At 44.7% G+C, this 120,000-nt stretch overlaps 7 protein-coding genes across 8 annotated transcripts in view; 2 read left to right on the top strand and 5 right to left on the bottom strand.

Annotated features, from left to right (window-relative positions):
* Positions 1-8,916, top strand: part of LOC117398593 (transmembrane protein 151B-like) — a 13,797-nt gene extending 4,881 nt beyond the window's left edge. Inside the window, exon 2 of the mRNA XM_059012142.1 lies at positions 5,205-8,916. Coding sequence (XP_058868125.1) covers positions 5,205-6,551 — 1,347 coding nt within the window. The 3' untranslated portion in view covers positions 6,552-8,916. The remainder of the gene's footprint in view (positions 1-5,204) is intronic.
* An 8,301-nt stretch (positions 8,917-17,217) lies between these two features.
* On the bottom strand, positions 17,218-23,401 carry LOC117967731 (transmembrane protein 179B-like). Its single transcript, XM_059012150.1, has 5 exons — positions 23,289-23,401; positions 21,701-21,894; positions 20,452-20,586; positions 19,746-19,824; positions 17,218-17,732 (listed from the first exon to the last, which is right to left on the bottom strand). Exons 1-5 carry the CDS (start codon positions 23,379-23,381, stop codon positions 17,592-17,594), a joined length of 642 nt encoding a protein of 213 aa, XP_058868133.1. The 5' UTR covers positions 23,382-23,401; the 3' UTR covers positions 17,218-17,591.
* Positions 23,402-24,584: 1,183 nt separating this feature from the next.
* On the bottom strand, positions 24,585-49,659 carry LOC117398664 (phosphofurin acidic cluster sorting protein 1-like). 2 transcript variants are annotated; one of them, XM_059012138.1, is made up of 24 exons: positions 49,222-49,659; positions 44,628-44,715; positions 43,636-43,725; positions 43,128-43,253; positions 42,788-42,932; positions 42,112-42,206; positions 41,886-41,972; positions 41,258-41,317; positions 40,812-40,972; positions 39,341-39,434; positions 38,076-38,156; positions 36,503-36,618; positions 35,937-36,069; positions 34,654-34,758; positions 33,138-33,244; positions 32,301-32,455; positions 31,726-31,836; positions 31,429-31,531; positions 30,651-30,693; positions 30,406-30,448; positions 29,460-29,604; positions 28,545-28,783; positions 28,197-28,316; positions 24,585-28,072 (listed from the first exon to the last, which is right to left on the bottom strand). In XM_059012138.1, the coding sequence occupies exons 1-24, from the start codon at positions 49,374-49,376 to the stop codon at positions 27,954-27,956; spliced, it is 2,721 nt and encodes a 906-aa protein (XP_058868121.1). In that variant the 5' UTR covers positions 49,377-49,659; the 3' UTR covers positions 24,585-27,953. The 2 variants fall into 2 exon arrangements, with proteins under 2 accessions (XP_058868121.1, XP_058868122.1); XM_059012139.1 differs by having other exon boundaries at positions 42,112-42,203; positions 49,222-49,658.
* Positions 49,660-52,174: 2,515 nt separating this feature from the next.
* LOC117970627 (splicing factor 3B subunit 2-like) lies at positions 52,175-72,008 on the bottom strand. The gene is given in 24 exon segments (XM_059012137.1): positions 52,175-52,492; positions 53,193-53,381; positions 53,987-54,086; positions 54,751-54,852; positions 55,950-56,092; positions 56,751-56,858; positions 57,334-57,426; positions 57,428-57,442; positions 58,180-58,269; positions 58,726-58,875; positions 59,145-59,372; positions 59,962-60,042; positions 60,967-61,098; positions 61,514-61,720; positions 62,675-62,772; positions 63,985-64,084; positions 64,326-64,447; positions 64,865-65,018; positions 65,169-65,231; positions 66,012-66,257; positions 66,734-66,805; positions 68,501-68,547; positions 69,124-69,297; positions 71,891-72,008. Coding segments are annotated over 24 exon segments (2,856 nt in total). The 5' UTR covers positions 71,961-72,008; the 3' UTR covers positions 52,175-52,420.
* Positions 72,009-76,174: 4,166 nt separating this feature from the next.
* Positions 76,175-96,515, top strand: LOC131709351 (large ribosomal subunit protein uL11m-like). Its single transcript, XM_059011792.1, has 6 exons — positions 76,175-76,271; positions 78,996-79,128; positions 93,537-93,632; positions 94,292-94,385; positions 94,809-94,968; positions 96,366-96,515. Exons 2-6 carry the CDS (start codon positions 79,006-79,008, stop codon positions 96,472-96,474), a joined length of 582 nt encoding a protein of 193 aa, XP_058867775.1. The 5' UTR covers positions 76,175-76,271; positions 78,996-79,005; the 3' UTR covers positions 96,475-96,515.
* Positions 79,818-87,146, bottom strand: LOC117398698 (transmembrane protein 121). Its single transcript, XM_034918376.2, has 3 exons — positions 86,530-87,146; positions 85,456-85,524; positions 79,818-80,959 (listed from the first exon to the last, which is right to left on the bottom strand). The coding sequence occupies exon 3, from the start codon at positions 80,937-80,939 to the stop codon at positions 79,986-79,988; it is 954 nt and encodes a 317-aa protein (XP_034774267.2). The 5' UTR covers positions 80,940-80,959; positions 85,456-85,524; positions 86,530-87,146; the 3' UTR covers positions 79,818-79,985.
* Positions 96,516-100,657: 4,142 nt separating the features above from the next.
* Positions 100,658-107,489, bottom strand: npas4a (neuronal PAS domain protein 4a). Its single transcript, XM_059011788.1, is given in 11 exon segments — positions 100,658-101,934; positions 102,466-104,027; positions 104,453-104,588; positions 105,115-105,181; positions 105,183-105,225; positions 105,344-105,596; positions 105,770-105,869; positions 106,250-106,329; positions 106,332-106,403; positions 107,316-107,453; positions 107,456-107,489. Coding segments are annotated over 11 exon segments (2,514 nt in total). The 3' UTR covers positions 100,658-101,905.
* Positions 107,490-120,000: the final 12,511 nt, after the last annotated feature.

Genomic DNA, 120,000 nt, shown 5'->3' with positions numbered 1-120,000 from the left:
CCTCTCTGTGCTTTACAATGCTGCCCTATGCTTTACTACACTTTGCTGTGCATTCACTATGAGAAACTTAAAAGCATGTCATGGGATCAGCCAATCACAGATGACACGCAGCGGGCTGGCTGTGATGGCGGGGGGGGGGGGGTAGCGTGGTCGATCGCCCGTGTGCTGGTGTCCTTAACTCCCTGAAGAAGCTCATTGCAGGCTGGGTAATAAGGTTTGGCAGTGAGTCTGATATACACAGACATACTTACCCCAAGATTACATCTGATGCACACTATAGGGAGGGCTGCACTTTTTTTTCCACTGCAACAAAAATTACTTGTTTCGAGGCATTTTCGGTGTGCATTGGTATTTCAAGATGTTTCACGATCAGACGTAATATTTATTAAAGCAGAAAAAAAAATTGCGTTGTCACATTCAAAATGTATCATTTTCTATAGAGTTATTATACAACAAATGCTCTTACGCTCTGTGAACAGCCTCCCTCTGCTCTGTGCTAGTGGAGCAGAGAAAGAGAAAGGGAGGCTCTTATACTCTCTGATCAGCCTCCCTCTGCTCTGTGCTGGTGGAGCAGAGAAAGAGAAACGGAGGCTCTTATACTGTCTGAACAGCCTCCCTCAGCTCTGTGCTGGTGGAGCAGAGAAAGAGAAACAGAGGATCTTATACTCTCTGAACAGCCTCCCTCTGTGCTGGCGGAGCAGAGAAAGAGAAAGGGAGGCTCTTATACTCTCTGAACAGCCTTCCTCTGCTCCAACGGCAGCCGTTTCACTCTCTTCAGAGCTGAAATGTTTTGTTTTTTTTGATTCCCAGGCTCACGCATCACGAGAGGAGACAGAGAGTTGAGCTCTCCCAGCTCTGCAGTGTGCTGTCAGCACAGCCACGTCTCCCAGAGCTGGATAGCTGTTGAAATGCAAGCTTTCAGATGCTGAATGTCACCCAGGCATGACTCCACACTGCAGAGGAGACACAGTGGCTCCCAGCAGCACGCAGTCACAGCCTCGTTCCCACCTGAATCCTGATGCCTTGCTCTGCTTAGCTGAAGCACTTTTTCTGGGGGGGGGGGCATTATTATTATTATTATTTATTTCTTAGCAGACGCCCTTATCCAGGGCAACTTACAATTGTTACAAGATATCACATTATTTTTACGTACAATTACCCATTTATACAGTTGGGTTTTTACTGGAGCAATCTAGGTAAAGTACCTTGCTCAAGAGTACAGCAGCAGTGTCCCCCACCTGGGATTGAACCCACGACCCTCCGGTCAAGAGTCCAGAGCCCTAACCACTACTCCACACTGCTGCCCCAGTTCATCAGTGCATCAGTTCATTCCTCCCTGACTCCCTGTGTGTGTGTGTGACCCTGAGCAAGTCGCTTCACCTCCTTGTGCTCCGTCCTTCGGATGAGACGCAAAACAAACGAGGTCCTATTGGAATTGACTCTGCAGCAGTAGCAGCAGCAGTTGCTGATGATGCATAGTTCACCCCCCTGGTCTTGCCTATGCTTTACCACACTTTCACTGTGCTTTACTACACTTTGCTGTGCTGTGACTATGGTACACTTTTATAAGAGGAGCTTCACGTACACGGGCGGAGCGATTGCTATCATAATTAACCCAATTATACCCCTTAACGGTTCGTTACTGATTTGCATTCTAATGTACACAGGACATGCACATCAAAGTGAAGGGCTGTGCGCGTAGCTCCTTAGCATTATGTAGCTTTCCTGGAAGGGTTACAAACGTTCCAGAAAGTAGGCGAGGGAATGCTGCCCTTTAAGTGTGGAATGAAACAGAAGCTCCTGTTCACAGCCAAGCTTATTTATTGTGGCATAAAGGGTTAATGCATTTATCCTATTTCTGGATCCCAGATCTCCCTCTCTCTGTCTCTCTATCCTGATTCTCCTGAGACAGAGAGCTGTGTGCTGTTTTTGAATGATCTGTATCACATCTCTCTCTCTCTTATACTCTCTGAAGAGCCTCCCTCTGCTCTGTGCTGGTGGAGCAGAAAAAGAGAAAGAGAGGCTCTTATACTCTCTGAACAGCCTCCCTCTGCTCTGTGCTGGTGGAGCAGAGAGAAAGAGAGGCTCTTACACTCTCTGAACAGCCTCCCTCTGTGCTGGTGGAGCAGAAAAAGAGAGGCTCTTACACTCTCTGAACAGCCTCCCTCTGTGCTGGTGGAGCAGAGAGAGAGAGAAAGGGAGGCTCTTACACTCTGAACAGCCTCCCTCTGCTCTGTGCTGGCGGAGCAGAGAAAGAGAAAGGGAGGCTCTTATACTCTCTGAACAGCCTCCCTCTGTGCTGGTGGAGCAGAGAAAGAGAAAGGGAGGCTCTTATACTCTCTGAACAGCCTCAGTACAGTGCTTGCTTTATTGTTCATCTAAGATCAGTCAATAATAATTCTGATGTCTAATAATAATAATAATAATAATAATAATAATAATAATAATAATAATAATAATAATACAATTCAAGCAGAGTAAGTTTGTGCCTTTTCAGAGCTGTTGATGAATGCTCTCTCACTCTCTCCCTCTCACCCTGTCTCTCTCTCATTTGAAGGATTGTTCCTCCTAGTCAGATTAGCCTAGACTAGCCTAGCCTCCTGACCTCAAAGTATTAAGAGATTTCCTTATCCTTAATAGCAGTTTGTGTGGTGTAAAGTGTGATAAACATGGCATGGCTGTGTCTATCTATCTATCTATCTATCTATCTATCTATCTATCTATCTATCTATCTATCTATCTATCTATCTATCTATCTATCTATATATCTATCTATCTCTCTATACAGTATATATCCCTTTTCTGTTTCCTGGTGTTTTGCTTTAGTCATTCCAGAACCTCCAGTATTGAGTTCTTATCATTCTAAATCGTCCTTTTTCTTGGCTTTGAGCTGCTGTGAGCTTGACTGGAGAATCCTAACAGCCGGGCACACTGAACGTCCTTCCTCGTTTTTAAAAATACAATAAGGAACCGCAGCCTAAAAATGGTGATAAAGTGTCTCTGTTTCCTCTAGGTGCAGAGCTTCATCGACAGCACGAGATTTCACTGATCTTTACTATTATTATTATTTATTTCTGAGCAGACGCCCTTATCCAGGGCGACTTACAATTGTTGCAAGATATCACATTATTTTTTACATACAATTACCCATTGGGTTTTTGCTGGAGCAATCTAGGTAAAGTACCTTGCTCAAGGGTACAGCAGCAGTGTACCCCACCTGGGATTGAACCCACGACCCTCCGGTCAAGAGTCCAGAGCCCTGACCGCTACTCCACACTGCTGCTACCTTCTTTTTAGAATACTCGACTGTATTCGAAACAGGACGCAGCAGTTTGTAGGCAAAACTGAATTTTTTTTTTCCCGTGAAGAAATATCAAATTACTTTCGTTTCGATTCCCTCCCTCCCCCCAGGAAAAAAACGAATCTGGTAGTTAAGGGGTTAATCGGGTCCTGACTCCCTCAGACTAGCCCTCTCCCTGTCAGTCAAACCCAACAGAGAAAGAGCAGTATAGACTGAGGATCCGGTTTCCTCAATCAATACCTCTGGAGCCCATTGCAGACTGCAGAAACGGGTCAAGGACGCGCTGCAGGTGCTGATCAGACCCATCTGGGTTTTTACAAGCTCGATAAACACAGCAGCCTTCTGGTTTGGGCAGCTCCGATTTCGATAACGATCTCTTCCTCGCCGTCCAATAGATTAGAGATCTGACCAGGGAATCCCCCCCCTGCCTAGGCTGGCACATGATATCCTGTGGTGTTGTTTTTTTTTTAAAGATATATTTTAAATTTTATTTTAATTAAAAACTTTTTTATTTATTTATTTATTTATTTATTTATTTATTTATTTTATTTTTTTAATTTACTTTTTGTTACATTTTGTTTTGTATCAGACTTTATTTTCATTATTGTTGTGTTTTTACAGACTCGTTTTTTATCTTCGTTTTTACCATAGAGGTTCGCTGTCGGGTCAGGTGTTAATTGGAAATGCATCCCCCCCCCCGCATTGTGCAATTTCTAAAGATAGACGCTTCCAATTATCGCAAAGCGAATTTCAAACGCAGGGTTTATTTTTTTTGCACTTCACAAGGCACAGCGCGTCTGCGGAGGAGTGTATGAAGTGTCTCCTCACCTCAGAACCACGTGAAAAAAAAGAGACCCTGCCACTTCCTGTGGAGCACTGCCTTCAATCAGCCGCTGAATTTATTAGGGTTCTTTTCTTGGCATTTCTTCACTGACATAAAGGCTCTTTTCAATGTCTTAAAAATCAGGACGGGAATGAGCCCCCCCATTGCACAGTCCTGGTTTCACTGGGAGTTTAATAATCAGACACACCTGAGCTTGTTAGCTAGACACACTGGGGGCTGATCAAACTGGTAGCAGTGAAACCTGGAATGGATCACACTGCTGTGCAATAGGAGTCTGATTCCCAGCCCTGATCTGCTGTGCAATAGGAGTCTTGTTAGTTCCTGCTATTAAACAAAGGAACGGAGAGAGAGGGGGGGAATCAGACCCCTGCTGCACAGCAGTGTGATCCAGTCCTGGTTTCACTGGGAGTTTAATAATCAGACACACCTGAGCTTGTTAGCTAGACACACTGGGGGCTGATCAAACTGGTAGCAGTGAAACCTGGAATGGATCACACTGCTGTGCAACGGGAGTCTTATTCCCATCCCTGGTAGTTATTCATTTTAGTATTTCCAAATTCATTCTAACAGCAAAGGAGGAGAATACAGAGCCAGGGATGGGAATAAGACTCCCAGTTGCATAGCCGTTTCACCCGTTGCAGGTTTTGATACCAGCTTCCATCCCTGCCCATCATAAGAGATTGAAAGAAACTTGTAATTGAGAAAGATCCACGTTTTCTTTATTATTATTTGTTTATTTAGCAGACGCCTTTTAAGCAAGGTGACTTATACAGACAAGGGTGTGTGAACTATGCATCAGTTACAGTCACTTACAACAACATCTCGCCCGAAAGACGGAGCACAAGGAGGTGAAGTGACTTGCTCAGGGTCACACAAGCCCATTTCTTTAACCCCTGGACCACACAGCCTCCTATCTAAACCCTAACTAACTAAACCCCTTTCCTCTTTCACGCAAAACAACAGGAGCAGAGCGGCTACGAAACTAACGAAGTCTCTGATCTCTCCCTGTTTTATTAACCTTTTTCTTTCCTCTTCCCCCCCCCCCCCCCCTCCCTGCAGCAGCGGCCCCTCAAGCAGTCTCTGAGCGGCTCCCTGTGCCGCGAGTCCCACTGGAAGTGCCTCATCCTGTCCCTGCTCATGTACGGCTGCTTCGTGGCTCTGGCCTGGTGCGGGCTCTCCCGGGTCCCAGCCTCGGGGTACCTGGACGGGGCTCCGCTCTCCCTTGACAGCCCCTGCTCCAGCGGCTACGTCTACATCCCCCTGGCCTTCCTCACCATGCTCTACGTGATCTACCTGGTGGAGTGCTGGCACTGCTACTCCAAGAGCGCCGGGCAGCAGCGGGCGGAGATCAGCGGGGTCTACGAACGGGTCCAGCGCATGCAGCAGTCCACTCCCTGCATCTGGTGGAAGGCGATCAGCTACCACTACATCCGCAGGACCAGGCAGGTGACGCGCTACCGCAACGGGGACGCCTACACCACCACGGAGGTCTACCACGAGCGGGTCAACACCCACGCCTCCAGCTCCGAGTTCGACTACTCCCACCACGGGGTGAAGGACGTTTCCAAAGAGCTGCTGGGGCTGTCGGACTACCCTGCCACCCGGCTCCGTTTCACCAAGTGCTTCAGCTTCGCTGACTCGGAGGCCGAGACCGCCTACCTGACCCAGCGGGCCCGCTTCTTCAGCGACAACGAAGGGCTGGACGATTACATGGAGGCGCGGGAGGGGATGCATTTGAAGAACGTGGATTTCAAAGAGCACATGATCGCTTTCCCGGACCCTCTCCGGCCCCCTTGGTACACCCGGCGCGGGGTCTTCTGGGCGGCCTCCTGCCTCACCCTGTCCTGGCCGCTGAGGGTCATCGCGGACTACCGCACCGCCTTCGTGCACTACCACGTGGAGAAGCTGTTCGGGCTGGATCGCGGGGCGCCGACCCCGGAGGAGCTGGGGTACGCCGGGGGGCGCATTCCCCGGGTCAACACGGTCGACATGACTGAGGTGGAGTGGCACATCTGCTCCAACCAGCAGGTGGTGCCCAGTTATTCGGAAGCCCTCCTGATGGACGGGACGGTGGCCGGCTACCCGGCTTACATGCAGAACTGCCAGCGGTGCCGGCGGTCCGTCAGCAGCTCCTCGCTCCCTCCGCGGGCTCCGTCCCGGCTCCCGTTCAGCCGCAGCCGCTTCTCCCTGGGCCGGCTCCAGCCCTCCCGCCGCACCTGCCTCTTCCGCAGCTTCAGCGGCCGGCTGGACGAGAGCAGCCCGTCGGACGGGACCCCCGAGGACCAGCCGCCCCTCCCTCCCCCCTACCAGGACGCCCTGTACTTCCCGGTGCTGATCGTGCACGGCGATGAGAGCTGTCACCGAGACGGGACCCCCCCGCCGCAATGGGACCCCTCCCTGCTGTGACCCTCAGAGCGGATTCACTGTGGAGCCTGATTGTTCAAACTCCTGGCTCCTGATCATTTCAATATGAATACTAGACTTCATTGAAGGGAGCTCTGAACCCCAGGACTGGGTGCAGCAGCAGCAGCAGCAGGGCTAGTGTGAGTTTGTAACCCTGCTCAAACTCCTGGCTCCTGATCATTTCAATATTAATAATAATAATACTAGACTTCATTGAGGGGAGCTCTGAACCCCAGGACTGGGTGCAGCAGCAGCAGCAGCAGCAGGGCTAGTGTGAGTTTCTAACCCTGCTCAAACTCCTGGCTCCTGATCATTTCAATATTAATAATAATAATACTAGACTTCATTGAGGGGAGCTCTGAACCCCAGGACTGGGTGCAGCAGCAGCAGCAGCAGGGCTAGTGTGAGTTTGTAACCCTGCTCAAACTCCTGGCTCCTGATCATTTCAATATGAATACTAGACTTCATTGAAGGGAGCTCTGAACCCCAGGACTGGGTGCAGCAGCAGCAGCAGCAGCAGGGCTAGTGTGAGTTTCTAACCCTGCTCAAACTCCTGGCTCCTGATCATTTCAATATTAATAATAATAACACTAGACTTCATTGAGGGGAGCTCTGAACCCCAGGACTGGGTGCAGCAGCAGCAGCAGCAGGGCTAGTGTGAGTTTGTAACCCTGCTCAAACTCCTGGCTCCTGATCATTTCAATATGAATACTAGACTTCACTGAGGGGAGCTCTGAACCCCAGGACTGGGTGCAGCAGCAGCAGCAGCAGCAGGGCTAGTGTGAGTTTCTAACCCTGCTCAAACTCCTGGCTCCTGATCATTTCAATATTAATAATAATAACACTAGACTTCATTGAGGGGAGCTCTGAACCCCAGGACTGGGTGCAGCAGCAGCAGCAGCAGGGCTAGTGTGAGTTTCTAACCCTGCTCAAACTCCTGGCTCCTGATCATTTCAATATTAATAATAATAATACTAGACTTCATTGAGGGGAGCTCTGAACCCCAGGACTGGGTGCAGCAGCAGCAGCAGCAGCAGGGCTAGTGTGAGTTTCTAACCCTGGCAATGGTAAAATAACTAATTCATGAAGGATGTTGAGAAGGTACAGACTACTTACTGGCTTGGAAAAAGAACCCCAGTCCGCTGTGACTGGGTTGAGGTGGAGACCCAGTATGCTACGCTCAGCCCTGGAACAGTCTGACAGATACAGAATATTCCGCACAGAAAAGTTCAGGGGTTGTGTAGCTAATCGTAAGCAACTGTTTACCGCCGATGAACCACAAACTTGCAGGATAAAATGCTTTTGAGTCCGCTGTGTGTGTGTGTGTGTTTTAGTTATGTTGTGTTTTTTTTTATTTTTTTAGGATTTGTTTGTTGATTGATTGATTGATTGATTGATTGATTGATTGATTGATTGATTACGTGGATGTTTTCACTTTTTTTTTTTGCTTCACGATCTGTTTTTGAAAAAAAAAAAAAAACAAGGAGGAAAAAAAATTATTTAAAAAGAAAGAAAGTAACATAATTCATCCCTTACCTGCTGAAAGGACGAAAAATATAAAATGCTGCTTTCGGAAAAATTAGTACCAAATACATTTTTCTTTTCAAAAATCACAACACAAGCTGTATTTATGTCATTTGATACATTTCTAAATCAATATTTCTGCACAGAAGAAAAAAACCAATCCTTCTTTTTTGGTTACAAACCGCTAGGCCCTATAATGAAGCTCAACGCGGCTCCCTTTGGGCATTCAGATTTTAACTTAAATCTAATAAAACAACAAAGAAATATGCAGCTTCATCCTGTTTGCAGGTAAGGGACGATACCAGTGAGTTTTAGGAGCTTTGAATGTATAGCGATGGGAGACGAAATGCATTCTCCTGTCTCCTTTAAATCCAGTTTGTCCTTCATTCATAAAAAAAAAACACCTTTTAGTTGATTTCTTTCAAAGCTCGTTTTGATTCGAATCAAGTTTCCGGTTAATTTCTTCTACCGTTTCGGCTTTTCAAAGGGCAGCTTAATTCAAAGTTGCCTTTAAAAAGGTAAGCGAGGAGTAGAAAACTGTATTAGAATGGGGTTCTTACTGCAGTGACTTTAATGTAAAAATATCTAGGAGATCTTCTCGCTCGCAGTGAAAGGGAGATGGGAGATTGTGTTTCTAATGCCTGAGAGGCAGGGAAATGGATTTTAATGCCTTGGCAAGCAGTCAGCTGCAAATGCTGGTTCTGGTTTCTAAAATGAGGAAGGGAAGTGAATTAAAACAGCTGTCATTTCTCAAAGGGTGGTTGAGAAGTTGTGCGTTATACCATTCCAATGTGTAATTTAATTTAAAATTAAAAAAAAAAAACAACAACCTTAAAAAAAAAATATTAAAATAAAACACACACGCAAAAAAAAAAAAAATACATTTTTGGCTGCAACATAAGATCTGCACTGGCGTGTTTAACCAAACTGTAAATCTGTTTGGTCACAGCAGGTGGCGCTGTGCTACAATGTTTTCACACCAGTAGCGCCGCTCTGTTGAGTATTTAAATTACACCAAGATAAATAAAAGTCAAGCTGCTTCACACAAGAGAAAGCTGTCTGTTGTCCTTTTGCGTCAGCAGGCGCAGTACCGGTTTAGTTAAGGCAGGGGGCGGTATTGCGCCTCAGAACTGTTGTAAAATAGCACCACCCAGAGGCTGTTTGAAGCATTACAGGTCTTACAGGCATCACAGGGAGCTGTCAGCGACTGATTACTGACTTGGATGTAAAAAAAAACTCTGCAGTCTGAACAGAGCCCAAAATCTTAATGCACAAACTCCACAAAGCCAAACCGCAGCCCTTTGACATTTTTATTAACGTCCGCTTCTCTGGCAGCAAACCGCGGGCCTCTGTTCCAAATATACAGCCGTTAATTATTTAGATTTGCCCAGGACCTCGTAAATCACAGCCATTAAAGGGAAACATAAGAACCTATTTTGATGTTATTGTGTTACACATGTTCCCATGTGTTGCTACAACTGTTTACGTAAGGTGTGTGTATTGTTTCAATTTATTTATTTATTTTTACATTTTGACCACTTTTAAATTGCATTCCCAGCCTCAAGATGGCTTCCCGTGTACCCGCATGGACCTCTCAGAACTACATTTCCCATCATCCTCCTGCTCACTAGTAAATCCATCTCAGCGACATATGTGAGCAGGAGCATGATGGGAAATGTAGTTCTGAGAAGGAACATGCAACACAATAAAATAAAACGGACCTTATGTACCCTTTAAGACCAAACCCTGCGTGTCTGGAGTACCCTAATTGCCGGGACGCTGAACAGCCCCCCCACCCCCCCATTCCATTCAAGTCGAGCGACAGTGTGACTATTTTTTTTTCCACTCTGAACTCAAGCTGTGTTTATGTAATCTGATACGTTGCATTGAGGCTTTCTGCGGTTAACAAAATTAGAGGCGTGAGTTACCATAACAACATAGAGTTAATTAAAGAGAAAATTCAAATAACAGGCAGATGAAGCCAGTTAGAAATGCTGTAAAAAATATTACAATGCAGCCTGTCCCTCAAATGAGGACTGAAAGGGTTACAGAACAGAGAGACAGACAGACAGAGAGAGACAGACAGACAGACAGAAAGACAGACAAAGGCAGGCAGGTAGACAGTCATATCCTGATATATATATATCCTGATGTAACTATCACTGACACTGTTATCTGCTCCGTTATTGAATCGTATTTTGTCATATTCTTGTACTTGCTAGAACCAAAGTCATTGTATTTATCTTGCTCTTAATTGTATTGATACTTATACTGTGATTCTTGAAATGTGTTTTTGTTTACGACTGTAAGTCGCCCTGGATAAGGGCGTCTGGTAAGAAATAAATAATAATAAATAATAACAGACAGGCAAGCAGACAGAGACAGAGAGACAGACAGAGACAGAGAGACAGACAGACGGGCAGGCAGGCAGGCAGACAGGCAAGCAGACAAAGACAGAGAGACAGACACACAGACAGACACAGGCAGAGACAGACAGACACTTGCACAGCAATTTCACACGAGTCCCAGTCTCCTACAACAGAGGTAACGATTGCTAACATCAATCACCTACACCACAGACACAGCCCTTTTCCGTGGAGTGTTCAAGCACACCATTGCAAACACATTGAAGGCTGTAATGGGGTGACTCAGCAGCTGTGTCGCAGGCTGAGGGATTGCACTGAGACAGCGCGGGCAGGGGGGCGGTTTACTGATGCCCTAATGCAATGGCAGACCCGCCTCCTCCCATCCGCATCCTGGCTGCAGCATCACTTCCAGTAAACAGGAGCTCGATACGGAGCACTACCACAGCGCTAATGGACAGGGAGTGAAGCGTAATGCAGAGGGCATTGGGAATAGTGAAGATCAATATGAGGACTCACTCACACACACACACACACTGAGACTCACACACTCTGAGACTCACACTCACACACACACACACACACACACACACACACACACACACTGAGAGAATCACACACACACACACAAACACAACGAGAGACTCATACACTCACACAAACACACACACAGACTGAGACACAAACACACACACACCTAGACACACTGAAACACACACACACACTGTCACACTAACAGACACGCACACACACAGGGCGTTCATCACTCTCGGACCAGTCACATGGACCCATCCCCTCCCCCTGGACTGGTCACTCCCCACACAGCTGTGTCCCAGGCTGCCTGCTCTGAATCCCGGGCTTGCCTTCTCTAACAGACGGCCCATCTGCTGCGTGGCAGACAGTGGCTCCTCACTCCCCAGCCCCAGGGGCTCAGAGCTTACCAGCCTGCTCTCTCAGTGACTGGTTTCCAGCCCCACCCTCCTAAGCACAGCCTCCTCAGCTATATGGACAAGGGGAGCTGAAACAATGGCTCGAAGCTCATGTGTACTGTCCAGTTACACATGTGTGGTCCAGTGGTTAAAGAAACAGGCTTGTAACCAGGAGGTTCCCGGTTCAAATCCCACCTCAGCCACTGACTCATTGTGTGACCCTGAGCAAGTCACTTAACCTCCTTGTGCTCCGTCTTTCGGGTGAGACGTAGTTGTAAGTGACTCTGCAGCTGATGCATAGTTCACACACCCTAGACTGTGTGAGTCGCCTTGGATAAAGGCGTCTGCTAAATAAACAAATAATAATAATAATGACATCACAACTGCAGCCTTTACTGAGACGTTCAGTACATAATCTTTACCGTGTTACAATACCACCATCTAGTGGCAAGCCGATGGTATTGCAGCGACAACACCAGTCACAGGAGTGGAGAAAAATGATTTTTTTTAAAGGTTATTTATTTATTTATTTATTTATTTATTAATTATAAGTTTTCTTATAATACAGTTGAAGATATTTCGGCTGTGTTCTTGTATTTTAATATTTGAATTGGGAATATGCAAATATATAAACAAATACTATGTTATGTACAAAGTTACCAGGGTGCCTCGGTTTATATACATATGTGTTATGGTTTATAATCTCCAATACATCATGCGATGCCTAACAAATAAATACAGTAAACAAGAGACGTGAAGGGCAGGACACTAACTCGCGTAAGTGTTTACTAGATGTGGCAGGTGGATACAAAAGTGTACTTACCTCAGTATCGCAGGAGCTTCCGTTTATTTATTTTTAATTTAGTTGCTATTGTGGTATATGACTTTGTGAACTGTATTTAATAAAAAAAAAATGTACTACTCCGTATAAAACGGGTACAGCCCACAGCTACACACCGCCGACGTGCTTTTAAAGTAATCCCAAAGATTTAAATTCACGTCACCGCCCAACAACAGCTCGGCTTTAGGTAGACTATAATCTGGTTTTTAAGAGTCTCTTTACCCCTAAAGCTTTTAATGTCGCATTTTGTGAAAGAAAACTCAGCCGAACGAAGGACTTCGGCAAAGTGAAATTTACCGCGCTTTGGGAATTCTGAGAGGCAGCGCGAGACGGAAAAAAAACCAACAACGTTTCTCAACATTTAAAATTTGAAATCCAACGGTTTTTTTTTTCACAGACGTCATACTGGTAAGTGTCTATTTATATTTTGGATTATGAAGAACGAGAGGTCGTTTTGAGAAAGACACTTTACATTTGAAAGAGAGAGAAAGAAAGAAAGAAAGAAAGAAAGAAAGAAAGAAAGAAAGAAAGAAAGATTATGAATTAGTGAAACTCCCGGCTTTTATTTTAATGGTTAAAGGGACAGTATTTTATTTTTCTGTTATTATTTAAGGGTTAGATGCAGACATGTTATAAATAAGTATAACATGTCTGCATCTAACCCTTAAATAATAAGTTTATGCTTAGTTTTTTTTCACCAAACACACGTTTAGTGTTTTGTAAAGAAATTCATACATGTATTTATATTATAGTCACATACTTACATAATGTTGCTTGCCATTTAAGCGACAGCCTAGAAATGCAAGACATCGAGATTCAAGTATCGTTATAAATAAATATAAAGCAGTTTTTTTCTCTTTTATTTTTCCCAAACCAGATTAAAGAATACTTCTAAAACATATTTATTATTATTATAAAAGCATATTTATTATTATGAATTAGTTAGCAGTCGCTTTTTATCCAAAGCGACTCACAGAGACTAGGAGGGTGAACTCTGCTTCATCAACAACTGCTGCTGCTGCTGCTGCAGAGTCACTTCCAATAGGAGCTTGTTTGTTTGACGTCTCATCCGAAGGACGGAGCGCAAGGAGGTGAAGCGACTCGCTCAGGGTCACACACACACACACACTGAGAGACTCACACACACTGAGAGACACACACACACTGAGAGACTCACACACACACACACACTGAGAGACTCACACACACACTGAGACACACACACACTGAGAGACTCACACATACACTGAGAGACACACTCACTGAGAGACTCACACACACACACTCACACTGAGACTCACACACACAGAGACTCACACACACAGAGACTCACACACACAGAGACACACTCACACACACACTGAGACACACACACATTGAGATACTCACACACACACTGAGAGACTCACACACACAGAGACTCACACACACACTGAGAGACTCACACACACAGAGACTCACACACACAGAGACACACACACACACACACACACACACACTGAGAGACTCACACATACACTGAGAGACACACACACTGAGAGACTCACACACACACACTCACACTGAGACTCACACACACAGAGACTCACACACACAGAGACTCACACACACAGAGACACACTCACACACACACTGAGACACACACACATTGAGATACTCACACACACACTGAGAGACTCACACACACAGAGACTCACACACACACTGAGAGACTCACACACACAGAGACTCACACACACAGAGACACACACACACAGAGACACACTGAGACACACACACACTGAGAGACTCACACATACACTGAGAGACACACACACTGAGAGACTCACACACACACACTCACACTGAGACTCACACACACACTGCGCTGGGATTTGAACCTCCAAGTATCGAGCCCCCTTTTCTTTAACCGCTGTTACCACCCAGCCTCCCATAGTTTATTTGTTAAATCCCCCCCCCCCCGTTGCCCCCAGGGTGTGACGATGTCTAGAGACCAGATCGAGTCGGTGGTGCGCAGCGTGGAGACGCTGCTGTCCGAGGCGGAGGCACTCAAGAACCACTGCCGGCGGCAGAACGAGGAGACCCGGCTGGTGATCGTGGAGCTGCGCCGCGACAACCGGGAGCTCCAGGGCAAGTACGTGCAAGCGGAGCTCGACATGGCCGAGATGAAGAGGGCCGTGAACGAGCTGGTGGACACGAAGGTCGCCTTCGAGGCACGGGAGAGGCAGGTCCGGAAACTCAGCAAGCAGCTGTGAAAGCGTCCTTTCATTCATTTAAAATTGTGGTGGTGGTTTTTGTTTGGTTTTGTTTAAACATAGTCAATTGTATACCTACTTAAAATGACAGGTTGGCTGTGAACAGTGTATTTGTTTGGGCAGTACACAAAATGGAAACCCAAAACTGTACTTGGCTGAGGGTTCCTCCTCCTTAGAATAGGGGAAACTAAAATAGAGAACTCAAAGTAAACTTGAAACTAGCCCCCCCTTGTGTTAAGGGCGATTTTTTTTTTTCTTTTTCTGACATACATTAAAAGCAGAGGGATGCAAAGAAGACTCCAGTCCCAGAGCAGTTAGAGCCAGTCCAGGTTTTACTGCAGCCGAATAAGATTCCCATTTGCAGAGCACAGATAAAGTTTACATGCGTTTAGGAGGCTGTGTGGTCCAGTGGTTAAAGAAAAGGGCTTGTAACCAGGAGGTCCTCCGGTTCAAATCCCACCTCAGCCACTGACTCACTGTGTGACCCTGAGCAAGTCACTTCACCTCCTTGTGCTCCGTCTTTCGGGTGAGACGTAGTTGTAAGTGACTCTGCAGCTGATGCATAGTTCACACACCCTAGTCTCTGTAAGTCACATTGGATAAAGGCATCTGCTAAATAAACAAATAATAATAATGCAAGCAGAATTACAAACGACAGTAAGAAATCGGGAGTCGTTCATTTTTTTTTCACCAAGAAACAAGTTTAATGTATTATTTTTTTTTTTTTACAATATGAAATAGAAAAAACAAACAAAAAAAGAATTTATAACAAAAGCATCTATTTCATAATAAAAAAACAGTATTAGTGCAATGTGGATTATGCAAAAACCTCTGCCCATTCACAAACAAAAAAACTAAACAAATCTGAACTTTTTTTTAACAAAGGCACTGTATGCCAGTCACGTTCTGTTAAACATTACAGCTCCAACGAAATTGCTCGTTTGGTTTTTTTAAAACAGTTTCCTTATATGATGCTAACAGCCAGGTACATAGCAGTCCTCAATTCAGCACTGCGCTTCTTTCAGAAGGATTACGGTAAGAAGTAATCTCACCCACCTCCTGTGATTCTGTCTCTAAAGTCTATGGCCAGGGTCTCGAATCCTGGTCCTGGTGGGCCGTTTTTCCCCTCTGGTTTTTGTTCCAAATGTACCATAAATTACTTAAATTAAGCGCTCATTAGAAGCTTAATTGGTCCAATTAATTAATTAAATTAATTAAGGTACAGTTGGAACAAAAACCAGGAGGGGCACTGGCCCCCCCAGGACCAGGATTCGATACCAAAGTCTCTAGGGCAAAAAGCTGTAAAGTCTGGCAAACAAGCTCATGCAAAATTGTTATAAAATAGGAAATACCTGAAATCATTAAAGACGCCTTTTGAAAAAACATTTCTATTCCACTGTATTATTTTTTTATTTTAATACAGCTTAACAGGAGCTGCACACACCCCCCCTGCTACAGGACAATGACAGCGGCCCGAGCATATCAATTATCAACAGGGTTATATTTTAATCCTGATCCGAACAAAATCGGTGTGTATTCCCCCCCCCCCCCCCACTCCCCTCCCCCCGTTCGTTTGGGTAAGCTGTTATTTGGCGATTGTACACTAGGGGGTGTGGGTGTATATACAGAACGGTTATGACTTTACAATGCTTTGCAAAAGCCCCAAGTGGACATCTGAACCAGGCCAGTAGTTCCACTCCAGGTTCGTTTTAACAGGGTAGCACAAGACAATGAACGACTTCAGGATCTGGATGGAGGTTTAATCAATCAATCAATCAATCACTCAATTAATTAATTAATCAATCAACTGGTTCAATGAAACAATTTAGAACAGGGTTTGGAACAAAGACCGGGAGCAGAAGGGGTCAACTGTGGCCTACCCCTGATCTGCACGGATATTTTTGGCATTCAACAAAATCGAGAAAAAAAAAAAAATACAACACAGCAAACCAACACATAGATTTCAAATCTGACAAACTGGAGTTGCAAGCTTATAGAAAAAAATAAATAAATGAAACTGAACTCATCCCTACCATTTCCTTTACAGCACGTCGCTAGAATCAGGCACACGTGCAAACAGCCTCCGTTTGAAACCCCACCCACCTAACCAGCGCTTCCCAAACCCGGTCCAGGGGCCCCCTCTGCTGTGTCTGCTGGTTTTTCATACCCACTGAGCTCTCAGTTACTGAACTGGAGCTTTTACTGAACTGTCGTTAGCTTAAATTAGACATTTTTTTCACTCTGTTTTCAGAGCTTAAAAAAATAATAATAAATAAATAAATAAAAACAGGTTGCAAAGTTCAAGTTAGCTGTTTAAGAGCTGAAAAACAAACCAAAAAAAAAAAAAAAACGTTGCAGAAATGAGCTATAATAAAACTGTATAAAGTAACAGACTCTGCAACTGTTTAAGAGCTGAAAACCATTAAAAAAAAAGGTCTAATTAAGCAAACTATCTTTTCAATTAAGGGTCTAGTTAAGTAATTGAGAGCTCGGTTGGAATGGAAACGAGGGGGGGGGGTCCAGGCTTGGCACTGCCCTAACTGATAAGCAGATTCAGGGGGGGGGGGGGTTGCAGTGCAGGGATGGGAATAAGACTCCTGTTGCATAGCAGTTTGATCCAGTCCTGCTTTGACTACCAGACCCAATGTGACACAAACCTGAGCTTGTGACCGATACACACTGCGGATAATCAAGCCGATAGTAAAAACCTGTGAAAGGAGGAAACTGCTATGCAAAAGGAGTCTTCAATAAAGTGTATTTAAAAAAAAAATAATAATAAACAGGTGGCCTGCTCCATTAATTTGGTAGAAGTGACACGTGTTAGATTGCTGTGTTTATTGGCAAGCACAGGCAAGGCAAAAACAGCCACAAGGTTACGTTTACAAAGCGTTTTGCTCCAGTGAAAAGTTTGCTCGAAAAATTTGGGAGGGACCCTCGCACGACAATCACGTCTGTCTGTCTGTCCGTCCGTCCTGATAAACTAGCTCGACTTTGATCTCCAACATCTGTCACACACTCTTAGACTCCTATATATTAGAGGTCTCGCATCACACGTGGGTACAATGCGATAAGCTCGAAACGTTTTGCTAACACTTGTAACCTTTCACATGCCCCCCCCCCTCCTCTCTCCCTCACTGGGGTCTGTGGAAGATGGGGTCAGTCTCGGGGTCCCCTGTGCCGGTCAGCTGTGTGAACTGCGTCCCTCGCTTCTTCTGGATGATCAGCAGAACCAGAGCCACGACCCAGAAAAAGAAATTCACCCAGGCAGAGACCTGGCAAGCAGCAGGGTTTAGATTATTATTAATGAGTCGTTTATTATTATATTATTATTATTATTAATTTAGCAGACGCTTTTATCCAAAGCGACTTACAGAGACTAGGAGGTGAACTATGCATCATCATCAACAACTGCTGCTGAATAATGTTCCCTTGTTAACATATTGAATTCCACCCCCTCTATATAGAATGAACTCCCTCAGCTTCATAGAGTCCAATGAAAGCTGCTGAATAATGTTCCCTTGTTAACGTATTGAATTCCACCCCCTCTATATAGAATGAACTCCCTCAGCTTCATAGAGTCCAATGAAAGCTGCTGAATAATGTTCCCTTGTTAACATATTGAATTCCACCCCCTCTATATAGAATGAACTCCCTCAGCTTCATAGAGTCCAATGAAAGCTGCTGAATAATGTTCCCTTGTTAACATATTGAATTCCACCCCCTCTATATAGAATGAACTCCCTCAGCTTCATAGAGTCCAATGAAAGCTGCTGAATAATGTTCCCTTGTTAACATATTGAATTCCACACCCAGCGCTTTGTAGTTTTCCCCTGTATACTTAACTGAAAAACTGAAACTGAAAAATGTGGCAAAACATGAAATTCTACTGTACTACTATTATGGCTTCCGGAAGAGACTTTTGCGACATCACTTTTTGTAGTTTCTTTGTTTACGTGATGTTAAATAAAAGATCTAAAATGACGTTCATTCAGTTTTTTTCTTGTCTCAATCCTAGAATTCTAGGTGTTGCTAAACTTTTGGCCACAGATGTCCATCGCAATTAATCTAGTCCCACTGAATCGAACGGAAATAATCCTTTATTTTATTTATTTATTTATACTGTGAAAGAAAACACAGCCCTAACTATCACACTTCATATAGATTAGAAACATGCACACGATACAGAACTAAGCCTTTAACGTCATTATAAAATGCTGCTACAGGGGGGTAAGAACTATTTCATCAATCTACATGTTTTCTAACATTTTTAAAGATGTTATTGTTGTTTTATTATTATTAGTAGTAGTGTTATTATTATTATTATTATTGTCTTGACATGCATAACCGCTCAGCTTCAGCTGTGCAGTTCTGCGATAGACCCTCCTTTATATCCAGACCACATCTGTCACTGTGCAGAAAACAGCTGTCGCTCGTGATGTACTTATTTTGTAACCCTTTGCGGTCCATGTATTCAGCACATCTCAAGGCGTGTCAGGTCCAATTTATTTTCACACGCGCAGTTAATTTTAGACGCGCTGTTTAAAAGTATTTTTTTTCAGTCAAACGGGTTTAAAAGGCCCTGCATATCAACAAAGCACTCACTAGGCATCTCCAGCCCCGCCCCACCCTTTCGTTCACTATCGCTTTCATCTATGTAAGAAATAAATAATAATAATAATAATAATAATAATAATAGTCGTACATACCGATAAATCATCTCCGGATCACTCGTTTTATCACCAAACTCCTCAATAATGCGACTCAAGTCATTATTTTATTACTATAACATCTCAAAAAAGCTCTGCAAATGTCTGTGTTGTTCTCTGTGCGCTGATTCAGTAACAGCCAGCTTGTTTCCTTATGACCGCCCCTATGTAACGCCAGGGGCATGTATGACTATTCATGAGATACGCCTTTTTTTTTTTTTTTTTTTTTTTTTTTTTTCGACTTGTCTCGGCTCCTGTCGCTCCTACTCGGCCGTTGAATGGTTTTCTCGACTTTTTCCGGAGAAAAAACGACTAGAAACCCGTTTTTTGCGTTTTTCTGATGATGTCGGACAGGGTCCGACAATGGACCGGATAGGAATAATTGCAATGTCGGACCAGGTCCAACAATTCCTGTTATTGATGACTTCAATATGACCGCTGGTGGATTTGTAAGCGCTTTTAACATAACGTTGCTTAGTTTCTCTTGTGGTTGTCATTGCTTTATGATTCAAAGTGTGATGATTGTGGATACAATACCAGTGAAAGCTGATCGCTGCCTCGCTATTTAAATTAAATTACCTGTGCATTGTGGAGGCTGGTGTAGAACGGAGATGATTTGTGAGATTCACTCCACATCAAGGACTGAGCTGCCTGACAACTGGAATAAACAGACAGGAGAGAGAGAGAGAGAGAGAGAGAGAGAGAGAGAGAGAGAGAGAGAGAGAGAGAGAGAGAGAGAGAGAGAGAGAGAGAGAGAGAGAGAGAGAGAGAGAGAGAGAGAAAGAGAGGTCAACTCGGGGATGGGAATGAGACTCCCGCTGCACAGCAGTGTGATCCAGTCCTGGTTTCACTGTGAGTTTAATACTCAGACACACCCTGAGCTTGTTAGCTAGACACACTGGGGGCTGATCAAGCTGGTAGCAGTGAAACCTGGACTGGATCACACTGCTGTGCAATAGGAGTATTATTCCCAGCCCTGCGGCTTGAAGCATTAGCAACAAATGCGAAGGCATAACTAATAAAATAATAAAAATTAATTAAAAGGAATAAAACTATTTGAATGTAATATGCTAGCAAATGTAGTGAACTAGATAAATAAAAAAATGAAAATGAAAATTAATAAACGGTTGTTAAGATTTGAAACAGGGGTCTGGTCTCATCAAAGCAAAGCATTCAATTCCACGTTTAGCTTAAATCCTTCGACATTTCAGCGGCCCGCCTCATTGAATTGATCCAGTTTCTCCATTCAGCACTAGTGCTCAGCAGTCATGAATGGAGCTCTCACCTCTTTACAGCATCAGCCTTAGTGACGGACTGACACAGACTGCTTAGTCCGATGTTCAGGATGCAGCCGGTGACAAGCAGGAAAAACAGGAATGTGGCAGCGATGGCGAGAGAGACTGACATCCACACGGAGCCCCTGGAGAGAGAGAGAGAGAGACTGAGACACAGAGACTGACATCCACACAGAGCCCCTGGAGAGAGAGAGAGATACTGAGAGAGAGACACTAAGAGAGAGAGAGAGACTGACATCCACACAGAGCCCCTGGAGAGAGAGAGACACAGAGAGAGAGACTGAGACACAGAGAGACTGACATCCACATGGAGCCCCTGGAGAGAGACAGAGAGAGACTGACATCCACACAGAGCCCCTGGAGAGAGACACCCTGCATACACGACCAGGGGGTACTGGTGATGAGGAGGGAGGGAGGGAGGGAGTTATATCGTTCAAAGGGAAGGGAACAATGGTTTTTTTGTGTTTGTTATGTTCTGTAATTGTATTTCCGTTTTATTATTTCTGTTTTGTATTATAAAAGCTTTGGCAATACCTGAGCGCTCTCGTCATGCCAATAAAGCATTTTTGAATTGAATTGAATTGAATTGAGAGAGAGAGAGAGAGAGAGAGAGAGAGAGACTGAGACACGGAGAGACTGACATCCACACAGAGCCCCTGGAGAGAGACAGAGAGAGACTGACATCCACACAGAGCCCCTGGAGAGAGAGAGAGAGAGAGAGAGAGAGAGAGAGAGAGAGAGACTGACATCCACACAGAGCCCCTGGAGAGAGAGCGAGAGACACTGTCATCCACACAGAGCCCCTGGAGACACAGAGAGAGAGACACAGTCATCCACACAGAGCCCCTGGAGAGAGAGAGACAGAGAGACACAGAGAGAGAGACTGAGACACAGAGAGAGACAGAGAGACACAGAGAGAGAGACTGAGACACAGAGAGAGAGACTGAGACACAGAGAGAGAGACTGAGACACAGAGAGAGAGACTGAGACACAGAGAGAGACAGAGAGACACAGAGAGAGACAGAGAGACACAGAGAGAGAGACTGAGACACAGAGAGAAAGACTGAGACACAGAGACTGTCATCCACACAGAGCCCCTGGAGACACAGAGAGAGAGACAGAGACACAGAGACTGTCATCCACACTGAGGCCCCCTGGATAAAAATAATGACCTCAGTGCATCGTTACAGCCCTGATAAGGGGATCACAGCTGGTGACGGACGAACGGGGAGGAGTTACCGTTGGACCTCATCGACACAGCTGGCGTAGATCCAGTACAGCACCACAGAGAAGCAGTAGATGGAGATCAGGACGGAGATGGCAGAGACGAAGTAGCAGAGAGAGGCGTTGCTGGAAGAGGACACGGAGAACTCCGTGGAGGTCGCGTTGTAGCTGGCGGCCCCGTACAGCATGCAGCGCCCGGCGAACTCCCCCTGCAAACCACGAAGCAAACCCGCTAATCACAAGCACGGAAAACAAGGACTCGGTAAGCTTGGGGGGTCCTGTGGTAAAAGCAACGCTTCCCCCCCACCCCCCAGGTCCCGGGGCCCCCTCTGCTGTGTCTGCTGGTTTCCATTCCAGCGTGAGCTCTCAATCACTGAACCAGACCAGCTCCCATTGGAGAGAGTCCTGGTTTCACTAGGAGTTTAATAATCAGACACAACCTGAGCTTGTTAGCTAGACACACTGGGGGCTGATCAAGCTGGTAGCAGTAAAACTTGGACTGGATCACGCTGCTGTGCAATAGGAGTCTGATTCCCATCCCTGTATTACGACTCCCACTCCTATCTTCTTAACTGACACATATCTTCTTAACATACCAGCATGGTATGTTATTGATGCCGTTTCACAGGCTTAAACATTAGCTAGATTTACAGCACGGGGTCTTGTGACGGTACAGCCCAGTATTGCTGAAGTCGTGTTTCCTAGCCTTGTGTGCGCTTTCGTTTTGTTTAAAAAGTCTTTCGGTTTTCTTGCTCAGACCTGACCCTGCTAGCATCTGACACGAATTAGGGGTCAATTATCAAGCGAAACCCTTTCTGTCACATGATGTAAAAACACACACACACACACACACAGGGCAGATATAGAGACAGCGGCTAATCTAGGTTCAAATCCATAAATCTTGAGTTGTTTCCAGAAGCTTACGTTTCAGCCTCTGTCCACACGTTTCAATCGTGGGCGTGTTGCCAAACCACGCAAGTCTTGTGACACTAATTTAAAAACGGAACTTAACAGAGTTTGTTTTTAATGCTTCTGTGAAGTTAACCAGCATTACCTCGATGTTTTATTTTGAAACGTTATAACATTTATATTAAATAAATAAATAAATAAATAAATAAATAAATAAATAAATAAATTAGGGACATACAAATGATTTGACATTATTAAACAACACAATGACACAACACAGCATATACTGATTAAAAAGGGCGCTTAGACCGTTTTTTTTTTTCTGTATCTATTAAAACAGAAAAATACAAATTGACATATACGGTTTGTCTAACTTACTTTGTGACGATGCTTGGAAAAAAAAATAATAATTTCACTCTAAGTAACCCGGCCAAGTTTTTACGGTCGGCTTCAGTCTGAAAACAAGGACTGTACATGAAAAAGTTAGTATTATTGATTATAAACACACGTTTATTCCTGTGTGTTTGTTTTGTTTTTACACTTAAACAAGCGCAAACTTTAAAGTTTTCGGTGTGGGAGTGGGGCTGGGGGGGCGTGAAGTTCAGTCCACGCTGACGACCGTGCCTTCTTCCCAATAACTCAATAAAAGTTTAAACCCGCTTGGAGACACGCCGGTGCCCGGTTACCGACTCACCTGCGTTATGGTTACCGAAGCGGCCGTGATGATCCCGCAGATAAAACACGCCGCGTACAAAACCAACTCCCCGGCCAGCAGCCACGGAGCCATTTTACCAGGAAGCGAGAGAGAGGAGGAGGGGAGGGGAGGGGAGGGGAGGGGGGGGGGAGGGGGGGGGAGGGGAGGGGGGGGGAGGGGGGGGGGGGGGGGGGGGGGGGGGGGGCGCAGAGACGTCATCACCGACCTAAAACGTGCATCGAACGCATGGAAAACACGAGCCGAGTTAATAGAAGCAATTTGGGGTACCCTTGACCCCCCCCCCATCCACCGCTTGGACAGCTGTGCCTACTTGTTTTTTAGCTGGGCAGGGTTGCCCCAGTGGTTTCTTGAAACTTGTCTTGTGTGTTTGATATCTCTACTTTAAATGGCTGGGCACTTTCGATAACTTGGCCTTTTTTTTCTCACATTTCCAATGTGTTTTTGTTAAACATATGCGTGGATAAAAGTGCATGGGGTCTGCAAAATTATTATTATTTATTTCTTAGCAAACGCCCTTATCCAGGGCGACTTACAATTGTTACGAGATATCACATTATTTTTACATACAATTCCCCATTTATACAGTTGGGTTTTTACTGGAGCAATCTAGGTAAAGTACCTTGCTCAAGGGTACAGCAGCAGTGTCCCCCCACCTGGCATTGAACCCACGACCCTCCGGTCAAGAGTCCAGAGCCCTGACCACTACTCCACATTGCTGCCCTTATTTGCCTTAGGTGCGTGCGACTAGTCAATTTTAAAATATCGATACATCGTTTAATGTAAATGATACAGACGTCAAAATAAATGGGTTCCCCCGTATATTTCCATGTTGACAAAACAGGTTCATTGTTATTAAACTCGGATGTCCTGTAATATACATATGCGTGGAGAAATGTGCCTGGGGTCTGCAAAAATCTGCAAAAAATAAAGGGTCAGGAGAAAAAGGAGGAAATTGACATTTTTACCCTCCTTTGGCGACTTATTTCTCTGACTGCATGAGAGGGATTGTAGTTTAGTCTTCGTAGTCCGCTCACCCCTCACTTTATTACGAAGGCAGTGTCACTTAACTAGACCCTAATTGCTTAATTAGACCCTTTTTTGAACCTGTTTTACACAGTGTCAGATTTTAAGGTAGCTCTAACATTTGATAAGTAACTAACTGCAACTGTTTAAGAGCTGGAAACAAGTCAAAACCAGTCTGTATGAAACATATTCGTGAATTGGAGAGAGAGAGAGAGAGAGAGAGAGAGAGAGAGAGAGAGAGAGGACAAGCGATACAAATCCAGACTTTATTTATTTAAAAAAAGAAAACACTGAAAAAGGGACGATGGTCCGATTATTACAATATCAATAACAGTAATAACACTATCGGAGTACACATTCTACACTGTAAACCGATCAGAGCGATTCGGCGCCTCGCTTTATGAAGTCGTAAAGATACAAGGCGATCATATTATTATATTACACGAACATGACTTATTGCAACAGGATTTAATAACAACACACACACATCAAAAAGAACATACAAACAACAAAAAAAGTCAAATGTGCAAAATACCACGCAGCGTTACCCAGAAAAAGCATATGTTATTTTTATTTAAAATTGCTTATTTAGTTTTATTTAACATTAAAGCTTACAGACTGTATGTTTTACAATACGGGCTCCAAGGACACAAACCAGTGTGTTTGGACCAGTCTTTAAAAAAAAACCCAAAAAACACAACACAAAACGCAGTTTCCTGCACGTATCTCAATCGCCAAGTCCGCTTATAATGAAACGTAAAAGCGTGGCTTGAAGTCGCTTCACTTGTTTGAGAGTCGCGGGTTGCGTGACTGACTGCTGTCAACGCATATGCACGTCATTAGAATTCTAGAATCCTCCAATCCCCACTTTTAAGAACTACTTAAATAAAAAAAAAGGAATTTGCATACCCCCCCCCCCCCCCCCCGGGCTTGTTTTGAAAGGCAGTGCCGCATTTTTTTCTTTTTTATTGCAACACTGATCCCAATACAAAGAACCCCCCCTTTTCTAGACCCCACCAATGGAAAATGGAAGAGAGTCTTGGGCATGTTGAGGGAGGGGAGGGGGGGAGGGTTGTGGAATGCCTCGTATCATTAAAAATAAACATATATCTATATATCTATCTATCGCTGCAATGATGACTTGACCCATTTTTTATTTACATCCAGATCATTGTTTTTTTTTTCACAACTTCCTTTTTTTTGTGCAGATCACTCCGTTCCTTTGTTTAATACCAGGGCTGAAAATAACAAGACCCCTATTGCACAGCGGATCAGGGCTGGGAATCAGACTCCTATTGCACAGCAGCGTGATCCAGTCCAGGTTTTACTGCTACCAGCTTGATCAGCCCCCAGTGTGTCTAGGCAACAAGCTCAGGTGTGTCTGATTATTAAACTCCTAGTGAAACCAGGACTGGATCACACTGCTGTGCAGCAGGAGTCTGATTCCCAATCCCTGTTAATACTCTAAGGTTATGCCAATATTTGCAAGATTACACAGTTCTTCCTGGTACTCAATCACTTCTGGTGCTGCTCATGGTCAAGCGACCAGGAAGCAGGAACTCAAACTGATCTGTTGGCTGCACTTGACATTATCAGACACTGAAAACCTTAACTGTAGTAACCCAAAAGTTCCACAAGGGGGGGTGGGGGTGGGGAATGTACTGGTTTATATTTCAGAGGTAGCAGTTACCTTTTTATAGAATAAGGGTGGGGGGGGGGGGAAATTTTGGTACATTTCTGACAATGTGTTTTACAATATGCAAGACAGCTGAAGCACCAGGTTTAAAAAACACAAAAATGGCACTGAATCACTGACAAAAATATATATATATACTGCTGGTACACCAGAGTGTAACCATATACCTGTCCCCACTGCAACAGATACCTTGTGTTCCAGTGCGTTCACTGGAAGCACAGTGTTGCTGTGGGGACGGGTTTAATGGTGGCACTCTGGCGTTTAAAACCACAGGAAGAACAGGTAACTATGACAATACTGAAGCAGCAATACAACATTCAAGACAGGATCAGAAAACGCATTTAAAAAAATAGCAATACAGGGCTCAGGATCATCAGAATTAAACAGAAAAAAAAGGAAAGTAGAAGATGATGATCTTACCCAATACAATACACATTCACTTTGTTTTTTTACACACATACAAATCAACAGCAAACTTTTAAAAGCTTTTCATTTGACACAAATGTCAGGAAGGGGTCCCTCTAGTGGTTATTGTGCTTCATAACACTTTTGTGAAATTGCATTTCTTAACAATTAGCGAGATACAGCCCTCGTGCACGCACACACACACACACACACACACAACACCTTACATGGTGCAAACACTTCTTAAGACCGGTCCAGTTAGGACAGCACAGACAGTTAATGGATGCATTATTACTAGATTATGGCAATGGAGTGTCACTCTGTTTTTTTGCACTAGTGGAGCATTTCAAAGACTCCTCGATGATTGCTCGTATAAAAAGGCTCTTCATCAGCTTGGGTCAAGGGGATCGCACAGGCTTGAGATTTTTAAGCCTGGCCAGGCAGAGGTGCTCAGTTCTGAAATCACTCTGAGGCTTAGAACAGGAGAAAAGGTAACAGACCAGACCTTTAAAAGAAGGACAGGGGTCCTCTCACTGGTTATGGAAGTTTCTGTTGATCCGACAGGAAAGGGGTCGGATTCAATGGCGGTGTTCAGGAGCCTCATCTGACCCCCACAGTCTCTAAGATTATACTGTAAATTTGTGTGGATCAGGGGAGGGCTGATTCCCCGTTCAGAGTGAATTCAGAAACAGCTGCTCGGGTTTGTGACGATCGCTGCTTTTCTTAAAGACTCTGCGGAGAACAGCGACCCACACGAACCCGAGCAGCTGTTTCTGAATTCACTCTGAACGGGGAATCAGCCCCCCGATCCACACCAGGGACCCCTCGCCCTGATTTCTGCACACAGCTCCGTCCCGTTTACAGAACGACGCATTCGTTGAGCTGTATAATTCACGACTGATGACTTATCCAGTTTTAAACATCTAAAATTGGTTATTATTGGATGTAGGATCTTGTCTTTCAAATACCTACCTGTTGCTTTGGTTTAAAAAAAACAAACAAAAAAAAAAAAACACACAACACCGAAATTGTTCAGTTTGATGGCACACAAACACCCCCTATACACATATCTGTACATGCACAACGCCTGAGGCACAGGAACGAGCCACGAAACTGACAAAAAAACAAGCATAAAAACGTTGAAAAAAAAAATTCTTTTTAAACCTCCACATCTCTTCAGCACGTCTTTTTTAAAAAAAAAAAAAAAATATTTTAAGTGCAGTCGTTTCCGTGCTGACCAATCAGTGAAGTGCTGAAAATGTGACCGGCGTGCCTTTCAACCAATCAAATGTTAAAGTACTGCCGTCGCCGTGACAACAGGTTCCGGGCGCACTGGACAACTGCGTTTCACAGCAAAACAAAAACAAAAAGACAAGAAGACAGCTGGGATTGGAAGAGAAACCCAGCATGTGATTGGCTGGTTCAGTTCCCACCCCCACCCCCTGGTGGGTTCTCAGTGGGAGTGGCTTGTGCTGCAGCTGGCCAATGGCTGTCAGGCAGAGGCGGGTCAGGGGCGTGTCTTAGCCGGCAGGTTTATTGTAGCCAAAGAGTCCGACTGGTAAGTACTTGACGTGAGTCGGCCACTGAGCGGCGAGTTGAAAAAACTTGACGTCACTCCACTCCACTCCGTCTATCGACACTGGAAGCAAAAGAGCAGAAGAGACAGCGTTAACCCTGCGAGCCACAAGGGACGTGCAACAAACAGCGGGGCTGAAAACGTAACGGGCAGAAACCGTTTGGACAGCGATCGCTCGGTTCCTTACCCTTCAGGATGGTTTGCTGCTGCTTGGCAGAGCAGATGAGCCGGCTGATGCCCTCGATCACCTGGCTCCTTGAGTCCAGCTCCTTCTCTTTGGGCTTCTTCCCCAGGAAGATCGTAGGCACTGGAACACAAAATCACAATGAAATGAAACCGATCAGAGCCGAGCGATCTCAGCCCGCAGGCTCCTCGCTCCGCAGCAAGAAGAACAGCCTCTGCTTTGCGATATTATTATTATTATTGTTACTATTGTTATTATTAGCAGCAGTAATAATAATATATTAGTCTGATGGGACACCAGCTGTAATTACACCCCCGAGCCAGCAGGGGTCTCTCTCCCAGGCTTGCTCACCCTTCTTGTTCTTCTCCTTGGTGACGACGGTCATGGCCATGGTGTTGAGGGCGGACTGGCTCTCCCCCACAGCGCCCCCTGGCAGCCGGCTGACCTGCACGGAGCGGAAGCTGCTTTTCAGGGTGTTTTTCGAACCCGTGTCCCTCCTCTCTCCCTCTTTCTTCTTCTCGCCTCCGGTGGCCAGCCAGTAATCCACCTGCAGGCCGATGGTGTCTGCGGCGTGGGACGCGGCGGGGCTCCTGCGTGGACAGGGTTATTACTGTGAGTCACGTCAAGAGCAGGCTCGAATCCGCGCGAGAGGAGGAAAAAAAAATAAAAAATCAACTGCATGAATCTGAAGCAGATCTCTGCAGAGAGTTCTGAGGAGCGTCTCACGTGTTGAGTATTTGTATTGATAACGGCTTTAAAAAAAAAAAATGGAAATCATATCAACGTATCAGATAAGTACTTCCAGTGGAATGTATCAAGCTGATGAGAACTTATATAAAATATAAAATGTGTTTATTTAACAGACGCCTTTATCCAAGGCTTACAGAGACTAGGGTGTGTGAACTATGCATCAGCTGCAGAGTCACTTACAACTACGTCTCACCTGAAAGACGGAGCACAAGGAGGTGAAGTGACTTGCTCAGGGTCACACACACACACACACACAGTGAGTCCGTTGCTGAATATACTCCTGGTATCAAGCCCCTTTCTTTAACCACTGTACCACACTCTCTCTCTCTCTCTCTCTCTCTCTCTCTCTCCTCAGTACCGACTACTATATTTCAGATCCACAGCAAACAAATAGCCATGCTTTTTACAGTTTTGACCCATTTAAAATCAAAACACCAGCTGTATTTATGTCATTTGATGCGTCACATTCAGACGTGACTTTTGCGGTTAAGAAAAAAAAAAAAAAATGAGGCTCACCCCATCACTGCCAGCCCGCTGGTCATAGAAGGCGAAGAGGGCGGGGTCGCAGCGGTCTCCTTAGCCAATCCGACGGCAGCTCCGTGAGGGGGCGGGGACGTGGAGGGGACAGCCAGGCTCAAAGCCACGCCCTCATCACCGTCTCCTGTGAGGAGAGACAGCGCTCAGATCAAGAAAGACTTCATATCTAGTTTCAAATCAAAAAGATAAATTCATTCTATACAGCAGTGTGCGGATCTACTAGAACACCTCATTGATATCCTTTATAGACCCGCCTGCATGAAAACACCTCTGGGTGTGAGAATCTCAATTTCCGCTCAGTAAATCAGTGCTATAGACTTTAAACTGCATGTGTTGTCTATTGAAGTCAGTAATTAGACAGTCACTAGTTATTTGCCTGACAGTTTTTCCCAGATTTCCAGTTCCAGCGGTTTAAGAACATAAGAAAGTTTCCAAAAGAGAGGAGGCCCTTTTCGGCCCATCTTGCTCGTTTGGTTGTTAGTAGCTTATTGATCCCAGAATCTCATCAAGCAGCTTCTTGAAGGATCCCAGGGTGTCAGCTTCAACAACATTACTGGGGAGTTGGTTCCAGACCCTCACAATTCTCTGTGTAAAAAAATGTGCCTCCTATTTTCTGTTCTGAATGCCCCTTTATCTAATCTCCATTTGTGACCCCTGGTCCTTGTTTCTTTTTTCAGGTCCCCTGGGTTGTCAATACCTTTTAGGATTTTGTATGTTTGAATCAGATCACTGCATAGTCTTCTTTGTTCAAGACTGAATAGATATGCCTGTCTGCATACGACATGCCTTTTAAACCCGGGATAATTCTGGTCGCTCTTCTTTGCACTCTCTTTTGATTTCATACGCTGAACAAATCAAAACCTACAGAAGCACAATGGGGCTTTCTAATAAACCCGCACGCTGCTGTGTGTGTGTGAAATCTTACCGGAGCTGGCTGGACACGACTCAATCAGACCCACCTTGACAACCTACGAGACACACAGAGGAATATTGAAGCAGGTAACAGGAGTTTAAATGTGTGCATGCTTGCACTGTGGAAATAGAATGAATCAATCTGGTTGAGTTTCAGGTTGTTCCAGTCTTTAAAAATTACACGTTCTTGATAAAATCACTGATAACAACAGAAATCAATGCTGGAACTGTAAGATGGAAACACAGCCCGCCACTCACCCCAATGAACGGGATGAACTTCTGATAGGAGTCTTCGTCATGCCTGAGGGGGGAAAACACAACAAAGATGTCATTTCCAATTCCAGCAGCCCAGCCCAGCCCAGCCCAGCCCAGCCCAGCCCAGAGCCGCTCTTCAAGATCATCTGAGAAATAAAGAAATCTGCGTAAAGCAGGAGGGCTGGGAATCAGACTCCCGTTGCACAGCAGTGTGATCCAGTCCTGGTTTCACTGGGAGTTTAATAATCAGACACACCCTAAGCTTGTTAGCTAGACACACTGGGGGCTGATCAAGCTGGTAGCAGTGAAACCTGGAATGGATCACATTGCTGTGCAATAGGAGTCTGATTCCCATCCCTGCAATTGCACCAAAACTAAACCTAACATAAAACAACAATATAGAGTACAGAAATGGATTAATAAAGGCTTTTCTTTAGGCTAATGTCACTTCGTTTTTATACAGCTATATCAAGCTCCGCATATTTCATCACAGCCATAAAACAGACGGCTTGAACAACTCCTGGCTGCATGGTAGTCAGTTTGTCTGCATCCCGTTACTGGATCCTCAGGGGAAGGGGAGTCTTATTTCAAGCTGCGTCGCTGTAGGTTTAAAGGGAACAGCACCCAGAGAGAGCGCCCCATCACTTCGCACTGAAAGGAATAGGAGGGTGAGCCTTGTCATTACCCCTGTATAATGCCCTTTTAGACCAGGGGTGTCAAACTCAGCTCCCGGAGGAGGGTGGGGGGGGCAGTGTCTTGTGTCCCCCGGTTCGAGACTCACATTCTGTGTTTGCAGGTCAGCATGGCTTCTGCTATGGGCAGCTGGTGAGTTATGCTGGCTCCAGCAATGTACTGCGAGATCCGACCCACGACATCAAAGGGGTCTGGAACAAAACCAGCACCAAATAAAACTGTTAGTTTAGCTAGAGAACAGCATACGGCCGTTAGCAAACCAGGCTACAGCAAAACTCTGGAGAAGCGACTTATTTCAGAAGAGCGCGTTAATGTATTAGACTTATTGTCAGAGTTTTCCCCATTAGTAGATGGGTCCAGTGGTTAAAGAAAAGCGGTTCTGTACCTGTCGAGGGAGGTTCTGCCCGGCTGAACAGGTCCCTCCAGGACTGGTCAAGGAAAGCTGCGTTGTATCGGCTGTCTACCGAACCCAGGTACTTCGCTACCGGGTGAGATCCTGCCGGAGAAAAGGAGACCAGATCAGCCGATATCGAGGGCTGGATATTTTAAAACATTTTTATTTACAGCAGAAAAACACACACTGTTGTCACATTCAAAACTGATCAGAAGGCAAATATTTGCCGTATTTATTTTTACCCAGCGGGATCAGTCACGGCAGGTAAGGGGTTAAGAGGCTGGCCTCTCTCTTACCCAGCGGGATCAGTCACGGCAGGTAAGGGGTTAAGAGGCTGGCCTCTCTCTTACCCAGCGGGATCAGTCACGGCAGGTAAGGGGTTAAGAGGCTGGCCTCTCTCTTACCCAGCGGGATCAGTCACGGCAGGTAAGGGGTTAAGAGGCTGGCTTCTCTCTTACCCAGCGGGATCAGTCACGGCAGGTAAGGGGTTAAGAGGCTGGCTTCTCTCTTACCCAGCGGGATCAGTCACGGCAGGTAAGGGGTTAAGAGGCTGGCTTCTCTCTTACCCAGCGGGATCAGCAGGAACCTCATGTGGTTGAGCCAGTCCGAGGTCTTGTTGGCGAGTTGGGTGACGAAGAAGCGAAGGATGGAGCCCAGATAACTCTGCGTGCCGATCGCTGCCACCTTCACCGGCCGCGGCATCGACGAGTTACAGTTACAGCTAGGTGGTTGAGAGGAGGTGGGGTTATATAGAGGAACAACACTAACACACAAAATCAGACCCAAACATGCACGCACACACACACAATCATTTCACACACACAAACACATAATCAGCCCCAAACACACACAAACTCATAATCAGATCACACACACACACAAATCAGACCCACACACACTTTCTTCATTAGCCTGCCACCCAGAAACACTGCAGTTATAACTATTACAATATCGAGTCTATTGCAGTACATAGTAAACACTGCAGTTATAATATATAACGTGCTCCCTTCAGTCGCTGTGTGTACAGCTGTGGTTTGCATCACCCTGTAGAACGAACTCATTTATATTCAAGTCGAACGAAACCTGTTGAATAAGGTTAACATATTGAAATTACACACCAGCGCGTTGAAGTTTTCTATATACTTAACACGAAATGCTACTGTACTATCCTGGTAGACTGTTTTTCTGCGATCTCATTTTGTAGTTTCTTTTTGATCATGCGATGTTAAATAAAATATCTAAATTGTGTTCAATGCGTACAAATGCATACAGTAGTGTATAAATCTATTAGAACACAGAATTAGATCTAAATGTTCGTAGTTTTTATTTTTTTATTTTTTAATTAGTTCTCAATCCTACAGTTCTGGGTGCTGCTAAATGTTCGGGCTGGGAGTTTCACTCACAATTTCTGAATCCGGGAGAGCACTGCACTGAGCACGGTCTGAATCTCCACGCTGGTGGACGTGCAAACAACGGACATCCTCCGACACTGCAGCAGCTCCGCCACGTACTGCAAAACAACAGGGCTGTGAGAGCGAGAGGCAAAGACAGGTACTGCAAAAACAACAGGGCTGCGAGAGAGAGAGGCAAAGACAGGTACTGCAAAAACAACAGGGCTGTGAGAGAGAGAGGCAAAGACAGGTACTGCAAAAACAACAGGGCTGCGAGAGCGAGAGGCAAAGACAGGTACTGCAAAACAACAGGGCTGTGAGAGAGAGAGGCAAAGACAGGTACTGCAAAAACAACAGGGCTGTGAGAGAGAGAGGCAAAGACAGGTACTGCAAAACAACAGGGCTGTGAGAGAGAGAGGCAAAGACAGGTACTGCAAAAACAACAGGGCTGCGAGAGAGAGAGGCAAAGACAGGTACTGCAAAAACAACAGGGCTGTGAGAGAGAGAGGCAAAGACAGGTACTGCAAAACAACAGGGCTGCGAGAGAGAGAGGCAAAGACAGGTACTGCAAAAACAACAGGGCTGTGAGAGAGAGAGGCAAAGACAGGTACTGCAAAACAACAGGGCTGCGAGAGAGAGAGGCAAAGACAGGTACTGCAAAAACAACAGGGCTGCGAGAGAGAGAGGCAAAGACAGGTACTGCAAAAACAACAGGGCTGTGAGAGAGAGAGAGGCAAAGACAGGTACTGCAAAAACAACAGGGCTGCGAGAGAGAGAGGCAAAGACAGGTACTGCAAAACAACAGGGCTGTGAGAGAGAGAGGCAAAGACATCGGGGCTCCAGCGGGTAAGGAAAGGGGGCTTCAAATCCCGGCTCAGCCACCGACTCTCTGTCAGAGACCCTGAGCAAGTCACTTGACCTCTTTGTGCTCCGTCCTTCGGATGAGACGTAAAACAAACGAGCTCCTATTGGAAGTGACTCTGCAGCAGCAGATGTTGGTGAAGCACAGTTCACCCCCCTCCTAATCTTTGTAAGTAGCTTAAATGGCCTCTTTACACCCAGGAGCGCCGCAGAGGATGTGAGCTACCGCCCCCTAGAGGACAAGCCATGCAGGTGCCAGTAAGGACACGTTCCATGCAAATTTTGCCTCCCGATGCGAGGATCACTGTGGAATCCGGAGACATACTTCTGTCTGGTTCACAGACACAGATAGGCACTAAATCAGGGATGGAAATAAGACTCCCGTTGCACAGCAGTGTGATCCATTCCTGGTTTCACAAGGAGTTTAATAATAAGACACACCTGAGCTTGTTAGCTAGACACACTGGGGGGCTGATCAAGCTAGTAGCAGTAAAACCTGGAATGGATCACACTGCTGTGCGATAGGCGTTCCATCCCTGCAATGTAATTCCAGTCCAACTGCAGTTAAAATCTAATTCCAGTCTAGTCTAGCAGTATTAAACTGCAGTTGCAATGCAGGGAGAGAACATGATATATAGAATATGTGGAGAGAGAGAGATGCAGTTACCTGTCCCTGCCACTCTGTGGTGTTTACCAGAATGATATTCTCTGGCAGCGCTGCGTCTGACACTAGGATTTGGTTCAGCTGGTCGTAAACCACTTTGCGAGGGACCTGGAGGAAGAGACAAAACCACACCGAACACACAGGCACGTTACTGCAAATGAAACCACGCCAGACGACCAAAGCTTTTACTAATTTCAGGGATGGGAATGAGACTCCCGCTGCACAGCAGTGTGATCCAGTCCTGGTTTTACTAGGAGTTTAATAAATCAGACACACCTGTGCTTGTTAGCTAGACACACTGGGGGCTGATCAAGCTGGTAGCAGTAAAACCTGGACTGGATCACACTGCTGTGCAATAGGAGTCTGATTTCAACCCCTGCAATAGCACTATTTTTTTAGAAAGAAAAAAACACACATCACCAAAACTAAACCTAACATAAAACAACAATACAGCACACAGAAATAGATTAATAAAGGCTTTTCTTTAGACTGACGTTGCTTCGTTTTTATACCACTATATCAAGCTCCGCATATTTCATCACAGCCATAAAACAGACGGCTTGAACAACTCCTGGCTACATGGTAGTCAGTTTGTCTGCATCGCGTTACTGGATCCTCAGCCAATACTCTACAATGTCATTGCCTAGCTGTGATCCTAACTTGTCGCATCCTAGTTCATATTGTATTCTAGTAGTGTTATTATTATACATAGCATCCTAGTTCATATTGGATTCTAGTAGTGTTATTATTATACACAGCATCCTAGTTCATATTGGATTCTAGTAGTGTTATTATTATACACAGCATCCCAGTTCATATTGGATTCTAGTAGTGTTATTATTATACATAGCATCCTAGTTCATATTGGATTCTAGTAGTGTTATTATTATACATAGCATCCTAGTTCATATTGGATTCTAGTAGTGTTATTATTATACATAGCATCCTAGTTCATATTGGATTCTAGTAGTGTTATTATTATACATAGCATCCTAGTTCATATTGGATTCTAGTAGTGTTATTATTATACATAGCATCCTAGTTCATATTGGATTCTAGTAGTGTTATTATTTTCACTTGCTGTAAACTACACTGTGTTTAAATATGAAGCTTGCATTGTAACCCTGCGCTGCCCTGTAACACCTGTGTGAGTTGCCTGGGATAACAGCGTCAGATAAAACAAAAACGGAAGTCAAAACAGAAAGTACAAAGCTATATAAAAAAAAAACACAGCCTGTTTTGTTGCCATGGGCAGCCGTTGCCGTGGAAACGTGGCATTAGTGTACCTGGGTGGAGTGACCCAGGTCCGGGGATCGCTCGCTGTCAGTGCTGTTCGTCCTCTCGCTCAGCGGCTTGGACAGCTGCCTCTCTCTCAGAGGGACGCCCCGCTTCTGCCGAGGGGTGTGGCCCCCTTCCAGCCTGCAGGAAAAAAAGAGGGGCGCACAGGGGAGATGGACCGCGAGTTTAATAATCAGACACACCTGAGCTTGTTAGCTAGACACACTGGGAGCTGATCAAGCTGGTAGCAGTAAAACCTGGAACGGGAGTCCCACCCCCCACACACTGTGCAGATCACTTTACTAGAGATGAGAAAACGCAAAGACTTTAGTTGGTCCAATAAAAATATATATTTGCTAGAGCTTTTCTGCTGCTGTGCTCCTCGTTGGTGTAACTCTATCCCCGGTTGACATCATCAGGCAGGTTGAAACATTGGATTATTTTAAAGTTTAAATTCAAAAACAGCCTTTTTTTTTTTTTTTTTGGGAATATGCTTTTAAGTAATCGCTTGTACACTTCCGCGCACAGCAGGGAGGGGCGTGTATGGAGGCGTCCCGGGACGGCGTGGGGGTACCTGGGGGAGGGGGAGCTCTGAGGCTCGGGCTTGCTGCTCTTCAGGGGCGTTCTCAGTTTTTCGGGCACGACGATGGAGGTGCTCAGCTCCCCAAAAAGGTCCGGATCGCTCGGCTCCTGAAACCAAACACAGGCAATGAAAGAGTTAACACCAACATCCGCTGTGCCTCGCGCTCCGACGCCTCATCACTGGATCCTCAGCTGATGCGCTATCCTTGCACTATCGCACTGCTAACATTTCACTGTGGATACAACTCGCTGTGATCCTAACTTGTTGCCTCCTGGTTCATATTGTATTCTAGTAGTGTTATTATTATACATAGCATCCTAGTTCATATTGGATTCTAGTAGTGTTATTATTATACACAGCATCCTAGTTCATATTGGATTCTAGTAGTGTTATTATTATACATAGCATCCTAGTTCATATTGGATTCTAGTAGTGTTATTATTATACATAGCATCCTAGTTCATATTGGATTCTAGTAGTGTTATTATTATACATAGCATCCTAGTTCATATTGGATTCTAGTAGTGTTATTATTATACAGAGCATCCTAGTTCATATTGGATTCTAGTAGTGTTATTATTATACAGAGCATCCTAGTTCATATTGGATTCTAGTAGTGTTATTATTATACACAGCATCCTAGTTCATATTGGATTCTAGTAGTGTTATTATTATACACAGCATCCTAGTTCATATTGGATTCTAGTAGTGTTATTATTATACAGAGCATCCTAGTTCATATTGGATTCTAGTAGTGTTATTATTATACATAGCATCCTAGTTCATATTGGATTCTAGTAGTGTTATTATTATACACAGCATCCTAGTTCATATTGGATTCTAGTAGTGTTATTATTATACAGAGCATCCTAGTTCATATTGGATTCTAGTAGTGTTATTATTATACACAGCATCCTAGTTCATATTGGATTCTAGTAGTGTTATTATTATACACAGCATCCTAGTTCATATTGGATTCTAGTAGTGTTATTATTATACAGAGCATCCTAGTTCATATTGGATTCTAGTAGTGTTATTATTATACACAGCATCCTAGTTCATATTGGATTCTAGTAGTGTTATTATACACAGCATCCTAGTTCATATTGGATTCTAGTAGTGTTATTATTATACACAGCATCCTAGTTCATATTGTATTCTAGTAGTGTTATTATTATACAGAGCATCCTAGTTCATATTGGATTCTAGTAGTGTTATTATTATACACAGCATCCTAGTTCATATTGGATTCTAGTAGTGTTATTATTATACATAGCATCCTAGTTCATATTGGATTCTAGTAGTGTTATTATTATACACAGCATCCTAGTTCATATTGTATTCTAGTAGTGTTATTATTATACAGAGCATCCTAGTTCATATTGGATTCTAGTAGTGTTATTATTATACAGAGCATCCTAGTTCATATTGGATTCTAGTAGTGTTATTATTATACACAGCATCCTAGTTCATATTGGATTCTAGTAGTGTTATTATTTGCACTTGCTGTAAACTACACTGTGTTTAAATATGAAATTGTTTCCAGCCCTGGCGTGTGTATTACCAGGGGGTCTGTCTCGGGGATCGGCTCATCCAGGTTCCAGCTCCAGGAATGCTTTACCTTCTCAGAGGAGGCAGGGTCTCCCTGCAAGGAAATACAGACCACAAGACGAATCAGCAACATTCGCACTATGTGGGTTATTATTATTATTATTGTTATTAAGTGAGTAAGCAGTTTCCCTTATTAAGGTTAACCCATGGTATTTTTGCACTTTCCCCATGGTTATGCTATGCATTTACCACACTTTACCCTGGTTTGCCATGTTTATTAATATGCTTTACCACGCTTTCACTGTGCTTTATTACACTTTGCTGTGCTTTTACTATAAGGAACTCTTAGAAGGGTTAGTTTACCATGGTTTGTTTTTTAATATGCTTTACCATACCTCTGTGCTTTACAATGCTTCCCTATGCTTTACCAGACCTCTCTGTGCTTTACAATGCTTCCCTATGCTTTACCAGACCTCTCTGTGCTTTACAATGCTTCCCTATGCTTTACCAGACCTCTCTGTGCTTTACAATGCTTCCCTATGCTTTAGCAGACCTCTCTGTGCTTTACAATGCTTCCCTATGCTTTAGCAGACCTCTCTGTGCTTTACAATGCTTCCCTATGCTTTACCAGACCTCTCTGTGCTTTACAATGCTTCCCTATGCTTTACCAGACCTCTCTGTGCTTTACAATGCTTCCCTATGCTTTACCACACCTCTCTGTGCTTTACAATGCTTCCCTATGCTTTACCAGACCTCTCTGTGCTTTACAATGCTTCCCTATGCTTTACCAGACCTCTCTGTGCTTTACAATGCTTCCCTATGCTTTCCCTGTGCTGTATCACACTTTGCTGTGCTTTTACTGTGGGGAAAGGTGTTTGTTTTGAAGGATATCTTCACAGTGTCTCTCTGCACTCTCTGCACTCAGCTGTTTGTTTTGAAGGATATCCTTCTCTTCAGTGTCTCTCTGCACTCGGCTGTTTGTTTTGAAGGATAGGCTTCTCTTCACAGTGTCTCTCTGCACTCAGCTGTTTGTTTTGAAGGATACCCTTCTCTTCACAGTGTCTCTCTGCACTCAGCTGTTTGTTTTGAAGGATATCCTTCTCTTCAGTGTCTCTCTGCACTCGGCTGTTTGTTTTGAAGGATAGGCTTCTCTTCACAGTGTCTCTCTGCACTCAGCTGTTTGTTTTGAAGGATACCCTTCTCTTCACAGTGTCTCTCTGCACTCAGCTGTTTGTTTTGAAGGATACCCTTCTCTTCACAGTGTCTCTCCGTACTCACCGGGCTGGTGGTGTCCTTGCCGAGGCTCCCCTTGCTGTTCAGGCTCCCGATCTCGGTCTGCGAGCTGGACTGGGACATGCCTTCAAAGAACGGCCTGGAAAGCAAGAAACAAACCAGGGCTGGTCAAGCAAGCACTGCACACTGCATATCACACACACACACACACACACACTGCAACTATACACACACTGCAACTATACCACACACCGCATATCACACACACACACACACACTGTAACTATACACACACTGCAAGTAATACATACACACTGCAACCATACCACACAAACCGCATATCACACACACACTGCAACTAAATACATACACACTGCAACTACACACATCGCATATCACACACACAGCAACTATACACACACACAGAGCATATCACACACACAGCAACTATATACACACACAGAGCATATCACACACACAGCAACTATATACACACACAGAGCATATCACACACACACACACACCGCATATCACACACACACCGCAACTATATACACACACAGAGCATATCACACACACACACACACACACCGCATATCACACACACCACAACTATATACACACACAGAGCATATCACACACACACACCGCATATCACACACACCACAACTATATACACACACAGAGCATATCACACACACAGCAACTATATACACACACAGAGCATATCACACACACACACACCGCATATCACACACACCACAACTATATACACACACAGAGCATATCACACACACACACCGCATATCACACACACCACAACTATATACACACACAGAGCATATCACACACACACCGCATATCACACACACCACAACTATACACACACAGAGCATATCACACACACACCGCATATCACACACACCACAACTATACACACACAGAGCATATCACACACACACCGCAACTACACACAGAGCATATCACACACACCACAACTATACACACACAGAGCATATCACACACACACCGCAACTACACACAGAGCATATCACACACACCGCAACTATACACACACAGAGCATATCACACACACACCGCAACTACACACAGAGCATATCACACACACCGCAACTATACACACACAGAGCATATCACACACACACACACTGCATATCACACACACCACAACTATACACACTGCAACTATATACACACACACACACCGCAATTACACACACACTTGATTTTGATCTTTTATTTAACATCATGTAATCAAAGAAAACTACAAAATGATCTCGCAAAAAAAAAAAAAAAGTCTCCCGGAAGCCATAATAGTCGTACAGTAGTATTTCATGTTAGATTACGAAATGTCACATTTTTTGTCAAGTTTTTCAGTAAGTAGATCTGTCTTTATCTGTACATGACAGACCACTAAAGCAATGTATTCTTGAGAGAGAGACAGACAGACACAGAGAGAGAGAGACACACAGAGAGAGAGAGTTACTTGACCTACTTGAGTTTGGGTTTGGGCGTGCTGAGGAGGCTCTCTGTCTCCTCCATCTCCGGACCGCTGTCGCTGGGGTTGTACATCTCCAGACTGTCGTACAGCTCGTCCAGATCCTCCTCCACCTCCTGGATCTGCTCCCGGGACACGTGCTCCAGTCCGAACCCCACCTGGGAGAGGGGGCGGGGGGGGGGGAGCAGCGGTCAGAGCGCGGGACTCAGCACAGCACAAGCAAGCACAGGAGCCTTCCGTCAACACCGCCTAATCAACGCTTTACCAAGTCCCAGCAAACCTGGACGACACGATCCGGAGATACGGACCTGAAACCACGCTGCGTGAAACAGACAAACCGGTCAGCTCCAGCTGCGAAGACCCAGTGAAGTCTGACCAGCTCCCTTTGATTACCAGCACACAGCCCCTGGATTTAAAAGAGAGGCCCGGCTGCAGCGACTTACTTCATCCGACACCTTGAATCTTTTCAGCAGGGCGACAAACTTCTGCTTGATGTTGGGCTGCTGCAATTCAAAAAACAAAAACCAAGAAACAGACAAGATTAGAAAATTCCAGTCGCTGACAAATGGAAGCCTAAAAAAAAACGCTGACTTGCCTCTTCAAAGCAAATTAAAAACAGGGCGCAACATTTTTAATCTGGATCCTAGAGCTGCAGCTGTAGCATATAAATACACTGAACCTTGATGTATATTTTCAGGGGGCTATTTCAGAGGAAATGCTTCCAGATATCAGGCAGCTATTCTGTAACTGTTTTTAAAATAGTATGTTGCATCTAGAGTCTAGGTGTGTTTGCAACAACATTTCCAAATCTAACATGAAATACTACTGGACTACTATCATGGCTTCCGGTAGACTTTTTTTTTTTTTTTTTGCGAGACCGTTTTGTAGTTTTCTTTGATTACACGACGCAAGATCGAAATTATGTTCATATAGTTTTTTTTTGTTTTTTTGTTTTTTTTTAAACGACGCATCGATTCTTAAATCCTAGTCGTCTGATCTTGGGCTGCCTCTAAGGTTATCTTAACAGAACGCGGGGGTCGAGGGAGATATGCTTCAAGGACGATCTCTTACGTTGACGCGGGTGCTGGAGGCGGTAGAGGTGAGCTTCCTGCGAGATTTCTTCACTTTCCGAACCTCGTCGTCCTCGTCGAACAGATCCTGAAAAACGAGGGGATGAAAAAAAAAAAGATTTAAAAAATGATGCAGCTGCAAACAGCGGTCATGCAGAAGCGTTTGGCCGCAGCCGCGCTGCATGCAGACGGTTCTCGACAGACGTGCTTAAGAAAGGCTCTCTGACCTGTCCGTGCAAGGGGTCATCGCTCCCCTCCTGCTCTGAAGAGTAGCTCTCCTCCTCCTCCTCAGAATAGTTATCGATGTCCGGAGAGCGATCTGCTGGAGACAGGGAGAGAGGCAGGGGTGGGAAATAAGACTCCCGTTGTATAGCGGTGCGATCCATTCCAGGTTTTACTGCTACCAGCTTGATCAGCCCCCAGTGTGTCTAGCTAACAAGCTCAGGTGTGCCTGATTATTAAACTCCTAGTGAAACCAGGACTGGATCACACTGCTGTGCAGCGGGAGAACAATGATTTTAAGGGAGGTAGCGATATTGTTGCTAGTGCTTTTAAAAGGTATAAAAAATGGAGAGGAGTCAGTTACCATGACAATACAGTTAAAGAGAAAATTAAAAACAACAGTTACAAATGCCTCCAAAAAAACGACAGAGTAGCCTGTCCCCCTCAAATGAGGACAACGACACTTAAGGGGTTAACGTGAAAACATGGGTGTTTCTTTCAAAACTCCACACGCGACGCCTACTCTACATAGCGAACAAAAGTGTGAAATAGAGAAGACTGAAGAATTGATATTGCAATCTACAATCCCTTTAAAACACAGAGGCTGGCAGGTTAATGGCAATAATAACTTGAATTTTTTTTTGTTTTGTTCCGCTCCCCTCCCCTCCCCTCCCCCCTGACCTGACATCTTGACTTTGGGGCCCTCGTGGTCGATCGGTTGGCTGGACAGGGAGTAGATGCGGATTTCGGCCACTGGGACGGCTGCGTCCTTCACGTTGCTATGGAGACCAAGGACCTGGGCTCCCTCGCTGGGGTGCTGCATCACCTACAAAAAACAACGAAGGTTTGGAAACTCCAGAAGGTTTGAAAACTCCAGAAGGTTTGAAAACTCCAGAAGGTTTGGAGTCCCTGTGCCCTGAAGGTTCTGCTCCCCCCTCCCGTCCTGTGCTGTGTTGTATTGTATTGTACTGCCCTGCCCTGCCCTGCCCTCTCATGCAGTGTGGTCAGTCTCTCACCGCACCTCTGCCATGTTGATGAGCCCCACAGCCAGGGTCTTGTAGCCCAGGATGGTTCGGTTCTTGTACCTCTTCCTGCGTTGAAGCATGATCTGCAGCTTGTTGGCGTCGCGCTTCAGGAAATGGGGGTACTGGAGGAACGAAAACAAGAGCAAACAAGCAAGCGTTTAAAACTAACAATGTGAAACCCCCGCCTGTCAGAACAAGGCAGGGAAACGGAGAACTTCCTGTAGCCTCGGGTCACGTTAACCAAACACATTCTCCATTGAAAATAAATAAAATCCCAACGCAAGCTGTATTTATGTAATGCGATGCATTCTGAAAATCAATACTGCTTCACAGAAAATGGTTTAAATCCTTCGTTTTGGCTACAAAACTGCTGTGTCCCGTTTTGAGGACGGTCAGGTTAGACAGGATGTGATCAGAGAAGTGAAATCTCACACCGGCTATGAAGCTCAATACAGAGAAAACAGAGTCGCTTTATCAGAATGCAGGCTCTCCATCGCACCCTACCTGCAAGGAGAAGGTAAGCTGCAGGTCTGTCTCCGTGAGGCCGGCCACAGAGAGGAGGATCTCGTTGGAGCGAAGGATCCTTTTCGAACCCTAAAAATAAAACAGGGTTACAAAGCCCAGCAAGCAAGGGGGGGCGCGACTGTATACCAAAGACTAGCCAGTCAGAGACACAGGCAGGAAATCCAGAATCTGAGCTGTCCTTAACGCGAACTTCCAGCTCCTGCCTCTTCACAGATTCAACAGCAAGGAACCGGGCTGACACTGAAGTCTCTCTTCACAATGTCTGCTCTAGTGCACTGCTAGCGTCAGGATTAGTGCCCGCACTGTCAAACAGGTAACATGGCAAGAACGATACACGATGGGGTACGAAACCCTGAACTGATCATTCGCTTAATCAGTTTTAAACTTTAAACTTGAATTACCGAGCCTACAAAACCCCTGATCACATGATATTGTAACACCAGGTTTCTGTAACACTTTTTACTGGTCTCTTGCGCCCTCTGTCAGATATTGACGGAATTACACAGAATAAACCCAGTCACAAATACATCAACGGTGTTTTGTAAACCGGAGAAAAATCGCTCAGCGAGAAAATAGTGTTAGTAATAATACTGAAATCAGATTCTGATTAAAATACATGCAATTCTTAGACTGAATCGGATGTCAGCGAGCGTGTCAGTGAAGACATGGGTGAAGAATATTTAGCATCAACATCAAGTGACAGTGAAGAGGCGACCCCAAGCTCTGTGCGTTGCTGCATGCTTCAAGGAGCATCAAACACTGAAGCATTAGAGACTCTCACTGCCCCCACTACCTGTTCACCCAGATAGAGAGAGATGAGTAAATCCTATCTCAGGACTGGGGGTTAGGAAGCGCTGGTTTAGGGCACAGATCTCAAACCCCAGTGCACCAGAGCAGGCATTTTGAAAAGAGCTTTGAAACAGACATTTAAAAAAAAAAAAGTTATAAAGTGTAAAAAGTTGTTACTGTACCTGCAGTTTGACTGCGATCACGACAGAATTGAGGTCCTTATCCAGCTCCTTCAGAATGACAAGCTTCTTCAAAGTGAGACTGAACAGCCTGGGGAGAGAGGAGAGGGGAGCGGGGGAGAGGGGGCAGGGGAGAGGGGGAGAGGGGACACTGAGTGTCCATATGGAATAGCACCCCAGGGATGGAAATAAGACTCCCGTTGCACAGCAGTGTGATCCATTCCTGGTTTCACCGGGAGTTTAATAATCAGACACACCTGAGCTTGTTAGCTAGACACACTGGGGGGCTGATCAAGCTGGTAGCAGTAAAACCTGGAATGGATCACACGGCTGTGCAACAGGAGTCTGATTCACATCTCTGCAACAGTACCCTGCACAGTACGAAACTGAAGCAAGTTTGTTAGAAACACTCATTCAGAAACGTCATTCAGCGGCAAACGTTTGGACGAGACTTTTTCAGCGTCTTCAGTTCACCACAAGGGGCTGTGCTGCCTCTTCTTGTGCACTTCGTAGAAATGAAAATCACCCGATTCTTATTGCAAGGCAGAGCACTGGATAAAGGGGTCAGCTTCACAGCACACAATCAGACCAGGGCTGCTGGCGTCTCTCTCTCTCTCTCTCTCATTGACTTATCAGCCCCTTACAGCATTAGCAGGCAGGGTGAGGACAGCGCTGGCTCCCTGCTTCAAAAGAGCCTTTCTCCAGGCAGAAGATTCAAAGGACAAAGGGGAGGGAGAGTTAGGCGGTTAACCCTCTCAGGGCTGCTGCATCAACATAGGGACACATCGGGATATACAATGAAGCAAGACTTCACGTTGCTATGTTAGCTAGACACACTGGGGGCTGATCAAGCTGGTAGCAGTAAAACCTGGAATGAGCTATACAGCAATGTTACAGTTACAGGGATGGGAATCAGACTCCTATTGCACAGCAGTGTGATCCATTCCACGTTTTACTGCTACCAGCTTGATCAGCCCCCAGTGTGTCTAGGTAACAAGCTCAGGTGTGTCTGATTATTAAACTCCCAGTGAAACCAGGACTGGATCACACTGCTGTGCAACGGGAGTCTGATTCCCATGCCTGGATCACAGTCATTTCTGCCAGGCAATTGTGTGCATTCAAATCACATACAGAAAGCGAAAAGATGTCTGTATGTCTTTAGAGCCAATATTTATTTTATTTTAAAAACAGCGGATTTGCAAACAGGAGGATAAAGGATTCAGCCCACAGATGGGAAGCCATGTCACCTCTCCCATCACGAAGCTCGTAGCTTCAAATCGTTTTTTTTTTATATTTAGAAAGCCGACAGAGAGAGAGAAACAGACACAGAGAGGGGGAGAGAAAGCCCTTGAGATTCTCAGCTACCGCTGCCAGTGGCATTAGTATTCTGAGCACAGCGGGACTTGGGATAATGGAAACAGAGGAATGAGTCTGGATCGTGGCAGCGAGAGGAGACAGACGGGAGAGGGTCTCTCTCATGGGCTTCAACCCCAGCTCTCAGCTCCACAGGGGCGAGGCAGAACAGCACCCAGGCCTGTCGGAATAACACACACAGTCCGACCCACTTAACATCACCCCCCGCCCGCAACGTAATGAGTCGACGGAAACAAGTGCCTGATAATATCACGCTGGTTAATATCACACTCCTCTTAATATCAAGGGAATGCAACAGCCTTGTAATCGATTTCCACCACACTTACCAGACCTCTCTGTGCTTTACAATGCTTCCCTATGCTTTACCAGACCTCTCTGTGCTTTACAATGCTTCCCTATGCTTTACCAGACCTCTCTGTGCTTTACAATGCTTCCCTATGCTTTACCAGACCTCTCTGTGCTTACAATGCTTCCCTATGCTTTACCAGACCTCTCTGTGCTTTACAATGCTTCCCTATGCTTTACCAGACCTCTCTGTGCTTTACAATGCTTCCCTATGCTTTACCAGACCTCTCTGTGCTTTACAATGCTTCCCTATGCTTTACCAGACCTCTGTGCATTACAATGCTTCCCTATGCTTTCCCAGACCTCTCTGTGCTTTACAATGCTTCCCTATGCTTTACCAGACCTCTCTGTGCTTTGCAATGCTTCCCTATGCTTTACCAGACCTCTCTGTGCTTTACAATGCTTCCCTATGCTTTCCCAGACCTCTCTGTGCTTTACAATGCTTCCCTATGCTTTACCAGACCTCTCTGTGCTTTACAATGCTTCCCTGTGCTTTACCAGACCTCTCTGTGCTTTACAATGCTTCCCTATGCTTTACCACACCTCTGTGCTTTACAATGCTTCCCTATGCTTTACCAGACCTCTCTGTGCTTTACAATGCTTCCCTATGCTTTCCCAGACCTCTCTGTGCTTTACAATGCTTCCCTATGCTTTACCAGACCTCTCTGTGCTTTGCAATGCTTCCCTATGCTTTACCAGACCTCTCTGTGCTTTACAATGCTTCCCTATGCTTTCCCAGACCTCTCTGTGCTTTACAATGCTTCCCTATGCTTTACCAGACCTCTCTGTGCTTCACAATGCTTCCCTATGCTTTACCAGACCTCCCTGTGCTTTACAATGCTTCCCTAAAAAAATTTTGAAACTTGATAGGCTATCCTAGATTTCACTTGCAGCTTACAAGGATCTTATCTATGCGTCTTCCATGCGTCAGCCAGCATCCCACGCTGGGACAGAGAGGAGGGGGGGAGAGAGATCAGTCCTGTCTCAGCAAGCACTGCGGGAGCCGGAGGGAGGATCATTGCAAAGCAATCTCCAGCCATACAGAGAAATCATAAAGCTGGTAAAAAAACAAAACCACCCCCTGCAGCACAGAGTCACGAACGAGTCGAGTTTATACATGATCTGCAGGCTGGAGGACACAGGCTTACACATGTGTGTGGGAGAGATGGGAGAGAGAGATGGATAGAGAAGGAAGAGAAACGGAGGTAGAGACAGAAGAGAAGCGGTGAGGGAGAGGGAGGAGAGGAGAGGGGGAGAAGGGAAGGAGAGAGAGGGGGAGGGGGAGAAGGAGGGAGAGGGGAGAGAGCGAGAGGGGCAGAGGGGAAGGGGAGAAGATGAGAGAGGAGAGAGAGTGGAGGAGGGGGAGAAGGAGAAAGAGGGAGGACAGAGGGAGAGAGAGAGGGAGAGAGGGAGGGAGGGAGAGAGGGAGGGAGGGACAGAGAGTCTGGCAAGGCGTCACATGTCTGAATTCCCCACTAAGATTACTGTAAACACAGACATGCTGTAAAACAAGCTAGCGAACTAAACACGTCAAACTCCAGCTCCTAAATCTGTTTCACATTCTGCAGGGCAGGGAATCAGACTCCTATTGCACAGCAGTGTGATCCAGTCCAGGTTTCACTGCTACCAGCTTGATCAGCCCCCAGTGTGTCTAGCTAACAAGCTCAGGTGTGTCTGATTATTAAACTCCTAGCGAAACCAGGGCTGGGAATCAGACTCCCATTGCACAGCAGTGTGATCCAGTCCAGGTTTCACTGCTACCAGCTTGATCAGCCCCCAGTGTGTCTAGCTAACAAGCTCAGGTGTGTGTGATTATTAAACTCCTAGCGAAACCAGGGCTGGGAATCAGACTCCCATTGCACAGCAGTGTGATCCAGTCCAGGTTTTACTGCTACCAGCTAGTTTTTTATTTTTTTCTAATAGCCAGGCCGGGTGGGGAATTTGCTGACAAAATTAGAAATTGCATCCTTCCGTATTTCTTGTACAAATGATACTAAAATTATCCAGGTCTGGCCTGAAAATGTCGTGCAGACACTTGGTCATTAATCAAGGCAAAGCAGGTATAAAACACGGGGTAAATTCTCACTTACAGAGCAGAGAAACTGGGACAGACCCCCTCCCCCTCAAAAAAACCCTGTACTCCGACCAGTTCACTTCTGGGAGACTTGGGTTCGAATCCAGTTTAGGACAAGCCACTGGCAATATATGTAGGGGAACCAGCAAAGTGGACTGGCGGAAAATGTTCTGCTTCCTTGACGATAACTCAAATAAACACAAAACTCAAAACAGGAGACCGACAGCGAGGAATTATTCATGAACACAAAGCTAAAAGGAAAATACGTGCGGGTTTATTTTTAAAAATTTTAAACGGTTTTCGAATAGAACGTCGACGCCACAAAACCGTTGGTTTTCAAAAATACTGCCAGATTCTAAAAAGTATAATACAATGAAGTCGTATTTCTTATTTTTTTAAAAAAAATACGACCGGTAACGTCTAAAAAATAAAACACACACACAGAGGCACAAGAACAGGCAAACACAACACACAAAAATAATAATTAAAAAGCGAGATATTTTTGGTTGCTACGCACACTCTACCACAGACGAATGAAAAACATTTTTTTTTACGAGTCGAATGTAAACTGTAAACACGTTTGTGGGGTAGTTAGTTTATATTTAAAATGTCCACCACATTTATTTAATCATTAAAAAAAAAAAAAAAAAAAACTAAACTACATTGGAAGACATTTGTTAACCGTATAGAGACAGGCATGCGATACAATGACGATACAGACAGTCTTCCAGCAGCAGGAACAAAAAATCGCATTTTTTTTTTTTTTAATTTCTATTTTAATTTTAATTTATCTTGTCAGCTCACCTGGGCACACAGCTGGGAGACGACCTGTCCACCTCCCACGTCGCGTACAGGTTCATGTGGACCGGGCGGTTGGAGGCGATAGCGACCGATTTGAAAGGCTGGAGATGCGGGGACGGAGCCCCTCCGGTCCGCTGCAGCCCTCCTCTTTCAGACATTTTTTAAAATTTAATTTATTGTCTCCCTTCTGCCTCGTTTGATGTAAATATACTAACTAAAGAAATTGTTTGCGGTCCCCTTTTTTTTTATCAGACCCGTCTAAATCCTTCTGTCTGTTCTCTCTCTTTTTCCTCTTTGCAAGTATTCTCTCTTTCCGTTACAGTCTTCCACTCTCACCTCATTTTTATTATTATTATTATTATTTTTTCCCTCTAGTAGTCTGTAAATATTTGCCAAGGCAGGAAACGGAAATGTTATCTTCCTCCACCCTGACCGTGAATTTAGCGACGCCCCCTGCATTAAAGGTATATACACTTCAGCCTTGAGTCTCTTAAGAAATAAAAACACGAAAATATATCTATATTTCAATTAAAGCGGTACTAATCCTAGACTTTGTTGTTGTTTTAAGGTTGAGAAAAGAGAGAAAATCTAAGTAATTTCCGTTGTATGTGAAATTGTGGGCGAACTGTGACGTGTAAATGTAGTGTTTTTCTTTATAAATAACACAAAATGCAGGTGAATAATTAAACACACACACAAGCTCGTTTGGTACAGCAATTTATTTATTTACTCAACGTATTTCTCTCATGACCTAAAACTCATGCAAATCTACATTATTATTATTATTATTATTATTATTATTATTATTAATTTCTTAGCAGACGCCCTTATCCAGGGCGACTTACAATCGTAAGCAAATACATTTCAAGAATCACAGTACAAGTATTAATACAATTAAGAGCAAGATAAATACAATGACTTTGGTTCAAGCAAGTACAAGTGTGACAAAATACGATTCAATAATACAGCAGATAACAGTGTCAGTGATAGTTACATCAGGATATGATTAAATACAAAATACTACAGATTAAATAACACTTGTGACAGATTACAGTACTCTGAAGTACAGTATTAAATGCAGTAAAATAGGGGGCAGATAAGAGCAAGTAAAGCGCATTTATGGAATAATAATAATAATAATAATAATATAACTATCCCAACAATGGGTTCAATTTTACATTAAAATCGGTGTCCACCGCAAGCCTCTACTTTATCTCAAAGCAGGCCTTTTTGGCAGTCCCTTTGGTTTACATGCCCCAAATCCTGGACCAAATAGGCAGACGCCTTCAATTCGAGGACTTGCGGCAGTAGGAGGTTATAAAGGACAAGCAAAAACAGACATTTAAAAGCGGGGCTTACAATGTGCTGTGTTTCTGTCATACAAAACACGATACAGCCGGATGATACTTTCACCGTAAGGAAGGTAACGTCTTTAAATACTGTATGTAATTTAACGTACGTCGTAGAACTAGGGGCGCCGTTAAAACTTAAAAATGATGCAGACTCGGTGTATATAATGTGTGTTTATAACGTTTATTTATTTAATTTATTTTTAATTTGTACCACGAGTTTACCTTGAAGCCGCGTGACCTTGAAACGAGAAGAATATTTTTTTTATGCTCTCGTATTTCCTTTTAAAATAATAATAATAATAATAATAATAATGAGTCCCATTGCACAACACTTTGATCCAGTCCAGGTTTTACAGTAATTCTGTGAGCTTAAAGGTTAAATAATAAATATGAATCAATAGCCCGCTCCAAACATATTTACATTCCTAGGTGCCATCTTATTTCGATCTTGCAAATGTACTACACATTGAGCAACGAGGCTTCTTTAAAAATATAAAAACCTGAGGAATGTGCAAACCGCCCACTACATTCAAAACACGGCAGTTTGTTTTGCGTCACGGTTTGTAAGTAGGTAGCTGCTGCTGCATTAAATTAGCAGCAAAGAACAACAATCAATAAATAAATAAATAAATAAAACACAAAACTAGGTTACTCGGTCTGTTTGAAAATGCAAATCCGGTGAAATCCGTCATTCGTCAGGTTCTGGGTTGTGTGTGTGTTTAATTGTATTTATCCAGGATCATTTCAACGGGTTCCTGGCCAGAAATAACATAAAATTCAACGGCAGAAAAAGAGACATTTAAACAGGACAAAAATATAACCTTAAAACAATCACACAAAATCAAAACTTTTTTTTTTTTAAATGGTCTTGTACGCATGATCCTGCGGGCCACAGTCAGTATACTTACTGACAGAATTTACAACCATGGTCGGATTTCAAATAAATATTTGAGTGATTTTTTTTTTTTTCTTGAAGAGACTTGTTTTTCATTTGAAGGTCAGGCGTTCCAGAGATGAGACGCTTGATATACAAAGGCACGCTGGCCCGGATTAGGTCTATATTTAGGCATTTTAAAAGCAGGCAGGTCATTTGATCTTAGTGATGCCTTCATCGCTCAGACCCATAAAGACTTGCCCTCTTTCGTTTCGTATCGGTTAATTTGTGTGTGTGATGTTTTAAGAACATAAAGTTTCCAAACGAGAGGAGGCTCCATTCAGACCATCTTGCTCGTTTGGTTGTTAGTAGCTTATTGATCCCAGAATCTCATCAAGCAGCTTCTTGAAGGATCCCAGGGTGTCAGCTTCAACAACATTACTGGGGAGTTGGTTCCAGACCCTCGCGATTCTCTGTGTAAAAAAGCGCCTCCTATTTTCTGTTCTGAATGCACCTTTATCTAATCTCCATTTGTGACCCCTGGTCCTTGTTTCTTTGTTCGGGCCCCTTGGGTCGACATTGAGAGAGAGAGAGAGAGAGAGAGAGAGAGAGAGAGAGAGACAGAGAGGAGAGACACAGACACACAGAGAGTTACTTGACATACCTGAGTTTGGTTTTGGGTGTGCTGAGGAGAGAGTTGCAGCATTAGCTTAAATACAGAACACAGGGCTGGATGTATTGAACAACTTTATTTACAAAAAAACAAACATTTTATTTTGTTGAATCCACAGCTGGTGTGTATAGATGACGTACGGTTTACAGCGAGGGCTGGCTCTCATGTAGGACAGTAAAAATGCAGTAAGATAAGACTGCACACACAACACGAAGATTTGGGGAAAATCGGGGCGGGGGGAGGCGGTAACGGGGACCGTGCGCCCCCGAAATGGGCTCCCTCTCCTCCTTCCTGTTGGGACGACTAAAACTTGAACTCTTTGTAGCGCTTGGCTCCGCCCCGGTTGTCTTGAGGTTGGGCTTTTCTCTTCTTTTGCTGGAGAGAAAGAAAGAAAAGATATTGACGGGGGTGTCGGGACACACTGATGTCATGACAGGTATCCAGATACCATCTGCGTCGCGATACATGCTTGTGTGATGCGCAGTAAGATCACGTGACCGTTTCACGACGGGTCGGTTTGTTTTATATATACAAGTGTCAAATTTTAAAGACACATGAAAGTTAAATATTCAGGTGACTATACATAGGAAATCAAAGGTCGGCTGTTTGATTGAAAATGCGTAGCATGGTTTAGAAACAGCAAACGTCCGTTTCCACAGGTTAGACGTGTTTATCCTGTTACAATGTAGAATTCCAGGAAATAAGAAAGAAAGTTATTTACTTTCATTTTGTCATGTTTTATTAATTTGTTTCTTTGGTTCAAAGAAAGAAAGAAAGAAAGAAAGAAAGAAAGAAAGAAAGAAAGAAAGAAAGAACAGACAGAAAGCACAAAGAATGAAAACTAACAGAAATAAACTGAAAGAAACAAACTGAAAGAAGAAACAAAGAAAAACTAAGACAAAGAATAAAGTGAAAGAAGAAACTAACAAAGAGAAAGAGAAACAAATAGAAACAAACTGAAAGAAAAAGAAATTAAACTGAAATAAAAACAAACAGAAAAAGAAAAACTAAGAAAGAAACAAAGAGGCTGGTGTTTGAAAGCTGGCGCTGCCCTCGGTCACCCAGGCTCTCGTACCTTCTGCTTGGCAGCGTGCTCGGCCACCATGTCGCTGAAGTCTTCCTTCTCCACCTGCGCTTGCTGCTCCCTCACGTGCTCCTCGTATTTCTGGGTCATGGCCATGGGGTCCAGCTCCAGCTCCTCTGGGGCCAGAGCCACCTCGACACCCTGCAGTTCCTGAGCGCTGGCCCCCTTCCGACTCACCGCCTACCGGGAGAGACACACACACACGGGGTCAGAGTCACCTCCACACCCTGCAGCTCCTGAGCGCTGGCCCCCTTCCGACTCACCGCCTACCGGGAGAGACACACACACACACACACACAGGGTCAGAGCCACCTCCACACCCTGCAGCTCCTGAGCGCTGGCCCCCTTCCGACTCACCGCCTACTGGGAGAGACTCACACACACAGGGTCAGAGCCACCTCCACACCCTGCAGCTCCTGAGCGCTGGCCCCCTTCCGACTCACCACTTACCGGGAGACACACACACACACACACACACACACAGGGTCAGAGCCACCTCGACACCCTGCAGCTCCTGAGCGCTGGCCCCCTTCTGACTCACCGCTTACCGGGAGACACACACACACACACACACACACACACACACACACACACACACACACACAGGGTCAGAGCCACCTCCACACCCTGCAGCTCCTGAGCGCTGGCCCCCTTCTGACTCACCGCTTACCGGGAGACACACACACACACACACACACACACACACACACACACACACACACACACAGGGTCAGAGCCACCTCCACACCCTGCAGCTCCTGAGCGCTGGCCCCCTTCCGACTTACGGATGAGACGTCGTAGATATGGGTGGACCCCATCATCGCCGTCCCCACCGACGCGGGCCTCTTCTCGGGCAGGACTGTGAACAGCTGGGGCGTCTCGTTACTGCGGAGGAGGAAGAGGAAGAGGAGGAGACTCATGAAACCGCCCCGACAGCTCGCTGAGTTTCCAATCTCTGTGCGCCCGCTCTGACCACACTGCTGTTATCGATACCCCAAAAAGCTGTGGCCAAAAATGGTTTTTGAAATCTCTTTGCAGATGAACGAACTCCTTTCACAAAGCAGAATGAAAGAATATTTTTTTTTAATTTTACTCAATCCTAAAATTCTAGGTGATGCAAAACTGGCCACAGCTGTAGATGTATATGTAGGGCAGCAGTGTGGAGTAGTGGTTAGGGCTCTGGACTCTTGACCGGAGGGTCGTGGGTTCAATCCCAGGTGGGGGACACTGCTGCTGTACCCTTGAGCAAGGTACTTTACCCTAGATTGCTCCAGTAAAAAACCCAACTGTATAAATGGGGAATTGTATGTAAAAATAATGTGACATCTGTATAATGTGATAACACACACACACACACACACACACATTATATATATATATATTATATATACACACACACACACACACTATGTCCCTACTGTATATTTAAGTGACCATAATATGTATATTTACACTATTCTTTCAGAAAGGGAGATTTTCACAGGCAACTTTCTTTAAATTTCAGTGAAATCTGTGAAAATGAATCAAATACAGTCTTCAGGATAGTTACCCGTCCATGGCTTCCTCGATTTTCTTCTTTCGGAGTTCGATGAGCTCCGGGGTCTCCATTCCTGCCGGGACAGACGTGAATCCTCCGGGAGTGATGAGCCCGCTGGAAAAGGAAAGAGCCGCGCTGTGAAACCCCGCCCCCATCGGAACCTCCCGTCAGCAACTGCACCGTGAAACCCCGCCCCCATCGGAACCTCCCGTCAGCAGCTGCACTGTGAAACCCCGCCCCCATCGGAACCTCCCGTCAGCAGCTGCACTGTGAAACCCCGCCCCCATCGGAACCTCCCGTCAGCAGCCGCGCTGTGAAACCCCGCCCCCATCGGAACCTCCCGTCAGCAGCTGCACCGTGAAACCCCGCCCCCATCGGAACCTCCCGTCAGCAGCTGCACCGTGAAACCCCGCCCCCCATCAGAACCTCCCGTCAGCAGCTGCACTGTGAAACCCCGCCCCATCGGAACCTCCCGTCAGCAGCTGCACCGTGAAACCCCGCCCCCATCGGAACCTCCCGTCAGCAGCTGCGCGGTGAAACCCCGCCCCCATCGGAACCTCCCGTCAGCAGCTGCGCGGTGAAACCCCGCCCCCATCGGGACCTCCCATCAGCAGCTGCGCAGTGAAACCCCGCCCCCATCGGAACCTCCCGTCAGCAGCTGCACTGTGAAACCCCGCCCCCCATCGGAACCTCCCGTCAGCAGCCGCGCTGTGAAACCCCGCCCCCATCGGAACCTCCCGTCAGCAGCTGCACTGTGAAACCCCGCCCCCATCGGAACCTCCCGTCAGCAGCCGCGCTGTGAAACCCCGCCCCCATCGGAACCTCCCGTCAGCAGCTGCACTTTGAAACGCCCATTCTAAACCCCGCCCCCATCGGAACCTCCTTAACTTCACTGGGAAAGTGGATAAACTTTGGGAGAGACAAGACTGTCTGACTGGGTTAGGATACTTTATAAAAAGCTGCAAGCTAGAATGAAGGCTTGACCACCAAGTGTGGAAATTCACTCGGATCACAAACCCCTGGTCCGGGGGCCCCCTCTGCTGTGTCTGCTGGTTTCCATTCCAACTGAGCTCTCAATTACTGAACCAGACCCTTCATTGAACTGATCGCTCGCTTAAATTAGACCTTTTTAATTGTTCTCAGCTCTTAAAAACAGCTGCAGATTTCAAGTTACTTATAATCCCCCTCCTCCCCCCTCGTTCAAGGCTGACCTGTCCGCAGGGGTGATGAAGCCGCTCTCGTCTGGCTTCTCCTCGTCGCTCTCCTCCTCCTCCTCTTCCTCGCTCGACTCTTCGTCAGAGGCCTCCAGCTCTCCCCAGGGGGTGCGATCGATCTCCTCTTCCTCCGTCTTCGTCTGTAAACGGAACGGACAGCGACATGGAGCCCTGCGTCAGATCAGCACGGAGCACACGCCGCCACACAAAAGCATTTCTTGTTGCAAAATATTTATTTTTTTGTGGCAAAATTGTTTTTTTGTTGCAAAATATTTAATGTTTTTTGCAAAAAACTAGTTTTGTTGCAAAATATTTAATGTTTGCAAAAAAACTAATTTTGTTGCAAAATGTTTTTTTTTTTTTGGTTGTTGCAAAATGTTCTTTTGCTGCAAAATGTTTTTTTGCAAAAAAAAATTGTTGCAAAATGTGTTTTGTTGCAAAAGAAAAAAGAAAATAAAAACACGCTTTCATGTTCTGTATTGAATGACAAATTTACTGCAAACCATTTTTTTAAGGATGCAACATTATCATTTCATTTTACAATCCAAATGGCAAAAACTACAGCGTCGCGGCTCCTGCTCATCACATTAGTTTGTAATGGGCTGCTTTAAAAGACCCAGATTAGCACTTGAGCTCAGACAAAAACGACCTTAATAAGGGTCTGTGAAACCAGCTTTAAGAGATAAGGATTACAAGTTGGGATTACAATTCACAGCTGCATTTAATTCAAGATGAATATTTAAAACACAGAATAAGAATATAAGAATTTGTAAAAAAAAAAAAAAGAAGGTTGCGTACCTGGAAGTCTCCGGCATTGGTCCCGAAGACGTCTCCGTACAGCGGCTTGCCCATCTCATCCACGGGAGGTTTCCCCCAGCCCCCAGCGTGATACCCGAACGAGCACCCCTGCAAACGACAGCAAACACCCAGGCGGTAACGTCTCGACTGCGGAACCCGCGCTGCGCGGCTGTGCTCAGACTCACACAGCCAGAGCGCAGGACAGTTCAGCAGCATGTTTATTAAACTAGAAACTCTCTTGAGGGAGAGCACACCAGAGACTAGAAGATCTGGCTTTGTTAAGAGAAACCAATCAGAGCTCAGAACTCAGATTCCTGTTCCCAGAGTCACGGGAACTTTTTGTGAAGCAAATACTCAAGAGTTTGACAGATTGGTGATTTCTAAATGCATGCATCTACATGTAAGATCTTAACACACACCTGTCTATATAAAATCATAACCATATATACATATATAAAAACATAAAACTAAAGATTCTTAGACACACAAGTCTTCAATTAAACACCAAAGAGCGTTTTACTGCGGTGTCTTTTTGGGTCATTGTCCTACCACAGGACTGTCACACGAGGGCAGTGCAGCTCACCTCTGGGATGGGAGAGTTGAGTCCCGGGATCTTCAGGTTGGGGTAGGAAGGGGGGGGCCCGTACCTCTGCATGGCGATCAGCCAGGGGGGGGGGGACTTTGTGAGAGTTCTGCAGCAAAAGACACAAATCAATGCATTTTATTTGATTTCATTTCGGGAGATTCACCCGCTGCGGCCGTGTCGTTTCAGTGAACCGACTCTCGTTCGCAGGGTGGGATGCTTCTGTTGTGGTTTTCCGATACGCAGAACCACGTCAGGGATGGGAATGAGACTCCCGCTGCACAGCAGTGTGATCCAGTCCTGGTTTCACTAGGAGTTTAATAATCAGACACACCCTGAGCTTGTTAGCTAGACACACTGGGGGCTGATCAAGCTGGTAGCAGTGAAACCTGGAATGGATCACACTGCGGTGCAACAGGAGTCTGATTCCCAGCCCTGCGTTTAAACTTAAAAGGAACAACGTTATATTATCACGTAATCTGTTGTGTTACTGAAAAAACCAGCTGCTGAAAAATGGACTCACATGACAGTAATCATACAATCCCAATGCATCTGTACAGAACAGCCCTCCCTTCAGCTCAAGCGTCCAACTCCCTGCAGCTACAAGCAATTACTTAAAAGCACGTTTTCTAACCAGGAGCACAGCAGCAGAAATCTCAAGACTCCAGCAGATTTTTAACTAGAAGTTCTAGTTTCTGATCCTCAAGCAACGAACAGGAATCTACAGGATTTAGTGGAATGCGTTATTCTCTCTACCCCCCCCCCAACCCCCACCACACATGGTTTCCCGCAAAACAAATAGAGAAGTAATAAAATAATACAAAATAAAATAATTATCTTCCTTACTGGTCCGACCGGCATTCCCAGTGCGTTCCGGAGCTCGTCCGAAAGATCTCCTGGTTTCTTCTCTTTCAGTCTCGTCTCAAACTCCTTACCCTGGAAAAACAAACACTCAGGGTTTTAGTCGGACAGCCAGTGCTTCCTTCAGCCTCTCCGCAGGGTCAGTCTTCAAACAGAGGAACTTCAGGTAAACACTAGACAGACGCGAGGAGAAACAGGGAAAGAAAAAAAACTACCTACGCTGGTTTTAAAAGACTTGACTGAAGTCTTTAAAATCCTAAAACGGGGTAGATAAGAGTTCAAATAAATAAATAAATAAATAAATAAATAAATAAATAGTTCAAATCTATTCGAATTTAGAAAGCATTTAATATGACCCTTTATCATTTGCGTTTCTCTATAAAAACAGCCGCCACCAAAATATCAGCCAATTTCACGATTTTACAGCAGGGGTGTAAAATGCTGGGTCATGCCAAGGCCCTGTTTTTTTTACAGCTGGGTTGCAAAGCTGACAGTGGTGGCATTTTGAAAGCGTGGTGCGTGGCACCCTACCTCGTAGTACAGATCCCCGTGGATCGTGAGTTTGGGCTTCATCTGCCACTTGAAGAAAGCGTCGTGGAGCTTCTGGTAGTCGATATCGATCTTGCCCATCTTGGGGCGAACCTTCTCTCTCATTTTCGTCTTCATGGTTTTAGCCTCTTCCTGTTAAAAAAATAAAAACATTCTGCGTTTAAACTCAGAGGATCGCAATCATCCCAGGGCTGGGAATCAGACTCCTATTGCACAGCAGTGTGATCCAGTCCAGGTTTTACTGCTACCAGCTTGATCAGCCCCCAGTGTGTCTAGCTAACAAGCTCAGGTGTGTCTGATGATTAAACTCCCAGTGAAAGCAGGACTGGATCGCGCTGCTGTCTCAGATGTCAGTGATGTAGGAGTCAGGGGGTCACACACATGCAGTCTCAGACCCCCACCTTCTCCTGCAGCGCCTCCCTCATCTCCTGGATGCCAGTCCTCTTGATGAACTCGGGCAGCTCGAAGGGCGGTTTCTCGATGCCCCTCTTGCCCTGCAGGTACTTCCTCTTGAAGCACCAGTGGCGTGGCACGGGCACCGTGTTCCGCGTGGCTTTCAGGTGGACCAGCAGCTTGGGCTCCTGAGCCGTCACGTCGTGCATCTCGACCACGTCCGGGCGCGCCACGAGCTAGTGAGGAAGCAACAAACAAAACATCATGTGTTAGTGACGCACACACACGGAGACAAGGAGAGAGACTGACACACACACACACACACACACGGAGAACCAGACACACACACACAGACAGACAGACAGACAGACAGACACGGAGAGAGAGACAGACAGACACAGAGACACACACACACACACGGGGACACACACAGACAAATTCTAGTCAAAACCTTTGATATTTAATTTCTTTCTGTACTACCATTACAGCTTCCGATAGACTTTTTTTTTGCGAGATCATTTTGTAGTTTCTTCGATGACATCACAACGTTAAAATAAAAGATCTAAATCATGTTCACACAGTTTTTTTTTTTTTGTGTGCGATGTCTCAATCCTGAAATCCCAGGCGATTTCAAACCCTTCAGCCACGGCTGCCGAGTGCAGCACCTTCTCAAAAACACCGCCTCTCCATCCCGGACTATTAAAACACTCGACAGCGCCGGATTTACAAACACTAATAAATAAAAAGAAAGCTGGTGGATTCGACGAGCCCTTGTACATGTCTGGGAGGGCGAGGGGAGACGGGCACTGCGCCCTGCGCGCCCACCTGCTTCAGTTCAGCCACCGTCAGCCTGTTCATTCTCCTCAGCTTCTTCTTCGACATCTTACTAACGTCACGCCTCAGGTCCTGAAAGAAACAAACACAAAAACACTCCCGTTTATTATTATTATTATTTATTTCTTAGCAGATGTCCTTATCCAGGGCTTACAATTGTTACAAGATATCACATTATTTTTACATGCAATTCTCCATTTATACAGTTGGGTTTTTACTGGAGCAATCTAGGTAAAGTACCTTGCTCAAGGGTGCAGCAGCAGTGTCCCCCCCACCTGGGATTGAACCCACGACCCTCCGGTCAAGAGTCCAGAGCCCTGACCACTACTCCACACTGCTGCCCCATTCATTCAGCAGACGTTTTTATCCACTTACAGAGACTAGGGGGGGTGAACTCTGCTTCATCAACAACTGCTGCTGCTGCAGAGTCACTTCCAATAGGAGCTCGTTTGTTTTACGTCTCATCCGAAGGACGGAGCACAAGGAGGTGAAGTGACTTGCTCAGGGTCACACACAGTGAGTCAGTGGCTGAACCAGGATTTGAACCTCCTGGTATCAAGACCCCTTTCTCTAACTGCTGGACCAGCGAGCCTCCTTCTATATCTCTGGATCCTCCTCTCCTGCTCTGCACTGGACTCGTCTGACCTCAGCACCTCGTTACTGGATCCTCAGCTGATGCGCTATCCTTGCACTATCGCACTGCTAACATGTCACTGTGGATACAACTCGCTGTGATCCTAACTTGTCGCCTCCTGGTTCATATTGTATTCTAGTAGTGTTATTATTTGCACTTGCTGTAAACTACACTGTGTTTAAATATGAAGCTTGCATTGTAACCCTGCGCTGCCCTGTAACAAAAAATCACCCATTCCAGGTTTTACTGCTACCAGCTTGATCAGCCCCCAGTGTGTCCAGCTAACAAGCTCAGGTGTGTCTGATTATTAAACTCGTGCATTAGATTCGGAGGTCATGTTCTCTATTTCTCGTTCTCCGTACCTCATCGCTGTCGTCATCCGAGTCGCTGTCTTTCTTCTCCTCCTCGAACCCCTTCTTTTTCACTGCCGCTGCTTCCAGTTTATCCGTCTTTTCAGGCTCTTTCTCCTTCTCTTTCTTCACATCGTCAGTGAGCTGCCGAGAGGAGGGAGGGAGGTAGGTAGAGAGAGATAAAGACACACGCTGCTTGTAGAATTGTTTTGCGAGAAGCCTTAAAAATAAAATCGCACGTAGGGCGATCACGAAAACAGCAAAGGGCGTTCTTTCAGTTTCAGCGTCTTGACGGTTTTGTTTCAAAACGCAGTTTTAAAAACGCAGTATCATCCCACAATCCCCCTCTCGAATTCTAATCAAACTCGCCAAAAGATAAATGCAGTAAAATGTACAGAAACATTGAAAAAAAAACGTGTAGAAACACAAACTCTCCCCTCTCTCCGGTCTGTCTCTGTCCAAGACTGGACCGCACGGCCCCCTGGGTAGCAGACAGCAGCTTGAACAGCACTGGACCGAAAAAAAAAAAAAAAAAAAAAAAAAAACGCCCCGAGCTGACCTTGAAGGCCTCGAAGATCCTCTTGAAGAAGATGAAGTTGGGGTCGAGGATCTGCGGCTCCTCCGTGACGTACTCTATCTCCACCTCCGGGGGCGCTGCCTCCTTCCCTTTCTCTCTCTCCTTCTCTCCGTTCTCTTCGCTCGCCGCTGCAGCCGCCATTTTCTGCTCCTTCTTCTTCTTCTTCCTGTTCCGCCTCTTTCGGTTTTTCTTAAAAACACAGAAACGAGACAGTCAATATCGCCCCCTTGCCACGACTGCAGTTACTGCAACACAACGCCTCTGGACAACACCTAGCAGTCAACTGGCCTTAAACAGTGTTTAAAAAAAATCACCATCACCCGAAACCAGATGTAATCTTACAAGTCAAGTGTCTTCACCAACAAACTCCAGGAGTAACTCAATGGATTCTACAGTCCAATGAAAGCTGCTGAATAATGTTCCCTTGTTAACATATTGAATTCCACCCCCTCTATATAGAATGAACTCCCTCAGCTTCATAGAGTCCAATGAAAGCTGCTGAATAATGTTCCCTTGTTAACATATTGAATTCCACCCCCTCTATATAGAATGAACTCCCTCAGCTTCATAGAGTCCAATGAAAGCTGCTGAATAATGTTCCCTTGTTAACATATTGAATTCCACCCCCTCTATATAGAATTAACTCCCTCAGCTTCATAGAGTCCAATGAAAGCTGCTGAATAATGTTCCCTTGTTAACATATTGAATTCCACCCCCTCTATATAGAATGAACTCCCTCAGCTTCATAGAGTCCAATGAAAGCTGCTGAATAATGTTCCCTTGTTAACATATTGAATTCCACCCCCTCTATACAGAATGAACTCCCTCAGCTTCATAGAGTCCAATGAAAGCTGCTGAATAATGTTCCCTTGTTAACATATTGAATTCCACACCCAGCGCTTTGCATGAAATGCTTTGTAGTTTTCTTTGATTACACTATGTTAAATAATAGATCTAAATTACGTTCATAATCTCTAAATGGGGTCTCAACCCTAAAATTCTAGGTGATGCAAAAAATGTTGCAGCTGCAGATCTATCAGCGACGACCAGGATAAACCGATCGCTCGGATCAATAAAATCGGTTTAGCGTTACAGGTTGTCCCGGTCTCGCTGTTCCTGTGTCGTCCCCCCCAGTGGACTCACGTCTTTTTTGGACGCTGTCGTCTCATCCTCCTCCGTCTCGGACATGCTGGCTGCTGTTGGAGATTTGACATCCGTTTCCATTTCCTTGTCTTCCTCTTCTGAAAAAAAAAAAAAAAAAAAAAAAAAAAAAAAAAAACACAGAACATAACAGGACAGGTTAAAAATAAAATTAAAAACTTTCACCATCAGCAACTTCTAAACACTCAACAGCACTGAATTTAAAAACGTAATTCTAAACTGACCAAAAAGTCCTGCTCCTAAATCTCTTTCACTGTGTTTTAACCCTTGTGCAACCAATCAAACCTTTATCTTACCCATATTCTGCAGGGTTGCTGGAAATCAGACTCCTATCGCACAGCAGTGTGATCCAGTCCAGGTTTTACTGCTACCAGCTTGATCAGCCCCCAGTGTGTCTAGCTAACAAGCTCAGGTGTGTCTGATTATTAAACTCCTAGTGAAACCAGGACCGGTTCACACTGCTGTGCAGCGGGAGTCTTATTTGCAGCCCTGTTCTGCATATTTCATTTATTTAGCAGACTCCTGCTTTATCCCAGGCGACTCACACAGGTGTTACAGGGCAGCGCAGGGTTACAATGCAAGCTTCATATTTAAACACAGTGTAGTTTACAGCAAGTGCAAATAATAACACTACTAGAATCCAATATGAACTAGGATGCTATGTATAATAACACTACTAGAATCCAATATGAACTAGGATGCTATGTATAATAATAACACTACTAGAATCCAATATGAACTAGGATGCTATGTATAATAATAACACTACTAGAATCCAATATGAACTAGGATGCTATGTATAATAATAACACTACTAGAATCCAATATGAACTAGGATGCTATGTATAATAATAACACTACTAGAATCCAATATGAACTAGGATGCAACATGTTAGGATCACAGCGAGTTGTATCCACAGTGACATGTTAGCAGTGCGATAGTGCAAGGATAGCGTATCAGCTGAGGATCCAGTAACGTGGTGCTGAGGTCAGACAATTTATATGAGAATGTTTTGTTGTAGAATTAAATTATAAATCTTGTGGCTACAGCCAGTGGAAGGTATCTAGAATTCAGTTTTAATTTGGGGGGGTTGAGTCAGTGGAAGGTATCTAGATTTCAGTTTTAATTTGGGGGTGTTGAGTCAGTGGAAGGTATCTAGAATTCAGTTATAATCTGGGGGTGTTGAGTCAGTGGAAGGTATCTAGAATTCAGTTATAATCTGGGGGTGTTGAGTCAGTGGAAGGTATCTAGATTTCAGTTATAATCTGGGGGGGTTGAGTCAGTGGGTTACCTGGCAGGACTGTGCTGAGCTGCTCCTGTCTCATCTCCTTCAGCTGCAGGATCTTCTCCAGAGCTTGTGGGATCTTAGGACCAACCATTCCGTCATCTCCCTGGAAACCACGCACACACACACACACACACAGAGTGTCAGAGAGCCCAAACTTCAACACACACTCCATCAGGTTTTGCATAGAAAAAAAAATGCATGCCAGAACTAAGTAAGCCTAAATCTCTCTCCATTCAATATCTATCTATCTAAAAAATATTGGGGGGTGGGGTGTACACAAAAAGGTTTTTTTTTTTTTTAAAAAAAAAAGGTATTTATTTCAGAAGGTAAAAGCATGTCTGCACCTCTCTCATGTCCTCTCCAGGGGGCGGTGGGGGAGGGCCTCTCTGTCTCTGGCTGGGGGGTCCGTGCGACATGCCCGGGGGTCCCAGCGAGACTCCAGGGGGCGGGGGGGCGCTGGAGTTACCTGCACAAACAAACAAACAAACACACACAAGACTGCGTCAGAACCTCTCCGCATTAACGTGAATTGCAGCGAGAAAATAAAACCGCTGTGATCAGGCAGTCGTGAAAATAAATGAGAGAACATCTGTGCTCCATTCTGCAGTTTTAAACTCAGAAGACTGACCACTTGTGCATTCGGAGATCTGCGTGCCTGGTTTCGTTTGTTTGTTTAGATTTATCCTTTAAGGCGCAGTAAGGACTCAAATTATAAAAATGAGTGAGCATCGAATACAGTCAGAGGTGGGCAGATTTGCCGAGGCATTGTAGCCAGTTTGCACTGGAAGTATAGAGGGTGTGAAAGTGTTTGTTGGGGTTTCTGTAAGCCGCACTGGTTTGGTGTCTAACCCTGCCTGGGTGATTTATGGTTCTTTCGACTCACCTCGATGGGGCATTTGAGGGATCTGGGGCATGGGGGGCATCTGGGGAATCGGGGGCATCTGGGGACCTGGGTCTGGGCCCCGGGGCCCTGAGACCCCTTGCTGCATCTTAGCCATTTCTTGCTGCTGCCTCTCGTGCTCCAGCAACACCGCAGCCTAGAGGTAGACAAACCAGGGGTTAAAAACAGCAGAGACAAAGCCAGCGGAAAACTAGCCTCACCCAGCCCTCCCACGGGACAAAGGAATCCAGCAGGGACCGTGTCTCCAAGAGGAGACTGAAAGAAATCAAATCAGGCAGGCAGTTACCCTCTTCTGCTGCTCCAGAAGCTCCTGGTCTTTCATGTGCTCTTCCAGGGAGCGTTCGCTTCCCTGGGGAAACAGAAACGGAAACAGAAAATCAAGCCACGCGCCGGGAGGTAAAGCGAGAGCGTCCAGTTACTGAGAAAAAAATCTGCAAGAAATTAACGCTGGGAACATGGCTCATAAATACATTTTAAAAAATGCAGTATATAGACTAGGTGCCCCCAGCTTCATAAAACTATATGAAATTATATAGATATCTCTCTCTATATATAGGGCAGCAGTGTGGAGTAGTGGTTAGGGCTCTGGACTCTTGAGCAGAGGGTCGTGGGTTCAATCCCAGGTGGGGGGGGGCACTGCTGCTGTACCCTTGAGCAAGGTACTTTACCTAGATTGCTCCAGTAAAAACCCAACTGTATAAATGGGGAATTGTATGTAAAAATAATGTGATATCTTGTAACAATTGTAAGTCGCCCTGGATAAGGGCATCTGCTAAGAAATAAATAATAATAATAATAATAATAATATATATATATATATATATATATTATCTCCAGCAGGTATCTGTGAACTCCAATGCTTAATCTCAGCGAGGTGCTGCCCCAATAAGGCAATTGTATACTGTAAAAAAAAAAAAAATCTGTAAGGAATTACAAGCGCGTCTGACTTAAGCGCACCAATATATATAAAAAAACAAAAACAAACCATACACTACATTCTGTGCTTTTAAATTAACAACCCCCTCCCCCATTAGGTGTGCTAACAAGGTCCGAGCCTCTATGTGCTGAATGGACCTTTCCTCGCTGCCACCCTCGTCTCCTGCGATGCAGTGTGTGATCTGGACAGTACCTGCTGCTGCTGCTGCTGCTGCTGCGCTCTCCCTTCCTGCTGCAGCAGCATGGCAGCTCGGTGCTGGGCGATCTTCAGGTGGTCTTCCTCCGACAGATTCGTGGGGTCGATGACGGGCAGCCGCAGGGGCGGGGGCATGCCCGGAGGTGGGGGGCCCACCAGACCCAGGGGAAAGCCCAGCGGCATCCCCTGGGGAATCCCGGGGGGCAACCCCATAGAGTGGGGGGGCACGGGCATGCCAGACATCTGTGGAGGGAGCAGAGAGGCAGGGAATGAAAACCAGGGATGGGAATCAGACTCCCAGTTGCACAGCAGCGTGATCCAGTCCGGGTTTTACTGCTACCAGTTTGATCAGCCCCCAGTGTGTCTAGCTAACAAGCTCAGGTGTCTGATTATTAAACTCCCAGTGAAACCAGGACTGGATCACACTGCTGTGCAGCGGGAGTCTTATTCCTCCTGCAGTATCATGGGAGGAAACTTGCTCCCAAGCGACAGACCACTAGATGGCGCTGGCTCTTCTATAGAAGTCACTTCAGCTTGTCTAGCCAGTGTTAGGTTTCTTTGGCGTGTGTCATCTGACCCGCTCCCTTTTTTAAATTATCCCCCCCCCACCCACCCCCCCAGAGGTATTTTATCTATTATCTTTTTTTGCAGAGCGGGTAACTCAGTTACTTAAATACTGTGTTTGTTTTTTTAAATAAATAATAAAAAAAAAGCCTCACCTGCACAGGTGAGGGTCCAGATTTATCTCCATCGTCGCTTCGGAAAACTGGCTTAGTCAGCAGAATACCAGTCTGAAAATGACAGCGAACACAGTGTAGTTTACAGCAAGGGCAATAATAACACTACTAGAATCCAATATGAACTAGGATGCTGTGTATAATAATAACACTACTAGAATCCAATATGAACTAGGATGCTGTGTATAATAATAACACCACTAGAATCCAATATGAACTAGGATGCTCTGTATAATAATAACACTACTAGAATCCAATATGAACTAGGATGCTGTGTATAATAATAACACTACTAGAATACAATATGAACTAGGATGCTATGTATAATAATAACACTACTAGAATCCAATATGAACTAGGATGCTGTGTATAATAATAACACTACTAGAATCCAATATGAACTAGGATGCTGTGTATAATAATAACACTACTAGAATCCAATATGAACTAGGATGCTGTGTATAATAATAACACTACTAGAATCCAATATGAACTAGGATGCTATGTATAATAATAACACTACTAGAATACAATATGAACTAGGATGCTATGTATAATAATAACACTACTAGAATCCAATATGAACTAGGATGCTGGGTATAATAATAACACTACTAGAATCCAATATGAACTAGGATGCTATGTATAATAATAACACTACTAGAATCCAATATGAACTAGGATGCTGGGTATAATAATAACACTACTAGAATCCAATATGAACTAGGATGCTGTGTATAATAATAACACTACTAGAATCCAATATGAACTAGGATGCTATGTATAATAATAACACTGCTAGAATCCAATATGAACTAGGATGCTATGTATAATAATAACACTACTAGAATCCAATATGAACTAGGATGCTATGTATAATAATAACACTGCTAGAATCCAATATGAACTAGGATGCTATGTATAATAATAACACTACTAGAATCCAATATGAACTAGGATGCTATGTATAATAATAACACTACTAGAATCCAATATGAACTAGGATGCTATGTATAATAATAACACTACTAGAATACAATATGAACTAGGATGCTATGTATAATAATAACACTACTAGAATACAATATGAACTAGGATGCTATGTATAATAACACTACTAGAATACAATATGAACTAGGATGCTATGTATAATAATAACACTACTAGAATACAATATGAACCAGGAGGCAACAAGTTAGGATCACAGATGAGACGTAAAACAAACGAGCTCCTATTGGAAGTGACTCTGCAGCAGCAGCAGTTGTTGATGAAGCAGAGTTCACCCTCCTAGTCTCTGTAAGTCACTTTGGATAAAAGCATCTGCTAAATGACTAAAATGCATAATATAATATTTGGCAGGTTTAATATTTCAAAAGCTACCAGGAACCGAGTCAAGTGGGAATGCTAAAAAGCCTTGACTGGTCATTATAGTTTTATTTGCTATTAAAGGATGATTAAAGGAGAGGAGTAGAGAGGTTATGATTACATATTATATTATATAGGAGGCTGTGTGGTCCAGTGGTTAAAGAAAAGGGCTTGTAACCAGGAGGTCCCCGGTTCAAATCCCACCTCAGCCACTGACTCACTGTGTGACCCTGAGCAAGTCACTTCACCTCCTTGTGCTCCGTCTTTCAGGTGAGACGTAGTTTTAAGTGACTCTGCAGCTGATGCATAGTTCACACACCCTAGTCTCTGTAAGTCGCCTTGGATAAAGGCGTCTGATAAATAAACAAATAATAATTAGCAAACCTGCATGCTGTAGCCCTTCAGTCGATCGATCATTTCCTCCCTGGGACCTGATGAGAGAAAGAAAATGGTCAAGTACGCACGAAAACAGGGACAGCGTGTTAGTTGCGTTTATATTTCGGTTATCAGTTCGGTGTGTCGATCAAAATCAATCGATTCCTTGATGTAAAGGACAACTAAAAATTCAGCCAAATACAAATCACACAGTAGATACACCACAAGCAAGCAAGCGCCCGTAAATAGCTACCGTGCCTATGAAATCAAACCGCTGGAAGTGAAAAAAATTGTCAAAAAAATAAGTAAATTAGCGATGGTCTAATTTAACTGATGACTTTAATAGGACCACGCATGCCACGAATCATATCTTAAATGAATGCTTAGTGGTATACCGCGTCTACCAACTTTAAAAGTAGATTTTAAAAAACAGAAAACGCAAAAACTGTGTATGAACCCATGCTATTAACGCCTAAAGGAGTTCTCAAATTTACATTTAAGAGTCTGCACACCTGCCCCGCCGTTTTTCCCCCACTAAACTCGGGATTATCTCCGGCCCGCCACTGAACTAAAACCCGAGGCCTTACGCAGACACCAGGCCTCTACCGCCGGCGCCGCTCAATTAATCTTACCCATGTTCGGGGCTCCGATTTCGGCCAGCTTCGCCTGCAGCTCCTGGATGCTCCAGGTGTTGAGCAGAGCGGCTGGGTTGCTCAGATCGGGCGTGTTCTGTTCGGTTCCCGGCGGTCCATCGGTCGCCATGGCTGGTTCCGTTTTCTCGTTCTCCAGGTTCGGGTATTTCGGTGCTGAAACACAAACACACGCGAGTGCTGCGAGAGACGCCGGACCGTCAAAAGAGCATCATGGGAACTGGAGTCCCTTCGTCTGAAAAGGCAAACAAAAAACTACAACTCCCATAATTCCGATTCTCTGTCTAGGTCGGTGTTATTAACTCGAACTGCGTCATCTGTTTTCTCCGAGTTTTGAACATGCAGCAATTTTAATATATATATATATTTTTAAAAGTATTACAGAATGAAGCAAATTTAAGTTTATACTAAAATATTGTGTAGCTCCTTACCGTGAATATTTGACATTAAATATTTAGTCTGCTGTAATCTGGTTTACAATTGGTCATATACTACGACATACATAGGTAAAACACAAAATGTTTTAAAAAAATGATTTATACATGTATTTATTTAAAAAAAATAATAAAAATGGTTGAAAATAAAAATGGTTATAAGTGCCCCATCCTTTATGATAGCCTTTGTATACATTTATCATATTTTTATATACTCAGTTGTGGTCTTTTTACGCAGTTATTTGTGTAGGTGATGTTATCCGCGTGCAAACACAACGACATTTATAAATTTGCAAGCAGTTTCTTGGTAAGCGATGCTTAGTACTTTCATTTATTATTACCGTCTCCACCCCAATAAAAAAAACACTTGCGCTTATTTTCTCGAATATACGGCATTCCTTTTTCGTTATTACGTCATATCTGCAGCTCTATCTATGATGCCGCAGGTTGAAATAAAGAAAGCCGTTTTTTTCCCCTCTCTCCTCTCTTCTGGGCTTTCATTCGGTTTGGGATATTGTCAAATACAAAAAAAAAACAACAACAGAAAAAAAGGAATTAATAGAAAACTAATTATAAATAAATAAAAACCTGCAGGGACTGAAGGAAAAATATTTATTTCAATATATATTTTTTTTTTTAAATGTCTGGTTCAGGGAATTCAACATCAAACGCTGTATTTGTAATGCGGCTGTGCTTGGGTCTGGCTTGGCTCGTCGTCACGGTTTCGGGACAGTGCGGACCCCCTCCTCAACGCCCCAACACCGTTTTAACCGGAGAAGGCAAACCGGACTACACCGAAGGAGCTGTACTCCGCTACGCTTGCCAGGTCGGGTTTGTAAAGACCAAAGCAGGAGATGCTTCAATCACTTGTAAAAACAAGGCATGGTCCGACTCGACCCTGGTTTGCGTGCCCAAAAGCTGCGGCTCTCCGGGCGAGATTCTCAACGGACAGTATGTGTTTACCGGAGAAGGCGTGACGTTTGGGCAAAAGGCGACCGCAGTTTGCGATAAAGGATACCAGCTATCCGGCAGCGGCGTCAGAAACTGCCGAGAAAACGGCTGGGACGGCGGCGTGCCTCAGTGCGAACCCGTTAGGTGCCCGGACCCCCCGGAGATCCAGAACGGACACATCAAAAACCCGCCCGAGCGAACCGTCACCTATAACACGGTTATAATGTACAAGTGTTCAGCGGGATACTACCTGGAAGGTGACCGCGACTCTGTCTGTGCCGAAGACGGGACGTACAACAGCGCCCCTCCGCGGTGTAAAGTGGTTAAAGACTGCGAAAACCCGCAGGTGAAAAACGGCCGAAAGGTCCAAGGTTTCGGACACAGTTACAAACAAAACAACGCAGTCAGCTTCGCCTGTGACAAGGGACACCGGCTCGATGGATCCAGCTCCGTTACCTGTCAAGGAAACGGCACCTGGCTTCCTCCGGTCCCGAATTGTCTTCCAATCGACTCCAAGTCCGAGTTAAACCCGGGAGGTCGCGCCGGTTCACTCAGCGCCGCACCCGTTCTACTCGGATTAATCACGATTGTGACTCTAATGTTGTTCAGCTAAACTAAAAGATGTTTTCACGAGCTAAAGCCTGTTAACTATTTATTTGTTTTTCTTGTTGCTGCGACAACATTATTATTATTATTATTATTATTATTATTATTAATAATTTTTGCTAGCTGTGTTAAAAATTGAAAATGATTTAGTCTTTTGTTCCAACTCCTGTTCTAACTTGTTTTAATTAATTAATTACTTAATTAAACCTCCATTCAGACCCTGAAGTAGTTTAATTATCAGTTTCCCTGTTCATTTTATAACGCGCTGTTGCCCGCATATTTAGAACAGGCTACTTCCTGTGGTTTGTTTTGTGGAACATTTCTTCATTAGCATAATGGACCGGGTTTATTTGTAATATTCTCTAACTACATATTGTTCTGATAACTCTGCTCCTAATTTATTTTCTACTTTTTAATGGGTTAAACCAGGATTAGACTGGTCATCCGGGACTGTGATGGGCCACTCCAGCCTATAACAAGATTGCATGCAGATTTAACAATACGGCTGAATTCAAAGTATAACGAGATTCTGCAAACTGTAGAATTGCTCAAGCACATCAGCTGGGGTGAGCGTGCAATAATATTCGTCATATAGTATTATATTTATTAAATGTGGTGTTGTTCTGTCTTCCCCTGCATTGTAATTAAAAAGTTTGCACTGTTTGGTAATGTTTAAATCTGTTTTAAAAAAAAAAAAAAAAACACGTTTGATTTTTGAAGTTCTGTTGATGCGGTATTGCTTCTGTAAAAGTCTTTACCTGTTTTGTGAAGCGGTCTGGTAAACTCCTCGTGTCTGGCAGGTAGGGTTCGCCAGCCTTTTCTCATCATTTTATAATCAGTAATTGCAGCTGAGGAAGGAGTTTTGAACCCTTGTTCCATTAGGTCTCAATCGTGGGGGGGGGGGTTGAAAAGACACGCACGCCTAATGGCCGAAACGTCTTTTCATTTTTCAAAACCATGTTAGCTAATACTGCACTCGTTTTTAAAAACCTAGCATGATTAGACTTCCTGGAGAGCGAGGCCAGCAAACTGAGGTATTTCTTTAACAAAGTGTAGTACCGGCTTGTTTTTAAAAACGAGAATGCAGGCTGTCTGAAAAACTGCACCTTTTTTTCTGTCTAAAAGTACAGGGAGGATTTTTAGACTGCTTTTCATAAACAGGTAAAAAAAAAATAAAACTCAATCCAATGTATAAGACGTTAAGTATTCATTTTCAGCAGCTGAATTCAATTCCGTTGTAAGATTGTGAAACATATGATTGTGCTGCTATTAAAACGGAAGGCATTCCTTCAATCTATTAGATTATTTATTTCTGTGCCTTGACTGCGACACTCTGTAATAACATGTTGGTTTGCGTGTCGCTTTTTCCTCAATAGATATTGTGGTAAAAAATAAAGAATTATTTTGAAATGCAGTGTTGTGTTTTGTTGTTAAACTGGACCCAAGGATTATCTGCAGGGTTTGGGGCATATATATATATATATATATATATATATATATATATATATATATATACTGTGATGTCTTCTGTGTGATCAATCGGTTCTATGGACCAAATGCTGCTCGGAATCAAAAGGAACGAGAGTTTATCTTCAAACCGGGAACTCTGGAACCATGCGAATGAACATTCTATTCTAAAAATCATGACATCATCCACAGAATTTTTGCATAATTACAATTCTTGAATAACACAGAGTTTATGTACTTTTTAAACAGCTGAAGAAGGGCTTTTGCCCGAAACGTCCTGAAAATAAAATATTTTGTGTTTTTCTTTAACACTTTCTGTGTACATTTTTTAAAAACCTTTTCTCATATATATATATATATAGAGAGAGAGAGAGAGAGAGAGAGAAAAGGATATTTCAGGTACTTAAAAAGGTAGAATAATTGATTACAAGTCAATTATCAGGACGTTTCGGACTACAAGTCCTTCATAGGCTGAATACAAATGTATATAGTGCTTTTTACTTTTGTTAAAAGTGACATAACTTTAATTGTCACAGAACGCATAATAACCCACAGCTGTTTTCTCTTTTCTTTCTCATAAACACGCGCCTGGTGCGGGACAGTGCACGCATTGTTCCAGTTAAAATGGCACAAGCGCTTATTGCTCCCCAAGCCTTTGTGCCTCTTCATTATACAACCCAGGTACTTATATGCTTCCCATTTAAATGGTGATAGAAGTGAGAAATCACTGAATCTGCAAACGTGTGTGTTTTAATATAAGCTCTGAATCATCCCAGCGTTAATAAACTCTTAAAATGAAGCTGCATTACACATCAGCCGTTTGCAATCACCAGTCTTGCTGTTCGGTCGTGTGATGCTTGGGTATCCCGCTATGCTGCCTGCGAGAATTGAGCAAAACTCTTAAATGTAACTTATTGTTATCTGGTTTTTTACTAACGTGGGTAAAGCGAAGAAGCAGCACAAATGCGCTTTGTCTCGCGTCATGCTAGGGAAATAAGACCTCATTTGGTTAAGGAAATTACGTCGCTGTATGTCTCTGCTGTACCAAGTCTTTGGTCGGGTCAGCTCGGCTCGGCTTGGCTCAGAAGTAAATAACATCTATACGGATAGCGGCTCAGAACAGCGTCAGCCCTTTGATTGACTTTATCTGAAGATGATTAATTTGTTTTTTTGTTTTTTTTAAAGAAGACCCTTTTAAATCGACCCTTCAAAGGAATTCAGCTGAAGGATCAAATCGACCATGCGGCGCTCAGGACAGATATGCAAACGTCATCGAATGTCCAGATAACATTCAAATGTGAAAATAAAATTCAGGACACTTTTTTCCCCCCATAACGGCGCACACTGTGTTTTTATTATAGAAACTGTATGTACGACACAGATAAAGATCCCGTTGCAGTGCGATCCAGTCCTGGTTTCACTGGGAGTTTAATAATCAGACACACCTGAGCTTGTTAGCTAGACACACTGGGGGCTGATCAAGCTGGTAGCAGTAAAACCTGGACTGGATCACACTGCTGTGCGATAGGAGTCTGATTCCCATCGCTGGGTTTGAAAAAAAAACAAAAAAAAACATTTTAGACATTCAACTAACAATGTGAAATTGTTTACAGTAAAAATCAAGACCCGCATCCAAACTCCGAAGCGTTGCTTGAGCGGGGAGCAGTGTGGAGTAGTGGTTAGGGCTCTGGACTCTTGACCGGAGGGTCATGGGTTCAATCCCAGGTGGGGGACACTGCTGCTGTACCCTTGAGCAAGGTACTTTACCTAGATTGCTCCAGTAAAAACCCAACTGTATAAATGGGGAATTGTATGTAAAATAATGTGATATCTGTATAATGTGAAATAATGTATAATGTGATATCTTGTAACAATTGTAAGTCGCCCTGGATAAGGGCGTCTGCTAAGAAATAAATAATAATAATAATTATAATAATAATGATGACACGTCTCTTGTTATCTTGTGTGTTTATGTGCTCGGAAATGAAGGTGCGGCAGTTATATAGGACAATTCACGGGAAAACGCAGCTAGATGACATAATTAAACAATGTGATTACGGGTGCGGTATTTAACTAAGCGGTCGAGTCATAGCGAGACATGTTATTTTTGTCCACCCGCTCACTGAGTCACAAGATCCGGGATGAAATCTGAAGCGGTTCAGAGGGAGCGGAACTGAGCCGCCGTGAAGCGGGTGCTGTTCAGAGCTGCTTACTAAACCCTCCCCTGTGTTTATAAAATTACAATGTGCTAAAGCAGGGGTCTCCAATCCTGCTCCCGGAGGGCCGGTGTCCCTCCTGTTTTCTGTTCCAGCTGTGCCCAAAATTACTCCATTGGACCAGGAACCAGGATTGGACACCCCTGTGCTAAACAGACTCCACGAATCACATTTTAACTTTTATTTTTGGCATAGGACGCACCCCCGGGGGTGGTGTAGTGCTATATTTAGAAGCGAGGGGTCGCTATTATCTGCACCCCCTCCCCTCCCCTCCTCTACCCTCCCGTCCCCTCCCCTCTCCTCCTCTCCTCTCCTCTCCTCTCCTCTCCTCTCCCCTCCCCTCTCTCTCAACCCCGCCACGCCGCTTCCCCTTTTCCCTCATAAACTCAACAGAACCGCAGTTTATCACTGGTAGTTACGGTATTTGACAGAGCTGACAAGTGTACCAATTGATTACAAATTCAGACAATCAGGTATTGAGGTATTAATGTGTCAAGCAACTAGACTTACAGCTATTTATATTAAAGATACATGATACATCATCATCATCATCATCATCATCATCAATAATAATAATAATAATAATAATAATAATAATAATAATAATAATAATAATAATAATAATAATAATAATAATAATAGGTCAGCAGTGTGGAGTAGTGGTTAGGGCTCTGGACTCTTGACCGGAGGGTCGTGGGTTCAATCCCAGGTGGGGGACACTGCTGCTGTACCCTTGAGCAAGGTACTTTACCTAGATTGCTCCAGTAAAAACCCAACTGTATAAATGGGGAATTGTATGTAAAAATAATGTGATATCTTGTAACAATTATAAGTCGTCCGCTAAGAAATAAATAATAATAATAATTAATCCTACGCGTAACACTCCACCGCCCCCCCTTCTGTTTAGGTTATTTTATCTACATTATTTCTTATATATGGGTCGAAAAATAAGAGCGGTTTAAATTGTAAAACGCTGACACCTTAAATACAGGTTCCCTTCACCTCTCCACATTATTCACACCTGAGGCTGCCAGCCCTATGAAAGCACATTCCCGCCACCAAAACACAAAACAAATCAACATAAACCGAAATACATTTTAAATTTCCATTATAAGGATGACTTACTATCTCATTATGTCGACTTAGGAACTCCTTATTTCGACTTACTATCTCGAATTAACGAGTTAGTAAGTCGAAATAACAAGATCCTAACTCGAGACAGTAAGTCGAAATAACGAGATCCTAAGTCAAAACAATGAGACAGTATGTCAACCTTATAATGCAAATTTAAAATGTGTTTTTTTTATTTTTGATGGCACTACAGCTTAAAAAAACAATCCTGCTGCCGGATGTCCCGCCTTGTAAACTTTAACCCAACATGTCTGCGCCCCGCAGTGTCAGCTGCGGCGTGAAGGATCATTGCCTGGTTTCTTTGGAAGCGGTTCTGCCGGATTGAGTGAGTTATGAAATGAAAGAGTTAGTTTGAATTGCGGTTTATAGAAGGTTTGCACTCCTGGTTAAGCAAGGAGAATTTATAATAACGAGCGTTTACAGACACAGCGACTGCATGTCATTAAAAACACACACAAAAAGCGAGAGTAGTCGATTTTGTGTTCTGATTTTTCAAAACCAATTTGACCAATTGCAGGGTTTTCAAATCTCTGCCGAAATTCAGTGTAAAAATACGTTTTTTTTTTTTGTTCTGTACAAAAACAGCCACATTTGGTGTGATTTTTGTAGTATACGTCGTTATTTTAACTTCACCGGTAATGCGTGGGTAATTCTGTTACAATTATGATGCGTTGCTGACTTTGAAACCCTTGTTTGTAATTAAAATGGAACTGCATTGTCTTCATACGAGTACCGTGGCTTGCAACTCCCACTAGCCCTGCAATTATATATACTGTATTATTATTATTATTATTATTATTATTATTATTATTATTATTATTATTATTGCAATGATCAGGAGCCTGGAGTCTGATGTTAAATACTGTTCCTCCCTTATAGTTGCATGAACAGCTCCTGTTAGTAAACCTGCAGCCGCAGGGCTAGTGTGAGTTTGTAACCCTGCTCAAACTCCTGGCTCCTGATCATTTCAATATTAATAATAATAATACTAGACTTCATTGAGGGGAGCTCTGAACCCCAGGACTGGGTGCAGCACCAGCAGCAGCAGGGCTAGTGTGAGTTTCTAACCCTGCTCAAACTCCTGACTCCTGATCATTTCAATATTAATAATAATAATACTAGACTTCATTGAGGGGAGCTCTGAACCCCAGGACTGGGTGCAGCAGCAGCAGCAGCAGGGCTAGTGTGAGTTTGTAACCCTGCTCAAACTCCTGGCTCCTGATCATTTCAATATTAATAATAATAATACTAGACTTCATTGAGGGGAGCTCTGAACCCCAGGACTGGGTGCAGCAGCAGCAGCAGCAGCAGCAGCAGGGCTAGTGTGAGTTTCTAACCCTGCTGAAACTCCTGGCTCCTGATCATTTCAATATTAATAATAATAATACTAGACTTCATTGAGGGGAGCTCTGAACCCCAGGACTGGGTGCAGCAGCAGCAGCAGCAGGGCTAGTGTGAGTTTGTAACCCTGCTCAAACTCCTGGCTCCTGATCATTTCAATATTAATAATAATAATACTAGACTTCATTGAGGGGAGCTCTGAACCCCAGGACTGGGTGCAGCAGCAGCAGCAGCAGCAGCAGCAGGGCTAGTGTGAGTTTCTAACCCTGCTGAAACTCCTGGCTCCTGATCATTTCAATATTAATAATAATAATACTAGACTTCATTGAGGGGAGCTCTGAACCCCAGGACTGGGTGCAGCAGCAGCAGCAGCAGGGCTAGTGTGAGTTTGTAACCCTGCTCAAACTCCTGGCTCCTGATCATTTCAATATTAATAATAATAATACTAGACTTCATTGAGGGGAGCTCTGAACCCCAGGACTGGGTGCAGCAGCAGCAGGGCTAGTGTGAGTTTCTAACCCTGCTCAAACTCCTGGCTCCTGATCATTTCAATATTAATAATAATACTAGACTTCATTGAGGGGAGCTCTGAACCCCAGGACTGGGTGCAGCAGCAGCAGCAGCAGCAGCAGGGCTAGTGTGAGTTTCTAACCCTGCTCAAACTCCTGGCTCCTGATCATTTCAATATTAATAATAATAATACTAGACTTCATTGAGGGGAGCTCTGAACCCCAGGACTGGGTGCAGCAGCAGCAGCAGCAGGGCTAGTGTGAGTTTGTAACCCTGCTCAAACTCCTGGCTCCTGATCATTTCAATATTAATAATAATAATACTAGACTTCATTGAGGGGAGCTCTGAACCCCAGGACTGGGTGCAGCAGCAGCAGGGCTAGTGTGAGTTTCTAACCCTGCTCAAACTCCTGGCTCCTGATCATTTCAATATTAATAATAATAATACTAGACTTCATTGAGGGGAGTTCTGAACCCCAGGACTGGGTGCAGCAGCAGCAGCAGCAGCAGGGCTAGTGTGAGTTTCTAACCCTGCTCAAACTCCTGGCTCCTGATCATTTCAATATTAATAATAATAATACTAGACTTCATTGAGGGGAGCTCTGAACCCCAGGACTGGGTGCAGCAGCAGCAGCAGCAGCAGCAGGGCTAGTGTGAGTTTCTAACCCTGCTCAAACTCCTGACTCCTGATCATTTCAATATTAATAATAATAATACTAGACTTCATTGAGGGGAGCTCTGAACCCCAGGACTGGGTGCAGCAGCAGCAGGGCTAGTGTGAGTTTCTAATCCTGCTCAAACTCCTGACTCCTGATCATTTCAATATTAATAATAATAATACTAGACTTCATTGAGGGGAGCTCTGAACCCCAGGACTGGGTGCAGCAATCACAAATATTAGGCACAGAATATGCATTGGCCATTTGATACAAGCTTGGAGCTTAGACAGTGTCTAACTGTCTGCAGTTCCATTAAGTGCCCACAAGGTGGAGCTGCGAGACCTCGTCACGTTCAAATCAATACTACTAGAATCCACAGCAGTGTGATCCAGTCCTGGTTTCAGCATGAGTTTAATAATCAGACACACCTGAGCTTGTTAGCTAGACACACTGGGGGCTGATCAAGCTGGTAGCAGTAAAACCTGGACTGGATCACACTGCTGTGCAACAGGAGTCTTTATTCCTGTCCCTCGTTTGCAGGTTTGCTGTGATGTCTAAGATTTCGAAGGCTGCCAAGTCGGTGAGGAAGGCTGACGTGGGGAACGTGATCCGAGCGATCGTGCGTGCCGGGCAGGCTGCCCCTGGACCCCCGCTGGGACCCGTTCTGGGGCAGGTAGGACCGCCGGTCTCTGCCTCCCTCTCTTGCTCGTTAAAATTTCTAGTATGGAGTTGGAGGCGGAAGGATAATCCACCCATGCTGTTAATACTGCACCCTGCTGTCAACGCTGCACCCTGCTGTCAACGCTGCACCCTGCTGTCAACGCTGCACCCAGACCCAGACAGACAGGCAGACAGATGCACGTACACACACAGAGACAGAGACAGAGACACAGACACACACACAGACAGACAGACAGACAGAGACACACACGCACACGCTTGCGCACACACACACACACACACACACACACACAGACAGACAGACACAGAGACGGACGCACGCGCACACACACACACAGAGACACACGCACACACACAACAAACCTGACCCTGAGGGCATTCCTGTGTGTTATTTGTACAGTTCTTGACAGTAATGTCTTGTTACTGTCTGGTCTTGAGAGGAGAAGAGAGGAGGGAGAGAGGGGGGGGAAGGGGGGAGAAAATAAACGAACACTGACAACATCGTAACGCACACAGAAATCAATTTTGAATTAATTCTAGCGACGGAGAGAGAGACTAGCTTCTGATCGTGCACTTACCATTCTCTGCATACGTTTCTGGACATGGTGAATTTCAAACTGCATTGAAAAGACACTGTATAGAAAGGACTGAAGTACAAACCACTAGAACAATCGTGTGGACGTTTTTATTGAATGTTGTACAGTTAGAAACAAATACAGACCATAATAAATGAGAAACCCCATACAGTATTCCAGTGAATAACTAGCGGTATCAGAAATTTCAGTATCTATATTTCAAAAGGAAAAAAAAGAACCTTCATTTATATATAGAGAGGAGGAGGAGGAGGGGCTACAGTTCCCTGGATATGAAAGAGGGGGCTAACGATTCGGTGTGTTGGGAGCCCGTGTGCGTGCGAGCGGGGGTGTGATTGCGGGACGAGGCGGGGGGGGTGTCGTTGAGACTCGGAGCGTTCCGATCGGACCCTCGGCTGGCGTCCGACAGCTCCCTCCGATGCTGCAGCACCGCGCAGGTCTTGACCGCCACGGCCAGCGCGTTCTTCCCCAGGAACACGGTGGAGACGCGCGGGTCCTGATACCACAGCAGGACCCCTCCCCGGATGAAGAGAGTGGCGACGTTGACCACCGCCAGGCTCAGGAGCGGGTAGACCACCGTCTTTCGGGCCCCCCCTTGCGTGCCGATCTCGCTCAAGGAGACGCAGGGCAGGACCAGGAGGAGAGAGTAGCAGTAGAAGAAAGTCGCGCCTTCCACCCACAGGGGGAGCCCTTTCTTCAGGGGCTCCCAGAGGTTGGCCTGAATATCCAGGACGTCTAAGAGGTCCACCACCACCCAGAAGATCCGGTTCCGGAGGCTCTCCTTCTTCCTGAAGATCCGGACGTGCTCCATGCGGTCGGTGGCCGCCAGGATTACGAAGAGGGAGGGGACCCCCACGGAGAGCAGCAGGGTCAGGGTCTTCCTGGCCAGGGGGTCCGGCGCTCGCTTCTCGGACTTGTAGTTCTGGTAAATGAAGTAGAGTTTGACCTCCAGCGCAAAGACGTAGAGGAACCACAGGACCATGGCGCAGCCGCGCCGGGGGGTCTTCACTTCCGCCCCCACCCACACGGCCACGTAACGGAGCGCGATGAGGAAGCACAGGTCTCCCACCAGCACCGTGATGCACACCCCGATTTTTTGGGGCCCCAAGCTCTGCTCCACCAGGTAGACGTCCATGGTAGCCATGGTGGAGATTATCACCATGGCGGACATGCAGGCGTGGGGTTTATTAGCAGGAGGGGGAGGGGCCATGCTGCGCCGCCCACGCCGTCCTGTAGGGGGAGACAGAGAGCAAAAGTATTTTAACATAAATTTCAACTGCTAATTTCTCCTAAGTCACAGTTTTGATTGATTTTAAAATAACCCGCGATTCTACAAAGCTGCTTACTGCCGTGGTTTCTGATTTGCAATACGCAGTTGATTGGTTTAACCAGCGATTCTACTAAGCAGTTTTCAAAATAGTAACATCATTTTTTTAAAATCTTTTTTATCTTGTGTGCTGCCCTCCTTTTTTTTTTTTGTAAGAGAAATCTCAGTGAGTTTTTAACTCCCTTCTGAACGAGAGAGAGTTTTTAAGTGAGCTGGAATGGAAATTCTCGCGTCTTGGCCGCTGTCCCGTCTCGACCCGTCTCTCTGTCTTCATCAGATAACGGAAAAGCCTTTTTTTTTATCATTATGTCAAAGCTAAGTGACTTGTCACTGGAGATTGAGTATTGACGCCTTGACTGTGTGAAAGCGTCATGATCTTGTGAAAGGTCGTCAAGAGGTCAAGTCAGGGCGCTTCGGTTTGAAATCTCTCCCGTCGAGATGGAGGTTCAAGCAGCAGCAGCAGCAGCTAGAATAATATTAATCGCATTCATAACTCCGATATTAAATCACAACAACAATGATAATCATAAGGAAAACATATATTCTGTTTATAAGGGTTCAGTGTTTGCTTATGATCGTTCTTTGTTCTGTGCTGGTGGAGCAGAGAGAGAGAGAGAGGGGCTCTTATACTCTCTGAACAGCCTCCCTCTGTGCTGGTGGAGCAGAGAAAGAGAAAGGGGGGCTCTTATACTCTCTGAACAGCCTCCCTCTGTGCTGGTGGAGCAGAGAAAGAGAAGCTCTTATACTCTCTGAACAGCCTCCCTCTGTGCTGGTGGAGCAGAGAGAGAGAAAGGGAGGCTCTTATACTGTCTGAACATCCTCCCTCTGTGCTGGTGGAGCAGAGAGAGAGAGAGAGGGGCTCTTATACTCTCTGAACAGCCTCCCTCTGCTCTGTGCTGGTGGAGCAGAGAAAGAGAAAGGGAAGCTCTTATACTCTCTGAACAGCCTCCCTCTGTGCTGGTAGAGCAGAGAAAGAGAAAGGGGGGCTCTTATACTCTCTGAACAGCCTCCCTCTGTGCTGGTAGAGCAGAGAGAGAAAGGGAGGCTCTTATACTCTCTGAACAGCCTCCCTCTGTGCTGGTGGAGCAGAGAGAGAGAAAGGGAGGCTCTTATACTCTCTGAACAGCCTCCCTCTGTGCTGGTAGAGCAGAGAGAGAAAGGGAGGCTCTTATACTCTCTGAACAGCCTCCCTCTGTGCTGGTGGAGCAGAGAGAGAGAAAGGGAGGCTCTTATACTCTCTGAACAGCCTCCCTCTGCTCTGTGCTGGTGGAGCAGAGAGAGAGAAAGGGAGGCTCTTGCAGTCTCTGAACAGCCTCCCTCTTCTCTGTGCTGGTGGAGCAGAGAGAGAGAGAAAGGGAGGCTCTTATACTCTCTGAACAGCCTCCCTCTGCGCTGTGCTGGTGGAGCAGAGAAAGAGAGGCTCTTATACTCGCTGAACAGCCTCCCTCTGCTCTGTGCTGGTGGAGCAGAGAGAGAGAGAAAGGGAGGCTCTTATACTCTCTGAACAGCCTCCCTCTGCGCTGTGCTGGTGGAGCAGAGAAAGAGAGGCTCTTATACTCGCTGAACAGCCTCCCTCTGCTCTGTGCTGGTGGAGCAGAGAGAGAGAGAAAGGGAGGCTCTTACAGTCTCTGAACAGCCTCCCTCTTCTCTGTGCTGGTGGAGCAGAGAGAAAGGGAGGATCTTGCACTCTCTCAACAGACTCCCTCTGCCCGACTCCCTCAAACCAAGTTACAAAAAGCCTAACAAGAAATTCAAATAACCTATGATCGGTGGGCAAGAGAAAACGTTCAAATATTATTTATTTATATTATAAACTGACGCACAAGCAGCCTCTTCTCTTTTTGTTAATCTCCAGATCGTGTTTTTTTCAGACGATCGATGGATGAAGAGGCGTGCGGTCGAGCTTGGTTCACTAGGCTGTCTGAGGGGGGGGGGGGGGGCTCGGTGAAATGCAGAGCACACCTCCTTGTCTCCGGCCTGCACGCTCCACCGCGCTCGCTATCGGCCACCTGGGTCTCGTATGTCTATTCGGGTGATGAAATTCATGGGCGACGCGTTTTTAATCCTCTAGTCGATTAGGCTCAGGATTTAAATTACTCATTATTTCCAAGTTCTTTCAGAGATGCTGTAGTGTCCTTTTTGGAGGATACGTTTTCAACCGGCGGTGTGTTTTTGTTTAACATTTGTATAAAGTTTTTGTTGTTTTTTTAAATTACGTTTCAATCTGTACGTCATCAACTTGCCCGTCATACCGGTATAGCGCTGTTTTTTTAAAATTTACAGCCGTGTTTTATATTGAATTTCTAAAGGCGTCTTTCAACGGGGGAGCCTTTGTGTTTTTGCCGTTTCCCAGTACCACCAGAAAAATCAATCTGCTTTGGTATTCTCCCTGCGTGTCTCTGAATAATATAATATAAACACTGCGAACCCCAGAGTCATTCTAAATAAATTTAAATCGACTTGCATTAACTTAAATGCAAATTCTATTCACAACCCTCATCCGTTTTAAGTTAGCTGAGCATTCAAATGTAATTTAGTTGTTCAAACGTAAATAGTTTAAGTAGAATCGGGGGACTGGATTCCCGTCAGCCCTTGCAGTACAGTTTATCGTGTTGTTGGGTGTGTGTGTGTGTGTGTGTGTGTGTGCGGTTGCACACGTGTGTTGTGTTTGCTTGTCTCTTGTGCCCCCGCCTGCTCCCTCACATGGGGCAGCAGTGTGGAGGAGCGGTCAGGGCTCTGGACTCTTGACCGGAGGGTCGTGGGTTCAATCCCAGGTGGGGGGACACTGCTGCTGTACCCTTGAGCAAGGTACTTTACCTAGATTGCTCCAGTAAAAACCCAACTGTATAAATGGGGAATTGTATGTAAAAATAATGTGATATCTTGTAACCATTGTAAGTCGCCCTGGATAAGGGCGTCTGCTAAGAAAATAATAATAATAATAATAATAATAATAATAATGTGTTCTCCTTGTGTTGTGTGTGTGCCCCCCCCTGCGCCCCCCCCCCCCCTCGTTCGGTGGTCAGTCTGCCGATGTGACGTCACTCCCCTCTCCCTCTGTCTCCATCTCTGCACCTGTCTGCTTCCAGCCCTTGTAAAAGCTGCCATAAGCGCACAAGCAGAAGCGTTTCACTGGCAGCTGCTGAAATAGCTCGTTGATTGCACAATTCTGTTGCCCCAGCTAACTTTTCACTGTTTTAAAAATATAATAAAAATATTCAAAACTAACTATTAAAAAGTAAACTCCAAATGGAATAAGTTACATGAATATACATGTTATGAGTTTAGTCAGCCCCAGAGAAAGTTGTCGTAACAAAGAAAATAAATGGAGTAGCTAAACTTAATTATATTAAGGCAATGATTTTACTCAGTTTGTTTTTGAGTAAACTTGACTTATCAGTGTGTTATTGATGCCACTCCGATCGTATGAGCCTATTTTATTTTATGTATTTATTCATTTATTTGTGTTATTGTCGAGTTGTTTTTCACCAGCAGTGTATTAACAACACCATGAGCAAAGAGAGAGAGAGAGAAAATAAAACTAGCGACACATATTGATTCAGGCGTGTGTAAATTCCTTTAGCTCCGAGCTATCTTGAGGCGCAGAGGAACTGGATCTATCAACTATCTGGCATGGCGACAGCTTGTAAGACAGCGCCAACCTGGCCGCTCAGGTAACTGGCAATGCCGGTTTGAAGTATGCCTCGTTTCCATGACCACGGTGCCCCCCCCCCCTCCCCCCAAATCTCAGCTAACCCGGGCTCTCCCGCCTTTTCTCCGAACCCCTATTGATAGTTTACCCGAGTTGAGTGAAAAAGACGTCGTTTCTGTTTTCTGATTCTTTTGAGTTATTATTATTATTATTATTATTATTATTATTATTATTATTATTATTATTATTATTATTATTATTATTATTATTATTATTAATTCAGACGCCCTTATCCAGGGCGACTTACAGTTATTACAGATTATCACATTGCAGATAAGAGCTGTTATGAAATACAATAAGGTCTGTTGTAAACAAGAGCAAATTCAAATAGGGGAAAAAAAATATAAAAACAATTAAAATACAATAAACGGTCAACAAATCTTCCCCAAACCCTGACAGCAAGGCCCGCACGCTTTGAAAAACATCCTCGCGTTTCGCTTTCTTCTGAGGTTTAATTCAAAGCGTATTCAAGCGTAATTATAAGCATAACTCTTTCTTTAGAAGCGCCGGGTGAATTGCACTAGCCAGCTGAGGCAGGCTGCGCTCAACCCTGATGAACGGGCTTCGTAGTGAAGGGCGCCTTGAGATGAAAATAAAATAATACGCCGACTTGAGAGTTCACTTGATCTTCATCACCGCGCCCGGCGTGCCAAGGGGCGTCTTATAACACCGGCCTGCGTAATTTACCTTAAATAAAACAGGACGCCACCACGAAACAGACCAACCACCAAATCTTCACAGACCAATTTCTTCTCCCTGTAAAAAAAAATAGAAATAAACATGAATAAAAATACAGAAAGTATCGTTTCCCAGATTACTCGAAACTTTCAGAAGTCCTGTTCAGAATCTACGACCGTCTGCGCCAGAGGCGAGATTGCGCTTAATAATAATATTCATAAGAGGGAAGACGATTTCAGCAAAATTCTGCTAACGTATTATAATATTGCATCTCAGAAAATGCGGGCTGTTGGGCTAGATATTGCTTTGACGCTATATTCATGAAAATGAAATTCAAAAAAATAAAGATATTGATCATTCTAACCGGTGCTTCAGCGGATCAAACAGATAACCTAAAGAGGGGTCTTCTCTTTGTGGGACAAAAAAATCTTATACCGTCTCCTTTCTCGGATCCATTTATCAATTTTCCAGACATTTTTTAAAACGAACTGCGGTTTCATGCGCCATATCCGAGGGGCTCAGTTTGAAAGACCGAAACCAGGAAGTCACAATGCGTTTTGGGGTCGAAACAACGGTGAAATTATTCCAAACTAGAGTGATTTTAATGGTTATTGATCCAGTGCCTTCAGAATCGCATGCAGTGAAACGTAAAAGCACACACACATGAAATGCATTAATAAAACGTGCAAAAATATTTAGAAATAAATAATTCACCCCCTTTTTTTTAGCCTAGAAGTAGAGAAAATGAGTTAACTCTGCTCAGGTGTTAGGAAAATACATCTATCTATCTATCTATCTATCTATCTATCTATCTGTCTATCTATCTCTCCTCTCTCCTCTCTCCTCTCTCTCTCTCTCTCTCTCTCTCTCTCTCTATCTCTCTATCTCTCTCCCTATCTCTCTCTCTATCTATCTATCAGTCTCTATCTCTCTCTCTCTATCTATCTCTCTCTATCTATCTCTATCTATCTATCTCTCTCTCTATCTATCTATCTATATATCCACAAAGCCGTGAGAATTGGAAACGCGGCTATTAATAAAAATAAATAAAATAATACAGTAGATTTAATAAATATTACCCACGTGTTTTGTGTTCACGTGTGTTCTTCCTCAAATAAATACGGACTCTCGACTCCCTGGCCGGTATGTCGCTCAGTGTGACAGCGGTCCGGATTCGTGTCCGGCTGCCTTTATCGAGGGATCGCCAGAAAGGGAAGCCGACTACCCGCCTCCTGTTTTAAATGTGATGTTCATAACCACACGAATCCCCATCCTCGTCGTTTTTCATCTTCAAAGAAAAGCGTGCTTGATCCAACAAGCCGTTAAAATCCTGCATTTCAGAAAGGGTTTGTGCACCAAGACTCTCTCTCTCTCACTCTCTCTCTCTCTCTCTCTCTCTCTCTCTCTCTCTCTCTCTCTCTCTCATAATTTAAAGCAGATTTGCTTATCGTCTGTCGCCAGTATGAAATGTTTCAGCTAGTTTAATCCACTTATAGTTCTGTGGACGCAGAAAAGGAGGCGAGACCGATCTTCAGCTGAATAGTTTTCACGCTGTTGAACAGCAATTATTATGATGTTTTAATATATATTTAGACAGCGTTTTTTCTGTTTTGCTTAAGTTCCTATAGGATCTCACGACAGTTGAAACAGTCTTATATAAAAACAAACCAACTCAACTTTGCACAAGATCGTTTTTTTCCTCTTCTTGCTTATGAGCCGCACGGTCATGTGATCTTGTTCAGCCAATCACAGCACTTAATTTATTGCAAGGCATTTTATACGAGGCTATATTTAAGCAACTAATTCATTGGCAACTTCGAAGAAACGCAACGCAAGTGTTTAATACATTTTAGACGTAACTTTTGCAGTAAGTTATCGGGACAGTATAGTTTAAAGAGGCAATTATAACAACAGCTAGATAATGGCAGTTAAAAATGTAGCCTGCCCTTCAAATGAGGACACTTAGAGGGGCGGGCGTGATACTGTGTGACAATTTGTTAAATTAATTCAAAACTACAAAACAAAATAAAAAAGTATTCTACAGTGAAACATGCCCTTGCCTAGAGAGAGAGAGAGAGAGAGCGCTGGGTGTGATGTATTCAGTAAAGATCACCCGCCTGCGCGTCCCATGCCGCTGCGCAATTAATCACACCCGTCCTGTTTATATAACCGCTGAAAAGCCGGTCGTGATTTACAATGCGTCTGTGATCTTTTGTGCTCAGTCCTGTAGAGACACTGTCGCTAGGAGTAGTGATACTTTTACATGAGGCTGTAGGTTTGCCAACAGTGGAGGCTTGGTGATCCAGCGCTTAGAGAAAAGGGGTCTCGATACCAGGAGGTTCAAATCCCGGCTCAGCCGCTGACTCCCTGTGCGTGTGCGTGTGTGTGTGTGTGTGTGTGTGTGTGTGACCCTGAGCGAGTCGCTTCACCTCCTTGTGCTCCGTCCTTCGGATGAGACGTAAAACAAACGAGCTCCTATTGGAAGTGACTCTGCAGTTCACCCCCCTAGTCTCCCCCAAATGCCTGCTAAATGACTAAATAATTATATATTTGATCATAACGATATGACTCCCATTGCACAGCAGTGTGATCCAGTCCTGGTTTCACTAGGAGTTTTGGGGCAGCAGTGTGGAGTAGTGGTTAGGGCTCTGGACTCTTGACCGGAGGGTCGTGGGTTCAATCCCAGGTGGGGGACGCTGCTGCTGTACCCTTGAGCAAGGTACTTTACCTAGATTGCTCCAGTAAAAACCCAACTGTATAAATGGGGAATAGTATGTAAAAAATAATGTGATATCTTGTAACAATTGTAAGTCGCCCTGGATAAGGGCGTCAGCTAAGAAATAAATAATAATAATAATAATAATAATAATAATAATCAGACACACCTGAGCACCAGGAAATCGAAATCTGGATGGAGAGAGAGAGTAAAGAATGTATTTGTTTCTGAATGGGTTGATAATATAATCCTAGGGTCTCATTTTCCTCCCAGGTGGCAGTCAAACATTCAGAAAGCCGTCACGTCTCGTGCGATTTTGTTCTTCACTTGCAAATACCTCCAAATGTCAAAGAGACGCCCGTTTTCAATCTCCTCGGCAGCTGAGACTCAAGTCAGGAGCCTGGCTTTGCATCCTGAGCGTGGGGGGGGGGGGGGGCGAGGGGGGGGGCACACACACAACAAGGAGAACACATGTGAGGGGGGGGGGCTCTGCCGTGTGGCATGCGATCTGTAAACCTCGTGGGAGTACAGCCGCAGTTTAGGATTCTTCCCAGAGACTGGATACTGATTTACACAGGTGTGCCGGATCAGCGCGGGAATCCTGCTGAGCAAAGACATCAAACAGCAAGGAATAATAATAATAATAATAATGGAAATGCAGTCCACTGACAACTCTCTAACTGTCCAATCTAAAGGGAGACGGACAGAGAGAGAGAGAGAGAGAGAGAGAGGAGGGAGTCACGCAGACAGAGACCCCCCCTCCTTCCTGACCTTTCTGTGTGTGTGTGTGTGTGTGTGTGTGTGTGTCTCACCCTGTGTGTTTCCTCAGCTTGTCAGTTCAGCGCTCAGAGCAGATAACTAGCCCGGCAGTTCATGTGACAGGTGGCTCATCTCCTATAAAAAACAAACACAAAAAAAAACAGCACAGCTTCGAGAGACCGGTCCCAGGGGAGCCAGGTGGCACAGCGTGTGGGCAGGAGAACCGGGCTCGCTAGAACGGTGATGTGCCAACGATATTAAAAGATGTAATTCTATAACTTCACAGCGGGATATTATTATTATTATTATTATTATTATTATTATTATTATTATTATTGTATACAAAATGTACCCAGAGCAGGTATGGGAATAAGACTCCTGTTGCACAGCAGCGTGATCCAGTCCAGGTTTTACTGCTACCAGCTTGATCAGCCCCCAGTGTGTCTAGCTAACAAGCTCAGGTGTGTCTGATTATTAAACTCCTGGTGAAACCAGGACTGGATCACACTGCTGTGCAACGAGAGTATTATTCCCAGCACTGCTGTGGGTCGAATGAATTTTGTATGCAATAATAATAATAATAATAATAATAATAATAATAATAATAATGCTATCCCAGGGAAGCTCACTTCAGATAGGTTTATTTTATCACTGCCCCTGTGCTTGTGTTTTGACAGTCGCCTGTCTCTTAAGGATTCAGATGCTGATAGACTCACAATCTCTTTCCAGAGAGATTTGCGCAGGTCAAGCCCAAGACCTTGCTTCTTAAACAGAGCTCCCCGTAGACTCTGTGCCGTTCCGTTGAATATCAATGTGAATCCCATCTCCTCCCACATCTGTGCTCTGCATACACGCTTAATGCCTTGTCAGACACTGCAGGGTTTGGGGTAGGGAGGCAGTGTGAGCCTCATTAAACTCTAAAAAGCTCTCCTACCGTCTTCAGTTTATTATTATTGAGTCATTTAGCAGACGCTTTTATCCAAAGCGGCTTCCAGAGACTAGGGGGGGTGAACTCTGCTTCATCAACAACTGCTGCTGCTGCTGAGTCACTTCCAATAGGAGCTCGTTTGTTTTACGTCTCATCCGAAGGACGGAGCACAAGGAGGTGAAGCGACTCGCTCAGGGGGACTTAATTTTCCAATTTAAAAAAAAAAAAAAACTTTGCAATATATAAAAACAGCCCTTATCGACCGCTGGCAAAAAAAACTCCCCAGGTTTATAAACAGACCTGGACTGCGCTGTACAGCAGTGTGAAGAATTCATGCAATTTTTTTTTTCTTGAGTTTTACGAAATGCCACGGTTGCTCTCCCTCCTCATCCAGCAGCCCCATCAATTTCCCATTAGCCTGCCCCCCCCCCCTCCCCTCGTGCAGCGAGGGAGGTGATGTCTCTCTGAGTTACCACAACGTTCTGTTATCTTTGGCATCACGGATCGCCGCTAAATCTTATGGATAGAACCGGTCTCTGGATTGATTGATTCCTGCTTTGCATTTTCAAACGCCCTTGGAAGAAAACTCCACGGTCATCTTGCAGTGCCCTCCTCCTCCCCCAAGCTTTTCCCATGGTTATACAGTGCAGTTACCATAGCTTACCATGGTTTGTATCTTAATGTGCTTTCCATATGTCTTAATTACAAAGTGCCACACCTGTCTGTGCTTTACAATGCTTCCCTATGCTTTCCCAGACCTCTCTGTGCTTTACAATGCTTCCCTATGCTTTACCAGACCTCTCTGTGCTTTACAATGCTTCCCTATGCTTTACCAGACCTCTCTGTGCTTTACAATGCTTCCCTATGCTTTACCAGACCTCTCTGTGCTTTACAATGCTTCCCTATGCTTTCCCAGACCTCTCTGTGCTTTACAATGCTTCCCTATGCTTTACCAGACCTCTCTGTGCTTTACAATGCTTCCCTATGCTTTCCCAGACCTCTCTGTGCTTTACAATGCTTCCCTATGCTTTACCAGACCTCTCTGTGCTTTACAATGCTTCCCTATGCTTTACCAGACCTCTCTGTGCTTTACAATGCTTCCCTATGCTTTACCAGACCTCTCTGTGCTTTACAATGCTTCCCTATGCTTTCCCAGACCTCTCTGTGCTTTACAATGCTTCCCTATGCTTTACCAGACCTCTCTGTGCTTTACAATGCTTCCCTATGCTTTACCAGACCTCTCTGTGCTTTACAATGCTCCCCTATGCTTTACCAGACCTCTCTGTGCTTTACAATGCTTCCCTATGCTTTACCAGACCTCTCTGTGCTTTACAATGCTCCCCTATGCTTTACCAGACCTCTCTGTGCTTTACAATGCTTCCCTATGCTTTCCCAGACCTCTCTGTGCTTTACAATGCTTCCCTATGCTTTACCAGACCTCTCTGTGTTTTACAATGCTTCCCTATGCTTTACCAGACCTCTCTGTGCTTTACAATGCTTCCCTATGCTTTACCAGACCTCTCTGTGCTTTACAATGCTTCCCTATGCTTTTCCAGACCTCTCTGTGCTTTACAATGCTTCCCTATGCTTTACCAGACCTCTCTGTGCTTTACAATGCTTCCCTATGCTTTCCCAGACCTCTCTGTGCTTTACAATGCTTCCCTGTGCGAGGCGGGGGAGTATCTGAAAAACTACATTTTATGCGACGGCCATTTCCCTTGAAAATACGAAACCGCTCTCGGAGATATAAAAGCTGATCTCGCCAACGCTCAAGATCCGTTATGAATAAGTAATTGAGGCGGAGGTAATTAATTTAGTCCGATACAGATGGTGGGGGGGATTAATTATTCAGTAGCTCGCTTAACTCGTGGCTTTTTTTTTTTTTTTTCTTCAGTGAATCGTTATTCTGTGACTTTTGAGAAGCTTGTTCAACTACGAAGTTTAAAAATATGTCAAAACCCTGACTGATGGGAGACTGACACACCGATGATCTGGAGGCACTGGGAGCTCCTCTGTCTGTGTCGCTTCTATACCTGCTATTTATACTCTAGAAGCTCGGAGCCTACCTGAGTGCAGTCTGTTCTGTCACCTTACCAATTATCAATAGAAAGGAGTTATTCGGCTGTAACTCCATTCAGGTGCAACCAACCGCTAACTACCCTCTATTATTATTATTATTATTAATAATTATTATTATTATTATTATTATTATTATTATTATTATTATTATTATTATTATTATTATTATTTATTTCTTAGCAGACGCCCTTATCCAGGGCGACTTACAATTGTTACAAGATATCACATTATTTTTACATACAATTACTCATTTATACAGTTGGGTTTTTACTGGAGCCACTTCCAAATTGGACTATTTGTAGTTCTGACAACCAGAATCCCTTAGTCTTTTTAGTTACATGAGTGCATTAGTCTTTATCGTCTCTTACAAGGGAAGTGGAGCTATTAGGGGTGTTAATCTGAAAGTCTGGCTGAGCAGAGATAAGCGTCAATGCTAGAGTAATCACTCACACACGCACACGGCTCCCTGCGCTACATGCAGCCTGCTATCGGGTGCCTGACAGCCCGTGTTTAGATAAAGCGCAGTGTAATAGCTTTTGTGTTTCGGAAGGATTTATTTTTTCTCCTGAATGCCTGGGCTCTTGGGAGGGAAGCGGTCGTTTAATGCGATTTTTTTTTTTTTTTTTTTTTTTGTGTGTGTCCTGATTTCTTGATTTTGCGGAGATCTGCCCGGAAATATTCAGCGTGTTCCTCTGGGTGTCATTAACAAATGGAAATTTTAGAACTGATTTCACTAATAATAAAACTAAAAACCATTTCAATCTCCCCCTCCTCTCCTCTTCCCTGCATCTCTCTCTCCTCTCCCTCTCCCTCTTCTCCTTCCCTCTCTCCTCCCCTGTCTCTCGTCTCTCCCCCCCCTCTGTCCCACTCCTCTCTCTCCTCCTCTCCTCTCTGTCCTCTCCTCTCTGTCTCTCCCTCTCCACTCTGTCTCTATCTCTCTTTTCTCTATCACCCCCCTCTCTCCCTCTCCTCTCTCTCTCTCTTTCTCTCCCTATCTCCCTCTGCTCTCTCTGTCTACCCCTTTCCCCGTCTCTCTCTCTGTCTCTCCCTGCCTGCCTGTCTGTCTCTCTCTCTCTGCATGTATGTCTGTGTCTCTCTCTCTCTCTCTCTGCATGTCTGTCTGTGTGTGTGTGTGTGTCTCTCTTGCTCTCGCTCTGTCTGTCTCTGTCTGTCTGTCTGTCTGTCTGTCTGTCTGTCTGTGTGTGTGTGTGTGTGTGTGTGTGTGTGTGTGTGTGTGTGTATCTCAATCTCACTCTATCTTTCTTTCTCTCTGCATGCATGTCTGTCTGTGTGTCTCTCGCTCTCGCTGTATCTATCTGTCTGGCTCCCGAGTGGCGCATCCAGTAAAGGCGCTCCACGTGGAGTGCAGGATGCTCCCTATAGCCTGGAGATCGCAGGTTCGAATCCAGGCTATGTCACTGCCGACCGTGACCGGGAGTTCCTAGGGGGCGGGGCACAATCGGCTGAGCACCGCCCCGGTAGGGAGGGCAGGGGAATCCAGGGTTCACCGCGCACCAGTGCCCCCCTGTGGCCGATAGCGGGGCTGCAGCGGAGCTGGTTCCTGATTGATGTGATCACAGCGTCTCCTCTCTCTCTCTCTCGCTGCAGAGAGGCATTCCTATCGGGCAGTTCTGCAAGGATTTCAATGAGAAGACCAAGGACATCAAGGAAGGCATCCCTCTGCCCATCAAGGTCTTTGTGAAGGTGAGCCGGCCAGCGCTTTCTCTCTGTGTTTACGAGACCGCCAGCCCCACTCGCAAAAATTTATGAACCGTTTTACTGACTCTTTATTTATTTTTTTTAAGGCTGTTTGTGTGCGTGCAGGTTTTATAATATTAAAATTAACCCTTTCCCACAAATAAGTGATGCTAACATTCATATTCTTTACTTTTTTTCTTTTGCTCAATTTCTCTTCTTTTTCTTTCACACTCCTTCCTTCATTTCACTTTTACTCTCCTTTTTCTTACACTTTTTCCCTCCTTTCTCTCTCCCTCCTTCCACTTTCTTACTCTCTCCTTTCTTTCTCTCTCCCTTCCTCTATTTTTCTTACACTCCCTCCCTCTTTTTTCCCTCCTTTCTCTCCTTTCTTTCTCTATCCCTCTATTTCTCTTACTCTCTCTCTCCTCTTTCTCTCTCCCTCCTTTTTCTCTTACACTTTCTCTGTCTCTCTTTCTTCCCCTTCTCTCTCTTTCTTTCTTTCTTTCTTTCTTTCTTTTTCTTTCTTTCTCTCTCACTCTCCTCTCTCTCTCGCTCTCTCCCCCTCTCTTGCTCTCTCTCTCCTCTTCCCCCCCTCTCTCTCCCCTCTCTCCCATATCTCTCTCTCTCTCTCTCTCTCTCTCTCTCTCTCTCTCTCTCTCTCTCAGCCTGACCGGACGTACGATCTGAAGATTAATCAGCCGACCGTCTCGTACTTCCTGAAGGCTGCGGCCGGGATCGAGAGGGGAGCGGGGAAGACAGGTGGGCTGAATTCTGGACCGTGTCACACATCAATACTGGTTCCCCTCCCGAATATTTGTACCCCTATTATTTTTTGGTAACGAAAGTCCTCTTTCTTTGCACACGAGTTTATATCTGTGCGTTTTAACTAAAACCATTCAGAAGGTACAATAGCACCCTCTTGTGGCGTCTTGAAATTATAACACCCTGCTGGAGGGTTTTACAGCAATGTTAGACCGTGCTTTATAAAAAGCCACGATCTCTTATCAACTTTATCAACCTCCCTTTAACCCCTCCTTCTCCCTTCATCTTCCCCTTCCCTCTCCTCACTTCAACAAAGCAATTTCAATTTTGATTTGACAAACCGGATCAGGCTAGCCCTGTTAACAAAGTCCCGTGTTTTGGTTTTTCAACGGTTCTCTGTGTTTTTGCGTGTGCGTCCAGGTCACGAGGTCGCGGGCATGGTGACGGTGAAGCACGTCTACGAGATCGCGCGGGTCAAAGCGCAGGACGAGAGCTTCGCCCTGCAGAACATGTCTCTGGAGAACGTGGTCCGGTGCATCATCGGCAGCGCCCGCTCCCTGGGCATCCGAGTCGTCAACGAGTGAGGACCCTGCTTCGCTTTCCTCTTACCCCGATGTTTCCGAGGGAAATGATTCCTTAGGATTACCCGGATGGAGCCCTCCACAATCGGGCGATTTTTTTTTTTTGAGTGAATTCAGAAACAGCTGCTTGGATTCGTGTGGGTCGCTGTTCTCCGCAGAGTCTTTAAGAAAAGCAGCGACCCACACAAACCCGAGCAGCTGTTTCTGAATTCACTCTGAACGGGGAATCAGCCCCCCGATCCACACCAGCGACCCCTCGTCTGCGGAGAGCTCCGTCTTGATAATCGAATGATGGGTTCTAGTCCTTGGCGATTTGTTTTAATTTTATTTTTTATTAGTTCAAAGTCTCGTTTATTGCCTCTTGTTGGGGGGGGGGGGGGGGGGTTCTTGAAACATGATTTTAAATGATACACCGAACTTCACTTGTGGAGCTCTGTGCTGCTCGAAATGTCAGGTGTCCTATTTATAGTTTGTAGTGAGTGTAGTTTAATGAGACCGAGGGCTGTCCTTTTTTTTTTTTTTTTTCATGGTATAAATAATAATTTGCTTATTTCACGCCAGGTCAAATAGTAATTGAAGATATTTCACGATTTAAAAAAAAAAAACAAACGTTTAAAATTGATCATTTTTTTGTCCACAGTTATTGTACAACAAATGTTACTAAATATTGAAATGCTTTAACAGAATAAACTACCTTCTCTCTCTCTCTCTCCTCCCTTCTTTCTCTCCCCCTCTTCCTCTCTCCTCTCTCCCTCTTCTCTCTCCTCTCCCTTCTCTCTCCCCCTCCATCTTCTTTCCCCTCTCTCTCTTTCTCTCTCCTCTCCCCCTCTCTCTCCTCTCTTTCTCACCCCTATCCCTCATCTACCCTCTCTCTCTCCTACCCATTCTCTCCATCATCCCCCTCTCTGTCCTCTCTGTCTCCCTCCCTCTCCTCTCCCTTCTCTCTCCCCCTCTTCCTCTTCCCTCCCCCCTCTCTACTCTCCCCTCTCCCCATCTCCCTCTCTCTCCTCTCTCCCCCCACTCTCTCCGTCATCTCCCCTCTCTCTCTCTCTCCTCCCCCTTCACTCCCCCTCTTCCTCTTCTCTCCCCCCTCTCTCTCCTCTCTTCCCCTCTCCCTCATCTCCTCTCTCTCTCCCCCCCACTCTCCATCATCTCCCTCTCCTCTCCCTTCTCTCTCCCCCTCTTCCTCTTTTCCCCTCTCTGTCTCTCTCCTCTCTGTCTCCCTCTATCTCTCCTCCCTTCTCTCTCCCCCTCTTCCTCTCCTCTCCCTCATCTCCTCTCTCTCTCCTCCCCTCTCTCTCTGTCTCTCCTCTCTCCCCTCTCCCTCATCCTCCTCCTCTTCTCTCTCTCTCCTCCTCCTCCTCCTCCTCCTCCTCCTCCTCCTCTCCTCTCCCAGCTTGTCCGCTGAAGAGTACCGGCGTTTCCTGCAGGATCGGGAAGAGAAGCGCCGATCGGACGAGGCGGCGGCGGCGGCGGAAGAGCTGACATCGGGAAAGAAAAAATAAAATAAGAACCGACAATCACAATAAAAACGTGTGCCGTCAAATTCATTAGTATTTTAATTTTTTTTAGCGTTTGGCCGCCTGACTCCACTGTTACACTGTATCAAGAGTTTAAAAGGAAAGCTGTGAAAATCTGATCTGTTCACGATGTTTCGTTATCCTGTTTAGTATCAAATATTATTTTCTTTCTTTGACACGCATTTATTTATGTATGTATTTTTAAAAACTTTAGAACACGAGCTATTTATTTATTTCTGTCATTTTAATAAGTTTCATTTAGACGTAACCGTTTTGCGGTTAACAAAAATGGGAGGAGTCGGTTAATCTTAACAATACAGTTTTTAAAGAGAGAATTACAATAACCGGTAGATAGCAGTTTAAAATTACTCCAAAAAATGTTTCACAGCAGCCGGTTCTTCAAATAAGGACAATGGCGCTGTATTACCACTAGGGGGCAGCGCAGCCTAAGGAATGAGCAAGACTTCAGTTGAACGCGTTTGTTGTCCACAGTCCAGAGTTATATACAGACGTTAATACGTGCATTTATAGTCTAATATATATATATATTGTAAAAGAAACCGGTAATGTTCTAGAATCGGGCTGAGGTTTGAGTTTTTAGAGTGCGTTTTCTGCAGATCTTTTTAAAAAAATACACACTCCCACAAGAAAGACCAACAACTAGCTAAATATAACGTCTCAGATGAGCAGAGAGCTGGGGTTGCAAACATGAGACTTGATAAATAGGGTGAGCAATACTTCGTGATGTTCCGAGGCGAGTGGGTACAGAACTCGCAATGTTTTAGCGTAGACACACGACCCCCCCCCCGTGTTTTAGCACCTACTTGCGAACAGGCTTCAGAGACTCACACACAGTTCTATTGACACGTCATCCTAGCAGGCGGACTGCGTTATAAGATAACGACAGTGATATTTGCTTATGCATCATTCATATATATATATATATATATATATATATATATATATATATATATATATATCTCGGGTAACGCTAATAATATGCTGGCAATGTGTGTGTGTGCGTGTGTGTGTCCAGAGAATGAGGCGTGCGTGCGTGCGTGCGTTAGTATTCTAAATATAAACGGCCAGCGTGATCATCATTACAAAAATCAAAATGTTAAAATGAAACTGTTGCCCTCCGTTTGACAGCGATTTTTTTTTAACAGCGATGCGAGTCAACACGATAAATAAATAAATAAATTAAATCATAACAAAAAAAATGGACGTTACGATGGCAACCGCAGTGAAAATATTTCTTTTTTTTTTTTTAGCCAAGAAATGTTTAAATATTTTCCGGGGGGGGTACTGTAGCCTGCTGTCAATTTATAACCCCCCCCCCCCCTAATCAGGTTATAGACCAGTTATAGGCCAACACAGAAACCGGGTTCTAAAACACGGAGCGGATTATGCGTTTAGACCACAAAACTTTTTTCCAAACTAGTTTTTTAAAATTATTTTCCAAACTACATTCTTAATTCTCTATAGTTAAACCTAATCTATACGGGCTTTTTTTTAAAATGTAATAAATTAGGGTTTAATATCCACCCGCTAAAGGTTGGACGGAACAGAGGAACGCCAAGGAATTTGGTTTAAAACATTCAACTTATTATAATGAATAAGAGATGGAATAAGACTCCGATTGCACAGCAGTGTGATCCAGTCCAGGTTTTACTGCTACCAGCTTGATCAGCCCCCAGTGTGTCTAGCTAACAAGCTCAGGTGTGTCTGATTATTAAACTCCCAGTGAAACCAGGACTGGATCACACTGCTGTGCAATGGGAGTCTCGTTCCCATCCCTGCAATGAATAACACACATTTTTTGAGCGAGACAGAGAACAATATGTTAAAAAAAAAACCACTTTGAATTTGAAATGGAAAAAAAAAAACCTTCTATATTCTGAAAATTAATAATGGCATTCTGACCGTATATTAATTGGCAAGCGACGGTTGTTTCACAGAAGCGGCGCTCCTCTCCAGTCTCGAAATAGAAACTCAAGTGGCGGTTTGAAATTTTTATTCTCCTTCAGGAGCCCAAGGAAAAAAAAAACAAAACAAGAACGCATTATTAAAATCAGATCTCTGAGGAGAAGCAACAATTATCTAGCCGACAAGTGGCTTGTGTTTTCTGCTTGCTAATGTTAATAAAACGGTACTCGGCGGTTAAATATATAACTCCGCTTTTCAGATTTAAAAGGTCAGAGTGTTTTTAGACCTGTACAGGCTAATTAAGACGAGAAATGTGCTGAACAAAATGTTATAGACAAGTATTTTATATCTAATTAGGCTAACATGTTTGTTTTTCTTGTGACTCGACTCTAGAGGTCAATCAAAATAATTAATTACCCTATTCCCATCCACGCGGGGTAAACGCGGGGTAAGACTTTTACAATAAATATACATTGAGGCAATACAAACCAACAATAGAAACAGTGGATAACAACTAAACTGGTAGAGCACTAAGATAAGTGGGAAAAAAAATCACATCCCACAATTACAGAATAAATCTGATCAAAAAATAGTCCCATTGGAGTCCTTGGTCGCCAAATGTCCACAAAAATAATGTCCCCTAGCTTAAACTGTCCATGTACATGATACAGTGTGGAGTAGTGGTTAGGGCTCTGGACTCTTGACCGGAGGGTCGTGGGTTCAATCCCAGGTGGGGGACACTGCTGCTGTATCCTTGAGCAAGGTACTTTACCTAGATTGCTCCAGTAAAAACCCAACTGTGTAAATGTGGAATTGTATGTAAAAATAATGTGATATCTTGTAACAATTGTAAGTCGCCCTGGATAAGGGCGTCTGCTCAGAAATAAAGAAAATAAACTGGGTCGTCTGTCCTGAGGCGCTCGCTGAACTCCAAAAAACCCCCAAAAATGAACCAAAACAAAGGTATATAACCAATCCAGGCGATTAAGAAAATATAATAAACTATATATATATATATATATATATATATATATATATATATATATGTTTCTTTTTTTCAAAGTTCAAACTCTGCTACGGAAGTTAATTGTAGCGTTCATTCCACTTCTCGATATAAACTTCTTTACTGATTGTTTTTTTTTCATATTCAAAAACCTTTTTCCAACAAACAAACGCACTTCTGCCTTCCCTGTGCTTTACCAGACCTCTCTGTGCTTTACAATGCTTCCCTATGCTTTACCAGACCTCCCTGTGCTTTACAATGCTTCCCTATGCTTTACCAGACCTCCCTGTGCTTTACAATGCTTCCCTATGCTTTACCAGACCTCTCTGTGCTTTACAATGCTTCCCTATGCTTTACCAGACCTCTCTGTGCTTTACAATGCTTCCCTATGCTTTACCAGACCTCTCTGTGCTTTACAATGCTTCCCTATGCTTTACCAGACCTCTCTGTGCTTTACAATGCTTCCCTATGCTTTACCAGACCTCTCTGTGCTTTACAATTCTTCCCTATGCTTTACCAGACCTCTCTGTGCTTTACAATTCTTCCCTATGCTTTACCAGACCTCTCTGTGCTTTACAATGCTTCCCTATGCTTTATCACACCTCTCTGTGCTTTACAATGCTTTACCATCCTATCAATGTGCGGACACAATTTGAGAAAATCGCCCCATAAACTATATTAACTCCTAAAAAAAAAAAAAAACTGTTTGTAAAACCCTTTTTTTTAAGAACTAAATATGCCTTCATAAAAAAGTGCCAAAATATTTTTGTTTGTTGTCGACTTTCACCCTGTGTGGAGTTTTGTGTGACTGGAGTTAGAAATAATGAATAAAACATGTGGGTGTGCGTGTGCGTGTGTCTCGATACTAGGAGGTTCAAATCCCGGCTCAGCCACTGACTCCCTGTGTGTGTGTGTGTGTGTGTGTGTGCGTGCGTGCGTGCGTGCGTGCAGGCGTGCGTGCGTGACCTTGAGCGAGTCACTTCACCTCCTTGTGCTCCGTCCTTCGGATGAGGCGTAAAACAAACGAGCTCCTATTGGAAGTGACTCTGCAGCAGCAGCAGCAGTTGTTGATGAAGCAGAGTTCACCCCCCTCCCCCCTCCCCCCTCCCTAGTATCTGGATAAAACGTCTGCTAAATGACTAAATAATAATAATGATGCTGGTAAAAATTAAACGAGTCAACAAACACAGCAGAAGATTTTAAGTGCATTTTAATATAAATGGATTTGTATGACAATCAAATACACTTTTCATGAAGCAATGACACATATGGTTCACACAACGATCATTTCCATAAATACATGCTTTGTAAAAAGTTACTTCATTTTATATAATGTATATATATATATATATAGAACTATATATATATTCTAGTTATTGTACAATTTGTATACACTTGACATTCAGTGATTCACTATACAATATATACATAGATATCAATATGTATATACATAGCACACGGTCATATTTTTTAATTGTTTTTAAATAATTATTTTTTAAGACATAGATTATACAGGAATCAATCCTTATACTTGACCGTAGACCACTCTACGTTAGCATGACGACACATTTGGACTATACACATCCGTAACGTCATTTCCGAGTGATTTTTATACGGTACGCTACCCAGAAACAAAAGCTTCCTACGCCTGCGTGACCACCGCGTCCCAAACCAACGTGCGCGTTCATGAGACTTTTATGTCAGGTCACTTACATGCAACATACTGTAGGTGGCGCTGCAAACATTTCAGCTGGTCTCTGGTATACTTTTTTTTGATTGCAATCGAAGTTAGATTTACATCTGACGTTGTCAGAAACAGTAACATTTTAATATATATATTAGTCGAGAAGATTAAGACAAAGCTAGGACAGAATCTCGATATGGATCGAGTCGCAGACATGCTGTAATTACAACATTCGACCAGCAGGGTGGGCAGTTTGTTAAATGCTTACCCATTGAATAAATAGCTTTTTTTTGTATTACCAACAGCAAGGAAAAGCTTTTTGTAAAAAAACATTTTTCTCGATTTTTTTAAAATTACATACAGATAACTCACTACGAGTGAATACAGTGGTGATATGTAAAGCTCTGTCGCATAACCACGCTCTCTTTCGTTTTCCAAGGCTTGCAGAGTTTGAACACTTTTTAAAAAAATTACACACATGCTTTCTCTTGAATCTGTTTCTTAAGAGGGGGGTGGGGTTCTATACAAAAGATATTTCAGCTTACATTATTAAAATTAATAACATATAGCATAATACTGTATGAAATTGTCATGGAAAACAAGAGAGACAGCGTAGGTCGCATCAACATTGGAAAAGGTAAAATTCAGAGGATATAGATTATATATATATACTGTATATATATATATATATTTTTTTTCTTCTGTCCTCGCGGCAAATGTTTATTTTTTCCACATTTTCGTAAAAGAATCTCCACAAAATATGACAATATGCCATACTTAATGAAGTAAGTCACAGACTTATTTTAGAACGAAGCGTCACTTTCACTTCCGTCTGCGAGAGGGAGAGAGAGAGAGAGAGAGAGGGAGAGAGAGGAGAGAGAGAGAGAGAGGAGAGTTAGTTAAGCATTTCATAGTCACAAGTTTGCACAGTTAGGCTCAGTCTATCTGATATTGATTTATTTTACAGTGATTTCAACATTAGTTTTATTGTTAAGTCTGCTTTGAAGACAGCATCTTAGAAGTACCTGTGTATTAACTGCAGTATCATTTATTAAAACACACAATTTCACTAACTAGGATATTATTATTATTATTATTATTATTATTATTATTATTATTATTATTATTATTATTAAGATCATTTTATACTTGTTAGTCAGTGGTTTGCAACTACACACGTTAAGTAAGAAAAAGGAAGCATGAGAATTGGCCCTTATCCACAAAATTATAAACTCACACTGTATTAAAGAGCATTGCGGTGAGTTCAAAGTATTGTGGATATGGGTAAAAAAAAATAGGAGACGAGGAGGAAGGAGACGTAGGAGGAGAGGAAAGAGGAGGAGAAGGAGGAGGAGAGACTCACCGTGATGGAAGTTGTCTTGCAAATGATTCTGGAGTTGATACAACCCATCGTTAAACCCTTCACAGGGTGATCTTGAGGCACGTGTCTCAAAGACTGTTTCGTACGAGGCGAGTTCTTCCAGGAAGCATCTCTCCTCCGGAGACAAGTCTGTGGACGGGGGCGAGGCGGCCGTGGCTGGGCTCGTCTCTGCCACCACACTACTGTGCGCCATTTCGACGCAAGGATCCGGGGCGTCTGGGCTCCGTGGACTACGGGTGGTGCCGCGCACATACCCCCCAAACTCGGGGGGCGGGCACCGCTCCACCGGCTGGCCGCCTGACTTAGCAGGAGCCGCCGGGGCGCTGACGTTGGCGGGGTTTGCAGGCGAGTCCTTTAAAAAGCTCTCGATAGCGTTCTCTTCGAACAGCAAGGGCCCGTCTTCGGGGAGCAGGGAGCTGTCGGCGCTCTTCCAGAGTTTTAAAGGGTACAAAAAGTCTGCAAAGAGTTCGAGATTGGCAGAAGGAGGCTGGCCGGCCGGGAGGGAGGAGCTGCGGGTCACTTGGCCGGGCTTGCAGTTCGAAGGTGGGGAGAGGGAGAGGGAGGAGGAGGAGTCGGGGGCCGGGTAGCCGCAGCTGTCACCAGCCCTGCAGTAGGAGCTGAAGCCTTCGGCCACTTTACTGATGTGTTCCATCAGGATGCTGATCTCACTCTTTTCCTTTTCTGAGTAGCCGAAGAAGCTGGACAGCGGCTGCTTGATCGGGGACGCCTCGGGGGTCAGAAGGCCCTCAGGCACCACGGGCACGTCGATATAGAGGGGTCCCCTGAACTCGGGCACCGCCATCACCGTGCAGTCCCCGTCGCACGGGCTGTCCGGGGTCGGGGGCAGATTCTCGTAGAGGGTGCTCTCTAGAGGAAAGTACAGTTCTCTGCTGGTAATGGTGGTGGTGGGCGTGGTCGCGGCGGTAGTTTCGGAAGGTCCGCCCACAGCGCTGGGGGGCAAAGTCTGCTCCGGAGCGCCGAAGAGAAAGCTGCCGCCTCCGCCGCCTTGGTGGGGGGTGTAGGGAGGGGTGCAGACGAATTCTTTAGCTCTGAAGGACGGGTCATAAACGGAGGAGGAGGTGGAGGAGGATGGAAGGGAGGGCGGGGTGACGCTGAGTGGAAGGAACAGACAGTTCTGCGAGTAGAACTCCATAGCTTTGCTTTGGAACTCCGGGTGGTGATGACTCGGTCTGGGGGCGGAGCCGGGTTCCTCCTCAATTGAGGAGATACTCCCCCGGGTCCCGCCCAGCTGCATCGCTTCCTCCGGCCCGACGGCAGCCGATCCGCTCCCCGCGCCGTCTTCCGAACAGAACTCCGGCCCGCAGTCTACATTGTAGACGCCGCTGAAGTCGAACGATTGACCGGAGAGCCCCCCGCTGCTGGTCGGGGTGCTCGACACCGGCGTGAATACTTGGTCCGGGCTGGACAACTGCCCGGGAGATAGGAGTAGACTCTCCTGGTAGGAAGCGGAGGCCCTGAGGACGAAGGCCAGCTGGCTCTCTTCAGAAGCGAGCTGCTGTCTCAGGCTCCAAGCTTGTGAATCACTGAGAGAGAGAGAGAGAGAGAGAGAGAGAGAGGGGGGGGAGGAGGGGGGAGAGAGAGAGAGAGGGGGGGAGGAGGGGGGGAGAGAGAGAGAGAGAGAGAGAGAGAGAGGGGAGGGGGGAGAGAGAGAGAGGGAGAGAGGTGGGAGAGAGAGAGGAGAGAGGGGGGGAGGGGGGAGAGAGAGAGAGGGAGAGAGGTGGGAGAGAGAGAGGAGAGAGGGGGGAGGGGGGAGAGAGAGAGAGAGGGGGGAGAGGAGGAGGGGAAGAGGAAGGGGGGGAGAGGGGGGAGAGAGAGAAAGAGAGAAAGAATATATAAGGTTAATACATTTAATTAAACAAAATATGTAGATAACAGTCGTTTCCAGTAACAGAGAGACAGACAGACAGACAGACAGACAGACAGAATCAAACACAGAAACGCTTCTTACCTGATAATGTAATTGTAGCCGGTGATCGGACTCTCCTTGCTCTCTTGTTGAAGCAAAACGTAGATCCAAACCCAACAGTGGTCTATGGACTGGAGGCGAACGACCATTTCGACTTTAGCATCGTTCGCTTCGTTCACTGCAAGCCGGGGAAAGGGAAGAGAGAGTCAGGATGCGGTGCGGCGCGGTGTTAACGGAGCTTGAGTTGTGCGCGGTGCGTGCAGCGCAGCTCCGGACAATCGCCCTATAGAACTCATTTAGCTTCATATAGAGTCGAATGAAAAGCCGCTGAATAATGTTACGTGGACATATTGAATTGCACACCGCCGCTTCGTAGTTTTCCATATACTTATCCGAAAAATGTGACATTTCAAAATCTAACATGAAACAGTACTGTATTACTATTATGGCTCGGTAGACTTTCAATTTTGTAGTTTATTTAATTACATCACGATGTTATATCGAAAATTATGTTCTCTCTTTCTCTCTCTCTCTCTCTCTCTCTCTCTCTCTCTCTCTATATATATATATATAGATAGATCTATATCTATCTATCTATCTATCTATCTATCTATCTATCTATCTATCTATCTATATAGAGAGAGAGACAGAGAGAGAGAGAGAGAGAGACAGATAGATAGATAGATAGAGAGATAGATACTTACACAAGCAACAATGCTTAGCCGAGGCGTGGGAGAGATCTTGCGGGTGCACCAGTCTGTACCACGACTTTGCACAGCAAACTGGATTTCTCGTATCCGAGGTACATAGAGACACTGCAATGAAAAAATAATACCACGCGTTATTATATGGAGTGTTTTAATAATATATGTTTTAATATATGTGGTTGGTTTGAATGAGACGAGAAGGTGCTGTTGTGTTAGAGAAACGTACCTGTCGGACACGTCTATGATCGCCATATCTCTGGAGTGCCGGCTATCGAAGAAAGCCGAGAAGAAAGAGTTTCTCGGTTGGCTGGGCCGCAGCTCCAGCGGGCTGCAGTAGGCGATGAAGACCGGGTTGGCTGACCAGTAAGAGCCGACGGGAGGCTGGACGAACCGCCCTCGGATCAGCACCAGCTTGTTCCCGGCGCTCTGTCTTCGAACCGACTTGGAGGTGTTGAAACGGCATCTGAACAGGCGATCTGAAAAGGACAACCAGCACACGGGTAATTAGGTAAGCAGATACGAGTTTACAGCAGGGCTGTGTTCTTATATATATATATGTGTGTGTGTGCGTTAAATAAATGCAACCAAAAAAAAATACTTCGAATCTTCTGTCTCTTTAGAATGTTTGGATTGGTTAGGGAAGCCCACCCTGTCTCGTTCGAAGCCTCGAGGGCCAGGTTGCTTCTCATCAGGAAATGATCCGAGGGGTCGATGACGTCATAAACACTGTCGCCTTGGGCAACTAGGTCCACCTGTAAAGGATAAACAAAACAAAACCAATAAATAAATAATATATATATATTTTTTCACCAAACCAATCCCGATACACTTAATTAAACGCAATTAGTCGCCTCTAAAGTTGAGGAAACGCGAAAGCAATATACATATACCTTAATATATAGATATGGTTTTTCAGTTTTAATTAAAGTGGTTGAATATTAGTGTAAAATGATGTACTTTTAACAATACGCAAATACACTCGAATGAATCTACAAATACAGTTTTAGTAAGTCAATATTAAGATACATTTACCGAAAAAATACGTTTTTTGTTTTTTTTTTTACAGTGTACCTTGAGAATATATAAAAATACAAATACATGCTGCTGCCGAATAATTAGGACTTTAACTTACCACAGAGTGTCCCAAATGCTCCGTGACGTTGTCCGACAGGTACAGCAACTTCCCTTCGCTCGTCACAACCAGTAGAAAGCCGGAAGAGTCTGGATAAAATCGGTCATGTCTTGAAAAGAGAAACAGCCCCCGCTTTCACCCCACCAGTCGTCATCTGTAATACAGAGAAGCCAAAAAATATATAAAATACAAATACAGTGAACGCTTGAGTCAATCTGTTGAAATAATAAGACATTTGCGGCGGAAAAAGACCCCGAGTTGCTGTTTATTCAAAGCGTCTCGCCTCACTCGCAGAAATGCTACGGCAGATGACCGCATAAAACGGGTGGCTGAAAATCTAAATCTATCAATCTATCCATCTCTATTTCTCTGTACACTTAATCCGGTATGTATCATGTCAAACTAAAATCAAATATTATATATATATTATTTTACGCTAAAGAATACAGAACGCAAGTTGCTTGCCGGTAACCAAGCTACTAGACGCCGGTCTCCCGCATTCAGCACACGGACAGCGACTTCTGCAGCGCGCGTTCGCTCTTGCCTCTATAACAAGATAACAAGCGAGCCGGCGAGTGAGTGCTGGCGTTTCAGCACCGCGGATAGCGTTATAACTAATCCCCGATTTGCACGACCGACTGCAGCCAGAACACAGGTAGGATGGATGGGGGGGGGGGGGGGGGGGGGGGGGGGGGGGGCGACTTACAATTGCTACAAGATGTCACGTTATTTTTTACATACCCATTTAGGCAGTTGGGTTTTTACTGGAGCAATCTAGGTACCTTGCTCAGGGGTACAGCAGGCAGCGTCCCCACCTGGATTGAACCACGACCCTCTGGTCAAGAGTGAAGAACCCTAACCACTACACCACACTGCTGCCCAATATGAATGAACGCTAGCGCCCCTACAACAGAGCGATTAAGGCATGACGCACGCAGCCCGCACGCAGAGCATCGACCTGTTGGCTCTATTGGCCTTGAATAAAGAGCTGCCTTCAAAGTTAACGGCGGTATATATATATAGTGGAACAAACACACACACAAAAAAACAAAAACAGCGTCTTTACCTTGGGAAAAAAAGATGGACTTCCTGGTGTACATGCAAGCCAGCGACATGATATGCAGGTAGGAGAGACGAGACTTATCCGCTTCGGAGATCGGGAGGAGGTCTTTCAAATTCCGGATTTCGGCGTTGATCTGGTCCTTCTCGCCTTGGAGGCTCCTTTGGTCGACCGGTACATCTTGATTGAGACGGCGTCGGTATTCAGAAGGCGGCGGTCGCTGAGCTGAGATGCTCCGGGTGAGTTCCGGAAGAGGCAGCGGCGGCGGCGGCGGCAGCAAAGCAGAGGAGGGAGGTGTGCGGGCAGTCAGTCTCTCCTCTCTCGCTCCGTCTTCCCTCTCGCTCTCGGTCCCGGGTTCTCCAGTCTGGGGCTGGGTTTGGTTCCTTGTGAGTAGTTTGGTGAATCTCTCCTGTTCCTAGTTTGCCTAGACCGGTGGATCTAGTTGAGTTACTCTGCTTGCAAGTGTATTTATAGGGTTTCGGTACGAGTGGGGGCCCACTGGCATCTCCTACGTAACTAAGGGGGGATCGGGTGGGGTGGGGGGGGGGGGGGGGGGGGGGGGGGGTAGTGTGTTCATATCAATGAAAGTAGATGAAGTATTGCAAGGCTATGAGCAGACCCCCCCCCAATCAGACGTCACTATAGTGATGACGCGTTCGAATTAAAAAAAAACCCCCAGCGCTGGCCGCGCAGAGCGCCCGGTTTAGGGAAAGAAACCGATTAGGGGCGGGACTAGCCAGCTGGATTCACGGTCTGTCTCGCTGCAGGTTGGCTGTGAGCGTTTTTAATGCGATCGAAATGGCATCAATTAATGTCGTAGGTTTTTTTTTTTTTTTTTTTTTTTTTTTTTTTTTTTTTCTCAGTATAACATGATGCTAAAGCCCACGCTTGCTTAACTGGTTTGATTAAAACACACACACACACACACACACACACACACACACACACACACACATACACGCACACACGCACACTGACACACAGACACTGAGACATACTCTCACACACACGCACACACACACACACACACACACACACACACACACACACCGTGTCTGTGTAAGTGTGTCTCAGTGTCTGTGTGTCAGTGTGTGTGTGTGCCTGTGTGAGTATGTCTCAGTGTCTCAGTGCGTCAGTGTGTGTGTATGAGTGTGTCTCAGTGCGTCAGTGAGTGTGTGTGTCTGTGTGTCTTAATGTGTGTGTGTGTATGTCTCACTGTCAGTGTCTGTGTGTCAGTGTGTGTCTCAGTGTCAGTGTATGTGTGTGTGTCTCAGTGTGTGTCAGTGTGTGTGTGTGTGTGTGTGTGAGTGTGTCTCAGTGTGTGTGTCAGTGTGTGTGTGTGTGTGTGTGTGTGCTGTGTGAAGCAGTCCAATGCTGTGTGTGTAACAGGTACAATTCATTCGTCTGTCACCAGTACAGCTATTTAAAGCAACCGGTCGATCTAATCACCTGCTCCAATGGGAATGCGTTTCCATCGAACACTATAATAGACACACACACACACACACACACACACACACACACACACACACATATATATATAGCATCCACCTAGCACTGCATCCAAATCTAGTCTGTTATATTGAATTAAAAGGTGCACGCTTTGTAAAATCGATAAAAAGCGATAAGCCATCTCTCTCTCTCTCTCTCTCTCCTCTCTCTCTCTCTCTCTCTCTCTCTCTCTCTCTCTCTCTCTCTCTCTCTCTCTCTCTCTCTCATCTCTCTCTCTCTCTCATTGCGCAGACATTGTGAATAAAGAGGTGGAGCACGCGGGGAGGGCGATATTTCATTCTTGCTTCGAGGGAGGAGAGCAAAAAGCCAAAAAAACGTAATTTAAATTATTATTTTAACTCCTTCATTATCGTAGCCTTAACAATAAAGATAAAATAGCCCAGACATATTTTAGAGCCGTTTCCCCTGGAATGCCTGTGTCCTGTAAACACGCACAGGAGACGGCGTGCTTTGTGACGGGTGTCGGTTAGAGATAGACTCGCTGTATTTGTCATCTTAACAAACATTAGCAAGGAAAGCGAGAGCGATAAACGCTCCAGCCGGGTTGCCTGTCAATGAGGGAACGGGATAAGGCAGAAGACGATAATGCGTTAATTTATTGTCTTTTTTTTTTTTTTTTTTTTTTTAAAGCATTATTAAAACCGTTAATTACAACTAAACTGCTATTTGGCCATTCAAAATAGTTCAATTTAAGGCAGGGGGCTCCAGTCCTGGTCCTGGAGCGCCGGTGTCCCTCCTGGTTTTTCTTCCAACTGTACCTAAAATTGCTCAATTTGACCAATTCATTGCTTATTAGAAGCCTAATCCATTAATTTAATATACAGTTACAACAAAAACCAGGAGGGGCGCCGGCTTTCCCGGATCAGGATTGGAGACCCTTGATTTAAGGGTTCTATACCAGGGGCGGCCAAGCAGTCCCGGTCCTGGAGGGCTAGTATTCCACTCCAGGTTTTGCTGGTAAAATTAGACTTCAGGGTCTGTATGGCGGTTTAATTGGTTCGATTACCATTCAGAACGGGGTTGGAACAAAGACCAGGAATGGAAGAGCCAACTCTGGTCACCTCCTGGTTTAGTGGGACTTTTCTTAATTAATTTTGATCTTTGGGGGTCTTTGGAGAAGACCGTTCGTGAGAAAACAGTTCACAGAGTCTGAATGGAGGAGAAGTGGCAAAAGTCGACGAGGCATAATAAAGAAATCTCACACGCGACTCGTTTTAAAGCGAGCTTGTCTCGCAGTGACTGCAGAAAACTCCGAAGCACTAAAGCGGAAAGCCAACGAGGGTTCGGCTTCTTCCGAACATGTTGCCATGGGTTACCAACGTGATGTCATATCATATTCCGACTCGGGAAGAAACGGTGGGCAGCTGTCTGACTTTATATTATGCAAGCCAATAATCTTCGGTGTTTTACATTTTTCTCTCACATTGAGTATTCTAATAATAATACTAATAATACTAATAATACTAATACTAATAATAATAATAATAATAATAATAATAATAATATCCAGGGCAGCAGTGTGGCGTAGTGGTCAGGGCTCTGGACTCTTGACCGGAGGGTCGTGGGTTCAATCCCAGGTGGGGGACATTGCTGCTGTACCCTTGAGCAAGGTACTTTACCTAGATTGCTCCAGTAAAAACCCAACTGTATAAATGGGTAATTATATGTAAATGTAATGTGATATCTTGTAACAATTGTAAGTCGCCCTGGATAGGGTGTCTGCTAAGGTGTGGTAAAGCATAGGGAAGCATTGTAAAGCACAGAGAGGTCTGGTAAAGCATAGGGAAGCATTGTAAAGCACAGAGAGGTCTGGTAAAGCATAGGGAAGCATTGTAAAGCACAGAGAGGTCTGGTAAAGCATAGGGAAGCATTGTAAAGCACAGAGAGGTCTGGTAAAGCATAGGGAAGCATTGTAAAGCACAGAGAGGTCTGGTAAAGCATAGGGAAGCATTGTAAAGCACAGAGAGGTCTGGTAAAGCATAGGGAAACATTGTAAAGCACAGAGAGGTCTGGTAAAGCATAGGGAAGCATTGTAAAGCACAGGGAGGTCTGGTAAAGCATAGGGAAGCATTGTAAAGCACAGAGAGGTCTGGTAAAGCATAGGGAAGCATTGTAAAGCACAGAGAGGTCTGGTAAAGCATAGGGAAGCATTGTAAAGCACAGAGAGGTCTGGTAAAGCATAGGGAAGCATTGTAAAGCACAGAGAGGTCTGGTAAAGCATAGGGAAGCATTGTAAAGCACAGAGAGGTGTGGTAAAGCATAGGGAAGCATTGTAAAGCACAGAGAGGTCTGGTAAAGTGTAGGCAAACATTGTAAAGCACAGAGAGGTAAACTACGGTCAATGTATAGTATAGCTATGGGAGGAAACTGCACAAAATACCTGGCAAAACGTACCATGGCATAGCCTTCATTAGACCGTCGAACTGTTCAGTGTAGATCACGTCGTGTGAAGTTATAAAGACTAATGTGTATTGTTGTGATGAGCACATTATGTGAATGACTACAGGCTATAGAAATAACCACGGTGGATGATGACATCACAGAGCCTATATTTAGTCACTGCTGACATGAAAGTTACACGGCCGCGGTGGAGCTGTCAATGGTTCTTAAAATAGGCAGACCCTACGCTTGTGTTTCTAATAATATCTACCGTTAAACAATAGCGACTCAAATCAAACATGGAAAGCGAGTCCGTCTAGGTATAGTATGTATGTATTTTTAGATCTATTTGCATCTCTTTAAAGTCAACGGGTCGCTCTCGTGTTCCCTAAAACCGGCCGTCTCCCCCTTTTTGAAACCACTTACACACTGTCGAGCACGACGGGCCTCCCAAGCCGCGGTATTTCGTAGAACGAGCGCGGAGGCTCCGGAGCCAAACTGGGGAGGACCTCTCCCCGGTATCTCGGTCGTGTGTGTCTCACTGTCAGTAAGTTCAGTTATGTTTTAAATTTTCATACTTGTTTCATGTATTTATTTATTCTAATATATTATTAGTGATTTTATGTTATCTTTATAGAAAGAGAAAGGGAGGCTCTTATGGTCTCTGAACAGCCTCCCTCTGCGCTGGCGGAGCAGAGAAAGAGAAAGGGAGGCTCTTATGCTCTTTGAACAGCCTCCCTCTGCGCTGTGCTGGTGGAGCAGAGAAAGAGAAAGGGAGGCTCTTATACTCTCTGAACAGCCTCCCTCTGCTCTGTGCTGGTGGAGCAGAGAAAGAGAAAGGGAGGCTCTTATGCTCTTTGAACAGCCTCCCTCTGCGCTGGCGGAGCAGAGAAAGAGAAAGAGAGGCTCTTATGCTCTTTGAACAGCCTCCCTCTGCTCTGTGCTGGTGGAGCAGAGAAAGAGAAAGGGAGGCTCTTATACTCTCTGAACAGCCTCCCTCTGCGCTGGCGGAGCAGAGAAAGAGAAAGGGAGGCTCTTATACTCTCTGAACAGCCTCCCTCTGTGCTGGCGGAGCAGAGAAAGAGAAAGGGAGGCTCTTATACTCTCTGAACAGCCTCCCTCTGCTCTGTGCTGGCGGAGCAGAGAAAGAGAAAGGGAGGCTCTTATACTCTCTGAACAGCCTCCCTCTGCGCTGGCGGAGCAGAGAAAGAGAAAGGGAGGCTCTTATACTCTCTGAACAGCCTCCCTCTGTGCTGGCGGAGCAGAGAAAGAGAAAGGGAGGCTCTTATACTCAGGCTCTTATACTCTCTGAACAGCCTCCCTCTGCGCTGGCGGAGCAGAGAAAGAGAAAGGGAGGCTCTTATACTCTCTGAACAATTCAGAGAATTGGCGGGAAGTGAAAATCAGATATGGCACAGCATTATCTTACCAAACGTTTTTTTTTGGGGGGGGGGGTCCTGTTTGTAAAGTTATGGTGTCGGCTCCCAGTCCTTTTACCACAGTATTACCAGTTGCCCTATTTTCCTCCGAGCCGGTTTACAGCCGTTTCCAATCGTTACAATCCGGGGCACTCACCATGACAACAGCGGGGCGGATCTTTGTAATAGAAACACCGACATCTCTCCTAATAGAAGCAGCGGCTCTAGCGTCCTGTTCTTCTGCAACGGATCCCACACTTCCTCCGGCTACTTCAATTTTTTGTGTGTGTGTTAAATCCCCCTTTTTTTAAAAAAAAACTATGTATTCAACAGCGGATGAGGGGGTGGTGGCCTCCGCCGAGAGAGACTCCGCGGCATCTTCTGTTTTGTGTTTGTCTTGATTAAGTGCCCTTATCTGTTTTTATTTATTTATTTATTTATTAATTATTATTATTATTATTATTTTATCTTTGCAGTATTGTTAGCTGTCTGATTCATACCCGCTGCTGTAGGCTTGAATAAGATTCTGGTTTCCTGTCACCAAAGAGGTCCTGTTATTTGCGCCCCACTCCCCTCCCGTATTGCGTAGGCATTTAAGCGCTTAATTGAGGTGGGGGGGGGGCAGCAGCAATACACACGTAGGCATATATTGCTCTTAATTGAGTAATGGGGGCCAACAAATGAGAGATTGTCTAATTTAATTGATGACTTTAATAGGCCACTCAGGCAATTCCTTTAAAACCGCAAGAGAAAAACATACGCGCAGCCGCAGATGGTAAAACGCGGGAGACTCTTTTTTTCAGAAGTTGTTTACCTAATTTAAAAGCCCAAAGCGGTCCGACGCATTTTCACACAGGAGCGGCTGTTGTTTCTACAGATTACTGAGCGGAAATTGAGATTCTCACACCCAGAGGTGTTTTCAAGCAGGCGGGTCTATAAAGGAGATCGATGACACATTATTAGTTGTTCATTATTAGTTTATTTAGCAGACGCCTTTATCCAAGGCGACTTACAGAGACTAGGGTGTGTGAACTATGCATCAGCTGCAGAGTCACTTACAACTACGTCTCACCCGAAAGACGGAGCACAAGGAGGTGAAGTGACTTGCTCAGGGTCACACAGTGAGTCAGTGGCTGAGGTGGGATTTGAACCGGGGACCTCCTGGTTACAAGCCCTTTTCTTTAACCACTGAACCACACAGCCTCCTAATACATCCTAATCATCCAAAAATATGTGCAAATTAACGGGGACTCGGTTGAAGGCTTTAACAAGGAGATCACATCCCATAATACTTTAAGCACAGAAATCATATACAGTATATCATTTTATTTTTGATATATAATGTTTTCCGGTTATACCTCTTTCAAATGATATCCTTTTTTTAATGCAACTAAAAATTCCACCTACTCTCCTATCTGCTGGCTCAGAAAATCTGTCGGAGGCGTCAGTGGGCAGGCTGGTTTGTATCGATCCGACCTGGGCTGGTACACCAGACCCTGCGGCTCACCCCTCCCTCGCCAGGGCTGGAACCTGGCAGCAGCCTGTCACCCAGTTCTGGGTTACACCAACCCCCCCCCCCCGGGGTAGTATGCCATCCCTCTTTCAGAATCGTTTTCTTCCATTTCGCTCATTCTACCCGCTAGCAACATGATCGTCTTTTGACTGAATTTTTTTTTTTTTTCCTTGTTAATTTTGTTCATTGTCAATATCCCGGTCACGCTCCCCCCTCCCCTTCAACAGCTCAGCGGGCGTCCTCCGATCCCCAAACCAATCGCCCTCTTTGCACCCCCGGAGCTCCGCAGCGGACGTGAGCTACCGCCCTCTGGAGGACAAGCCTTGCAAGTGTTTGAGCTCAGCTGGCCAGTAGGGGCCGCTGTAGCGCGATGAGGTTTTGCCTCGCTCGTCCTGCACACCATGCGGCTGTGTGTTCACCAAGGGGAGACCCCTGCGCCCCCCGCTGATTTAGCACCTGTTTAAAAGGGGGGGCCAGTGGGGGATCACTGGGGAATGCCCCAAACTAACCTACCTAATGGCAAAAAAAATAACAGCAAGATTCAACTTAACATATGATTTATTTGTAACTAAACGCTGCTCAATAATATCCTACTTGTATTTTGCTGTTTGTGTATCTGTAAAATGAATACCTACCAATGTGTTGATGCTATCCATGTTTAAAATAAAATTAAAATAAATAAGTTAAAAAAAGGGGGGATGGGACCAGTGATCATGTTGCTAGCGCTAACGAGAAGAACATTTTAAAGACTTGATTTCGCTTTCCTTTTCAGTGAAGAAAGGGAGGCAGACAAGTACAGAACAGCAAACTCAACAACAACGAAAATATGAAAAAAAAAATTATAATCTTCCGTATACTTTTACTGGTGCTGTTAGACTTTAATTTATTTAAATTATTTATTTATTTATTAATTTATTGATTTATTATTAACATTGACATCCTGGGAAGAATATCATCTCTTTTTGTTCAGCTAATAAATCAGTGATAATTTCTAATCTTACATTTTTGCCCTCCAATCCAGCTGCATGGCTCCTGTTCAGAGCATTCTATTTGTGTAACACACAAAAAAAAAAAAACCTAAGAAAAAATATCAAGGACTTGAGCATCTTGAGAGAAAAGAACTGCTGTGTTGCCTAGCAACACTCCCACTCCAGCCGCCTGAAAGCGATGACGTGCCGTGCTGAAAACCCCAAAATAGACAAATAAATGGGCCTGCTCTTCAACATGTTCGTTTTGTGTGTTTTTTTTTCCTCTTGGTGAAGATTATGTGGATAAATAATAAAAAATAGAATTAAATTCAGCAGCATTACAGACAAAAGTTTCATCTCTCTAAAACAATCACTCTAAAGTTTAAAAAAACGAAGGGGATGGTGAAATTGACTGCTTGGATGAGACCAGACCGTGTTTGAAATCTTTCCATGTATTATCTCCCAATACCCTCATTAACATTCTACATTGAATTGTTCAGATACAATACGCGCCGCTAGCGTGAACAGAGCTAGGCTTGAGATTACCTTCCCTGGAGAGAGAGAGCCCTCAGACTGACACACCCATGGTCCCTATTGGGAGCACTGGGATCTTCTCTGTCCACGTGTCGCATCTATACACCTGCTATTTATATTCTAGCAGCTCAGAGACTACCATTTTTTTGTCATCTTGCTAATTATAATAGAAATTATTCATACAGCTGTTGCTCCATTCAAGTGCAACCAACCGCTAACTACCCTCTTTAACCAGGTCAGTGCGATTCAGCTGTGTGGTCCAGCGTTTAAAGTAACGGGCTTGTAACCAGGAGGTTCCCGGTTCAAATCCCAACTCAGCCCCTGACTCATCGTGTGACCCTGAGCAAGTCACTTGTGCGCCGTCTTTTGGATCTTTAAGAATATAAAAGTGTGACTCAGGCCGTCTCAGCTGCCTCTCGTTTAATTGGGTCAGCCCCTTATTCGGTGTGTTTTTTTCCCTTCTCCCGAGGCGTCCCGGTAAAGCAGCACTGGCTGTATTCGTATATCGTGCCCTCCCTTCACTCCACACAAAGCTCCTCTGTACCGCACACTCCGGCTGCAATCGATTACAGAAAACCTGCTTCAAAACCAGCTTCCAATTTTAGACTTAAACGAATCCAGTGTTTCAACCTGCCTTTTTATATAATACAGCCGAGTGTGTGTTTGTGTTGAATTCCCTGCCTCTCCGTGCTAGAGACAGACTGTACAGAGCGTGTTCCTTGAACCACAGGCACGGATTGGTAACTGTGTGCTATTCCGGGCTTCCCAAAGCAAGGCAGTGCTTCTCAAAAGACTCACAGCGCATACTGAAAACTGAGCAGCACAACCCAGGCAATTGGTAATGAATTGCATTATTATTATTATTATTATTATTATTATTATTATTATTATTATTATTATTATTATTATTATTATTATTTATTTCTTAGCAGACGCCCTTATCCAGGGCGACTTACAATTGTTACAAGATATCACATTATTTTTACATACAATTCCCCATTTTAACTGGAGCAATCTAGGTAAAGTACCTTGCTCAAGGGTACAACAGCAGTGTCCCTGACCGGGGATTGAACCCACAACTTAACGCTGGGGCTTCTTATTATAATAATAATAATAATAATAATAATAATGATGATGATGATGATGATATTGTAGCGATCTCGGTTAACGCATCACACATTTTTTATATAGCGCCTTTCATAGTGGACCACCATCACACAACGCTTTACAGAGGCAGGCTGTGAACTGCGCATGATATGCAGAGTCACTTCCACTAGGACGTTGATTTAACATCTCATCCGCAGGACGGAGCACAAGGAGGTGAAGTGACTTGCTCAGGGTCACACACACACACACACACACACACACACACACACACACACACGCACACACACACACACACACACACGCAGCGAGTCAGGCAGTGGCAGAGGTGGGATCACATTTCCCAAAGCGATTGCAAAAGTATTTGGAATTGTAATTATATCTGAATCATTGAGACCCTTCAAAACCTGACAATGCGTTTTGAGATTTGAGATCAATCAGCTACTGGGAACCGGATGAGCATTAACGAGAGGGAGGGGGAGAGAGAGAGAGAGAGACAGACAGACAGACACAGACCAACTCCACAGTAATGTTGTTGAAGCTGACACCCTGGGATCCTTCAAGAAGCTGCTTGATGAGACTCTGGGATCAATAAGCTACTAACAACCAAACGAGCAAGATGGGCTGAATGGAGCCTCCTCTCGTTTGGAAACTTTCTTATGTTCTTAAAGACAGATAAAGAGAGAGAGAGAGAGAGAGAGAGAGAGAGACAGACAGACAGACAGACAGACCCAGACACAGACAAAGACAAAGACAGAAAGACAGTGAGAGACAGACAGACAGAGACAAAGAGACAGATACAGAGAGAGAGAGAGAGAGAGACAGACAGACAGAGAGACAGAAACAGACAGAGACATACAGAGAGAGAGATAGATAGAGAGAGACTTGGGTTTGGCAATCAGCATCCTCACTGTAGATTCTCACCCACCCACCTCCCCTCTTATCCCCCCCTCGAGTCTCCCCCTTGAGCCCTCGCTTCCTCTCCCTCTCTGAGCTGGCGTGCAACTATTGGTTCCAGCGAGGGCCACGCTTGCCATGGATGTCCGTGTCACTAGCTTCAGTGAACCCCCGGCTGTTCTCGATTTCATCTAAAAATATCTCCATCAAAACACTGCCCACTCACGCCATTCTGCAGGGCATCACACGGGAAGTGGCACAGTCACAAACGAGCGACGTCCTTATGTGCAATTGGCTGAATTTCTATTTTTTTTTTTTTTTTGTGATGAAACTTGGTAAGGACATTCTTTTAGGGGCAGGGACGGGAATAAGACTCCTATTGCACAGCAGTGTCACCCATTCCAGGTTTTACTGCTACCAGCTTGATCAGCCTCCAGGGTGTATAGACACTGACTTCTAGTCGAAACTTCTGCCATTGAATTTAACTCTAGTCAGAATGTATGCCGTTGAATACAATAAAGTTTCATCGGCAAGGCAGCACTTTGTAAAGCAGGGAATCTCGAGCAGGGATTCCAGAATCGCATTTTATTTTAGTTTAAAGGATTGTGTGGGTTTTTTTTTTGGAGACAGAGGGAGAGAGGGGGAGAGAGGGAGAGAGAGGGGAGAGAAAGAAGGGAGAGAGAGGAAATGAGGGAGAGAGAGAGGAGGTGAGAGAGAGAGAGGAGATGAGGGAGAGAGACAGAGAGGAGAGAGAGGGGAGAGGGGGGAGAGAGGGGAGAGAAAGAAGGGAGAGAGGAGATGAGGGAGAGAGACAGAGAGGGGGAGAGGGGGGAGGGAGAGGGGGGAGAGAGAGGGGAGAGAAAGAAGGGAGAGAGAGAGGAGATGAGGGAGAGAGAGACAGAGAGGAGAGAGGGGGAGAGGGGAGAGAGAGGGGAGAGAGAGGAGATGAGAGAGAGAGGAGATGAGGGAGAGAGACAGAGAGGAGAGAGGGGAGAGGGTGGAGAGAGAGGGGAGAGCGAGAGAGTGAGAGAGAGAGATATTTGTGTTTCCAGCCAGTTGCTGAAAGCGCTTGAGTGATCGAGTGCAGTGATTCACCGATGGGATTTTTTCAATGGGCTGCGTCAGTTACCAGGCAGCTCCTGCCTGCCTTGTTTAGGTGAAGTGTTAGCGTGGCAGCGGGTCTGAGGAGCGAGCAGCCTATAGGAAGCCGAGGGAGCCCCGTCACAGTGGAGGGAGTAGAGATAGAAATGACACTGCAGGGACGGCAAAGCAAAGAGATCTAAGCAAACACCTGCCAGGTCTAGCTCACACTTGAACGAACGGGAGCTTATTATTATTTTTATTAAGATGAATCTGTAGCTTAGAGAAAAAACTAAAGATCTCTCAATGAAAAAAAAGGGCTTGATGGGGTTTACTAGAGGCTCGCTGGTCCCAGTGGTTAAAGAAAAGGGGTCTCGATACCAGGAGGTTCAAATCCCGGCTCAGCCACTGGCTCCCTGTGTGTATGTGTGTGTGCGTGTGTGTGTGTGTGTGACCCTGAGCAAGTCACTTCACCTCCTTGTGCTCCGTCCTTCGGATGAGACGTAAAACAAACGAGCTCCTATTGGAAGTGACTCTGCAGCAGCAGATGTTGATGAAGCAGAGTTCACCCTCCTAGTCTCTGTAAGTCACTTTGGATAAAAGCGTCTGCTAAATGACAAATTAATAATAATAATAATAATAATAATAATGACACAGAACATAAGGATGGGAATCAGACTCCCGTTGCACAGCAGTGTGATCCAGTCCTGGTTTCACTGGGAGTTTAATAACACTATGTAACACAATTTTTGTTCCTGGGTAGTAAGTGTTATTTCCTAATTGCTTATGCCTCAAAAGTATAGAAAATGGCTATTATTCCCCACAAACTTTGCTTTTGTGACCAGGACAGTGATATTTTGAAATTTACCTATTTTCCAGAACATTCCAGATAGATTCAGTGCTGAGTAAACTTGGAGTAACTTCTAGAACTTTCTAGAACTTTCCAGTAATATAAATAGTAGTATAAATACAGGGGCCTTAAGCCCACCAGTTCAGTTTAGTTCCAGCTGCCTAAGTGGATACATATCTGCATTTTTCTGAGATGGCATCAAGAGGCTGCAAGCATCAGACACACCTGAGCTTGTTAGCTAGACACACTGGGGGCTGATCAAGCTGGTATTTTTTTTTTTTTTTTTGTAAGTGCAGTTAAAAAACATATTTAAGGAATATTATTTTTCTCTCTCTCTCTCTCTCTCTACTTTTTTTTCCTTTCATATTTTGGATTTTTCTTATTATATAATCTCCCATTCTTTCATCCGTGTAGCACACTGTAGCCCCCTACGTGT

The sequence above is a fragment of the Acipenser ruthenus genome, chromosome 43 (genome assembly GCF_902713425.1).
Source record: "Acipenser ruthenus chromosome 43, fAciRut3.2 maternal haplotype, whole genome shotgun sequence".
NCBI classification, from domain to species: Eukaryota; Metazoa; Chordata; class Actinopteri; order Acipenseriformes; family Acipenseridae; genus Acipenser; species Acipenser ruthenus.
Note: the sequence above shows the minus strand (reverse complement) of the source record. Positions and strands in the feature narration are given on the sequence as shown.

What these genes read in the sequence shown, in the direction of transcription:
- LOC117967731 (XM_059012150.1), bottom strand. Translation starts at nt 23,381, where the DNA reads ATGGCTCCGTGGCTGCTGGCCGGGGAGTTGGTTTTGTACGCGGCGTGT. An exon ending in TGTGTCGATGAGGTCCAACG is followed by an intron (nt 20,587 to 21,700) that starts GTAACTCCTCCC and finishes CTCTCTCTCCAG; the next exon opens with GGGCTCCGTGTGGATGTCAG. An exon ending in CCAGCCTCCACAATGCACAG is followed by an intron (nt 17,733 to 19,745) that starts GTAATTTAATTT and finishes GCTGCTTGCCAG; the next exon opens with GTCTCTGCCTGGGTGAATTT.
- LOC117398664 (XM_059012138.1), bottom strand. Translation starts at nt 49,376, where the DNA reads ATGTCTGAAAGAGGAGGGCTGCAGCGGACCGGAGGGGCTCCGTCCCCG. An exon ending in CCTCCAGCACCCGCGTCAAC is followed by an intron (nt 41,318 to 41,885) that starts GTAAGAGATCGT and finishes TTTGAATTGCAG; the next exon opens with CAGCCCAACATCAAGCAGAA. An exon ending in GTTCCTGCTGATCCCGCTGG is followed by an intron (nt 31,837 to 32,300) that starts GTAAGAGAGAAG and finishes TTTCTCCGGCAG; the next exon opens with GATCTCACCCGGTAGCGAAG.
- LOC131709351 (XM_059011792.1), top strand. Translation starts at nt 79,006, where the DNA reads ATGTCTAAGATTTCGAAGGCTGCCAAGTCGGTGAGGAAGGCTGACGTG. An exon ending in TGGGACCCGTTCTGGGGCAG is followed by an intron (nt 79,129 to 93,536) that starts GTAGGACCGCCG and finishes CTCTCGCTGCAG; the next exon opens with AGAGGCATTCCTATCGGGCA. An exon ending in GGCATCCGAGTCGTCAACGA is followed by an intron (nt 94,969 to 96,365) that starts GTGAGGACCCTG and finishes CTCCTCTCCCAG; the next exon opens with CTTGTCCGCTGAAGAGTACC.
- LOC117398698 (XM_034918376.2), bottom strand. Translation starts at nt 80,939, where the DNA reads ATGGCCCCTCCCCCTCCTGCTAATAAACCCCACGCCTGCATGTCCGCC.